The sequence below is a fragment of the Crotalus tigris genome, unplaced genomic scaffold (genome assembly GCF_016545835.1).
Source record: "Crotalus tigris isolate CLP2741 ecotype Arizona unplaced genomic scaffold, ASM1654583v1 scf7180000017585.4430047, whole genome shotgun sequence".
Taxonomy (NCBI): domain Eukaryota; kingdom Metazoa; phylum Chordata; class Lepidosauria; order Squamata; family Viperidae; genus Crotalus; species Crotalus tigris.
The window spans coordinates 191,523-335,701 of NW_024096493.1; the positions used below are offsets into that span (position 1 = coordinate 191,523).

A 144,179-nucleotide genomic window follows, 5' to 3' on the forward strand; every position below is an offset into this window, starting at 1 on the left:
CATAAAGATGTTATTAATAACTAATCTAGCACTATAAAATATATATTAGGGACTAACATTGGCATCTTTCTTAAAATGTATATTAATTTCAATCAGTGGTGGGATTCAAATATGTGAACAACTGGTTCTCTGTCTGGATGCCGCTTCGGGAAGTCCATTCTGGATCTGGGCAACAAAAAATTAGCTACTGGTTCTGCCGAACAGGTGCGAACTGGCTGAATCCCACCACTGATCTCAATGTAATATTCATTTTGATAATAATCCTGCCCCAAACATGTAATGAGAGCTTAACCACTGAGTTGTAACTACTAAAGTACCATCTATATATTTAGATATATTTAATTTTTAAAATTGTGATATATTTCAACAAAGATTTAAATCCAAATATTTTATGAAACCTGTACAAACTTTGAATTCTAATTGGTTACAATAGTCTATAACAGTGATTCTCAACCTTTCTAATGCCGTGACCCCATAATACAGTTCCCCGTGTTGTGGTGACCCCCAGGGGTGTGGCCAAGTGCGTGTGGCCACCAATAAGAGGGAGTAGGACAGCTAGGGAAAAGGGAAAAAAATGGCGGACAGTGTGGTTTGGCGACCCCCGTGAAATGGTCGTTCGACCCCAAATGGGGTCCCGACCCACAGGTTGAGAACCACTGGTCTATAAGTATAGTAGATCCCAAAGGCAGCAAATTAGTTAAATACCATCCCCCATAACATCTGTCTAGCTGATGTTTTCCTGGTTGCTTCTGTGCACACAAATTACTTAAGTATCCAGAACCATTGAGGTCAATTTACTTTTATATTTTTCCTGATACATCCTAATCCCACTTCCATATAGTAAAGCGATTTGTATTGAGAAACATTCATTTCTCACATAGACCACATTACTAGCCAATGTCTTTATACAGCATTTACATGCTTTGCATTCATATTAAATGTGCATCTCTGTGTGGATGTGTTTTTTATAAACATATCAACACAGATTTTTTACAGTCATTCTGACTTTTCTCCCTTTATCTACACCATTGTTTCCTTCCTCTTACTTATTTTAGAAAACATATCAAACTACCAACACAGATTAAAAAACAACACTGTAAATTAGTACAAAAAAGCTGCATCTGTCAACCTGCTGCATAATATATATATTTATTTCTGAGGTTTTCACGGGTGTTTGTATGTAGGTCTTTGGTTATTCGGGTTTTCTCCCGCCTAAAATTGGAAGTGTCTTGGTGATGTTTCGACGAAGTCCCATTCGTCATCTTCAGGCTCGTGTTTTTGGCTTCGTGCTTCTAGGAGCAATCTGTGATCGTAGCTGTTTCTTCCTTTTAACTGCCAGTGGGGGTATGAACTGATTGGGTGGGAGCTTGGCTGTGTTCTGACTGGGTGGAGGTGTGTTCTGATTGATTAGGGGCTTAGTAAGCCTTTCGCTTACTAATTGTTATATGTAAAAACCAACCTTATTTTTTTCCACTTTCAGGAACTTATTGATAAATGTTTCACAGTAAAGATTGTAAAGGATAGGAAGCCATGAATAAACAATGAACATTCTTAAGATGCTCTATTAAGTTGAAAGAACCATCCATCAACCCATTCAAAACCCATCAGCCCACAAGAATCTACTACCAGGGGCAATTCAGTGCTGATGTTAGCATTTCACTTATTTCTGGAAGAGTAATATTGCCAGTTTACACAATTGTAAAGAAAAGTTTGGAGGCACACATCTAGGTCTCCTTCTGCTCATTTACCTCCACTTTTAAATTGGTTTTCAACTGATAGAAGTAAAGAAAAAGACGGGTCTAGTTGAAACAGTAGGGGACATGGGGTAATTGCATATTTGGATTGCCTGTTCATTCTAGTTATATTACATCTTGCAAAGTGAAAGGGGCAGGAAGAAATACTCCAAACATCTGGACTGGAGTGCAAGAGGCAATAACAGCAGGGCAAGGATACCAAGTAGCCAGAATGTCAGAGTCTCTCATAGTAATCTTAAGAATAGAGTGTCACATTTTCTGACTCCAGATTGAAGCATGATGGAGAGATGGGGCCAGCAAGTATCTAAGATGCTTCTATCCACAAGAAGCCAAAAGTCATGGTTTGACATTTGGGTGGGCATTTCAAAGGTGTAGAGTTTTAAAACACTGACTTGGTAACATAGACTTGTGATTTCAAGTCACTAAGACTCTGGTTTGTTTAGCTCTTGGGGACTTATGATTTCAAATCACAAACACATGTTAGATTACAAGGGTGAAAATTTTGTAGAGGAGACACTGGTTAGTGGTAGCATTCTGATTTCATACCATAAATGTTGGTTTAGGTTCCAAAGACTTTTGCTTTCATATAGCTAAAATAGATTTATTGGCAGAAATTTGTGATGTCATGCCATATACCTTGCCTTTATTTGTGTTTCATATCTCAAACATCAGTTTAGAAGCAGATAAATTTGGTTTCTGTTGAAAATGTGACTTCAGTTGTACTGTTTCTTAGAATCACATAATTCTGATTTAGGTTTCACAGATTTAGGCTATGAAAGAATACTTCAGCCATTTCAGCTGATTGAATGCTTAATAGCAATAGCACTTAGACTTATATACCACTTCATAATGTTTTAAAGCCCTCTCTAAGAGGTTTACAGAGTCATCATATTGCCCCCAACAATCTGTGTCCTCATTTTATTATCTCGGAAGAATGGAAGTCAACCTTGAACCGGTCAGGATCGAACTCCTGGCAATGGGCAAAATTAGCCTGCAATACTACATTCTAACTACTACACTACCACAGTTCTTGTAATTTAATGGTAGATTTGCTCTGACAAAGGAGTAAAAATAAATAAATTATGCCTGTGTTGCCCATATGCTAGGTCCTCTGTTTCCAGATTTAAAATATAGCAATACTGGTAAGAAATTTGTAAGGTTTTTTTTTTTCTTCATGGAACAATCTCTTATGGATTCACTTAAAAGTCAGCACAATATCATTCTTGGTATTTTGAACTTTGGGATTCCCGAGAAAGATTTACTGTAATTCTAAATGGGTGTTTCCTTGTTGATCCAACATGATTTTGTTTGGACAACACTGATTTATAGACTACCAGACTTTAAGAAAGCATTGTCAGCTGTGAAGATAATCCCACAGAGGTCAAATACTCTATTTTGAAAGTACAGTTTGTCAAAAGGAGCACTATTCACAACTTCCTTGACTTCAGGTGTTTTCTTATATCAAACATATTTTATACAGTAAACGTGCTCCTTAATGAAGTTACTGAAAGTTATGGATGAGCTATTGTTCATAAGGCACAGGATAAATTACTACTTTGTTGCCAAATGAGCATGTATTTCATATAAACTGTAAAAGCAGAATAATATGTGGGGTGAGGTCCAAAATTGGAATGATAAAAACATTATAGTGTTGCTTTCACAGCTAATGTGTTAAAGCATGTGACAATAGAACCGAGTGATTAGTATAAGATCTATAAAACATAATAATGTTAATTATGTATAAAGAGAAAATATGAGAATTAAGAAGCATTACAGCACACCTGTCAACAACACATTCCATGATGTCAAGAAAAAAGGAAAGGAAAGTAGGAAGGTAGGGAGGAGGGAGGGAGGGAGGGAGGAAAGAAAGAGAAAGAGAGGCTAATTTGGACAGTCACAAAGGCTGTGGCATCTTTGAATAGTACAAGTGATGCTCATAATCCCTACATTAATGCACAATTTTGAAAAGTCAAAATGTCAAGAGAGAGTCAAGCTAGTCTAAGAGATCTTCTAAAAAATATCATATCCTTTTATTAAAAAATAAAAACTTAAAACAGATTTATTTTTTATTTCTAACTACTAAATTACTCTAAATTATTTAATGGCATCTTCATCTGAAAAGTTGTTTTTTATCCCAGATTTGCATATTATGATTAAAACCACAAGTGGGGCAAATTCCAGAAGAGTTCTATCTCCTCCATTACTATTCCTATCTTTCTTAGGATTGGGAGGGTGGTTATTTGCTGGGAAGAAGTCTGGGCTCCTTAAGAAAGCTCTCAGCATGGCTTAGAATAGTACAATTAAGGTATAAATATTTCCATGACCGAAAGTCACCTTCAATTTGTATGGCAATGATGGACAGATGGAGTTAGTACACTTGCTTCTCTATTCCATCACCTAAGAGACTTAGAATGCATGATTAGGTTTAAAATTAAGAGTGGAACTAGATGCTATTTCAGCAGATTTGAGGTCCATACATGAACTCATGCTATGCAAGAGGCCAGTGGAAGAAAGTTAACAGGCAGGTGTCACCTTGCAAAATCTTCCTCCTCTCCGCATCAGCATTATGAAGTTTTTCATAATGTCAGGACCACTATATATCCTTGACAATAATTCACTAGTAAGAGAAAGGGGGATATTGACATTGTTATAGGATTATTATTTGAACTCCCCCCAAAAGAAGAGCATCTGGAGTGAGGATCTTATCTATATCATTGCTACTAACCCACAGTGTATTAATTTGACTGATATCTGTGTCTATCTATATAAAATCATCTTGAATAAAATATTGCAGGATAAAAATCTCCTCATTAAGGTTAGGGTAATCTACCACACTGATCCAGTGAGGATTGTTAAATAGATGTTTTTCAACTTCCCTGTCTAGGACTGAGAAACTGATTGACTGCTCAAGTCATCCAGCCAATTTCTGTGCCAAAAAGAGGGCTGTTTATTCAGGAAATAGTTCAATTAGTATACTCTATGTGCTGACATAAGATTGGAAAACGTGAGATAGAACTCTTCTGGAATTTGCTCTATTTGTGGTTTTAATCATAATATGCACATCTGGCATTAAAAAAAAACAACTTTTCAGATGAAGGTGCTATTAAATAATTTAGAGTTAAATTATTTAAGTTAAACACAAAAAAAAAAAAAATATCAAAGCAGTTGGAAGCAGCTGAAGAGGCCCGCAATGGATTGATTTAGTCTAATATTCCCCAAACCTCAGCAACCTGTGGGCTTCAAGAATTCCCCACCCAGTGTGGTCATTGTTCAGAATTCTAGAAGTAGAAGGCTATATATCTCAAAGATGCTGAGGTTGGGGAACTATTTGGGCTGATAATGAATGAATGAATGAATGAAGAATGAATGATCAGATTATCTGTCATTATACATGCTTATTGATGCAGTGTAGCACACCAAATAAATATCAGAAAATATATAGTGTAAAATAAAAATAGGTTGATTCCCTTTTGACCCCCTCTTCTTTCTACATCCCCTTAGATATTAGATATTCCCTTAGAGCAGTGGTTCTCAACCTTTTTAATGCCACGACCCCCAACCGGTCGTAAGTCAAGGACTACTCAACCGGTTGTAAGTCGAGGACTACTCAACTGGTGCAGCACCGTTTGCAGAATGGGACTTTTGGCGGGCTCAGCAGGGCAGAGACAGCCTGGACAATTCCTATTGGCTTTTGAAAGCCAATAGAATTAGACTCTATTCAAGAGAGTCTATTCTATTGGCTTTCAAAAGCCAGTAGAATAAAAGGGAGTAGCACAGCTAAGGAAAAGGGGAAAAAATGGTGGATTGCATTGTTTGGCGACCCCCGTGAAATGGTCGTTTGACCCCAAATGGGGTCCCGACCCACAGGTTGAGAACCACTGCCTTAGAGAAAAAGCAAGGGTTGGAACTTGTATGGATATAAATGGAGAACTCTCCCTTCAGGCTAATAGAGGGCAATTAACCACTTGGTCTAGTTTCATTCTAAGTAAACCGTATTGTGTCATGTATCTGAGAGAGTTCAAGTAAGTCCAAGCCTAGCAGCCAAATTTAAGTTGCATGAGATCAGAAGACTAGAATTTACTGCCAGATCCAGGTAATGGAAGCCGCACATTGTAGCAAGATAGCAGAGTGCAACAGTTTTCTGTTTTTAGTTGATTCATGGCAACAGAAAATATTGGCACCTGTTGGCCTTCATTATGAGACATCATTATTTCTTGTTGACTGGCAGGAAGTGTCTTCCCTACTTTTTCTAGGAGCTCATTGTTAATTAATTAAAATGCTAATTTCAACATCTAGTGGATTTTTGGAATGGCAAAATCCCAGACATATTTAGGTATATTAAAACTTTGGCAAGAGGGAGATTATAGAGGATTTGTTTAGAAAAAGAGAGATTTGTTCTTTTATCACACATATGATAAAAGAAAGATTTTGCATTGCTTTCCACCCAAAAGTGAAGTATGAATCTATATGCTACTAAAGGTCTAGTTGTCGTGGCCTTTAACAATGAAATGGTATATCATAGGGCAACAATTTTTGAACCAATGTACCTCAAATGGGCTATATTACAGAATGCATTCCAAACCTGGGACCCATGATCTGAGGGAATGAAATCTGGGAAAGTTGTGGCTGCTTCAGTGCTCCTGGCTACTCCTGTACTGCTGCTGCAGTCATGTGATCTTAATTTTCTTTATTCTGTGACAGTTTCACAGTAAGTCTCTCAATCCATCTCTCCCTCTGCTACCAAGAAGCAGCCATATAGGGGAAGGGGCAGGGGCAGGGGCAGGGAGGGGTGGGGGTGGGGCAGGGCAGGGCAGGGCAGGGAAGATTTCTGATGCTCCCTACCAGATTCCCACAAGGAGCTCAATGGGGAAGCCACAGGAAGTCGGAAGTCACTCCTGCTCCCACTGTTTTTTTGCCAGCTCTTGGTCATTCTGTTTTTTTGTTTAGATCTTGTAAACATCTTTGAAAGAATGACCCAATAGGGCACAGGTTGTCTACTTCTATACAAATACATATGTCTGAATAGATACTTTCTTTTGAATTTACTCCCCAAATATATGCATTTGTTAAACCCAGGCCACGTTTCTCTATGAAATAAAGTGAAATGACCAATAGTAACCAAGAGATTAAGGTAAGTTCTGCTGTTTGAATAATATAGCCTGATCCCTTCTTGCACTCTCTCTTGTAGTATGATGACCTTGTGGACACTGGGATATTATTTCAGGTCTGTGTCAGGCAAAAAAAAAAAAAATATTTGGCATGAGCTCTGTGTATATTATAATAAGAATATGTGAAAAATCAAATCATAGTGATAGCAACAATCAACACTTCTCAGAATCCATGTCATCAATTCAGGTTCTAAAGAAGTCCTAGGAGAATAAGATAAATCTAGTAACCATCTCTTCCCTGCTCTTAAACTGTGTAGCAGTCCACCTACCAAATTTTCCTGCTCTGCCATTCCCGAATGGCCCACTTGTTCTCTTCCAGAGCTTTTCTATCCTTATCCTTATCATTATCATTACTGATTAAAGAGTAATATATTTGTAATTAAAATAAATGCATAAGTAATAGTGAATAGAATAGAATAGAATAGAATAGAATAGAATAGAATAGAATAGAATAGAATAGAATAGAATAGAATAGAATAGAATAGAATAGAATAACAGAGTTGGAAGGGATCTTGGAAGTCTTCTAGTCCAACATCCTACTCAGGCAGGAAACCCTATATCATTTCAGACAAATGGTTGTCCAATCTCTTCTTAAAAACTTCCAGTTTGGAACATTCACAACTTTTGGAGGCAAGTTGTTCCACTGGTTAATTGTTCTAACTTCTTAGTTCTAGATTGCTTCTCTCCTTGATTAGTTTTTATCCATTGCTTCTTGTCCTGCCCTTGGGTGTTTTGGAGAATAGCTTGACTCCCTCTTCTCCCTGAGATATTGGAACACTGCTGTCATGTCACCCCTAGTCCTGCTCTTCATTAAAATAGACATACCCAATTCCAGCAACTGTTCTTTATATGTTTTAGCCTCCAGTCCCCTAATCATCTTTGTTGCTCTTTTCTGCAGTCTTTCCAAAGTCTCAACATCTTTTTTGTATTGTAACCACAACTGGATGAATCAGATTGTATGAAACAAGGGTGCAAGAGTAATCATAGCAAAAAATAAATTTGGGAAAAACAAAGCATTTCAAAGATCTGAAACAAGCAAACATAATTTATAATGCATTCCCCATAAAAACAATAAGAACAAATAAAAGCTAACAACACTTAAAATTACATAAAAATAACAAAATACATTATGATATATTTATAGTCACAATAAAACAATCTATATAATTGTGGATGTATTACATTACATTACATTATTTTTTACATTTCTGAACCATCCATCTCCCTTAATGAGAGCATCTGCTATCTAACTTTCTTAGAAGATTCACAACAAACAGCTCTCCCATTTAATGTTCCTAACCATCATTCTCATTATCTGCTCACATCTACTTCTGCCAGTCTACCTATTAAATAGTTTCACTGACAACAGTATAACAGGGGTGAGTCATTGCCTTCTGGGATGCTTATTTCTGACTTTCCAATCCAGTTTACAGCCCTCAGATTTCTTAGTAGTCTTTTTTTTTCAAATTCAGTTAAAGTTAGCTAGATTATTTTAGTCTCACGCTGAAATTTATTCAATCATCTCAGCACTTGCAGTGTAGGCTGTTAGGCACCAAAAGGATCATGAGAAAAAACTTCAACCATAAAGTAAAAACATACACATGAATATTTTATCTGACTAGGTTAAACAAGCTTTGAGGTTCTTCTTTATTCAAGGATTTTCCCCCAAGTATGTGCAAATTAATGAAACTATGTGAAATTATAATCAGAAATCAAGAGAACAAGCCATGTGAGATATTCTTGAAGTGGTTGTAGTTTATATTTGGCCTCATAAAGTCTGTGACAATTCCACAGAATTAACTAGAAAGAAGGATGTATTTTCTACTGTATTTTCATCATCACATATTTGTTGATTTTTTTAAAATACCACAACCTCATAAGGAGAATATTGGAATGTATATTATAACCAAATTATAAACTTGGCTTTCAGATTCTCAGCTACTTAAAATATATATTTTAAAAGACATTTTATAAACATTGTTCTATAGTATATGTTAACTCATAACAAAATCATAAACTCATTGAAGACACTTCCTGATGATCAAGTTAAAGTACTATCCTCCAGTCCTTGAACTATCAGATTATTCAATTTACAAATGTGTTACTCCCATTGGTGAGCCTTATCCTGCTATGGGCAAGATTCTGGAAATTTGTATTATAATTGTTATTGTTATTTTGTTACTGTTACTGTTACTGTTATTATTTTATTTTTTAGAGAGGGACTCTAAAAATATCTTGGTTCCAACTAGAACTCCATAACAAAAGATGAAGTTACAGCTTTTGATAGCAACAATGTTACAATGTAAGATAGGAAGAAGAAGAAGAAGGAGGAGGAGGAGGAGGAGGGGGGGAGGGGGGGAGGGGGAGGAGGAGGAGGAGGAAAAAAAAGGGCTTTTCTAGTCAGACATACCAAATGATTGCTGAGGCATAACATTTTGTAAGTTTCATAAAACTGTCTCTAGACTGTTTGATTACCAGCACAACTTCTGATTTTTTTTTTTTATTGAATTTTTTTCAAAAATTTTACAAATAAACATCCACCCCCCCTCCCAAACCACCCCACCCTCCCCCCCCCCCGACTTCCCAGAACTGAATATAGGATTATTTAACAAATTTTAAAAAATAACGTATACAATTTATAAGATAATTAATAATAATAATAAAAATCATAATAATAATATATATAATAATAATATATGTAAAAAAAAGGGAAAAAGAAAAAAGGAAAAAAGAAAAGAGAGAGAGAAAGAAAAAAGAAAGAGGTAGGCGAAAAATAAAACATATATAGAAAAGTATATAACTAATAATACAGAAGAAAAAAGAAAGGAAGAAAAAAAAAACAATCATTACAAGTTATAAAAAGGCTAAATAATATTTTTCCATATCTAAATTATGTTGTATAAAATTTATCCATTTTTCCCATACCGCAAAAAATTTCTCTTGAGATTGCTCCTTTAAAAAAGCCGAAATCTTTGCCATTTCTGCCAAATACGAAACTTTATAAAACCACTCTTGTAAAATAGGCAAGGATTCCTTCTTCCAATATTGTCCTATTAACAGCCTAGCGGCTGTAATCAAATTTAGCATCAATATAACCTCCCTAGCATCACAATCAGTAACAATACCTAATAAAAATAATTGCGGAGTAAATTTTACCCTCCTTCTAAAAATTCTCTGAATATTCCACCATATCTTAATCCAAAAAGCTTTTATATGCTTACACGTCCACCAGATATGATAATAAGTAGCATCCAAGTGTCCACATCTCCAGCATTTCGGCTGTAAATTAGAGTACATAATGGACATTTTCTTAGGATCAAGGTGCCATCTATAAAACATCTTGTAAAAATTCTCTCTTAAATTTTGCGCTTGTGTGAATTTAACATTTCTTGTCCAAATAAGTTCCCAAGTATCCATTGAAATCGATTCACCAATATTCTGTGCCCATTTAATCATACAATCTTTAACTAATTCAGATTCTGAATCCAATTCCACTAAAACCCCATAAACTCTCTTAATATGGGTTGGCCTTTGATCTCTTACTTGTTTTAGGAAAGTTTCATCTTCTCTAAGCCAGCCCATTTTACGATCCATCTTCCATCTGTCCACTATTTGTCTATATTGGAACCATGAATAAGTTAGATTTTCATGTATTAGCTCTTCCAAAGACTTTAACTGCCAGTCTTGGCCATCCCATCTAAGTAACTGTGCATAAGAAACCATATCCATATTAACCCCTTTCCTTATACCTTCTATGGCATGCCGAGGTATAGCCCATAATGGTATTTTAAAATCAAATTTATAATACTTCCTCCACACTCTAAGCAAAGAGATTCTTATAATATGAGACTTAAAAACCCAATCCACTTTTTTATTAAATATTAAATAGGCATGCCATCCAAAAAGTAAATCCCAACCTTCCAAATGAAGTATTTCTATATTTGTTAAATTCACCCAATCGCTGATCAATGTTAGTACTACAGCATCATAATACAATTTCATATTTGGTACCTTGAGTCCACCTCTCTCACGAAAATCTTGCATTATTTTAAGTTTCACCCTTGGTTTTTTCCCTGCCCAAACAAATTTATTAATACCTTTTTGCCATTCATCTAAATTACGATCACTCTTTAAAATAGGTAACATTTGAAACAGAAAAATAAACTTTGGCAGGACATTCATTTTAATAACTGCAATTCTACCCATAAGGGATAACTGTAAATTGTTCCAATTTTTTAAATCCTTCTGTATCTCCGTCCACAACTTTTCATAATTATTTTTATACAGTTTTTCTGTTGTTCTTTTTCTTTGCGTTTATGTGCTGCACGGGTCATTCTCTGTTCTTTAACCTCTGCTTGAGACATCCATACCACCTGTCCAGCAGTCATCATACCTGTACCTTCAGGTTTCTGTTCCATCTCTTTATCACTCAAGACTTTGTGCATCATGGGCAGAGGTGAGCCTGCACCCAGGACCGTTTTGTAAAAATCCTTAGCTTTAGCAACTGTATTAAGTCTATAACGTGTCCGCGCATGGCTCAGGACAATACCCATCGGAATCTCCCATCTAAATGGCATCAGTCTTGCTTTAAGTTCATTTGCTAAAAAAGCAAAATCTTTTCTGCTTCTTAAAATTTTAGGTGGAATTTCCTTTAATATAATAATATCTTGGGCAGCAATCTGGAATCTTTTGTTGTAGAAAATTTGCAAAATCTGGTTTCGCAAAGACTTCTTAGCAAAATATATCACCACATCTCTAGGCAGATTCTTCTGTTTTGCAATCCAAGAATTAACTCTATAAATTCTTTCCACTTCCCCACGTAACTCATCTTTATCTATGTTCAAAATAACAGCCAAGTCATTAATCACCATTTCCATCAAGTCTTGGGTTTTATCTTCTTTCAGGCCTCTTATTCTCAAAGCATATTCCATCTGTCTATACTGGAACATAAGAATATCATCTTGTGAAGCTTCCACTTTTTTCTCCATATCTTGGAATTTATAATCCAAAAGTTCTACTGTTTCTTCAATTTCCTCCACTCTAGAGTCCAGCTTCACGACCACTGAGGCCACTCCAGATAAAGCTAAAAGTATATCATCCCTCAAAATAGTATTATTCTGTTCTAAAAGTTCCTTCATCTCTTGCTTCATTTCTTCCTTACTTTCAGATTTATTCTGTTCCAACAATTGCTTCATTTCCTCCCTAAACTGTGACACAGCATTTACCATTATTTCTTTAATGTCTTGTGCTGATGTACCAGATGGGGGAGGTGAAGGTGGAGTAGTTTTAGGTTGCTGCACTGAGGGTATTATTTTAAGTTGTTGTTGCCCAGTAGAAGTAACAGGAGAAGAGATTACCTTAGGAGCTGTAGTGGCTGGTTGTCGTTTTGAAGCCATTTTAATTTATCTTCCTTTCTTCATAAAAATACCAGTAAAAAATAAAAAATCCAAAAGATTAAAAATAAAATAAAATAGAATAAAATAGAATCAATTTAGAAAACTCCCAGAAGATAAAAAAAAACTTAAAAAAGAAAACAGTATTAAGCAATAATTCAGCCAGTCCGTCTTTCAAAAGAAAAACTTTCAAAACGCCATTTTACTTTCACTCTCACTTTTCCGCCCGCGAGAAAAAAAAAGAAAGCTCAAAAAATAAAAAAAATTCAGCACATACTAAATAAACTAAGTAAACTAAAAAAAAAATAAAATAAAGCTAAACTATAAATAAAGTCCTTTAAACAGTTCTGTCCGGTTTAAAATTACTCACGGTTACTTTAAATACGGAGATGGTAGCAGCGTTTCGCTTTGTTTCCGAAGAAACAAAGACAGCTGAGAGGCGGAGAAGGCAATGAACTCCGAGGGAGCACTCTTTCTACCCCCCTAAAATAAAAATCCAGGGAAGGTTAAGAGGTTCTACCTCTATTCATGCGATCTCTACCCCTTCCCTTCGCCCGGGAAGAGGATTGCGAGCCGCGGGCCAGCTGATGAACGCTGTGCTCCGCGGATCTAACACCATCTCAGGAGGACGGCTACAAAGTAGCCGCCATCTCCACCGCCTTAACCACCGGAAGTCCCAGCACAACTTCTGATTGACACTAGTCTGAGCATCTCCTCATAAATGAGAAGATTGTAACAGGGCATGAAGTGTTATCCAGGGACACCTCAAAAGAACATCTGTGAATGACTCAACCTCTGTGTCTAAACATAGGCAGAAGTATTCTTGATAACGAATTCTGTAAAATCTCCTCTACATCACCTTCAGGGATAGGCTATCAAATCACAATTAAGTGAATGTCCTTTGCTGTGTGGTTGACAAAGTATTATAAGCATATTTGGTAATAACATAAGGAGCACTGATAAGGGTGTGATAGCGATGAAATGATGGTTTGGCCCTAACATTTGTAAAACAATAAAATAATTTTGCTTATTTTACCTGCGGATTTTCTAAACCCAGCATGAGTAAGTCATGGATGGAGAGTCTACAACAGACATGTCAAACTCGTGACGTCCCATGACATTGTGCGATCTATCAGAGCTTTTTCCCCATTAATGGCAATCGGGTGGGTGCAGTTTCATCATGATGCGTTTGGCCAGTGGGCCGGCAGTTTGACACCCCTGGTCTACAATACTTGTCAGTTAGGATGAACTGAGCTAGGAACATGCCTTCAAATATTTGTTTTAGCCAGTATTTCAGCCATCTATCTGCTTCAGGGCTCTAGCAAAAGGTTAGCCACGGAGAGGGAGTAGTGCTGAATTTTAGAAATTTCAACAATTCTACTGAAGCTGGGTCCTTGTAGGTAAAAAGAGAGTCATCACATTACCTTTGCATAAATTACGGGGATTGATGGATTTTTGAAGCATTATTTTCTCCCTCCCTTCTCCACCTCCAAATATCAGCCAATAATCCTCTCTTTAAGATCAATTGGCATTGAGACTGAGGAAAGAAAAAGATGAGTTTTGGTGGATGGCTGGATCAGCAGGTTTAGCTATTGACAAAACTTACTTTTGTTTGACATAGGTATGTTGCATAGCTGCACTGAAAGAGAGACTATCAGCTGATAATTCAACACAAGTTTAATGTTATTCTGAAATAGCACTAAATTTGGAAACCGCTTCTGGACTTTGTGCCTGGGGTGGGAAAAAAATGAAATTTTGATTTTGGGTTTTGCTGATTAGATACATTTGTTGTTGTAGAAATTGCATATATTGCTATGTAAAAGTAAAAAATTGAGCTTGTATGTTATTACCTTATTCTACTGTGCTCAGAAGACACTTTTCTTTTTCTGCCCCCTACACTTTTTCCTCTTCTTTTCTTTGTCCCCTAGATCCATGGACAGCTCAAAAGGCAGTTGACAGGCAGAAGGAAAATTATACTGTGAAGAAGCAAAATAGAGGTTTTCCTCTTTCCTGCTTTGCAGTGTAGACCCATCCATTTTTCCCTGCTGAGATATGGCTGGTATTAAATGAGTGCACATACCCGTGTTTCCCTGAAAATAAGACCAGGTCTTTTTTTTTGTCTCCAAAAGAGGCTCTAGGTCTTATTTTCAGTAGGGTGTCTTTTATACTCACCTCCAGCACCGACAGCCCCACCCAGTCGGTCCATTTCTTCTGCAACTGAAGGAGCAGCTTCATTCTGCAGCTGCATACTGACCTGCATTTTGCAGTCAAAGGCCTGTGACTGAGAAATGCAGGCCTGGCTGCCAAAGATGTCGCAGAAGAAGTGGGCCAGCAAGGAGGGGCCTGGCTGCAAGTGGGTATGGGGTGCATAGGGCAGCTCCACCCCCACACCCCCACCCTAGCTTGATTTTTTGGTATGTGCCTCACCCCAAAACTTGAGCTTATTTTTGGGGTAGGACCTATATTAGGCCCACCCACAAAAATCAAGCTAGGGCTTATTTTCAGGGTAGGCCTTACTTTTGGGGAAATACGATAGTAATCTTGTCACATTCTTCTACAATTAGTATATCCAGCTTAAATCCTGCTTAAGTCCCCTAGCCAAAAAAAAAAAAAAAAAACTTCCATTGCTTCTATCAGAATTTTCTTTAAAGTTTCTTTACCATGTAACAATGTAAAAAACAGTCAGTATGGACTGCCCCTCCCTGCTAATTTAATGAACCTAAGGTATAGAATATGGGAGAAGGTACTTCATAATAAAATGCAATTGTTTCCTAGGGTTAGAACACTTGAAATAGTTTTTTCTACAGATTAAGCTCGACACAAAAGAGGTTTTCATTTTTTGTATATTTTATTATGTTGGACTGAAATAAAGTTACTTCAGCTGAAAAATAATGCTTACTTCAATTTCTTCCTTGTCCTTCATTAGAAAAAAAAATCCTAATTAACAGGGGCAAATTACAAGAAAAGAACTGCTTAGCTTCCTCATTATGTTTCTCAGGTATGAATTCTAACCCACTCATTTTTTTCAAAGTGGGCCACTGCCTAAATTCATATTTGCATTTTATTTGCTTAAAATGCAAATAAAAATGAGCTCATATTTATTTTTTGAAGCACAAACAAAAAAATGTCTTTATAGTTTTATTGTGAAAATTCAGATGCTACTTCAGTGATAATTAATTCCGAAAACCTGACCTAGAAGTGAACCCCACTGAATTCAATATGACTTCTTTAAGAATAGATACTGTAGCTATAAGGTTATACAAATAAACTTATATAGGACTCATATTCCTAACGTATTCAGAAACTACCTGTAACTTTTTAAATTAAAAGTACTGTATGGTTGGTATATCTTTCAAATCCAACTGCTACTGAGTAAGATCTTGTAATAAATGCAACACATCATTAAGGATCTGAATGCACACACCAGTAACTAACATTGTAAATGGAGGAAATGTAGCATCTCCGGAAAGGCATGTGACTTTTCTTAAATATTGCATACTTATATCGGTAGCCTTCATTTAGCGTCTGTCTCGTTTAGTGTCCATCTACAGTTGTAATGGTGATGAAAAAATACCTTTGTGATGAATCTTTGCATTTATCTTTGCAGATCTATAAAGCAAAGGAAAGCTGAAGTAAGATCATAAGCACAATTGGGGTTTCACTTAGTGACTTAACAATTGAGTTGACAGTCACAGTTGTAGTCACTGAAAGGGGATTATCTGTATAATGTTGCAGTTGTAGATCCCAATTGCTGCCATATTTGGTTTATTTAAAGTCAGCTGTCTCTTAATATTTAGATCTTTTTTAAAAAAGGATAAATTATTAGTTTTCTGCCAGAAATTCATCCATTAACCCCATGCCAGCAGTAAAATGCCAATCTTATTTTTGGAAATTAATCCATGGTTGTCCATAGTTCTGCTAGGTAACATACTTTCCTCTTTTTTTTTCTGCTTAGTTTCTCTTTCATCAGATTGCATTTTCTGTGGTGTTCTAGCAATCATAAATTCACTTTCAGGTAATCTGTACCTTACCCATCCTGACAGATGGTCTTTAAAACCATTTGAATAAGTAACAGCTTATAATGCGAATATTTGAATTAGTAATGCAGAAGACCAGTGGTGGTCTACCAGAGCCATCATAAAAGGAGTCTGGGAAATTCAGAATATTGAAGGAAAATGCAATATATGCCATATGTAGTTTCTGAGTATGTCAGAGATCATAATTATGGGATAAAATGCTTGTGCAAATTAGCTTGTTTTAGGCAGCAGCCTGATTAGAGGGGACAGATGAAAGCAGAATTAATGCTTGAATAGGACAGATTAGTTGATCCAAATCTGATGGAAGTAATATTTTAACTTTGTTTCGGTTAGCAAAATTACTTGGCAGGCCAGGGCTGTTGGCCTATCTCATGCAGTACAGTATTAATACTACAATTGTGTCATTTGTCATTACATTTTAAATTCAATTGACTCGTTCTGGATTTAGCCTAGCTTAAAGTCTTCATACTTCATACTCCAAAATGTTATTTCTAGCCAAACATTATTTCATGAAACAGGTACATGTACACAAGTATGTGTATGAAAATTTTGCCATTAGTGTGTATTTATGTGGAACATAAATTATGTGGAAAATAAATACCGTATGTCTGTGGAACACCTTTTCAGGGCAGTTCTAATAGCAATTGCACTTAGACTTATATACTGTTCCATAGTGGTTTACAAATGAAACCACTGAATGGTTTACAAATTCAGCATATTGCCTCCAATCTAGGTCCTCATTTTACTGACCTCAGAAGGATGGAAGGCTGAGTCAACCTTGAGCTGGTCAGGATTGAACTCCTGGCTGAGGGCAAAGTTAGCCCTGCAATACTGCATTCTAACCACGGCTCCCTACTGTACCACCACAGAAGGCAAATGATCTAAAACACAAATGCAGGTAGTCCTCAACTCATGACCACAATTGGGACCAGAATTTCCTTTACTAAGCAAGGTGGTTGTTAAGTGAGTTGCAATCAATTTTATAAGCTTTTTTGCTTTGATTGCTAAGGGAATTACTTCAATGTGGAGTAACTAAGCAAATTTGGCTTCTCCCATTGACTTTGGTTATCGGAAGCTGGTTGGGTTTAAAAAAATGTTTTCTGCTTTGTGGAAACCCCTTAGTAAAGTCCTACACAAAAAATAGATTCTATCATTATGCAGATTATGAATTATTTATAGTTTTTAATTTGGAAATGCTTATATTGTTAATTTATTTCCCTTTTTTGTATTTGAGTTAAAGTATATTATCGATTTTATTATTTGTATAGTTGGATAAGTTTATTTAGAATTTGTTTATTTGTAACCCTGTAACCAGCTCTGGGAAGGGAGGGGGGGAGAGGGAGGGAGAGGGTTATTTTAGGGGGGGATATTGTTTAAAACTTGTATAAAACTTTTCAATAAAAAAAAATAGATTCTATCAGCCTAACGGATCTTACTCCCATGTGAGTGTACTTTGAATTACAGCCTGAGCCTAATTTTCAAGAGTGGTCTTTTGATCAAGAAGAACGTGTAAGATTACTAGTGAGAAAAAAAAGCTTCCATTAGATCAGGGGTCCCCAACCCCCAGCCCGTGGACCAGTACCGGTCTGCGGCATGCCAGCAACCAGTCTGCACAAACAAGCAAAGCCCCATCTGCAAGATGCAGGCAACACACAAAACCACGCCCCTCCGGTCTGCAGAAAAACCTCTCTCCACGGAACCAGTCCCTGGTGCCCAAAAGGTTGGGGACCTCTGCATTAGATCATGCATTGGTTTTGGGATTTATCAATAAAATCAACACCATAACTTCTCACTTATATTTCATGTTGTTCCCATGCAGCTTAAAATTAAAACTAGATATAGAAGGCTTGCATGTTTTATATGCCTGTCTAGTATCACTGAGACAAAAGTGAGCATCTAACACAGTTTAGTAATGCAACGTATACTTTTTCTATGCTCTTTCTATAGACATCTCTGCTTAGAAAGGAGCAGGTGAATGATGGCAATCTAGGAACCACTGCCAGTATTGAGTCAACAGGCTATACCAGGTCAGATGGATGCTTTTCATTGGAAAGACAATTTCTATGTTCTAGGATAATGGTGGTTTTTAAATACATAAATAGTGGGTTTTTTTTAATGATCTTTCCCATAACCTTAAGCCCTTTGATCTCTAGACCTACCTGGTGGTGGTTGAATTGGTTCATCTGAAACATGTTTGTGATTCATTTTCTAAATTTGCTTCATAAAAGATGTGTGCTGACATCTGCAATGGGAGGCAGTAAATGAAAATTTCAATCTTCTTTTGATCTGTACTATTCAGATTCTTGGGCCACACCCATGGTAATTATATGTTGAGCACTCCTCAGCAGCATATTAAAGTGTGACAACTTCTTCTCCATAAAGTAAACTTGCATGTAGATAGTTGAAAGCATTATTGTAAATTTTGTTTGTGTATAAAAGCATTACATTAATCTACCCAGGGTAGAAACCAAGATATGTGAAATGCAGATGGTAATTGCCTTCTTCATTATTAAAAGCAGCATTCATAACCCTGGGCTGTAATATCTCAAGGTTCTACGCCATGAAAAAAGACTCAGGAATGTGAGAAGAGAATATGAGAAGAAATTAAGTTCTGTTCAGAGTTGGGCAACTGTGCACATAGATGACCTTATTTGGCTGATGGACTATGAGGAGAAGGTTAGGGATGATGGAGGGAATCTTTTGTCACATTTAACTTTTAAACATGACAAACAGTATGTATCAATTTAGGGTAATGAGTGGCAAAGGATTTCCTCCCTCACCACTGTTTGATCCTGTAATTCCTGAGGAAGTGGGCAGAATTCTCTTTACTATTATTCCAGCCACCTGTTTATTAGATTGAAATAGGAGAAATATCCTGGCAGTTACAACAATTAATCAGTGGAACAACCTGCTTCCAGAAGCTGTGAATGCTCCAACACGGGACATTTTTAAGAAGATATTGGATAGCCATTTGTCTGAAATGGTATAGGGTTTCCTGCCTGAGCAGGGGGTTGGACTAGATGACCTATTATTATTATTATTTATTATTATCGATCATCGCACAGTCAGCCAGATGTTCAGACTGGATTTGGCATTTTGTCTACCTATCGAGTCCTTACCCAGGACCTGGGATAGGCAGATGTGGATGTTTGATGGTATTACAGATATCGTCGCAGGATGGAAGCAGTTCCTAGTAAGGCCGTCTTTTGCAATTGACTAATAGCGAATTTGTCAATGCCAATGGTGTTCAAGTGGTGCTCCAGTTGTTTTGGGATTGCACCCAAGGAGCCTATGACTATTGGTACTACCCTTGCTTGCTTTTGCCACAGTCTTTCTATTTCTATTTGTAGGTCTTTGTATTTTGTTATCTTCTCCAGTTCTTTCTCTTCTATTCTGCTATCTCCAGGCACTGCCACGTCCACTATCCAGACTTTTTTGTCTTTCTTATCGACAATTGTTAAGTCTGGGGTGTTATGTTGCAGGTGCTTGTCTGTTTGAATTCTGAAGTCCCAGAGCAGTTTAATTTTATCATTTTCTATGACTTTCTCTATTTTATGATCCCACCAGTTTTTGCTTACAGGCAAATGATATTTTTTGCAGATCTTCCAATGCACCATTGTTGCTACTTTGTCATGCCGCTGCTTGTAATCAGTCTGTGCAATCTTCTTGCAACAGCTTACCAAGTGGTCCACTGTTTCTTCAGCTTCTTTGCATAGGCGGCACTTACTGTCTGTTGCTGTCTTCTCAATTTTGACTTTGTATGCATTTGTCCTTAAGGCTTGGTCTTGTGCAGCCAGAATTAGTCCCTCGGTCTCTTTCTTCAATTTTCCTGCTCTTAGCCATTGCCAGGTTTTATTATTATCTGCTTTCCCAGCTATTTTTTTCATGTATTGGCCATGTAGTGCTTTGTCTTCCCATGCCTCTATTCTGTTCTTCATTTGGTCTTTCTTGTAGGCCAGTTTGGTCTCTCCAGTAGTTAGTAAGCCTTCCTGATATACTAATTTCAGTGCATCTTCATCATTGTTCTTCCAGATATTCTTCCAAAGCCATTTTTTCTTCTTCAACCATCTGATGTACTTGTAGCATTCCACGCCCACCTATTTGCCTTGGTAGATAAAGTCTATCAATGTCACTGCGTGGATGAAGGGCATGATTCATTGTCATTATTTTTCTGGTCTGCCTATCCATTGCTTTTAGTTCTGCTTGAGTCCAGTCCACTATTCCAGCTGTGTACCTAATGACTGGGATTGCCCAGGTGTTGATTGCCTTTATGGTATTTCCTCCATTGAGTTTGGATTTTAAGATCTTCTTCACTCTCTTCATGTATTCACCTCTAATCTTTTTCTTGACTTCAGTGTGCTTGATGTTGTCAGCTTGAAGGATACCCAAGTATTTGTAGTACTCTTCCTCATCCAGACTCTTAATGTTATTTTCGAGGGGGCATCTTGATTCCTTCAGTTTTCACTATTTTTCCTTGTTTGATAGTAAGTGTGGCACATTTGTCCAAGCCAAACTCCATTACAATATCTTGGCTATATATACGGACAGTGTTGAGCAGCGATTCTATTTCAGATGATGTTTTTCCATACAGCTTCAGGTCATCCATATAAAGGAGATGGGATAGTCTGGCAGATGTTTTTGATGTTTGATAGCCATGTCCTGAGTTATTCAGTATTGTTGACAGAGGAAACAGTGCAATAACAAATAGTAATGGTGATAATGAATCTCCTTGAAATATTCCTCTCTTGATATTAACCTCTCCCAGCCTCTCACCATTGATCTGCAACTGTGTCTTCCATTGTGCCATCGATCTTTGCACAAATTTTCTGATGTTTCTACTGACTCCTGTTATTTCTAGGCACTTTATTATCCAATCATGTGGCAGAGAGTCAAATGCCTTTTTGTAGTCAATCCATGCCACATTCAGGTTGGTCTTCCTTCTCTTGCAGTTTTCCAAGATCATTTTGTCTATTAGGAGTTGATCTTTTGTTCCTCTGCTATTGGGGCGGTTTCCTTTCTGCTCAGGTGGAAAGAGATTGTTTTCAACTAGATGCTGTTGCACTGCATCAGCTACTACACCAGTTAGTAATTTGAAAGTTGTTGGTAAGCAGGTAATTGGCCTGTAGTTACCTGGTGTTGCCCCTTTTGCTGGATTTTTCATTATTAGGTAGGTTTTCCCAGTTGTTAGCCACTTTTCAATTTCTCCTCCTTGTAGTATATTGTTGAACTGCTTGGCAATGAGTGGGTGTATAACAGTTAGATGTTTATTATTATTATTATTATTATTATTATTATTATTATTATTATTATTATTATTCTAATAAATGGTTAGTTAGGGCCACCTGAAAATTAACATGTTGTTGGATGAATGAGATAGTGAAGTCATCCATGGAGAGGGGGTAATTCTATCTGTTCAAGAAGTCATCACTAAATATAGTGGTTATGTACATATTTATCCAATATTTCACCTTATCTTTTTGGGTGAGATTGTAAAGAAGATTGTCTAGAAAGACAATCTGGAGAAAATGGATTGACCCACTTCAGTCATGTTTTAGGCTGAGACACACTATGGAGACAGCACTGATCATATTTGTTGATGACTCTGGTAGAGTCAAGAGGGTGTGGTGTGGCTATCCTAGTTCTTTTTTATCTCAGCAGATTTGATATAATTGAACATGGTATTTTTCTGGGCCATGGGAAGCATGTTTTCTCCTTTCTCCATAGCCTATTTCAATCAATGTTGACAGGTGACAAAGAGTTGAAGCCAAAGCTCCTGGTTTGCAGGATGCCTCAGAACTTGATGGGCTTGCTTCTCCTGTTTAAAATCTACTGAAACTACTGGATGAGGTCATTCTCTGACATTGGGTCAGATACAATAATGATACTTAGTTGTATTTCTGGATCTCTAATTGACAAGTGATACTGTTGAGGTCACGTTCTACTGCCTGGAGGCTGTTCAGATCTGGATGGAAAGGAACAAACTTAACCCTGACAAAACTGAGTGAGGTTCATGGTTTTTCTGGTCTTGGTGATTTTCCATGATTGATGGGGCACTTTCCTAGGTAGAACTGGTGAACAGTTTAGGGGTAATACTGACCTCAAAGCTCCTGTTAGGAAGGAGATGGCAGCTGGGCCAGGATGGTCTTTACTCAGATTCATCTAGTGTGTGAAATGATCTCTTCCTTAGATCAAGTCTTACTCGTGGTCACCTTATACATGGACTATTGAAATGTACCCGAATGGAATTATCCCTAAGATATTTGGAAGCTACAGAAGTTTGGGGTTGAACTCAATACCTCTGCTACCCAAATTGCACTGGTTATCCATGAGCTTCCTGGTTGAAGATGCAGGTTATTAACAAATACACAAAGGCTTCCCATAAGATCAGAAAAAGCAGGCATGTTTTAGATCCCTTGTTGTGAACTGGACGGAGATACTGCACCCCTTCTGGTCCTTTTACGTCATGTAGGAGACCTTGATACATCTGACCATGGTATCCTTTTGGACCACTTATGAGTGTTGGAGACTGGAATAACTGTTTTGCAATGGTTCTGCTCTTTCCTTAGTGGTTGTAGGACAAGACAGGTCAGTCCTGTGATAGCAGTTGATTCTCTCCCGTGTTAAACTTTTGGATGAAGTCACCGTGGTAGATTGTTGATTTTGGATATAATGCTATCAGTATATTGATGACACTCAATGCTAGCCTGGGTTACAAGATGTTTTATTCTAGTGCAGCAGTCCCAACCTTTGCAGCTTGCTGGCCAGGCGGCAGAAGGGGGGGAAGGGAAACAGGGCCATAAGAGTGGCAGGCCGGCACACACTATTACTGTTAGGAGGAGGATCATCATCATGTTTATGTATTATTTTGTGTTCTACATTCCAGTGAGTTAAACAACAGGTGTTGACCTTCTTCTATTTGGTTTTTTTTTTCATGTATTTGAAAGATGCTATTTATATGCTTCTCAGTTTTTTTCTATTCAAGGCTGAACACTCTCAAATCCTTCAAAATTTTTTTTTCTTCATGGAAATTAATTTCAAGCTCAACAGTCATTCACAAAGTTTTCTGAACTTGTTCCAGGTTCTTTGAATTTTACTTAAACCCTGAACTATTGTTTTGATAGACTGGTTCCTCTCCAGTCTATATTTGTATTTATGTGTGTATATGTATGTATGTATGTATGTGTGTATATATATATATATATATATATATATATATATATATATATACACATATACACACACACACACACATAGATACACACAGACACAATTTTCAAAAAAAGCAAGATTAAAAACGAGTACTAAGTAATATAAAGTAAGAGAAACAAAAGAAAAAGAAATATGAAAGAGAAAGCAAAAAGTGCAAAAAAAGAAAGAAAAAGTAAAAGAAAAATACAAAACAAAGAAAAAAGATGCAAAGAAATAACTTCCAATCTTTATAGCAGTTATAAATACGATTATAAAATTACCTTTCACTCTATAGTTATCACATGATCTTCTTTCTATAATCTATCCTGTCTATTTCAAAAATAATACATTTTTTTGTTTTATGCATAAAAGGTTTCCAGTCAGCAATAAATTGATAGTAGATATTGTCTTTTCTCTGATCAAAGAAGTCAATTTAGCCATCTCAGCAAGATCTATTCTTTTCATCAATCAGTTCTCCATTGCAGTTAGTGCCAAATCTTTCCATCTTTTTGTATACAATATTCTTATTACAGTTATCACATACAAAAACAAAGTTCCATAACTTTTAATTTTTTCTCAGAACTTTTATACAGTTGTGGGGTGCATGTCTATTCATTCCAGAACAGTACTTTACCCTCATTTGGCATAAATTCCTAGACCAAACAAATGAACTTCCACCTCAATAAATCTGTCACATTCACAAATACAAATAGAAATTGTAGTTTTATCTGGGGATTTATACAGTTTATCAAGACATCTTCCTTCTTTCCTTTCTGCTAAAATAAATCTTTCACCCACATTTTTTATAAATCAAATATTTTATGCCTTTTTTGCTAATATGTGTCAAGTGTTTCAACTAAATTACTGGCCTGATGCTCAATTTTTTTCTGAAGCAAATCTGGAGTATTTCCTCTTTCTGCAAGTTGTTCTAGGGATCCCTTCCTTCACTCTACTATTTTTTTTTTTTGCTTTTGTTTTTCTGGCGGTTGCCATTACAATATCATAATTCAAAAATAAAAAAGTCTGAATAAGAAAAAGAGGAAAGGCAAGCTTCCTCCCTTTTCAATTTCATCTTCCTGTGCCCTTAATACTTTCATCTTAAATGGTACTCCATAATTACAGTCAGCACCACAGTCAGCATCCATGGTTACACAGTCAGTATCATTCTGGTTCAAATTACCTTTATCTTTTGTTTTGTAAAATGTCTGCACACTTTAATGTAAACCATTTCCATGAAGTCCTGGTTCATTATGTATTTTAATTTCAATTTGTTCAAAAGCTTTTTCCCCAAAAATAATTTTGCAAAATAATTATCTCCTTTATCTTTAAACTTTCTTGCCTTAGCTCCGTATTAAGCATTTACCAAAAGTTTTAAAATCTTTAAAACCTTTTCTTTCCTTTGTAACCAAGAAGAGAATGTTAACTCTCCAAGTGGAATATTCTTATGATGTTGCTCAAAAAATTTCTTTAGCTGTGCATTAGTTACATTTCAATGTACTTAAGAAATGAGATTCTCATGAACCTTATGTCTATATAAGCTGCATTATGACTGTGAGTTTGCTTGAAATCCCTCAACTTCCAGCCATTCAACTTATGAACTTACTGCAAAAACCTTGGTTCCTACTATCTATTCATGAGTAACAGCCGTGTGGAGTAAAGTGGGCAATCTCACAATCTCTCCTTTTCACAGAGAGATTGCATGGGCCAGAATTCGCTGTCGGGTGGCTAATCTCCACTGCGATGCCATCCACACTGTTTCATCTAATTCACCATGAATCATCAGCATAAGCCAAGTTTCTCTCCAATCTTAAATCCATTATTACTATTACTATAGGCTATATTGCTAAATCAATTCATTCTGATATTGTTAGATCAATTTTATTTTTTTATCTACAAAATGTATATGGCACCCATCTAACTATCTAAAGTGACTCTTTTTATTTTCATTTTTGTCATTTTTTCTAATAATCTATCAAGACTGTTCTTAATTACATGTCTGTCTTTCAGGATATTACTATCCCATTCATTTTGTTTACTTTTAAATAATATTAAATAATGTTAAACAAATTGAGTAATAATGTGTATACTTTCCAATTGTGCAGATGTTTATCCAGGCTGGATATTAGGCATAAAATCAGAATTAAAAAGGGGAAGAAATAGGACAAATGTTAGTGGCATAGAAAAGTAAATGTTGCTTGTTTGACATGAATAGACAGCCACCGAAAAAAGAAAAAAAAACTTGTATTGACAGGTGCCCTTTATTATTACAAGTGATTTATCAAGTCAAGCAGCCTAGACATGATACAATAAAAGGTTATCAGTTTAATGCCACAGGGTATAAAACAACCTCTTTTACAAAATTATTATATCTGTCAACTTTCCCAGTTTAATTTCATTTTCAAGCATTAAAACTTGCTTTATTACAGCAAACGTCTGTGTGGTATGAGGCACTCTGAAAATAGTTACACCAACTTCATTTCCAGATTCTCTGTAAATCTCAGTTCTCCTTTTCTTCAATCTGTAAAATCACTTCCAATAATAAATGCTTTTCTCTCTTTTAAGTACTCTGCAAAGGTACTGAAGTTTTAAAAGAGTTGGTTTAATTATAGCACTACTGTAATGAATTCAAGTGCACTAATTTATCTTAAATGACTTCTCCATCTGTCTCTGAAGTATGCTCCAAAAATTATTGAGAGTGTGATAATATTATGGTTCAAAGTTTACCATATTTGCCACAATTTTTTTGCCATGCAAGGAGCATATTAGCTTTTTATATTATTGCTAAAAAGGCTCTCTTTCTCTCTCGGTATGTGTGGTCTAAATTTATTTTCACTTCAACCTATTAGGATGAAGTATTAATCCCTGTAAGCAAAGGAAGATTGGAAAACATTTGCCCAGTAACAGAAAGGAAAGCAACTTCTCAGGCATTACAACTTCTTCCTTTAATCCAGGGTATAAGTTGCTCACTAGCATGGAGGGCTTCCACATGCCTAATTAGCAACTCCTCGCAAACATTTTTTGTATTAGCTAATGATTCAGATACACTTGTAAGTAAACAACAGCAACATATCTAATCAATGCAAAGAGAAAAGGAGAAAGGGAGGGAGCTAAACGGGGAGAAAAGAAAAAAAGAAACCCCCAACAGAATGCCTATTAAACATCTGGATGCATTTTTCCAGTTTGGCTTAGAACAAAATGAAAACATATGCAGGTTCTTTTGATCTATGCCTCAACAAAGAAATTATTGGTGTATGTGTGTGTATGTATGTATGTATGTATGTATGTATGTATGTATTGTATGTATGTGTATATATGTATGTATATGTATATATAGCACACTGACCAGTGAATGTGTCATCCTCAACAAAGAAATTATTGGTGTGCGTGTGTGTGTGTGTGTGTGTGTGTGTGTATGTATATACATATACATATACATATATATACATATATATATATACATATACATATACATATTTATACATATACATATACATACATACATACATACATACATACATACATACATATATATATATATATATATATATATATATATATATATATGTTTTCTGAGGTTTTCGCGGTATTTGTATGTAGGTCTTTGGTTGTTCGGGTTTTCTCCCACGTAAAATTGGAAGTGTCTTGGCGACGTTTCGACGAAGTCCCATTCGTCATCTTCAGGCTGGTGCTTTCAGCTTCGTGCCTCGAGCTGCAGTGTGTGGTCTTGGCTGTTTCTTCCTTTCAGCACGAAGCTGAAAACACCAGCCTGAAGATGACGAATGGGACTTCGTCGAAACGTCGCCAGGACACTTCCAATTTTACGCGGGAGAAAACCCGAACAACCAAAGACCTATATATATATATATATATATATATATATATATATATATATATATATATAGCACACTGGCCAGTGAATGTGTCATCTTCCTAAAACCTGGTCATTTTTCTTCAGTTTAATTTCAGTTTTGCTCCCAGTTTAATTTAGCTGGTTTCCTGAAATCTTTAATTTAACTCTATTGTGTGAAACCAAAAGACATTCTTTGGAATCGATATTATTTATGTTTTAAATACTCACCAGTTCTGCTACTGATTTTTGTTTGTTTTTTCCCATTTAAAACATTGGACTGTATTTAGAAAGCATTTCCCCCAATGGATGATCTAACACAGTACTTTATAATAGGAATGGAGAAAGATTCTTAAGGAATGCTACCATTTGGCTTTCTATAACAGTTATTTGTAGGGACTGTGTAGCATTATGTATTCCTCCTTCATCTTGGTCTGCTCTTCAGAATAGCCAAGAGCACAACAGAATCTAGAACTATTATACATGGTTAAAATAAAAAATCAAGCAGATAAACAAGTAATACTTACTATTACCACCTATGGTGTGCTGGAACTGGCTTGCACTGACTTGCCAAAGTAGATTGTTAAATTTTCTAGAAGCTTGAAAGCTGTAGCAATGGAGCTAGCAGAGCCGGTTCTTAAACATTTAGCAGCAACCACTGACCACTATCAATATCACAAAGACTAAACAAATATCCTAGAATTAGTCATACATTCCTATGAACAAGGCCAGCTTTTATGAAGCTGTTTGGTTTAGCAGTTGATTATCTATCCATTCAACCTTAGTATTAAATATCAGTGAATAGGAAGTTCAGAACTGAGCGTGGTTGTTGGTTTTTAAATTATTCCTAAACTCCAATTTTTGAAATATAGATAGTTCTTATGATCACAATTGGGACCAGAACTTTCATTGCTAAATGAGGCAGTTTTTAAGTGAATCATGTCCAATTTTAAGACTTTTTTGCCATGTTTGTTCAGTGAATCAGATGGTCACTAAATAAATCCAACTTTTTACTTTACTGGGGGGGGGGGGAGCCAATATATATATATTGCTGGAAACAAATAAAGACTAAAGATTCTCAGAGAAACTTAGAACCAGGATCAAAAATTACATCTTACTACAATAAGAATTATATGAAATAGATGATTGCTTTAAAAAGTTGGTATTATGTTTGCATTCTCACAAGGTATCAAGCATTTTTTTCTGAAATGTTTCCAGAGACTGCATGACTCGTTTACCCATATATCTATGCAACATGTTTTGCTATTGGTCAAATACTTTATATACTTTAAAGTCTAAATTACTTTATTTGAATATGAACTTTTCATGGCCCTTTTAATTAGTAAGAAAGCTTAGTAACAATAAGGCACTAAATGCATTTTAAGTGGAAAATACTGATGAAAATATGTTAATTAATTAAATTAAATATAGATTAAATGGGCTGCTGCCTATAGAAATGTAGCTATAAATTTCAGCATATGGAAAACATATGTAAACCTCATATAGTATTCAAAACTGTTAACATATATTTCTGTCCTTTGAAGATATACCCTACCTATGAATAATTTTTCTTTAACTAATGAAACTCACTTCTTACTGGACCTACTTTTCATTATTAATATTGTAATATAAATAGATGATGTAATGAATTATATTGTTATAATGGTGGCAATTTCTGGTCATGCATACTTCAAGATCTTAATTATGCTAATTCAATGCTAATCATTGATTTACTAAAGAAAAGCTCATCTTCAGTGTCATAGTCTTATTTCCATAATATTAAAGACAATATTAATTTAAGCTTTAATATTAGTTGCTGTCATAATTGTTCAAACCACATGACAATGTTTGTTGGGGATGGAAATACAAACTGGTAAGATGACAGGCACAGCTTTATCATGAAAATCTCACTCCTTTTTTACATGCATAAAAAGATATGGGGCTCTGAAGATGACCCTGTTCCTCCACCTGGAAGATCTTATGGACATCTTAGAACCTGCAAATTTATATGTAACTGCTAAACTGTTGAAAATATTTCAGTTGTTCTCCTATCCCTACCCCTCTCCAGTTAGAAAGCAATAGAATTCTTCTAGAAGTGGGATGTGAATGGGCTTAGTTTGAAATAGACTCCATGGTCAAATGTATGTGGAATAATATGAACAGTCTAGTTCCACAAGTTGTTCCACATTTGCGTGTAGGAAAATTGCAAGCCACACAGATTATTATTTAAATCTTCTCAGAAGGAATACTTTTTAAAAGGTCTCCAGTACATGTATTTAAGCAATTGCAAAGATGAGCTCTTCAATTTAATTTGTAAATCAGCATACCAAAGATAGATTTTTATCAACCAACCATCAAATGAACAAAATAATTGTTAAATATGGAAATATGCCAGCATTTTTTCCCTTAAATAGTATTTACCAGCATCATTTCAACAGCAGAGATTAAGGGGGAAATATTTCCTAGTATCAAAAGTAAAATCTCAGCTGGCTTAATGATAATTGCTTGTTCAGTAAAATATAAATAACAAAATGTACCTTCAGCATATGTCAAAACACGCCTTCAAAAAATTAAGTTTGATCAATGTTCTGAGCATGGGTAAGTGTCAATAGCAGGAAAGTAACAAAGCTCTTGTCATTTTACAGAATATATGGTTTCAGTTTGATTGATGTATATTACCAGTTTCTATCAGTGTGTACATCATAAAGTCTAACCTGGAGTTTCATAACTCCAATGGTTCTAGTAATCATGTATACATATTTATACATGTCCTCTTAGAAGTAAGACCCATTGATATCCATGATCTATATAGCCCTAGAGAAACCTTCTCTAATCTAACATCATGTTAGTGTATTTGGACATCACCTCTTACAATCCTCAGGTAGATTGGAAATAGCACTGCTGCTCAGAGCTGTGGGTTGAAGTGCAATAGAAAAAAAAATCTATATGTTGTAGAGCAGTGGTTCTCAACCTTTTTAATGCCGCGACCCCCAACCGGTCATAAGTCGAGGACTAAACAACCGGTCATAAGTTGAGGACTAAACCGGTCGTAAGTCGAGGACTATCCAACCGGTTGTAAGTTGAGGCCTTTCCCTGCCCGGGAGTGCCGCGCATGCGTGATGCCGCCCCCTGCGCCAGCCGAGGCGTAGCTGGCAAGCGGCAGAAACGGAGCAGGCCGACCACCAGCTGGCCCAGCCCAAGGGAGGTAAGGCACCCGCTGGGCCCCACGCGCACCAGCAACCCTCCCTGCACCTGCTGGTCTCCCACCTCCCACCCCTGGCCCTCTTTTACTTACATTTTTAGTAGTTGCTCAGCAGGGAGGGGTGGAAACTTCCAGACAGCTTGCCTTCGCTGCAGACAACTTGCAGCACCATTTGCAGAATGGGACTTTTGGCAGGCTCAGCAGGGCAGAGACAGCCTGGACAATTACTATTGGCTTTTGAAAGCCAATAGAATTAGACTCTATTCAAGAGAGTCTATTCTATTGGCTTTCAAAAGCCAATAGAATAAAAGGGAGTAGCACAGCTAAGGAAAAGGGGGAAAAATGGCGGACTGCGTTGTTTGGCGACCCCCATGAAATGGTCGTTTGACCCCAAATGGGGTCCCGACCCACAGGTTGAGAACCGCTGTTGTAGAGCTCCAGCCAAAGTATATTCTCCACCAAGAAAGATCATCAGTTACTTCCACTTTGGCTAGAATGTGATTGATTAGCATGATCTGTAGCAGTTTCTAATTCTCTCATACTTCATAGCTTTTACCATAAGCAAGGGTGAGCATGGTTTATTTAAGGCAGAGTTGGGGAACTATGGCCTCTTTTATGACTTCAATTCCCAGAATTCTAAATATATTTTTTAAAAAAGGGAAAGGCATGTGTTGTCTAAATTGGCATCTATAAAACAATTACATCTTACCACAAACTCTTATTGTAAAAAAATGAGAAGATTGCCAAACTAAGATGTATTCTGATATATATACATATACACTTAGTATGGTTCATTAGCTTGGTTTTGGATTTTTGGATTTCTCAAAACAATTAGAAGCAGGTTGGAACAGCTGAAACTGAATTCCAACAAAATAGTTTAATGTTGTCAGACGTTCCAAAGGACAATTGCTTGCTGAGATTTATGGAATTGATATTAACACTGAGCTTCTTGTGTGGGTTTTTTTGTAAACATTTTATTAATTTTCTAATTTTGCAATCATAAATACTTAATAAACAATGTGTTGTCTGGATCTATTGGTAATTCAGTGGCACATATTAATTTTTTTAGTCTAGTTCCAATACTAAACCATCCAGTGTTTCTTTGATCCTCTCTTCTTCTGGTGGTATGCATTTTTCCACACCAGGCAAATACAATTCTTGTTGCTGTTAATACATATACAATTAAATATAGACATTTACATCACATTTTTCTGGTATTATACATAATATTGATAATATCAGTTTATAATTGCATTTGCACTTAAAATTCATTTGTTCCATCAGTATCCTGTTTTTCCTGCTTTTTTTTTAAAAAAAAGAAATTTTCCATCAATGTTCAAAATATCTCTATCGCTTATAATTTTCTCATAATATATTATATTTGGATAACCAAAAGCTTCCCTTATTCAAACCCTTTTAGAATTCTCATATTTCTCATCTCATAACAAAATATAATATTCTAGTTAGAAATCCTGTCCTTCTAGTTATGATAATACTTTTATTTCTAACCGTTATCTATTTTCTTAACCATATTCCAGCATCTGTTTAAAAATATAATATCCCATCTCTATCGCTTATAGTTTTCTCATGGTAAATCATATTTGGGTAATCAAAAGTTTCCCTTATTCAGACCCTCTCGGCATTTTCATATTTTCCTTCTCATACCAAAATATAGTATTCTAGTTGCATATCCTATCTTTCTAGTTATAGTAATAGTTTTATTTCTAACAATTATCTATTCTCTTAGCCATATTCAAACATCTATTTAATAATATAACGGACAAAACTATTTAATAATATAATGGACAAAACTCAACAGCACTTTTTTGTGCGGCTGCTGATAAAAACAGGATCACCAACATGATTGCCAACGTCCGATAATGGATATGGCAGAACAAGAAGAAGAAGAATGTCCCATCTAATGGGTCAAAACCTTTATTTTCTTCAGTCTTATTCTGGCTTTCTTCTTTTGCCAACTAGGTCAATGCATCTGAGTCCTCAAGTAGTTCATCCCATATTTTTGTGTATATTGTTTGAAGTAAGAAACACAATTTAATTAAAATATTTTTGGAAGAACACTCAGCCCATTATATTCATTAAACAGTCTCCCTCCTTCTCCAATTTTCCACAGTTCTCCTGACAGCTCTATCTTCCATTCAATCAGCTCTTCTTCCTTATCCTCAAATGTGTTCTGAGATCTTGACAAGTAAGATATCCTTTCCATTTCCGGTATTATCGCTGCATCTTCCAATTCTTCATTTGTCTGTGTCTGTCTGTTAATTCCTTCCTCCCTCCATCTTTGGATCTGCTTCCTCTAATTTTCCTTTTATTTTCTGGGTTACTGGTTCTTTCTTCGTAGTTGTTTTCTGAATTTGTAAGTTTAGATTAGAAAGTTGTTCTTTTATCTTTTATCTCTTTTGCATTATTTTTAGTCTCATCATGAGCTAAGACAATTATCTCTTGTATTGATTTCAACATAGAAAGAATTTCTTTCTGAGATTCATCAACATTTTCTTGTTAGCATGTGAAGCTGGGGGTTTTGGAAATGTTACAGATAGTTTTTTACCATTTAGGATTAAGGAACATCCATTTTGTTTTTGTATGTGGTATTTATAGTCCAATCTATTTTGAGATTTAAAATGTTTTAGTCAATTGTCATTTGAACTCCAAATTATCCAACCAGCCAGTCAATCCATCCTTAGGCCTCTCCTAAACAAATATAAGCAAAGTCCAGGTTTTTCTGTCCAATGAAAAACATACCCTTTCTGTCCAGTGAGAAAAGAAACAAAAGTTATTCATCAATCAAAAGTTTATAATCCAAAGTGTTCCATCATCTCGATCAGTCATGCCTTTTTCTTATACAGGGGAATAGTTCCACAACATAATCTAAAAATCAGTTAGTATTTATATTCATAATCCAAGCAGGCCAATTTCAAAATAGTTTATTGTCTCTGCCATGTAGATAAGCAGCTCAAGATTTTTTTTTCCTTCTCCAACTGCAGTTTTCAAAAGTGAAAGTTTCCAAGGACACCCAAAGTCTTATCTGAGTCTGAGTTTCAGGCCAAATTTCCTTTAAGCATAATAAATTGTAAAGCCATAGTTCGTCACTAGATGTCGTTAACACATTCTTCCAGCTTCAAACTTACATTGCAAGCTTTTTAAATCTCTTTTCTAAGAAAGTTTCAAAAGCACTTTTAGTCTCCAAATTTCAAGGCTATATATCTACATTGATTTCAGATTAATCTTATAATTTTCTCTGTTTTTCCCCAAGCAGTTAGTTCCCTGCTTTTTTTTCCTGAGGGAATGGGGCAGAAATTCCCTTTCCCTCTCTCATTGGGGAGGATCTTGCTTTGGGCATTTTTTTCCAGGAAAAGTTATAAAGAGAGGATAGAGTCTCATCCACGTTGCTCAAAAGTCGCTTGTTAGTGCTCATTTCCTTCGGCTGTCAGAGCTTCTGACTGGCTACACAAATGTATCCAGTCTTTCCCCTGCCAGTTTGGAGGGCTTCCTTGGATCAAATGGAAGGGCCACCACCCCTCCATGATCAACGAGGCTCCCCTCCTTCTTTGTCACCTCTCCGAGGCGAATTTCGACTCTTTTTAGGGTCCCCAGTGGGCCGAAATTGAACGCAGAAGACGGAGCCCTGTTTTCCTGCATCCAATACACCACAACGTTAAACCAAAATTGAGCTTTTTGTGTGCTTTAACAAGACAGCATAACTATTGGATCCTTAAGACCATCCTGGAGACAGCAAGTTCCAAATTCACCTGGTTGGTAGAATTTAGCTATTGTTTTTTAACAGCTAACATTAATCCATAGAACGTTCTCTCCAATGCTGTCACTAACAAGATGTTAGTTAATAAGGCATCTTATTAAAAGTTGTTGCCATTCCCATCCCTGCTCTTCCCACATTGTAACTGGCAGTAAACAACTAAGCAAAAATGTAGGAAAAGATCTCATTCAAGATCTTTGCCTACACTATACAGAATCTCTAGTTTTCAGAACACAGCCCCATTTAAATTAATTGTATGTCAAAGCAATAAAGCCTTAGGTTCCACAGATATAGTATCCAAAATGCCCCCCAAAGGGTTAAGGATTGCTAACATCTCATTATCCAACACTGTCACTATTGAAAGTGCTTTTTCTGTATTAAACAAGGTTCAGAATTTCAGTCCAGCATATTTTATGCTCCTGAATAGAACTTCTTTTTTCTTTTTGCTAACATGATGTTTTCACTGCTGTTCTCACCCATTCTTCTGAAGAAAGAGTCTATTATGGTAATTCCTGACTCTAAATGGGGCAGAGTCAGAAGTGGCTAATTGGGATAAATCAGTGCCATCAGCTGAAGGATGAATGTAGGCTCTGGCCTTACTCAGCAGACCTATTAGGGAGTGCAATGAATTTTATTGAGAATGGCTCTGTCTTACTTTTCTCCTTCTCAGGGTCTTGTATTGACTGTTCTCTCTTCTGTTAGAGGTTGAGGATGAGCTTCTGGAACTTGGTTGCCTGCCATTCTGAGTGAAAGGAAATCAATGGGGTGGCATCTATATAGGCAAATCCTCTATGTGGATGAAGGCCAGCCAGAGATCCAGTTACATTTTCTATGCCTGTTGCTAGTATTTCTCTGAGATACCAACTTGCAGGTGGCTTCCTGATAACTTGACAAATTTATGCTGACCTGCCAAAAATATAGCTATCATTGGAGTCATCTAAATAGCATCCTTGAAGTTGCAGCTCATTTTTTTGCAGATTCGGCACTTTGCCTAGTTTGATCTTTGGCTATTTAAGTTTCCTCTAACAATGCTGCCCACCTGTGCTTTCCTGAAATAAGATCATCACTCTATTGCTTCTTCCATGGCTCTATCTCCAACATACAGAAACATACTTTTTTCCTATTCGTGTATTTTTTTTTTTACATTTTTCTCATTTTCTTTACATTTCTTCACCTGCTATTTCCTCTTACCTTTCAGTTCTTGTACTTGACATGTAACAAATCTCTAGAGTCTGCTGAAGCACTCTGAAGTATCTATGAGATACTGTTTGTTTTTATTCTTACCAAGCTTAAATTTGTTAGAGGTTTGAATATAGTGTTCTTCTGCAGTGGTTATAGCATCAGAGTGATCCTAGGGACAGTTTCCTTGTTTTATTACAAATTTCTCAAGTTTGGGAAGTTTATCCTTTGGTTTTGAAGTAGATTCAGTTTAAACAATTTCAGAGAATGTTTCTGTTCTTTTGAAAGTAGAAAGTTAACTTTAACTTTCAGTTCAAAGTAAACCCTTGTTTTAGTGGATTTTGATACAACGGACTTTGTCTACAGTGGACCCAATTTCCATTGCAATTTGAATCATTGTAGAAATATTGTCATAAAAATGCAATTGACTTCAATTTGTTATTTGTAGATATTATTTATGCACATTATGCAAATCCCCTCCCCAATATCTTATTCTCTGATTCAATGGACTTTTGTCAATAACAGACAGCTCCGCCCCCAATTAGTCTGTTAAAAATTGGTTTCGAAGTGCTTAGCATTACTATCTTATCACCAGTAGAAAAGCTAGGCTTACTCAAAACAAATATGAGGGATGAAGCAGGAACTCTTTTGCCTCTTGCCAGATTTATTTGGAAAGGGGGGAAAGAGAGACAGCGAAAGTAATAACAAAAGTTATCTCTTCTAGATAAATGAAGTATAAATTCACATGAAATGCACGTGCACAGACAAAGCAAACATTGGATCCCCCGAAGGACACCAACAAAGGAACAATATCAACAACTGAAAATACACTGTGAAGAATGAGATGTATTAGTACTATTTTTCCTGCGCAACACCCAAATGCCACTTAATCCAAAAAGATGTCCTGCTGGTCTGCTTTAAAGCAAGCAAAACTGAGCAGCAAAGCAGAAAAATCCTAAAGATGATTTCTCAGTACACTAGAGGATTGGATTGGCCAAGCTTCTTCTGAAGAAATGGCAGGAGTCCTTGTTCTGCTCCCAATTTTGAACCAATGAGGGTCTTTTCAAGCCTTTACCTGGAAATTTAGCAAATTAAAAGAAAACAAAATCCTCACTTCAGGATGTCCTAGTAGACTTGAGGAACCATCAATAGGTTATCAGAAAGAAAGTATTCTGCTTCTTCTTTCTCCTTCCTCAACTGAAGGGACAGGAATGAATAAGGAAATTCCTTAGCATAATAATCATGGGGTGAAACTTGAAAAGAAGACAATAGAGCCCACCAAAGATGTTTGCAAAAGCTCAAGTACTTTGCTGGGGACCTGTCTTGCCAAAGTTTCAATAATGGAGGGATTTTTTTTTTGCCAAACTGGAATGGAGCCTCAGCCTCTTATTACAGGCTATCTTTAACAAAATACGCTAGAGTTTCCTAAGAGGAGTTATCACAATAGCTGTCACTCGGAAACTTTCAAAGAACTGGGCATCAGCCTGAGCTGAAATAGCAGTTTAAAATCACCTGATAAGAAGACCTCCAACAGGCCTTAGGAAACAAGCCGGCCACTTCACATCTGTGATATTTGCTGAATATATTTAAATCTATGGATACCAACGTGCCTCTTAGTCTTTATGGCTACCTGGGGCACTTCAGCCCACACTCTCCCCGATCTGACAAAATTAAAGAGAAAACTGTTGTGAGAAGAGGCTACATTTCCGGAAGCACTACAGAAGACTTGTTCCTAGGAAACTTTGATATAGATCGCTGTGAACACTTCATCCACCAAGGCGACACCATGCCCCCTCGAACCTCCATTAGCTTAAACAGGGAAGCATCCATCTAACTGTAGGTACTGCTTGTCCTGAATGAGGAATGCATTATTTATCTCTCTACGTTATTTTCACAGATTTCTGGAAAGAGTGGGTCAAGATAAAGGAAGAATAAGAGAGAAAGAGAGAGAGAGAGAGAGAGAGCGAGCGCCTAGCAGTCATTTCTCTCTCTCTCTTTCTTTCGCATATATTCTACCCCACGTTACTTTGATTGACAGCCCAGCCTCTCCACTCTCCTTCTCCCCGACCTTCCTATTCTCCCTGCCTGCCTGAACGTTCCGCTGCCTCCCATTGGCTCGCTCAGAGGGGTCCTGCAGCTCAACTAGAAAGGCTTCCTAGGAAAGAGGGAGGGAGGCAGAAGGGGAGGTGACGCTTACCAGAGTCAGCTGCCATTGGCCTGATGTCATTGCCCCACGTTGGTTCCCAAGCAGACGATTGGCCCCACGCCGCCCTCCTTCTCGCTCGGGGCGGAGCCAAGAACCTGGTTAGCTCGAGGAGTGTGAAACCGCGTGTTAATGTAACCAGCGCGGGCGGATACATTGTGTCCCGTTTATTGAGATCCTGCCGCCGCCGCCGAGCCGGGCTGTGTATCCTGCGGAGTTTTCTTATTACGTGCTGGTCTTGTCTCCATGGAAAAAAAATCCTTACGATAATTTTGGGGAGGGGGGAGGAGAAGGTCTCGCCTTCTCCCCACCCCCGCCTGGATGGTTCCTCGAGGGATCTTGCAAAGAAGAACTTTGGCCCGGGATTGAGCAAGAGAGAAAGAAAGGCAGCGGAAGGGAAACCAGAGGCCGCCGCCAGAAGTCTGCCCGGGATGCTTCTGCTCCAAATAGGAGGTTTCGTTTCGGGCTTCTAACGTGAGGATCCTGGTCGATGCGCTGCGGGCCTAGGAAGACCGCCACGGCACGATTCCGAGGAGGAAGCACTTATTGATTTGGAGACCGACTGCGCTGGGAAGAGTGGGTACCAGGAGGGAGAAGAGCGGCCGAAGGGGGGTGGGGTGTTTTTTTTTCCGTGTAACTCTCAGGACTCTTTCTTCAGTCCGGCTCCTGCCCTCGTAAACTTCCCTCTCCCCCCCTCCCCCTCGATTTCCTTCCTCGCATCCAGCGCCCGATCTGGCCTTGACTCGTTCTCCCGAGGCGGGTAAGAAGAGCGCGGCCTTTCGGCAGGGGCTACTCCGCGGCTCTAGCCCCGCACCCGATCGTCGGAAAAAGCCCTTGACTTGTTTGGATTTTCTCCTCCGCTCGACTCGAAAGCCATCGATCTTTCGGGTGGTTGTTTGTTTGTTGGGTCTTTTCTAAGTGCGTTTGGCGGCCGAGGAAAGGAAGGTTATTTCCTGGGGGGAAAAAAAGAAAAGGAAAAAAAAAGACGGGGGAGAAAACCGAAAAACCCAGGAAGCCCAAGAAGCGACAGCGGCGGCAACAACAACAACAAGAACGGCGCGGCGAGGAAGGACCGGACTGTCCATCGCTTGTGCTTGCTCGGGCAGATCCCCGGTGACTTTTTCCTTCCCTCGCTCTCTCGAGCTAACAACAAAGGAAGCGGCTGGGCTGGGGCTGGAGGGAAGCCGCGTGGGGGGGAGGATGAGCCTGCAGCTGAGCCAAGAAGCGGAGTAGTGCCCTCCCCGCTTGCCTCCCACCTGGCGTTTGCTCTGGAGCTTCCGCGGAATCTAAAAGTTCAGGGGTCGAGGCGAGGCGAGACCTGCGAGGGAGGAAAGCGGCGGCCAGAGCCATGTTTCCTCAGAGCCGGCATCCCGTAAGTGGCCCTTGGCTTCCTCACCCTCCCCAACCCCCCCCCCCGTCCCCTTTTCCCGGGCAAAAGAAAAGAAAAGAAAAAGTAACGCGGTGGGTTCTGGGGCTAACGCAGGAGTCGGAAAGTGGAAGCGGCTGCCTCTGTTGCCCGTCTGTCTGACTCTTCCGGGGCCGAAAAAAACGAGCTTTGGGGAAACGGGGTGTGGGCGGGCGAGGAAAGGCCTGGGAAACTTCTGCCTCGTCAGCTGGCCTGGCCGAGGCTGGTTTGAAAAGCCTCGGTTGGCTTTTGGGGAGCGACGGGCGAGGAGAGGGAGGGGAAGAAGGGGGGGGGCGGCGCGTGCGGCTTCCCCTTTTGTTTACTCGCGGCCGGCTAAAGCGGGCTGGGCCGGGCCGGGCCGCTTGGGTTGCCTTTCTCTGTTCTCAGGACCCGGCCTGTGAGGCGGAGAGCGGCGGGTACTTCCCCCCTCCCCCAGACCGAATGCGAGACACCGCTGCTGCCATTTCCTGGAAGGGCAAGGACTTGGAGGGAGCGATCTCTTGCCCGCCAGTGGTATTGCGGTGGTTTTTAATGAATAACCGCGAGTCCGAGATGGGGCATCCTTGCAAAGGCGGTTTCGTGGGGATTTTGCCTTTGCCCTGCCACGTGCTCTTTCTGGGCCAGGTGGCATTGTTCCCTCAGTAGCTGTGGCTACAACTTTGCCTGTTGTCTTAACAGTTCTCTCACAACTCTCTTTCCTTCCTTCCTTCTTTCCTTCCTTCCTTTCCTTCCTTCCTTCCTTCCTGTTCCCCCTCGCCCTCCCTTTCCTACTGTCCCCTTCAGACGCCACACCAAGCTGCAGGACAGCCCTTTAAGTTCACCATCCCAGAGTCTCTAGACCGAATCAAAGAAGAGTTCCAGTTTCTCCAAGCTCAGTATCACAGGTGAGAATGGCTCAGGTCAGCTTTGAAATGCATCGCTTTCGCCCCCCCCCTCCTCCACAGCTTGGGAAGGAAGATTTTTTCTTCTGGGCTGAGATTTTTGAGGCGCTTCATAATGTGCTCTTTAGTATATAGGGTGTGTTTTGCTTCTTCCAAATGTACTTAGTAGTTATGCCCAGGTGGTGGCGTGAGGAGGCAGGGAAAAGTCTGTCACTCACACAGTGAAGGTGAGTGTGCAGCAGGCTGGTGGACCCAGCTATTGTTTTTATTTGAGTAAGTTAATACAGTTTAGGTGTATGAGCTGCTCTCTTGCTACCTCCATCTCCCTATGTGCTTTCAGAGCTTTACAAGAACTGTCAATATTTTTGCTCTGGAAAGTTTTAAGAGACTGAGTTGACATTTGGTCAACAAGGGTTCCTGTCCTCATATTCCAGCATTCCATCATTAAATAAAATAATAAAAAAGCCTATTTAACTGTGTCACTACAGCACCCAAGACAATAGAAATTATTTGCATACTAATTTGCATGAAAAACATTTTTACAAACAAAAATAGTGTTTGCGTACTTATTTTGGCCATTATTTGATTCTGTGGTGTGTTTACCTAGAATTATGTTTTATGAAAAATATTCCCAAGATAGCATGCATAAAAGTTCTCAAATGCATAATTTGCAAACAAGAAATAAAGTTAGGATTATTTATTGAAACATTAACATGTATGTACATGTAAGTAAAATACATGTCTAATAAAAATCTGAGCAATATATCTTTAAAGTAAACATGTTCCAGGGCCAGATGGTTAGTATATTATCTTGATTTGGTTTGTACAAACAAACATATATAAAATTGAGCTCAGCTGTTCTATAGCTCAAGCACAGTGTACACAGTCATAACTGCAAAGATCAAGCCTGTTCAAATAAGTAGTATTCAAACAGTAAAATTTTTTACAATAGTGTGAGATTCTTGGGAATTATGGTACACACCTACAAATACCCTTTAATCATAGCAGCAAAACTGAAAGGCTTTAATTATCTAAAGGATTTGGCTTGATGACCTTCAGGCTTTTATTTTGAATTAATAGAATTACAACCCCAATCCTAGAAGTAAATTTCCATTGGAGATAATTTGTAAATGAATTTGAAGCTTGGCAGCTTGATTTAAGTTATTTTACTTCAACTGAAAGCCATAAATAATTTATGTTTGGGTCTAATTAAAAGTATATGTGTGCTACTATAAATTACAGTTTTCATTATTTCTGAGTAGTTCACATGATGGGTCAAAGCCATTTAGTTTGGTTATATTTGAAAAATTGATTTTGGGAAAAGACAAACTGAAGTGTTATTTGCTAATAATTCACATGGATTTCCATAGAAATGTCCTTTCTGAATCTTTCATAGGAATGCTGGAATTCTATGTTAGTACCTTTTTAACAACATATTTTCCCACCGTATTAAATTATTTCTATATGTCAGGAATCCGTTATCTGTTCTGGTCTCCTCTGCATGTTCAAGTGTCATCATCTATTAAAGTGGGTTGCTAAACATCTCTGTTTTTCTATTTTGAGATCCCAGGACAGTTTCCATAACTAGTGTCTTTTCAGAATGGAAATAAAAGCATATCTTAAAATTCATATATTTAAAACAAATATAAACTTTATCTTTATAGCCTTAAATTGGAATGTGAGAAGTTGGCAAGTGAAAAGACAGAAATGCAAAGGCACTATGTTATGGTAAGTACAATCTTGTTTATCTATTTGCTTTATTGAGATGTAAAATCACAATTGGAAGAAACCAGAGAGAATAGTCTAACCCAGGAGTGTCGAACTGCTGGCCCACGGGCCGGATGCGTCACTGGGAAACCGCGCCCACCCCATTGCTGGCAATGGGGGAAAAGCTCCAATACGTTGTGTGACGTCACATGACGTCGTGGGTTTGACATGTCTGGTCTAACCTGTTAAGGGCAGGATACACTCTAGTGTCCCTTACAGATGGTAGTCCAGCTTCTGTTTAACTTCCTCCAGTAAAAGACTCAGGATCTCCCTTAGCAGCTTGCTCCATTGCTGAATACATTTTAGGACATCCCCTGTTGTTCATTAAAATCAGCTTTACCACAGTTTTAATGTGTGGTTTACTACTGCTTGTTTGGAACAAGAGAAAATGAAATTCTGGGCATGACAGAACTGCTGTTTGTGTGTTTGTATCTGTGTTTTAATTAAACCTTTCTCTGCTTTATTCACAGTATTATGAAATGTCATATGGATTAAATATTGAAATGCACAAACAGGTAAGAAATGGTTATTATTGAATTCTGTGTTATACAAAATGCAAGCAATTTTGCTATAGTACAGTGTTTCCCAAACTTGACAATTTTAAGGCATGAGGACTTCAACTCCCAGAATTCCACAGCCAGCAACGCTGGCTGTGGAATTCTGGGAGTTGAAGTCCACATGCCTTAAAATTGTCAAGTTTGGGAAACACTGCTATAGTACATTACAATATCTAAAAGGTTAGAGAAATATAGGAAAAATTTCGCTACCGATTTCCATTTAGCTTTATAAATACTATCTTGGCCTTCACCATTATATATGAGAGATGCTTAAAATTAAATATTTTCAAGGAAATAGTTTTCTAGGTGGATATTTGGGGTTGGCACATCCTTGAATCTGCCTAACCAGTATTTTATGTCTAGGTAGCATATGTTGATGGTTGCTCAAATCCAAGCCATTTAAAAGCATGAAAAGATTAGTGTCTTAGAAAGCATTCCTTATGACTGAGTTTGCAAGTTCCCATAAAATTCATACTTAGGGCTACTATAATGGTGAATAAAAAGAGTATTGAACTAGAACAAGGCACTAAGGACCTCATAAGAGAAAGAAAGCTAAATGATTGCTCAGCCCAATGGACCTTCAATTGAGTAGTTATTGTCTGCCAAAGAAAGCATTAATGGCAGGGTGTAAATATTCTGTAGATATGCTGACATCCACTTTTTCATCAAGATGCTGGTACAATAAGTCTTTCAGAAATCAATGGCCTCTTAAAAAAAATTATCATTAGATGAAGTTGCACAGTTGGATACATTTCAAAGTGCAACAATACAATTCTTTCTTGATGTATATGTGCTATTTCATCTGAAACTCTTGTTTCATTAAATTAAGGAGCATGGCTGACCAGCTAAGGCAAAGTGAAGAAATTGATTCGTTCAGGTTTCACATCTTCAGTGTATTCAAAGGCTCCCATTAAGCAAGTGTGCTTGAATGCTGAATTCTGCTTTTGTAATTCTGAACTCTTTGATTTGGGGGGAGTATGTGTAAAATCCATCAGATGCAAGAACATTTGGTAATCCAGAAATATGATTCTCTCAAAAATGGATGCTTTTTAGATATAGGTAGTGTATTTGATATTTACATATTAAACATTTGGTCACATAAATAATGGCACATTCAAGCCTTAATTATATTGTTGAAATTTAGGTATTAAGAATTCTCATTTTTCCTTTCATAATTTTCTTTATTTGCTTTGAAAATTGTATTATTACATTGTATTAAATACTAATGTTTTTCCAAAAACAAACAAGCCCCAAAAATGTGTAGGCTGCCATTTGCTTAAAACGTACTAATAGCTTGTTACAGATCACAGGTTTTATGAGCTTAATTGGTCATACTTTCATCTGATATTGTGACTAGCTTTAAAAATTTCTTCTTTAACAGGAAACCAAATGTGTAAATTGGAAACTAGAATTGAAAACTGGATTTATTTAAAGATTAAACAAAGAAAACAAAGAACTTTGGAACTGGGAGTGTTATTTTAGCCTGTGCAATTACTGTACCAAATTTTATTTAATCTGAATATGAAATTTATAAATAACATTTTCAGATACAACAAGCATGGTCTATATTATTTCTGTAAAAGGAAATTGCCGAAATAATATATTTGGTAGAAGCTTGCCATTTTTTTAATAGTATGCAACAGAGGTAGTATTGATTTTGCTAATACTTTAACTAATAGAGTTAACTATTTCTCTATCTTAACAATCTTGTTGAAAAAAAGAAAATGAATTCATTCTGGAAAAGAGGATGTGTGTATGTGAGAATTTCATGATTTAAACATGAACAGTATGTTCTTAGACATTTGCTGGAGAGTAATCATAATTCTTATTAAAACTGTTGATGTGTATCCCCTAGGGAGTAGCTAGGCTCCAATTGATGCTTTTTGCTGGCTGATCACCAGCCTGGCCTAAGTGCTCATTATGTTGTAGAGAGGGTCTTCAGAGCTCTCATTACATTTGACAGGAATTCTCTCTAGAGGGAAACTGGGCATTAGCTAGACTCCTGACAGGCTGAAAATTATTCCTGTTTTATGGCTTATAACCAAATGCTTAGCAAGGCACCATCAGGAGACATAAAAGTTCGTCACAACCGACAACATTTTTTTTTGTACAAAATGTAGTGATGGGAATTTTTTTTCATCGATTGTAATGTTACCGATGTATGCATCTAATGCAGGGGTTCTCAACCTTGGCAACTTTAAGACTTGTGGACTTCAACTCCCAGAATTCCTCAGCCAGCAAAGCTGGCTGAGGAATTCTGGGAGTTGAAGTCCACAAGTCTTAAAGTTGCCAAGGTTGAGAACCCCTGATCTAATGTTATAAATGGGAATAGATGCCTTCAGAGATCTGTGTCCCCTGAACTCCAAACCTTTAGCAAAGGAAATTGCAGTAGCATGGCAAAACAACAACCACGAAAAGTCATGTTAATCTTGGGGATTATTTTGTCCTTATTTCCATAGCTGTTATTTCATGTTGGCAGTATTTTCCAAAAGTGAAAATTAACATTGCTTGAACAGGCTTCTACCTGCATGGTAGGAACATAATTTAATGTAGGCAAGCTTTTTCTATTCCCTCTTTGCGTGTCTTTTGCCTTTAAGCAAAGTGGATGGTATCCAGGAAAGTATGTTTCGGGTTCTGGCCATCTTTTGTAAAATTAAGATGATTTTCCACACATATGACTTATTTATTTAATATGCCATTACTTATTTCCATTTATGTAGTGTAATGGACTGGGCAAGACCCCACTCAACCTCAGAGTTACTGGATAACTTTGAATCAATCATTATCATGTCACCTGCCTCAAAGGATTGTTGTGGGCATAAAATGAGCTGGATGTCCATGTTAGCAGGATTTCCAGAAACATTGTGATTTTTTTTTTTTTTTTTGTATTTAGACTTGTTATGAGAGCAATGAGCTAAGGGCCAACATAATAACTCAGACAAAAACCTGGTACTTGTAAATGGGTTTCTACTGATTACAGTTATTTATTGGGTTGACTAATGCACAGTTTTCTTTGGCCTTTGATACAGGGTAGAAATTCTGTTTGCAGGATCCATCAAGGAGAAGAGCAAATTTCACTGATCTCCCCTTGCAGTTACTCTTATCTGTGGGAAAAGTTCTTCTCCAATCTTTTGGAATGGATTATTTAGGGCATGAGACAAATGTGTCTAAACAGGTGTAACTACCTGTAACTACCTTTATCTGATCTCAACCTAAACGGGGTCAGCCCTGGTTACTACTTGGATAAGCGAGTGCTGTAATTCCAAATCTCTTTGAATACATTTGGGAAGTTAAAATAAAAATAATGGAAGAGAGTACCTATATTTCAGAGTTGAACTATGGAGTCCTTGATGCTCTCACGGTTCTTAAAAACGCATTGGACTTGCAAACCACTTCTCTACTGTGTGAATATAGCCATTAAGAGTTGAGTGCCATGCAAGGATACCTTTGTTTTGTTAAGACTTTGGAAGCAGGCAAAAATTCCTCTATCCTCCTCATCAGTGGTTGGCCCGGGAATTCTTTACTGCTTGTGGGATCTCTGGATCCATATTTTCTTTTGTTTAGGACAAAAGTAGAGAGAACAGGGGAATAGTGCAGGAAATGAAGTCTTGCTTTAATTTAACCAGTAGTAAGCTTAATCCTTGATCTGACACAGAGCTGCAGCAAGTGTTTTCCCCCTTTAGATTGCATATTTTGCTTACGTGTGTATAATTTTAAACTATACCAGCTTATAGTAGTACTTTCTTCCTTTCTTTTGCTTCTCTATTAGCATTTCAAAAACTATGCTGGTAGTCAGTCTAAGGCTGATATGGATCTTTCTAGGGAATTGCTTAAAGGTTATAAGTTTCATTTTTAAAAAATACTTACTCATTATGGCAGTTGGGGTTAGCAATGATTACTGTGGTAAATTTGCTGCCAAGATACAGGGTTTCTTGGATATTAGTGGCTGCCTGGGAAATGTTTTCTCTGTGTCATTCTCATCATTCCTGCCTGATGGCCTTCAGAGTAAACCTTCTTGTGTGTTAAAACCCCAATTGTTTAGGGGTAAGGTTAGCCTTATTTCAGTGGCAGTCAGCCAAATAAAGGTTGATTACGACTGAACCCACAGACAGACTATATAAACTACTACGGTGTTTGAGTTCCTGCCATTCTAAAAGTGACAGGTGGGCCTTTGTCTCCTCTGAGGGGACAGCAATGATCTCTCTGACCTGCCTCCAGGCAAGCTTGTCACTCTGCCCTGCTGAGGTTTTCTGTTTGGCTTGCTGCCTTCTCACTTCCAAATAATTACAACTTCAAAAATGGAGCATAGTGCTAACAGTGCCAGTCTTTTCTTTTAAGGAGCCACTCACAAAGCTGTCTGTGTTCAACAGCCATATCTTCTGATGGTTGCTCTTGACATCACAGGTAGTAGATGGCTTCAGACAGTTTAGAGATTTTCTTGATTTGGCACAGTTCTTTGGATAGGAATGGTCATAATATTGGACTAGTCTTCATCCATGTACTTTTTAATGTGGCTTCAATAATTTAGACTGCAAACAGGAACCCAAATGAGTTTGTGAAACTCATTTGGGTTCCTCTTTATAGCAAGTTAATGTGAGGCACATATAATTTTAAATATTGCCTTTTTAATGCATGGAAATAGTTTTGTGTGGAGTAGCTTAAATCAAGGCATCTTTCTGAATTGTGATGCAGTATATTTTCAAACCCAGAATAAGCAAAAGTTTGGCTTTCTAAAAACACATTTCCTTTTGCTTGGCTGCTTGCATTTCAGTTATTGACATGACTTGCTTTCTGATTTTCTTGGTATCTTGATTTTCTGTCAGCAAGATATTAGGTGAACACATTTGAGTATTAATGAATTTTGTCACTGTCCCACACACCAAAGGTCATATCAGAAGCCTAGTGTTGGAGAACAGGTTGCAATAGATACAATCCTGCCTCTTCAGTTCTAGTTTTTCTTCACATTTTGATCTTAAACTCCTGTCTTTTAGATGCTTAATTCTTTATAATATTTTGTGTAATTTTTAGCAAATAAGACAATCCGTTGCACTATTAATTCATCACTGGCATTTGTTATATTCATAGCAGAGATTTCCATCAGTACCCCTTAACAAAAGTTTAAATAAACTCCTAAATGAAATGAACCACATCTTTGTTTGCAAAGAGGAACTCCTTGTAGTTCGCTTTGCTTCTTGAAACCACAGTTTGGAACAAAGTTATTACATAGTGGTTAGTATGTCTATAGCATAGTTATCTTAGTCTTATCTTGGTTAATCAGAATAGCTCCCAAATTAAACCGATTAAAAGTAATTCCCATTGGGATATGCCTGATCTTTTGTGTAGCATGCTCCTTTTGGACTGGTGACAGAAATTGTTGGGCAGAAAATCAAGGAAAATCCGCTCCCTTGTTTTCAGTCTTTTGTTATCTTGGGTAAACAATTGGTCAAAGTAGCTTATGGAATAAGGTGACCAGTCAGTGTATTGACAAGAACATACACAATAGGAAGAAAACTGCATTAAGAGACAAGCCATTGGGATTTGCTGTAAATATATTACTGAACACAAGTGAATTGCCAATACTGCTTGTTTAGCAGTTTGCAAGGGCAATGGCAGTATGGATTTTTGAATTAGAAGCGAAAAGGACTGTTCTTTCTCTGTGCTGGAACATCTAGTGGATGGTTAAGAAGAGAATGGATTTAAAGAACAAACTGCTGCAGCTTCTGTTTTGAACCATTTTAAACTGTGGATTACTGAATACAAAACAAAAGGTAGATTTCCATTTTGTGGAAGAACAGATCAAAAAGGATTTTGTTTGCTGTCTGGCTAGGATGCTAAGCCTAAAAATGTATGAAGACTATCCCCAATCTACTACAAGGGATTCTTTGGATTATTCTGCTTAGATTAAATAGAGGTAGCCTAAATTAACAAATTCATTTTCACTTTGTTAAGAAAACCCACATAAAGAAATCAAAGCTGCACATGATATTGCTCCCTCCCTCCTTCCCTTTCAACTTGGTCCTATATGTGTTTACTCAAAACTAAGTTAACTGAATTCCTATTTAACACTTGATAAAAAATACAAGGTACTTTCAGAGATCTATATTTAATATTTGACATCTTACAGCATAAAAGGTATGGTTCATGTATAGCCATAAAATGATTTGGCAGCAAATGTGCTTTATTAGAATTCAATATAGAATTATCACTATCACTTTTGTGCAGCCAGAATAACATGACCTGCAAATCACCTTTGTAGTTTTCAAACTTATTTACACATGTAGGAAATGGATGTCCATAACAAGATGATGGTGATGATTTATTCAATTTTGATATTCTAACCAAATCTGTAACTAATATTACAATTGGCTTAATTGAAAACCAGAGCTATTACCCATGGTTGTGGCACATCAGTTTAGGATTGATTAAGCTATAATATACTTGATGTAGTGTCATTCTAAATTTGGATTCCCCACTTAACTGGTTTTCAAACCACAGTGATAACTTTCAAGCAACTCCGCCCTTGGTGTTAATGGGAGGAGACAGAAGTTGTATGTGGGGTGAGTTTCCCATTTAACCATTTCCTTCTTAAATGGATATGCAATCCAAGCCAAAGAAATAGTCTCATGCTGCTTTTATTAATCTCAAATGTTGCACCTTTAAGGGGGGGCAGTTCATGCATTCTGCTCTAAAAATGGGTGATAAAATATTTTATATTTAAATATATAATCAGACTTTGCATGAATATATGCATAGCAGCTCAGGTTCGAATCTCAGAAGGGTATGGCTGGCTGATGAGAGTTAATTAGCTCAAAATAGCTATCCCAGTCCCCCTTTAACTTTTGTTAGCAATCAAAAAATTTTTAGCGTATACACACAAACTTAAACACACACACAAACACTACAGAAGACAGCAGTAGCAACCCATTTCAATATACTTCCATGGATTTGCCCATGTAGTCATCTGCAATTGAGCTCAACTGAAGGGTATATTTAATTATATGCGTAATATAATTAATTTTAATTATATTTATTAATACTTTGAAATAGATGAACTCATAGAATGGATCTGGGTAGAAAACCCATTGTAGTTGTCTTTAACAGCAGTAGCAATATCTCATATAAAACGTATATGAAGTTGCTTAGTAAAAGATTGGAAAAGATACTACGTACCATGTGCTAAGAATAGAGAAAATAGTTCTCTTAATCATTTCCCATGCTTGTCAAGAAAAGACATGCCAGCATATATGTAGTTATTTATAATAAATACAGAAATATACATGATCAAAAAAAAACAAACCCAAATCCCATGTTCCTCTTACTTTAAGGATTTGGAAGGCATTGGCATGTGACTTGACCCACAATTCACTGAATCAGTGAAGCTGTTCTGATAAAGAACAGAACATGCAGAACTCATAGTATGATATGAAGTAAAAAGGTATCAATTAACAGTCTTATCCACTAACTAGTTAAGAGAATGAAATCTGCTTCAGTCAATTTACATGTCAACTTCTTGTGAATCCAAAATATGAATGAATTACTCAAAGATGTGGGTGGCTTTTTGAATTTAGTACCCACTTGCATTGGTGCTGCCCAGAACATGTAGGTTTTGTTTCTGACATATCAAGATCTGTATCATATGCATGTTTGATTTTGTTTTAACATGGAGTCATGATATATAATTACAATGCAGCAGCCATTTTTAAAGTTCGTGCATAGTTCTGTTGGATATAAGGGTGCTAGAACTGAAGTGATGCACCGTTTTACTAATATTTGTAGACAGTCATTGATCAAACTCATCTAGTTTATGTGTGCACACACAAATACCTCTATCAGTCTGAATTTAATCTGTTTGATTATGGCTTCACAACTTTTTCTGTTGATTATGATATTAATGGTGACAATACTGATAACTTGAAATATACTGGGAGGCTACCTTCACAACTTCTTTGTGTAATGGTTAATATGGCTGTAAATAGGAGATGAATGTGGCTACTTTTTAAAGTCTATTACTCAGGAGGCCTGTAAACATGATTGGCTGTTACAATTCTAGCAGAATCATTCGATTTGAGAGCAATAGAGAGATAAGGTATCCAATTACCCAAATGATTTGCAGGGCTAGCCGGTGTTGTCATGGAGATGTGAGTTGGAACAAATTAAATTTTAAGCAATAAAAATAATCTTAAAGCACGTCTGGGAACAAGAACATTTGGCAATGGCACTTACCTGAATTGAGTCTTAGTTTGACATGCTGTTGCTTGACATTGATATACTGTGGGGGCTTAAACCTCCAGATATGGCACGGAGCCTCTTAATACGTTGCTCTCATGGCCAAAATAAGAAAACAACGCTGCCTTTTTCCAACTGGCACCTTCCAAAGGTGAACGATTTCCGTTCCCATCATCCTAGCCAGCATATTAGCTTTAAAAATATAGTGGTTAATAAAGGCATTGTGAGGTAGGTGAGTACAGCAATAGTTGTACAGGTAGCCCTCAACTTATGACCACAGCTGAGCCAAAAATTTCTGATGCTAAGCAAGACAGTTGTTAAATGAGTTTTGCTCTATTTCATGACCTTTCTTGCCACAGTTATTAAGTTAGTAACATAATTGCTGCAGTTGCGAAGTTACTGGTTTTTAAGCAAATCATTGCTTCCCCATTGACGTTGCTTGTCAGAAAGTCGCAACAGGTGATCCCATGACCTTGGGACACTGTAACCATCATAAATATGAGCCACTTGTCAAATGTCCAACTTTTGATCACATGACTATGGGGATACTGCAATATAGTCATAAAGTCACCTTTTTCATTGCCATTGTAACTTTGAATGGTCACTGAATGGTTGTAAGTCGAGGACTATCTGTATATCTTTGAATAAGTAAAATTGCAGTGACTTTGAATGCCTGATTATTTAACATTTCAATTTTAAATGTATGACAACTTTTCTTACAGCTCTTTAAAGGCAAACAAGTTATGATGGCCATTACCCTGATCATATCCTTTGGACTGGGTTTATGTTGGCTCTTTCAGGTTATCCTGAAAACCACTTTTTTTTCCCCCAGAGCAAATGAAACCTTTTTTTTTTTTTAAGTTTTTATGCTGCATAAAAGTAACTTCCACTGTCGGTTCCACTTACTGTCTTTCTGGAAGACTCTTTTGTCCTGCAAGTCAGTCTTGTGGAAGGCTGCAAATTGGATGCTTTCTGCCCTTTCTGGCAAAGTGAAGGTATCTCTAAGCCATTTTGTTAACAATTTACAGATGTAAGGAAAGTAACTTCTGAGGAGGACATACTTCATGTGATAAAGAATAACAATCTAAATGTGTTTCTGTGTCAGAGAAGCCTACATTCCCCCTTATTAACGCTATATCAAGCCGATTCATGCCTTACAACATGGATTTATAAAGAACCTTGCAAAAAGCTTTCATCCTCGTATCAGTTAGACAGATGGAGACAAAAATTGGACTGAGGTCAAGCCATTTGCAGCATACTCACAGCCTTCGATTTTCCTTACCACAGATCATCTCAAATGATTCGGTAATGACCAAAAGGGCAGCCTTGACCTTTATTTCCCGGTGGATTACTGTTACACTGTATAAATGGCAAGAACATTTTGCTCATTCAGATGGAGTTTTCAGCTCTATTTTGTTGAAATCTCTATAGCACCAGTGCAGGGATTTGAACACAGTTGGTTGCTTGTTTTGTGGAAAAGCTAAATATATAGTTTCAGTTTCAGTTAGGTGATCATACTGCCCTTCTGAAAGGTTTTTTTTTCCCCCTGCCTTGGGACCTTGAGCCATCGTGCCTTTTTTTAAAAACTGCTTTTTTTAAAAAAAATGCTGATAGTAAATGAAGCTGGCAGTCGTTTGTATTTTAATTCTTACTACTAATGCTTTAAATATGTCCTTTCTTATGTTTGCGACATTTAATTTTTCCATAAAGTTTTTCTTCCCCTATTTTGGCAAATGATTTGCTATGGATTTTTTAAAAAAATATCTTTTATGATATTTCAAGATTATAATGCATAGATTTCTAGAGATTAAAGGATGTTATTTATTTGGTAATTGTCTAGGTTGTAGGGTGATTTTTAAAAAATAAAGATGTCTTAAGTTCACTGTGAGTAATAGTCAGCTGGATAAGTAGCTAAGCTCAATAGATTGTTTTGGCCAATTAATATAATAAATGAGAGCTAATAGTTGCTCATCATAAATAATATAAGAACAACAATAAGGCCAGAATAGATTACAATTGCATCTATGGTTGAAATTCTATTGCTTTGATAGCCAGCAAAAAGATTGTAAAAATAGTCTAGGTTTGCTTTGAATTTGAACGATACAGGAAATAGAAGTAATGTAGATATGATTTGTTTTTTCCTCTCTGTGGTTGCTTTTTCACCGTTCCCATACCATGCAAAAATCCAAATAGTGCAAGTATATTGTATAGGAATATATTCAACCTTCTAGAACCTTGTTTCTAGAATTTCAATTGTAATACTCTGTTGAAATATTACAAGTTGTCTGTTATTCCATTGGAGCAAAATTATTCAATGTGTTGAGTATTCCACCATAGGAAACCATTACGACTTGAGGAGGCCAGCTGTTGCTGCCTTGCTCTTCTACTCCGCTTGCAGGGGCTACGTGGTGCTTGTTCATGATCAATGCTATCTGCCATTTGGATTGCAGGAAGCTAAAGATACTATTTTTAAAACAGTTTTGAACACATCAACACAACGAAAAAGAGAGAAAACACAATTGAAATACAAAAATATATTTGAAAAAATATATGCAAGTTAGTATCTTGTTAAAGAAAAAAAACCTTCCTACAACAAGGACAGGTTTTTTTTTCCACTGTTTATTTCAATAAGCCTCTTCTGTCCTTCGCAGTGGAAGATTGAAATCAGCTAATTTATGATGAAGAGTTTTGATGAGTGCCAGTTTGGTGTGATTAAGGTATCAAGTTGAAAATTGGGAGTTCTAGTCCCACCTTAGGCACAAACACAGCTGGACTTATCATTCTCTGTTTCTCAGCCCTTGGAAGGAGGCAGTGGTGAACCACTTCAGAAAAACCTTGTCAAGAAAATTGCAGGGACTTCTCTAGCCATTCTCCAAGAACTGGACATGACTGAAGGGGAGAAAAAGTAATTCTGATGTGCCTTAAATTATCTTAGTTTTTCCTTAGGTACTGTTACTTGTTTTTGTAGCAGTCTACCTTCTAGCTGTCAGCCAAACAAAAGCAACTTCATTGTTCTTTCTGTAAATTTTTGTCTGCATATAGGGGTGGAAAGTCTGGAAAAAGGTCTGCTGATACTGCTTTTAAATTGTGTGAATATTATTAGCCAGTTTGGTCTAGTGGTTAAGGCACAAAGCTAAGGCAACTGAGTTCTAGTCTTGCCTTAGACATGAAAGCCTGCTGGGTGACTTTGGGCTAATATTGTCTCTCAGCCCAACCCATCTCACAGGGTTGCTGTTGTGGGGAAAACGGGAAGAAATATTAGGTATGTGTAGCACCTTGTACTATAAAAATAATAAAGGGTGAAAAAATTAAATTAAAATAAAAATCATTACTATAAGACATAAGAACATATATGTAGAGTGAACACATACACCAAAGTTCAATCAACCCACTAACCAAATCCTCCTTGTGCTAATAATCTACATTTATACAACCTTAGCAACACTTGTATGTGAAGCGAAGTAGTGTGTGCACAAAATGTGCATGATATTTTACATTACTTGCTTGGTAAAAAAACAGAAGCAAAACAAGTGCACAGCACAACACTTGGACAGCCCATACAACCCACCCACCTGAATTTTTAAACTTCTCCCTAGCATTAGGGAAAAAAAAAGCAATAATTTACTAGGCAGTCAAGCAGCTACAAGCAGTTTTCTCCTGTCTGACCATGTGTTTAATTGCTTTCCTCCACTCAACACTCCACTCCCACATCACCTTATTCAATCTAAAGCAATAGCGGCAAAGATATGACTGGTCCCTGCTGTGGTATTGGCTATGCTGGAAGAAAGAAAGCAGTCACAAAACAACAGTCCAATTACGGTGCTATGAGCAACTGGAACATTCAAAACTATGCATCTCGAAACAGCCAAGCTTATTATTATGCAAATGCTGCTATTTGCATAAAATAATACGGGGGGGGGAATGGAAAAATGCATGTTTTGTTTCATGATTAGAGTTTGCTTTCCTACCCATACAATACCCAAAGTGGCAAACAATTAAAAAAATGTGGGAGTGCTGTTGTTGATTTTAATCCAAGGCACACTGAGTTTTCCCCTGGGGTTTCATGTCTAGGATACACAGTTCATGCCATTTCTAGACTGGCTTTTCTGGAAATGGCATGATAATGACAAGCATGTCATAAGGCTGTCAGAATTTTTCAGGGCTCTATAATCCAAATAGGTACAGGAACCACTTCAGCTTAAGAGGACCTTAAGAGTTACATTAATCATAAAAAGGGTGCTGTCAGATTGAACCAAGTACGCGTTCTAACAATGGACATATTAGAGCTGCATTGAATTTTCATGAGATTCATTATTTTTCTGTGAAAGCTGTCATTTCGGTAGGCGTAACAAAGTTTGCATGCCTTTCCTTCCTCACTGTCCCCTATTTATGTACAGGGTGTGGGGGTTTCTTGTTTCCTCAATTTGCTGCCACTTGGAGATGGTGGAAGATAGTTCTTGACAGCAGGAGATATATATTCCTTTCCTGTGGGAGCTGCCCTCTATGCACAGAGTGAGATAATGTTTTGGGATGACATCTCTGGCTGACTAACTTCTTGTGGATTCTTTGAATAGCATCATTGTCAGTAGGAGACACTTGGGAACATCGGTCTTGTTTGTTTCAACAGTAAGGGTATAGTCCCACTTCCTTGATATTTGTTGTTTTGGAAGCAGTTTTTGCCAAAGGTGAAAACTACTACGAAATGTTTGTAAACATTTTTTCTGTATATAACAGAACCTAATTTAATAGTAATGTATAAATTTGTTAATTATTTGTATACCAGATAGCCATATGGCTATCTGGTATGTGTGTGTGTGTGTGTGTGTGTGTGTGTAGGTCTTTGGTTATTCGGGTTTTCTGCCGCATAAAATTGGAAGTGTCTTGGCAATGTTTCGACGAAGTCCCATTCGTCATCTTCAGGCTGGTGTTTTTGGCTTCGTGCTTCTAGGATATATATGTTTGTGTGTGTGTGTGTGTGTGTATTTCAGAAAATGGAGAAACAAAAGCATCAAATATTTGGTTTATTGTTCAGTAGGCAATAAGAAGGCAATGATGGATGCTATACATCATAATAAAAATAATTGCTTTATAAATGTATTTGTCACCTGACTCAGAGGAACTCTACACATCTTTAGTTTAGTGAAGTTATAGATGTCATTTGTAATTATGCATGAAGAAAGCTTTTTAATTTATTCTGAAATGCATTAGAAATTAATATTACAGACTACTTCCACATAAGAATTTCTTTTATAAGAACTAATTGATGAGATGAATTTTTGAGGATTTGAATGGAATATTTAGTTAAATTTGTCCTATCTAACACAGAACAATGATGATGGTGCCTTTTGAAGTCAGGAAACTGGATTGCCTTTCAGATAATAAAACATAGCTTCTCACAAAAAAGTAGCTGAAAGTAAAAGATTTCAATGATACTCTATTTAATTAACATGATGAAATTGCATTTTTAAAGACATCTAGCTTTTTATACATCTCTAATTTGTATTTGAGTTGTGAGAAGCACTTACTCCTTTTCTTCTACCGCAAAATATTATTTTAATCACATCATGGATAATCCCTGAAAAGGTTTGGTGTTCTTCTGCCTGAAGTGCAGCAACACCTTTTTATCATATAGTATCTACAGGTGTTGAAATTACAAGGGCAGTTTGGTGATTGTGACAGTTAAAGATAATTCACATAAGTAAAAATAGGTTAAAGACAAATAGTTCATATACTATATTTCATCCTGGATTTATTGTTTTTATTAATATGCCATAGTAAAGAGATTTGGAGTGAATACTAACAGCTGTGATCCCAGTTTCAGTAATTATTTAAGACAATTGAAGTCCTTGCAACTTTCCACTTCTAAATATATTAAATCCAACTGTTTTAACATAGAGTGGAATTTTGAATATTCCTGTGTAGAAATCTGGGAGAAAGTTAGCCTAATTCTATTCTCAAGTAGTTAAAAAATAAGATTTAAAACAGTACTTCTTTATCTTCCTGGTGTTGTCTGATTTTTGTTGTTGTTGTTGTTGTTAAGCCAGGGGCTGGATAAGTACATATGCATTCTGCAATATAGGACCTGAAGCAAAAGGGCAAGCTTATTGTTCCTTTTTGCTAATTTCATACACTTGTCAAGCCAGGAACTAGATGGCACAGCAACAGTTACTGGGGATGGATTTTTTAAAAAGGTGTAAAATAATTCATTCTTAGCACTACAGTCCTTATGGTTGGAAAAATTTGGCCTAATTTGTACATGTGGTAGTGCGAGTTTGCTACTTCCCTGCTCCATCTTTTTTATAACATTTTTGCTAATGGAGAACTCCGAAGCATTCACACCTTTTTTGGTCATTCTAACAAAGGCATCACTCAAGGATAGGTTTGGAAACTTGTTAACTTTCTGTGCTAAAAGACTGAGCAAACATTTCCTGCTCTAGGTCACGGTGCCTGATGATTATTGGTTACACAGGCTCTCAGTAGTGTGATTATTTATCTAAGCTTCCAATTTATACAAGGAAATACCTTAACTTTAATGTTGCTTTTAAATTTTGGATGAGAATTCACTTTTAATGGGAAAAATGACCCATGGAAACTGCTGAATTAGGAAACAATGTATATTATATTATTCTGGGGGAAAAAGCTCGAGTATCATACATTTTAATCTTGGTTAAATATGTCCTGTTTCCTTCAGTAGAAAGCAGAGGGGAAAAACATTTACAGAATTTGAAGCAGGCATTTTTGAAACTGTTCAAGCACCTGCCTCTTCCCCCTTAATCATTCAGTTCAGTATGAAATGTTGACAAAATGACAAATAACAACACTTGAAGCTGACTGTTTCAGATCAAAACACTTTAAGTTAGTAAAAAAATATATGCATACCTCCCACAGAATGCAAACAATTTCAGTCTCAACTTTATCTTGAATCCTCCCATCATGTTTATGGTGCTTTAGAAAGGAGGGCACTGATTGAGTCTGGAGCCCCAGCAAGCTTGTCATTTGCAAATAAATCAAAAGCTCATCATTGCCATAGCAAAGGACTAATGGCTGGGGTTGCTGTTGTGCTCTTTGATAGGCCCCACACTCAACCTGCTATTAAAAATGAATGCATTCAAGAGGTCTTAACATTAAGAACATAAACAATTAAGGGTACTTGAGCGGCTTTCACATGAGGCACCAGCCCTGCAGATCTGCTTTGGTGGCGAGCAAAGAGAATATGGGCAATTAGTGTTGATGTATCTGCTGTCTGCAAAGGATGGTTTCTTTTATCCCACATTGTTTTAACTGTCTTCTGTATTTGGAGATCAGAAATCTAGCGATAAGCTGGGTCAAGCCAGCTACCGACAGCTCAAAATTCATGAATATTACATGAAACTGAGGGCATGTGTCAGGCATTTCAGAGATTTAATGCTATCTATATTGCATATTCCTAAAGCATAGCTTATATTTTTGATTGATTGACTGGTTTGGGGCTATTCATCCCCCACCCATCTTTTTAAAGGTTGGATTCTGGCCTCATGAGTATTTCTTAGGACTTTTTAAAAATGCTGCAAACTTGTCTTCATTTAATATCTGGAACTCTCATTGTTAGGTATAAAACATTTGAAAGTAGTTCTTACTCAAAAAAAGGATAGGATGTCATCAATTAAAGTTTGGTGTAAATTTTTCTGGCTCACAGGTGGTTTGAACAAGAGACTTTCCATTAGTGCCATACAATCATATATAGTGAAAAATGGACAAATACAGATAATCTCTGAATTACAGCAGTTCATTTAGTGACTGTTCAAAGTTACAACAGCACCAAAAAGTGACCTATGACTGTTGTTCATACTTAAAACTGTTGCAGCATCCCTATGGTCACGTCATCAAAGCTTGGATGCTTGACAACTGGTTGATATCTATGAGGTTGCAGTGTCCTAGGGCCATGTGATCACCTTTTGTGACCTTCTGACAAGCAAAATCAACCAGATTCACTTAACAACAGTGTTACTAACTTAACAACTGCAGTGATTCACTTAACAACTCTAGTAAAAAGGTAGCAAAATGGGGCAAAATTCTCTTTAAAATGTCTCATTTATGGCAGTGATACAGGATGCCCTTATCAGCTTGTGTTAACACAAGAACCTACTTGGATATCAGTTTATAAAGTACCTACTTGGATATCAGTTTGTGGGGATATCCACTGCAACTTATTTCTCCTTTTTCAAGACTAGGAAGACTTCAAATAATAAAAACAAGGGGGAGGAACAATGGATCTACTGATCTCATGCTAGATTTGAACTGAGGCTTTATTTATTAATGACCTATGTAGTAAGAATACATTTGTTTGAATGTATGTGGAGTTATAGCAGATGTTCTTCAGTAAGCTGAACTCTGTCAGCTTAACTACATATTCCAATTATTTGAGGTAATATTGGGGTATTTCACATTTTTAAAACATTTGACTTTCAGATGATCTTGTAAACTAAAATATAATGTGTGTGTTTTAATCAAATATTTACTTTTCTCTATAGACTGAAATTGCAAAGAGATTGAATACAATCTGTGCACAAGTCATCCCATTTTTGTCTCAAGAAGTAAGTACAAATGTTCAGCTGTTTAAAGTGAAATTATGTTGCATCTTTGTTTGTAAATTAGTTTTTAAAAATGTTAATTTTATAAAAATGCAGAAGAATGAGGAACATCTGTTGTAGTTGAAGTATGCAGGCCCCCTGTTAATTTAGTCTAGCAGATGAGAGGAGATACACCAACTGTATAACTGGTGAAATAGCTCAACCACAAAATTATTCTTTCCAACACAGGAGGAGGCAGTCTAAAAAGATTATCAAGATTTTTTTTAATGCTAGCATTAGCTTAGCAGCTGCTAGTCTAGCCATTTGTTAAATCCTCTGTAAATACAAATGATAGTGCTCAATAGCACACTCAACTTTTTGAGTGGCATTTGCAAAAGCATTTTTAAAAAACTAAGAATTGGTTGAAATTCTGAAAGCATTTTTATGTTTCATTTGAAACATTAAAGTCTAAGAAAGCAGAAGTCTAAGTCTAAGAAAAAGGCCTGAGTTGTAATCTGTGCTTAATTTCTTGACAAACATTTATGAGCATTTATGTAGCAACTTTGGCAGGATTGTGTCACGACACACTGTAAAGCACAGGTGTGAATTTTGGGGAGTAGGAAAACCAGGTTACTGGCATAGATGTATTGTATATGGAAAAATCTGATGACTAAATTGATACCAGAGCATTGGGGGAATGCCTATTAACACAACATGAATGGCCCAGACATCCTGCCCTAATGCCTTGTCACACACACTTTCCTAGCTCACACATGGCACCCAAGGGTTCTTTGAATAATGGCTCCCCAATCAGATAGTATTAAGGCAAGGGCTGAGGTAGTGACCAACATCAGGCAATAGTATGGTTTAGCACAGTATGCACAACAGAAGTGTTACTTATCAGCTTTGGAAGAAAGTTAACTTGCAAATAAACTATAATAAAAAACCTACATATTTATGCATTTGAAAAGAAGTTGCATCTAGGTTTGCTAGTCTGAAATATACTTACTGTTTGATTTTTTTTTTAAAAAAATGCCCTTTTCTCCTGCAAGCAGTAGTTGCTCTGATAATAGACATTTATTTGTCCTTCCAGCATCAACAACAAGTGGCTCAAGCAGTGGAACGTGCCAAACAAGTGACCATGGCTGAGCTGAATGCCATCATCGGGGTACGTGGCCTTCCAGGTCTACCTCCTACAGTGTGTATAACCAGCTTTCCTTTCTTATTGCTTTTGACAGTTTTGATGTTTTAATGTTTGACATATAAATAATATCTTTGATCATTAATGGCTACATTTTAAGTATTCATTTTCTTGGCACCTATGCATTTTTAAACTGGTGGCATTCCTAAAAGCTTAATTTATCCAACAATATTGCTTTATCCTATATATATCAGGGATGTCCAACCTTGGCAACTTAAAGACTTGTGGACTTCAAATCCCAGAATTCACCAGCCAGCCATGGCTGGCTGGTGATTTCTGGGTGTTGAAGTCCACAAGTCTTTAAGTTGCCAAGGTTAGAGCCCCTGTTACAAATCAAAGACCAGTTTTATTTGTGGAATGATTCTGAATTGTAAATTAATATTTGGAGTGGGTTGAAAAAAGAAACCAAACTGATTAGGACTGATGTGTTTTGTAGGGGGTAACAGACTTTTGTGATATTTGAGTCATTTGATAATCTGATAACATTTAAAAATAATAACATTTGATAACATTTAAAAATAATAATTTAGAATGTTATAAAAGTAAAGTTATTTTGTTCACATTTAATAAGTGAAAAAATGACTGGTTGAAAAGATCAAGAAATGTTTATTTCTGCTTTTGCTTAACTATGGTGTGCTGTATCATCCCAATTAATATACTTTGATAATACTAATGTCATAGTTACGCCCCAAAATAACACAACAAGTTGTATTTAAATAAAAGTAGAAATAGTTATCTAAACTCTTCCTCCTGACATTATAGAAAAAAAAATGAGAAAAGATAGGAGACAATCTTTAGGTTTGCCATAATTTGTATACCTGTTTAACCTCATGGGAAAATCATCTGCTAATATATGAAAACAAGTAGATAACTTGCATTTATGAGCATCATGTACCAGACATTTTGCTTGTCATATACATTTTATAATACTGAAGAAATATCACTTGTATTTCCATCCTATTGCTTCTGTAGTAGGCAAAAGAACCTGGAAACAAGTCCTGTTCCTTCTGATATTTATTCATGTGCAAGTACTATGAGAAATTCAAATTATTCATTTACTAGTTTATGTTAATTGCTTGCGAGAAGATGCCCTGCTGGTCTTTATAGTTCCCAGAGACACTTTGTAATGATAATTAGACATGCTGCTATATGGATTAACAGTGCAATAGTCCAGTGACGTGTTCAAACAATGGCACCGGTTAATCCATCTGTGCTTAAAATTACATCCCAACTTAAAATTACATCCCAACATCCCAACTCCCCCCCATCCCCACAAGACCCTAAGGAGGATTAAAAGATGATCCTCCACTTGAAAATTCTGCTTTAATCAATTTCTAAATTGTAGATCTCTGGTAAACTATTGGTAGTCAATTAGGTGAAATAAACTGAGAGAATGACCTTCATTTCCTTTGAATATCCATTCCTTTCTGCAAGTGTCAGTAGATTTTCAACTTAAATTTTATTCAGGCAGTTTTATTATATGCCACAGATTAGCTTTGCATAAACACACCTCCTCCTTTAAACTAGGTCCTTGTTCCTCCTGCTTTCCCCATCTAGTCAACTACTTTTTTCCCCCTAAAGTCTTTGTCTTCATGACCCCTAACTTGTCCCTATGATGTCTTTACTTGGAATTTAGTTCAGAAGTTCAACTGGGTATTTTCTATGTGTGTAAGTGTGTTTAGCTAACACAGCTCAAAATAGCTTTTAAAATAAATTGGAAATGTTTATATTGGACAATGAATATTTTGTGAAGCATCTGGCTTATATCTTTATACAGTGCTACTCTTTCTTTAAGAGCACCCAGCAGCCAAGAGAACAATACTGATTCATTTGCAGATTACCTCCAGTTGAATGCTTATTGGACATTCAGTGCAAACCCCGCTTTTTTAATAATTTTTTGTGCATTTTTAAAGGATCAAGACTATCATCCATTTATTTAATATGCTGATTTCATTTCAAGTGAAGCAGCAGCAATTTTTTTTGCCTCATGTGCAATGAACTCCTCCTGAAAAATAATTGCAAGAATAATAGCAAGAAAATTAGATTTGCCCTGTCAGATTGGATCAATTTAGTCCAGCATTTTATCAATGTGATAAAATGCTGGACTAAATCAAAGTAGGGTGATCACAGACATGAGACTGAAGTTTGCCTCTTGCAGTTGCTTCCCTGGAAGCCAATGTTATTTGGAGGTATGCTGCCTAAAATCCTAAGATAACATTACATCTTCAGGTCTAATAGTTTTTGGTAAATCACTCCTTGGTGGATGTATCTAAACCACCCCATCATATCTTGTGGAATGAATTCAATGGGTTTGTTATGACTAACTTCCAGCTTGTGAAGATGGACTTCTATATAATTTGTTTTAAATCTCTTTCCATTGGATAATTCCTGGAAATTTGTGAACAGGAAATAAACCTTTTTCCTGTCTACTTTCTGCAAGCTATTCATGACTTTATGCATTTCAGCCATGTCCCCTCAATGGCATGTATGCCTAGGATATTAGCCCTGTAATAAACTGAGGCATTAATATGTCACTGTCAACCAAAATATATCTTATTTTTCACCATTTCAAAGCATTATATTTTTTTATCATACTGTCCAGCCTTTTCCCCCAATCTAAGTGCCTTGCACAGCTGATCTAACAACTGTGTTATAATCCAAGAAGTGTTGTGCAACTGCAGTCTCATTTTACACATAGATATTGGTCTGGCAAGAGATCATTTCTTCTACTGCACATTTATATACACAAATAATTATCCTGTGCTGCACAATAAGTTTCATGCTCTGACATATGCTTGATTTGTTTGAAAGGGATTGGGTGCACTCTGGAAAATTGGAGTAGCATGAAATTGGGCTGACAATTCACTGGCCCTTTGCTCTTCTTCATTGAACATTCACTGTGTCAGCCTGTGTCCCTAGAGGGGAGGAAGCATCAGGACTCGGTCTGTTCTTACAAGCAGCAGCTGCACTAAAGTAAACGCCAGCTCAGTTTAATAGCAGCTGTCAGTATTGTTCAGAGACCCAACTTAGTATAAAGAACAATAGTGGAGGCCATGCTCTTAAACTGCAGTATCTTTCAGGCTAATAAAAGAAATAGTAATTTAACGGTTTAGACACCTATTGTGAGCCTGAAACATCACGAGAGAGTCTTTTCAAAATGCAAATCGGCTGCTGAATTCTCCAACATTAAACACAAATCAAGGAGCCAGTGGCTAAGCAAGGCCCAAGAAATTTGAGTTTTATGAAAGTAGAAGACGCAATAGAGAGACAACAAATTGAGGGAAAAGTATATTTCTAAGAAGTGTATGGAAATAGTTAAGACCTGTGTGTTTAGTGATGCTTAATGAGATTTTTTTTAAAAGAGCTTCATTGCTTGACATGGGAAATAATTGCTTCTAAATGGTGCCCTTACTTCTTTGTTGGAATGATCTTCTACTGGAAGTCTAGATCTGTATTCCATTTGGCACAAGAATTAAGGCACAGGTTGTGTGAGAAAGGTGTGTTGGGAAACATTCAGTTAAGAAAATTGTGGGAGAAAGGTTTGCTCTCATAAAAATCTGTAAGCAAGATCTGGAACTGTGCTTTTTTAATCCTGATAGAACAAATTCTAACAATCCCACAAAAACCCCTCCCCTGGGTGTAATGCTCTTGAAAAGCATCCAGGTTCCTTTTTCAGGAGTCTGGTCCAGTATGGATGCCCATCTTCAACGTTATGCAGTTAGGTAGTTCAGATTGTATAGTGTTTATTTGAACATATGGCAAAAGGCTCATAGGCAGAATACCTTCACACACATTTGTTTTGAAGGATAATGAAACTGAAATGTCCAATTTTAAATGTTGCAATGTGAACTAACAAATTGGCAAGTAAAGCAATCCTTCTCTTCCTATTTCAATGTTCAAGCATGGTGATAAATGTTTTCTTGGAGTGGATATTTAAATAGATTTCTTAGTAAAGTTTTAAGAGATTAGAGTAAAAGGAAAAGATAAATAGCAGTTAGGAAAATTAAAGGAAATTAGTATTAGAATCATAATTAGGCCACACTGATAGATAATTAGATCACTTTAGAAGATTGATACAGATTTGCAGATTTTTTTAAAATGAACTCTTTAAGAGTATCTTTTGGATCCATAAGACATTGTGGATATTTAGTTGAGGTGAAAAAGAATTTAATTATTTAATGATAGAAGGGTTTCCTCTTACCTTTTTGAGGTGTGCTGTTAGTGCTTCTGTGAAATGTATCAGTTGGATTTATGGTATTGGTGAGACAGATTGAGTTGTTGGCATCTAAAGGGCTTTGTGTCATTGCATGAGGTGATTGACTAAAGGATTAGCAAACCACTGGATTATTTTTCCTTTCCTTGGCTGTGGTATCTCTGAGACGGTAGTGTGTGAAGCTTAAGAGGATGAGGTTAACCTCTTGAGGGTTTATTATGAGTCTGTAGTTAATCTTCTGACTGCCTATAAATTACTAGAATATATCTTTTCCTGTAAAATAGAAATATGGAGACAAAAATTTGCTGCTGCAGCTTCTTATTGCAGAAGTTTTGGAATCATCATCTGCAATTCTGACTTTGGGTTGATGGGGAGAAGGGGCCACCGCAGAGATAAACTGTCAAAAGTCTTTTAAAAAACATTGGACAAAAGTGTTTTCTCCAGCCTGATGTCCAAATGTTTTAGGCTACAACTTACTTAATTCACAACCCACCAAACCTCTAGCTGTTAAAATTAGAGTCATCTGGGGGGTGAAGTGGGGAAAAAAAGATGATGGATGGAGCATTGAGATGCATAACTCATCCCTTTTGCACATGTGCACACATTCCAGCTGCCATCCCTCCTCTACTGGTTAATACTGATTGAAGATTATAAGAATTGTATTTTTTTTTTAATCTGAGGAATATACTGCAGATTTAAACTCAAAACAAGATGCTGAACAAATAGAAGGATTTATCTATTTAGGGGGATTTAAATTACAAATTATACTAAAAACCAGAGTCTGGTATGTATTTCTTAAAATTCTGCTTTCTCCCCATGTGTACCTTGCATATTACATTTTAAATAGCAACCTATGCTTTTGAAATAAGACATATGCTTGCTGTTTGACAATGGGTGGTATGAATTGAGAAATAGAAACAAGTGCTAAAGAGCCATAAAGGTCAGTATAGGAATGTGCAGAGATACAAAATAAATTTATTCAGATAACTATAAAATCTGCTATCTGTCTATTCCAGAATTTCCAGTTTTTAGTTTGAAGTTTTTCTGTTCTTATTTAAACCCATGCTATTGTGTTTTATTCCTTATGCTAATAATTATTTCAGAAATGCAAGTTGAAATGTACTATATATGATTAATTTTGATCATAATTTTGAGGAGCTTTGGTGACACAGTGGTTAGAATGCAGTATTGCAAGCTAACTCTACCGACTGCCACATGTTCAATCCTGATGGAGCTCAGGGTTGACTCAGCCTTCCATCCTTCGAAGATCCCAGATTGTTGGGGGCAATATGTGACATTTGTAAATCACTTAGTGCTGTAAAACACTATGGAACAGTGTAAAGTCTAAGTGCTATTGCTCTAAGTGTTATTTTCTAGAATTACTTCATTGTATATGTGAGGGTCAGATTGCAATTTTGAGTTTTATTTTTTTTTTCTTTCCCTTTCCCATTGAACAAAGACTGGGATTTGATTTAAACTAGAAAATATTCCAAAGCATAAAACCAAACATGAAATTACTCAGTTATAATGATATAACTGTGTTGCAACTTTTAAATTCCTGTCAAAAGAACTAAGCCTCTTGAGGCAGCATATTTTTCTCCTTTATTTACATTTACATTTGTTGCTGCATTTCACTAGTCATCCTGGATAAAAAAATATTTGGTTAATAGTGATGCTACTCTGAAGTGGGATTTAAAGGTCACTTAGCTGAATTAAACTTGCAAGTATAATAATAAAAGAATATCTTATTAAATTGTACAATTTAATTTGAATATTTTCTCCTTTTACAGTAAATATGTTACTTTCTTGATTTAGAATATAGTTTTAAATTCATTAATTAAATTAGTTACAATAAAGTTTTAGAACACTAATATCATGATGTACCGTGTTTCCCTGAAAGTAAGACCTGGTCTTATGTTATTTTTGCCTCCACAAGAGGCATTAGGTCTTATTTTGGGGCAGTGTCTTATATTTTTTGTGATACCTGTCTTGCCTCGTGGTGGCAGCACCAGCAGCCCCATCCAGCAAGAGCCCGCATGGCTGCTGGCCCACTTCTGCTGTGGTAGCTTGCAGTAGGAGGCTGTGCAGCACATTGTGCCACTGCTGCCACGACATGAGGCAGGTGGGGGAGGGATTGGAGCTTTTTTTTTTCCCGCAAGAAGTTGGAAGGTCTGACTGAACTTTTTTTAGTCCCACGAACTCCGTTTCAGCAGGAGAGAAATGTGCCAGAGCTGGAAAGCAGGTTAGTGTTTAAATTTTTGGTTTGGGAAGGAGAAGTGGCAGGAAACAGGGCTGCCATTTCGAGACCGGAGAAGAGAGACATGGGGTGATGCAGGATGGCAAGCATGTGCACGTCTCTGCTCTGCATCACTGCACAGAGCCGCTCTGCTTCCTGTTCTCTGTTCTCTCCAGTGGTGGCGAAGGAGTGCTGATGGAGGGAGGCGGCAGGGGAGGCTTGTGCTGCTATGGGGGAGATGGCGGAGGAGAAGGAGGCGGTGGCTGCCACTGGACAGGTGATATGTGGGGCAGAGTGTGAAGAAAGCCCTTGCAGCAGCACACAGCTCCAAAACAGTAGAGGGGGACCAGGCCTAACCCACCCATCCTCTGTAGGGTAGCATGGCAGTCCGGGTTGGGAGGGGAGTGAGAGGGAGCAAGGAATGGCCTGGGGGGGGGGCTGAAGGAAGTGGGTGGACACGTGAGACAGCTCCAGCCCCTCCCCCACCTGCCTCACCTTATTGTAATGGCAGTGGCACGATGTGCCGCGTGGGCTCCTGCCCCATTGCAGCAGCCAGGTGGGATGGATGGTGAGGTCATAATTAGGACTTATTTTTGGAGTAGGGCTTATATTAGAGCCACCCTCAAATATCAGGGTAGGTCTTTTTTGGGGGGTGGAGTTTATTTTCGGGGAAACACGGTATTTAAACTAGTTCAAAGTTATTCAAGGAATCAAAGGACAGCTTTCCCAGTTGCACTCAATTTCCTGGTTTTCATACAAAAAACTTTGCTGTAAGCATCAATCAACCTTTTTATTGGTATACTAATTGCAAATCCAGCATATTGTCAAAGGTACAATGTTACTTTTGAATTCAAGATTGGAGAAGACCATTGCTTACTAACACCTTACTTAAGAAGAAACTATAAATGCACTTTTCTAGGAGCGGGACAGAATACAATTCATTGAGCCACATGCTTTGTATACAGTAGGTTTTAACTTAAGTGATCTCAGCTAAAAAATAATAATTGGCTAGGTGATAGGGGGAAAATAGTTCTCCACTTAACAGTCTGGATAGGAATTTCCAGTTGGAGTGAACAGAAATACAGTAAGTTTTGAAAAATAAATACTGAACTAGTATAAAGCAATTTATACATATCCTCATGAAGTGGTTTAAAAAAAAACACAAAAGCCTACAAATAGAAATTTCTGTAATGAACCTTGCTAAAGGTAAGGCTTAGAAATGTTACTGACATTCCTTTAAATATTTGAAACTGATTTTAAGTTAGTTTGACTACTTCACCTTTCTGTCTTGGAGCAGAGAATAAAAGTGGTTTAAAACACATTTACTTGCTGTAAATATAGTGGTTTGCTTCACATGATTAAAACTAAAGAACTTCTTTAACCATTTAAGCAAAAATACAAGATTTTGTGTACCATATTTATCATTTAATGGGGCACATGATTGATCTCACATCCATTTCTTCATATCTGAATTAATGATGCTATTGTGATTCTGTCACCCCAAATCAGTGATACTAATTGCATATAATGTTTTCACATTAAATCATTGCCCAATTTGATTTGTGAATATGAATTTTAGGAGACTAAAAAAAGGAAGTAACTGTTACTCTGATGTATGAAAGATTTATAATACGTATAGCTTCTGTCTATGTACGCAACTCTCAGATACATATTGTTTCTGGCAAAGACATGAGGAAGTCTTCCAAAATTAACTCTACTTTGCATTTTTTTCTGAATTAGAAAACTGAGCTTGACAGTTTTGGAATCGGCTAGGGTTAGAAATATTCAAGTCATGGTCCAATATACTAAGTTGTGCTAAACATAGTTTCCTGGTTCATATGAGATTGCAACTCTAGTTGACTGGAAATATATGCTCAGTCTGATAATCTAAACATAATCTCTCCAGCTGAGATGAGATCATCTAAATTCAGCTTCTGAATCAAGTAAAACTTATTTATTGAAATATTGTTTTATTCTGTATATGCAAGCATCAGAATGCCAATTCTACTGACTTTGCACTTCACAGCAAGCAGAAAAACAACACCACTTTTTAAAAAAGTCTTCTCCAATATACAGTATTCAATAATGTTTTACTACTGTGTTGTAATGTTGAATTGTTTAAATACAGACTCCTATTCATTCTTTTTATAACACGTTAACAACCAAGCTGGGACTTTTCTGATGGCAAGATATTGTTTATTTTATAAACATAATGATAATTTTAGTATTTGAGCATTTAATTTTAGCATTTCTATGAGTTGAAAGTTGGATGCTATTGTAAAAATAACATTGTAAGCATTAATAAACACCTAAAATCACATTATACTTTCAACACATTTTTGTGCAATGTTTAAAGTACCCAACTTCAGTTTTGTAATCTAAAAATTATGAGTGATGTAAAAAGAAGAGAAAAGGAGGGAATTAATCTATCATTTATTGTAAGGTGGCTTGATAATTCATGCAGAATCTGCATGAATCTGGTTCAGTTTGCACAATAATAGCTCAAGTTTACTAAATAAAGACAAAATGAGTCTTTTACTTGTTCATTATTATTCCAGTAAGTCAGACTGTTTCCACCTGATGAAACATGCAGCTTTTTGTGCTACACTGAATTGGGTTCTCAGCATTGTTTAATCCTTCAATCATAATATCTTGTTTGTTTGAATCCACAAAAAAAACCCACAAAACTTCAACTGGAAATTCATTTTAAAAAAGTAGAAAACAAGAGTATTTTCAGCTTTGCTCACCAATGAATGACAAGGATGTATGCAGCAGCCATTATATCCCATTTTCCACACTTCATACTAAGGAAGAGTTACTACATGCATCCTGATCAGCAGAAAGTTCCTTCACACATTATATGTGCTTAGAACCCCCTCACATATTGTTCAAATGTCATGATGGTGGCAGCTAGGAAGTGGAATGTGTGCATACTGTGGGAAATCCTTTCATACACTCTTTCAACATATGTATTTGTGAACCCATTAGTGGTGAAATAATTGAAGTGACATAAAAATAATCATTATGGAAATATCTGAGTTTTCATTTCCATGTAGAACATTTCAAATAAGTATTACACAAGGTTAATGCTCCACCTTAAAATGCTAGATTCCCTTGCCCTTTTAGGATCTGTATATTGATAAGAGATAGATAATAGGAGAAAGAGGGATTTCTTAATTTTTTTTAACCCACCTTTGTTAACAGAAGGTGGTAAATTACTATGTTTATACCTATTTTGATGAGGGGGAAAGTAATTTCTATTTTTTCTTTTCTGCACTTCTTTTTTCTTGCTTTGCATTAGTTTTTATCTTTTTAATTCTACATTTTTAATAAAATTACTTTTTTTTTTAAAGTAACCATGCCCCCCCCCCCTTTTGGACATGTTCCTCAGAAGCTCTAAATATAAAGAGCTGTATAAAACAGTGTTTGAGATCTTTTGATCTTGAATTCAAGGTGACATGGCAGAGCTCAGTTGTAACCATTTTAAAATTTTTGCTTAATTATGGAAAAAATAGAATCCCGCGGTTTATTTGCTAGATGCCAATTTATTTATAAAAGTATATCATACCTAAACTTGAAGAGATGCTTCTCTTGTGAAAAGAGCATAAATTGTGCTGTGCTTTGTTTGGCATGTTACCTGTAACTTGTTAGCTTGTTACATGTTGTTAACCTTAAGAAAGGAAAAGTACTGGAGAAGCAGTAGCAAGACAATACCTGATGCGAAAAGTATATGTAAAGTGTATATATATTTCAGATATTTTTTGCTAGAATGCACAGAGTAGGTTTAGACATGGTAAAAATTTTGGTAAAATATATATACTTTATAATTTTTATAATATGAATATGCTTTGTTATACATGTTCTCACAGTGATTGTATGGATTGGGTCAGCTTTATGATGATAGGAAGCACTGCTAAAAAGATTAAATAGCCCAAAGCTTTCTAATGAACATGTTTGAGACAGATTTTAAATGTGTCTTCTCTAGTTGTGCACAAAATTTAACTGAAAACAATATTAATAACTCAGAAAAGCAGATGTTTCACTTTCTTGTTCTAAGATACAGATGAAACAAGTACTTTCCTTTAAGTGCCTCTTAACATTTTGTTAAATATTGTTATTTATAAGCATAGTAGTAATGATTATTGTTTTTTTAAAAAAATCAGTAAGTACTACCCTATTGAGGTGATAAATGTAATTGATATGATTGTACCATGTGTCAAACACAGGACCTGGTAATGCTATCAGCTCTTGAGAGTTGCAGCTTGGCTGAAGTCATACTGCAGAGACCCTTGCTTACAAATGTAAGCACTTTAAACAATTCTTTCAAAATTGGAAAGGGCTAAGTAGACTTTCTGGCTGCTAAGATACAAGGTGTGGGTTGCAGTTCTATGCACTAACCTTCTCCAACCTGGCACTAACTATACTGGGAATTCTAGAATCCCAGTCTCAGTCTATCTGGAGAGAGTGCTAAGTTCAGGAAGGCTATAATACATGCTTATCTGGAAGTATGTGTCATTGTTCACAGAGGGGCTTATTTTTGAGACGATAAATAGTAACTTGAAGCCTTGCAGCTTAAGTCAATCTCTTGCCTTCTGTTCGGAGCTCAGTCAAACTGATTATGTTATCCCTAGTGTTAACATTCAAACTGGGGTAGACTGGAAGGGATATATATATATATATATATATATATATATATATATATATATATATATATATATATATATATATATATATATATATATATATATATTATACATAACTGCATCTTCTCCAAACAAGGCACCTTCCAGAACCATGAGCTTCAGTCCCAGAATTTTCAGCTGTGATCTGGGGAATTCTGAGACATGAAGTCTGAACATCTGGAGGGCATTGAGGTTGGAAAAGGCTAGCATATATTGTGATCTGGCAAAGATCATTCTGATCTTCAACTGAATTTGGGAATAGGTACATAGATTTCAAATTGTTGAAGTAAATGTCATAAAGTGCCCTGAGGGTAAGACTAATCAGATCAACACTCTGCTTGGATTCTGTCAGTCTTAATGTCAAGCATACATATACAACAAGAATGAAGTGAAAAGAACACTTGCTTGGTCACTTTTCCAATTGGTGATTCAAGTATTGGAAATGTTCCTAGTAGAAGCTGTAACAGAGACTTATTTTAGATAGGGCCCTTTCAAGTTGTTGGTTTTCATCTTTATTCGAAGCAGTTGTGAAAACAAGCATTTGGAGACAGGAAGGTGAGAGCAATGATATCTCTGTCGGCACTAATTCTTTTAATACGGAGATGGATTTGAAAGGTGCCAGCTGTCTACCAGAGTCTAGACTACACAAAGCTGTTAGTTGGGCTGTAGATTAAATTGCATGGCTTAGTTCTGTAATGAAAAAAAAAAAAAGAATCAGTATCCAAGGCAGTATTCTTAGAATTGTGGAACCTAGCGCAGGGTGGTTACCTAGACCAGGCTGAAGTTGGGGAGAGGTTGAGACAAGGAATGGTGTTATGTTCATTGGCTAACCAGTCCTCCTTTTCTTTCCTTCCTCCCTCCCTTCCTTCCTCCCTCCCTCCCTTCCTTCCTTCCTTCCTTCCTTCCTTCCTTCCTTCCTTCCTTCCTTCCTTCCTCCCAATTGCCTGCTGGTTCTATCTGGAAATACCACAATAAATAACAGCAACAGCAGTTGCAGGCTCAGCATCTCTCTCACGGCCATGGACCTCCAGTGCCTCTTACCCCACACCCTTCAGGACTTCAGCCTCCTGGGATCCCTCCGCTTGGAAGCAGTGCTGGCCTTCTTGCCCTCTCAAGCGCTCTGGGTGGGCAGTCTCACTTGGCAATAAAAGATGACAAGAAGCATCACGATGCAGACCACCACAGAGGTGAGAGGCATGGGAAGCCTGATTAGGACATTTCAAATAAGTGTTCGCACGTTGCTGAAAATTGTGGGCATCTCTAAAGAATCCTAAGGAGCTATTTAGAATGAAAGCCAAGAATAATTATAATGCCAAACATTTAAGAATAAATTGTTCTGCATTTATACCACTGAAACAAAATTTAGCTTGAGGTACTTATTTTTTTGAGCCTGGAGCGCACTAGGGTTCTCCTGCTTTGATGAAATGCAGGGCATTTTAACATCCCTACAGATGCTTAGTTGTAACCTCAGTGGCCAGCACAATATTGTGGATGATCATTACACCAGAATAAGTGGGCAATATTTTTGTTTCCTTTTTTTTAATTAAAGAAATCTTTAATGGAAAGTGGGCAAGAGGTGAAAGAGTGGGCAAATGAAGAATAAAATTGAGTTGAATGAGTTGAAATGAAAGATTTTAAGCATTGCTCCTTTTTTGTAGCTTTGTTTAGGACACCTTTAAATATTGGGCGAATTGCACTTGAATAATTTTTGAAGAATAAAAATTAATTTATTCTGTCATGGAAAGAACTAGGCCTTGTGTATGGTTAAACTGTAAATCATGTTTACAAAATGTAATTTTCAGGAAATCACTGTATTAGGAATGTGCAATGACTTATATAAATAAAAGCCATTTTAAAACTGTTTGCGGCTTCTGTTCTAATTTCTTCCCCCTTTTTTATTTCTGTTCTTGCCTCTGTGTCTGAACGGGCATGTCTGTGCATTTCTTGGTTACTACGGGAACAGACAGAGATCCAGGCACTGTAAGTACCAATATTCCTGCTAATGTTAACATTTTCATAATTATGGTAGTTGATAGTCTAAATATTCACCTTTTTTCCCCTGTAAACTTACTTTCTGCTTCTCTCTCCTAGTTTAGATAATGGTCACAGTTTCTCCTCTTTGGATACCTCAGTGCTCTGTTAGGAGAATTAAAAAAAATACTATTTATTTTTAATAACATCTGTGGCTATGGGGATAAAATCCCTGCAAATTAATCTGGTTTCAGGACACAGCTTTTCTAATTCTATAACTAATATGTGCTTGAAAAACAATATCAGCTATTATATGGTAATCACCAGGAATGAGAACATTTTGATAATTTTATCTTCACAAACCTGACTCTTTTAAGTGTGTGATCAGATATTACACATTTAATCAGAGTTACCTATGTTGATTCAAAATGTATCATTAATTAAAAAATAAATGTCTTGTTATGTATATATCCTTTTGAAGAGTCCTACTGTTTTAAAACATATTTAAAAACAATGATGTATGTTACTCACATATATAAAATTCCTTAGCAATATAGAACAATGCTATTCAAGGCACATCAGAAGTCATCCTCTTTTTTTAAAAAAAAAATGGCCTTATGGAGATAACGTGTGGTAGTTACACCCTCTGGACAACTATTGAGTAACACATTATATAGTTTTTACAATTTGATTTTCTTATACCCTTTGCAAAAGGATTTCTCAGAGCTTTTATTCTGGTTTGAAAGTGGTTTGTGAGAGACAAAATTAATGTGCTCCTCTCTTTACATACTTTTTTCAGAGTAGAAACTGAACGCTGAATTTTAAAGTGGAGGAATTTAAAAAATGAATCAAGTTTTTATGAGTATATATCCTATTATACTGCTCTATAAGGTTTTCCTCCATCATCATCTTCAAGGCCACTCTGATTCCATGGTGACTCTGGGAGCTTACCAATAAAAATTAAAACAAAAGATATAAGAAGAAAAATAAGATACCTGTAAATGTTAGTAAATATGATGTGGGTTTCCTAAAGAGGTAACAGATGAGGTAGGCCAAAGAAAAAAAAAAAGGTTCTGCCTATCAATCTGCATGGATAGGTGGGCTTCTCAGTCTAATCATATAGTTAGGATTCAGAGTTTGCTCTTGATAGAGAAGTGAAGGTGGCAAATTCTACTGAATTTCCTCTTCTTTTGTACCCTCTTGCATTTTAGTGCTGTTGTAAGTCTGAAGGTTCACTGAATAAATGGTTGTAACTGGAGGACCACCAGTATAAGTATTCCTCAATTTATGACCATGACTGACCCTGCAATTACAGTCATAGTGTTAGAAAAGAATATTTGTAGCTCAGGACTGTGGGGTCTTCGGTGGTCTCTGAGCTAGTTTTCTTGCAGACATTTCATTACCAAACTATGTAACATCAGTGCACCAACTACCCTACAGTCATAAGTTGTGATGGTCATTAAGCAAGTCATAATGTGATCAATTGCTGAGTGCCCAAAATGTGGTCATGTGACCTTGAGGGAGGCGGCTGTCATAACTTTGAATTTGGGTGATAAGTACCTTTTTTTGGGGGGGGGAAATCCATTGTAATTTTGGATGGTTGCTAAGTGACCAATCATAAATCAGGGACTAATTATATTTGGTTTCCTTTCATCTTACCTTAATCTTACCTGTTTTAATGTCTACTGTCATGTTAGCAGGAGTTAATTTGATACAGTGGTTAAGTCACTAGTCTAGAAACCAGTTCTAGTCCTGCTTTAGATATGAACCCAGCCAGGTGACTTTGGGCCAGTCACTCTCTCTCAGCCCTAAGAAAGAAGCAATGGTAAAATACTTCTGAAATCTTGCCAAGAAAACTCTGAATTTGTCCAGGCGGTCACCAGGAGTCAAAACTGCCCAGGAGGCACCTAAAAAGTTATTTGTAACCAGATTGCAACAGAAGATATACATAGTTATATAAAGTTAGAATAGTAAAGGATGACAGCTAAGAAATAAATCCCTATTTCATATATACTTTCCTTTCATATAAAAGTGGGTTTGTTAAAAAAATGACAAAATTGTAGAACTGCAACTTTTCTTTTACTAAAGAAAATAACAGTCAGTTGAAAAGACACTTTGAATAGAGCGATGGTGTTTTTAGTGTATTTATCAATATTATAGCACAGTGAGTGCAAAATTGATAAAAAAGTATATTTGGAATATTCCCTCCTTATGGCAGTATTTATAGTATGAAATGAGACAAAATGAGCCTGTCTGATCTTCTTCTAAAGTGTTGTACAAAAGCTTCCCATTGGTCATGCTAGCTGGACGTTCTGGCAAGTACTAGCTTGGGGAATGCTGATGTGGAGAAAATGTACTAAATGGTCTGTAATAAAGAGATAATGTTATATGTGGTGAAGAATATCATCAGGAGATTTAGCTGTGTATTCCCTAATGCAGGGCTTTTCAACCAGTGGTACGGGTACCACCTGTGGTACATTGGCACCTGGCAGGTGGTACGCGAGCACCCTAGGAAAGTGGTAGTGGGGGAGGGGAATAAGCTGAACTGGTGGCAGCACCACACAAGCCTGAGCGAGAGATGGCTGGAGCTGCAGGGCTCTCAGGGCTCAGTGGAAGTGCCAGAGCCAGGCTCCAGCTGGAGCTCGGCACTGATCCTGGCACTTCTGCTGAGCCCAGAAGAAGCGCTGATCAGCTGGAATGTTGTAGCATCTCCAGGGTCTTGTGATTTACATTCAGATGCTTGGCAACTGATTCATATTTATGATGGTCACAGTGTCCCAGGGTCATGTGAAGTGACCCAAACCTGCTGCAACCACCCAGCAGATGGGGGGGGGGATAAAAATCAAACACCCCCCACCCCACTCCCACTGCCAATCCTCAACAAAAATGCTCATAACAATGAAAACCTCAGACAGGAGGAAGAGTGCCGCTGGGTGGCCGGCAGGTATCTTGCTTGGCTGTGGCTTGGGGGGCCCTTTTTTCAGTGCTATTATAACTTCGAACAATCACTAAGCAAACTGTTGTAAGTTAAGGACTACCTGCACTTTATCACTTTTTTCTTTTTCTTTTTTTTTTTTTTTTTTGGTCATCAAGTTTTTGACACCTTGCTAGGCGATTGGTGGTACTCGGATCTTGCCATATCCTGAAAGTGGTACAATGGGTGAAAAGGTTGAAAAGCCCTGCCCTAATGCACCTGTATTATTTTGATAGCTTGTGTAAAAGCCACCTATCAACCCTTTCCCTCTCTGGTGAACACTCAGGACAGTTAACCAAATGTAAAAACAAAAATTATATAAAAATACTGATTAAGATGAACAATAAATATTAAAATCAGTCAGTCAAACTTGGTGAAAGAGGTGCTTCTTTAGTCCTTTCTTAAACCCTAATAGTATAACTCCAAGAGAATGCATTCCATAACCTGGGAAGAACCAAGCGGAAAGCCTTCCAGAAAGATGAAATTTTAATAGCAGGACCACCTGGTGGCTGCTCCCATTGATTTAATCCACAAGACAGATTTATAACAGGAGAAGTGCCCATTAGGTAATCAGGCTTTAAACCATTAAACACTATAAATATTACACTGCTGACAACTAGTGTAGGAACCATATGATCTCTGTTTCTTGTATAGATCAGCAGCCCCTAGCAATTATATTTTCATTTATTAGAGTTTTTTTAATGATAGCTCCATGAAGAGTACATTGTAGCAGCCAAGACAGAAGTATTCTAGGGCAATCAACATCTAGGTATGGTCAATACCAAATCTGGTCAGTTAGGAAGAATGACTGGAACACTAGATATAATTGTTTGAAGGTATGCCTGGCCACACCTATCTTCTCTGAATTTAATTTCAACTTGCTCTTTAGCAACTAATTATATGGTGAATCCGTGGAGTTGCCAAGTGTCAAGCTTGAGTTGAGAGAATCTTTCCCTTACATGGCACTTCTCTCCCTTTTTCTTTTTCTGTCTGCTTATTTCTTCCTCTTGCCTCATCCCCATCCTTAATCCTCCTCCTCCTCCTCTGAAAGGTAGGACAACAGTATTTGCATATGTTGTGTATATGTGAAGATGGCTAATATATGTAACCTTGACTTTCATAAAGTTGTTTCCTTATTTATAGACAATTTGAACAGACATTAATTTAGTTAATATGTGTAATTCGCTTAACAAATGTGGCAAGAAAAGTTGTAAAATGGAGCAAAACTTAATTAAGAAATTTCTCACTTAATAACATAAAATTTAGGTTCATCATAAATTGAGGACTACCTGTATTTTTTTTTATTTCCAAGTGGATTCCACCCCCAAAGAACAATATTCTTTCTAATTTTTAAACGAGCTTTTAGATTTAAAGTGTATGTTGCTTCATCACATAAGTCATAACACATTGACTTGAATCAGTTTCACACACCTTGACAATTTTCAGATATAGTGGATTTCAGTTTTTCCATTATAGAATTTCACCATATCTGAGGGAACAAAGGCAAGCAAGGTTTATATAGTTAAACTTAAACTTAACTGCATGAAATCAATGGTTTAACATTTGCCTGTCTTGATGTAAAACAATCAACTGCAGGAAATAGATTGAATCCTGGAGAACATTATCAATATTATGTCTTTATATTTGGACTTTCCATTTCTGTCAGGATGTCTGCCAAGGCATTAGTTGTTAAGATTTCTTGACTGAGAAAACTGCATTTATATCTACTAGTGTTTAGAGATCTTATCAGAGCTGTGTCCCTAAGGAAAGTACATGTGGCAGTTATAAAAATGATGGGATTGTTCCAACACATAATTTCCTCTTCAATTGGAGAAAAATAATAATTGAATTGAAATATAGTCTACAACTTCTGTGGATGATTTTGTAGTATGGAACACAATTTCTGATGCAGAAGTAGAAAAAAATAACTCCCACAGATAAAGTCAGGGCAGAAGTCTGCACAAATGAAGATGTTGCGTAAACTTCTAGAATGTGGTAGATTAATGCGTTAAGTCATCCCATGGGAACTTGTGTTTCCCTCAAATCTCGCTTTCGATTCCTCACTGTCAGAACATAATAGATAATGCAGAATGGAAAGTATATCTTTCTTAGATCATGAAGTCTGGTCTGATAGGAAGAGGCATTTGAGGACAAAATAAGATGACCCAAACTGGATTTTAATATGAAGTCAGCAACTAATTGAGCTTAGAGCCAGTTTTCAATAATTGCATATGTCTGTGTAAGTGTGAGGGAAACTTATCTCAATATATTTGGATAACGTGACCACTATTGCAGCCCTAAACAAATAGGATGTAGTTATCTTTTAGGTAAGAGGGGTGGCCTATAAATTTTATAAACAAACAAACAAACAAATAAAACATGAGAATGCTAGCTCTGCCTACATGAATGTTATGATACTTCAGGAACAAAGACACAATTCTGGGAGTGAATAAATGGGTTGTTGCTTATGGTGCTTGATATTTCTGTGGAATTTTTTTTTTAAAAAAAAATTAGCTTCAAATCTTTATTCCTGAAAATAATTTGTGACACCAGTGAATTAAAATGTGAAGGGAATGAATGGACATAAAGTGTGTGTGTGTTGGAGGAAGGATCTTAGATGCATGAAATGAAGCCAGTGAGGGTTTTTTTTCATAATAGTGAACAGCAGGTAGGTAGACCTAAGGCAAAGTGCCGAATGCAAATTCATGCCAGTATATTGCAACTATAGCTTATAAGCAATTTCAGATGGACATTACATATGGAGTGACGATTTTTAAGTAGATAACCAGATTTTGTGTTTAGGAAATGATAAATGCAATCCATAGTGAAATATCAAATTTCTTCCTTAAAATAGGTGTAGCTGTGGTTAAAATGCAGTATTACAGGCTAACTCTGCCCAAAGCCAGGAGTTCAGCCTTATTGGGCTCAAGTTGACTCAGCCTTCCATCCTTCTGGGGTCAATAAAACTAACTCTGTAAACTTAGTTGCATAAAGCTGCAAGCTCCTAAACCAGGGGTCTTCATGCTAGCTGAGGAATTCTGGGAGTTGAAGTTCTCAAGACATAGAAGGGCCAAGTTTGAAGACCCCTGTCCTAAACTAATCCTTTGTTGCAACACCTTTTTATTTTATGACAGCATTCAGTCTTTTGGGATAGAGCCTATCAGCATGGCACATCTTGTCTTGAGAATCTTTGCCCACTTTCCCTTGCAAGGTGCTCTAAATCTGTCAAGATGGAGAGAATTATTTTTTGGAGTTTTTTTCCAATTGAATTGAATACACACACACACATACACACAAAGGAGCAGAGTTTTTTCTGTTATCCTTCCCATTGTGACTAGATTTTATAAATTTCCATTTTACTGTTCTTCTTCTGTTTTCATTAATTCTACATGATCAAACTCATTTTCTTAATTTCACCTGCTTACATTATAGTATTCTATCTCTTGGACCCTGGAATTCAAAACTATTGGAAAGACTTGCTCTTTGTCAAAACTACAATAAAATGGGAGTACACACTTTTTAAGATCAATGGGTGTATTGAAATTTTGAGTACATTTTGAACTACTCCTGCATATTGACTACCATTGCTGTATGGCCAACCATAATACATACATTTGCAAAAAGAAAAAACGGGTGTTTGTATAACAGCAGGGGGACAGCTGTGGCCCAATGGCCTTTACCAAATCAATCTAAAGGTACCAATTTCACCTTTCCTGAATTGGGAAACTTCAGTCACTCCTGCCCTAGTCATATCACAGCTTGACTACTGCAATGAACCCTATCCTAGGCTGCTCTTGAAAACCAATTGGATGTTTCAGTGGATCCAGAATGTAGTAGTGCAGGCAGGGAAAGTCATGCCTTTCTATGTCCTTATGGCACCTCTGCTTCATGAGCTGTACTGATTGTCAGTATGCTTCAAATGCTGATTGTCATCTATACAGCCCTAAATGGCATAGAATCAGGTTATTTGAGGAACTGCATGTCTCCCATGGTTTCTGCCAAGATGGTATGTGCTGGCAGAATTGGCACATTCCAGGTTTATTTCAAATTAACTGCCATTTATCAGGGCCCAGGAAGTATGTCATAAAGAGTAATGAAGAAGACCTTAACAGACACAGGCAAGATCCATTACCAAAGCAACAAGCGAAAGAAATATATATTAAATCACAAAAAGCAGGGAAGAAGCTCAAACAGATACCTTCCTAATTCACCAGACTATAAGAAGGGAAAGAAGTACAGTACAATCGGTCTTATGAGATTCTGTTACTACAAACACCATAGAAATAGTTTTAACTTCCCTATGGAGTTGGTTTCTGGTCCAGTCTACCTGGTGGGGCTGAAAATTTCTGCACCTTCCTTCTGGACCAAGATGCTGCCAGAAATCCATATGGTTCCCATCTTGATGGTATTCTGGAAAGCTTTAAAGACCTGGCTGCACTCCCAGATTGGATGTTCCTCCTTATTGTGTTTTTCTCTGTCATTATACAGAGCCATCAGATCCAATCTGATGCTTTGCATTGTATTTTTGTTCCTTATTCTATTGTGCGCCATTCAGAATTTCTTTGGAACCAGACAGCACTTAAATACTGGTACAAATAAATAAACAAATAGCAAACAAATCCCTATGTAATTATTCTGCTCTCCCTTTTGCTGTATTGCTATGCTTGCGCATGCATACACTGAAAAATACAGGACAGATTGCATGTGTTCCATACTGGGCAGAAGAGGAATAGAGGCTTAAAATTCTGAGTAGTAGCCCAACTGCCTGTCCCCATGGATCATTGAGGCAATCTCTGGCCTTATATGGGCCATTTTTGAACATCATCTTTCTTTTGCTGGCTTTTCCCATTGAAGCAGATTTGGTTCCATTCACTTTACCTTTTGAAGAGTTAGTGTTTGACAGATAGAAAGTGACATTGTTAAACACTTTCTTTCCAAGATTTCATTAGTTGGAAATAATACAAAGATTTCTAAAAAGTTCTGAAATGCTCAAGAGCTTTCAACCCTAGAGACGGAAGAAGATTTGGCTTTTCTTTATATTGATAAAATGTACTAATGATTCTGGTCAGAAAAGAGCATACATGTCATTAACTATGGTCCTGTTGTCAATAATTGACATTTCCATTTACTTACCCAAAGTTGAACTTAATTCATTGCATAAGGATCCCAGGCTCAACAACATTGGACTTGTCCTTAATTCATTGCATAAGGATCCCAGGCTCAACAACATTGGACTTGTCCCAGTAGGTCACACAAACCCAAGTCTGTAGCTTAGAGGGATATTTTTCTAAATTCCAGATTGTGCATAGGATAACTCTTCTAAAATTGCAAATATGGGTGATCTAAATTCATACAATGCCTTGACAAATCAATCCACATTTTTTGCCTGCCATAATGAAACAACTATATCAAGGCTAATACCATGAATATATAGCAATTATTCTGTTGTTATTTGTATATAGAAGCAGTTTGGTCTAGTTGTTAAGGCACCAGACTAGAAAGCTGGAGGCTGTGAGTTCTGGGGAAAATAGGAAGGTATGTTGGATATGTTTGCTACCTTGAATTATTTGTAAAAATAATAAAAATGGGATACAAATAAATATAAATGAATTAAAGCAATTAAAATTAATAAAAACATCCCTCTTTCCAGATACACAGTTGATATACTTTATTTTCACCCTTCCCATGAGGTCATTAATATGATTATTTATACTTCTAATACAGTTTACTGCAACACCAAAATATTTTTACATCTTAACTGTTCTTAGGTTTTATCTTTCTGCCAGAATTATAATACTGGCTGGATATGCATACATGCAAAGCAAGGCTTTTTTTAAAAAAATAAAACAAAACAAGGTTTGTAGAATAAGCTACAGCAACCCAGTTAGCACATCCTACTAAACCCGACCAAGTTAATTTATAGGTTAGTGCAATATGACTACTCAACCCCTTTTTCATATACTGCTAACTTCCTGTAATATATTTGTATGTTTATGTTAGTATTGAAAACCATTTTCAAATCTGAAATAGTATTTGTTCTCATTTTTCCCCTGCTGCTTTTGATTTGTCTTAGTCCATCAAGAGATTTAAAAAGGGTGGAATCCAAACTCACATCTCAGATTAATGAGTTCAGTGACCCAGCAAACCCACCTTTTCAATCAAGAAACATTGCACTAAAGAGGCGTGCTGCTTTTCAGCTACTTGCAGAAGGCCCTCCCTTATACTTTGAAAAAGCCATATATACGGCTTGAGGTTGAGGAAGCAGAAATAAAAGAGTTTGCAGTTTGCCTTCAAAATGTAATACATGGTGCCATAATAAATGCTTCACATTACTTTAGGCAGTATGGGTCCACAATTTCCTTTTATTATAGGATACAGCTAAGATGTCCATAATTCTTTAACATAGTTGACCCTCATGTTTTGACTGGGGAGCCAGCTCTTTAGCTGAATTCTGCTTTTGATTTTGCTTCTTAAGTACTTGAATGTATACAGATGTATTCCCTGGAGTAAGGTGGTGAGGCATGTTGTGATTTTTGTGTAAATTTCAGAAAGCGTGTTGTTGGCATGATGCTTCCTTATGCAAGCGGCTTTTAGAAAGGTTTGTCAGGCCTTTATGAAAAGAGTTATCTTCCACTCTACCCTACCCCCAGCCCTGCATTCAGCACTGTTCATGGCATTAACACACCACTGAACAAATTGCCCTTCTTGCATATGCTAATCCTGAACCTAAAAGAACCCATTGTGACATGTTTAATGCTTTAGCTGGAGGGAAGATGAGAATTGGAGGCATGTCAAATTATCATGTGACCCAGAAATATCTAAAATGCCTTTCTTCCCCTTTGGGTCAACAGTTTGTACTTAACATTATCTAAAGAAAGTAGCCTGTAGATTGTGGACAAGATTAGTCCTTGCTCTTGTTTTTTGGCCTTTCTTTCAGATTAAGAGTTGGATGTTGGCTTTTAAGGGAGGGGGGAGGCATTAGCAGTAAATTAGGAGAAGCCAACAAACCCCAGATATTCTAGTTAAATACATGCAAATGAACACTTCTGTTTATTTTCTTACAATCCAATATACTGGGCAATTTCTGACACTAAGAAATGTCACTCTTGAATAATAAGAAATTCAAACAAATTAAATTTTTATTGATCCCAAACCATTCCAGTAGTTCAACAGATTCCTAAACAGACAAATACAATGATATAAAACTCAGGACTTCAGAAATCATTTCCCTCACATTGTTGCACTAATGTGGCCCACTAATATTTTATCTAAATTATCTAAATATAAAAGACAATGCTTTTCCCTCAGCCCAAGCTACAATGGACATAGCTTCCAAGTTACTTGGAGCTGTTTGAGTTTCAAAAATATATTTTCCCAACATGGATATTTTTTTCATTGTGGACATAATCTGGAGTGTTTCATTGACAGTGGTGGTGATGGGAACAGGAACTAGGATCTGCCCAGGTCTCTTAGCCACTTTGGGCTCCAGTACTGTAGATATTCCTGTGGATCGGGGGTCTTCAAACTTGGCAACTTTAAGACTTGTGGACTTCTCTCCCAGAATTCCTGGGGCTGGCTGAGGAATTTAAAACCGGTGTTCTCTTGTGAGTAACAATCCTGTCATACACAAAAAGTTGATTTATTCTGCCCCCTGTGAATGCACTACACAGTTTCTGTTTTGCTGACAAGAGGTTCTGCCTAGCCATATTTTTTTTTTAAAAAAAAAATTATATTGAGAGGGCATTTTCTGATGACGCATAGGCTGGAGGACAGCATGCTTATGTAGCTGAAAGGGAAGGCCTTCAAAGTCTTTTCTCCCTTTATGTTTAAAATGAATATTATTAATGGGTTAATAGAGAGTCAGTTTGGTGTAATGGTTGAGGCACGAGTCTAGAAACCAGGATGCTGTGATTTTTAGTCCCACTTTTGCCATAAAAGCAGCTGGGTAACTTTGGACCAGTCATTCTGTCTCACCCTAGAAAGCAAACAATGCCAAACCACCAGGAAAAAATGGCAAGGACTTGTGCTTGTAGTTGTCAGGATTCAACACTGACCCAAAGAGACACCTACCCACCCACCCAAAGCATATTAATAATCAGTAAAAGAAGATAAAAGGTAAACTGTATTTTCAATAGTTTTCGTATAGAAAGAGATCCATGTTTTCATGAACAAATGGCCTTGTTCCCATCATTACTTTGTTCCACAGAAGCTGTATGAAGAAAACAGTCTAGAGTAGATTGCCTTAGGTAGAATCTTTTATGTAGCGGGTCTGAAACAAGTTTCTTGCAAAACAACACTTTGCAGTCTGTTTTTGGCATTTGTGTTGTGAATTAAAAAACAATAACTTGTGTTTGTTGGAAATATCCATATAAAAGGATTCTAAACATGATGATCTTTATGTATTTGCAGAGTAATTCACTCTTGGTCCCAGAGAGTCTGAGGAACACCGATAAACGAAGGAATGGACCTGAATATTCCAATGACATGAAGAAAAGAAAAGTGGATGATAAGGACTCAAGCCATTATGTAAGAAACTGTAGCCAGTTTGACAATAGTCATTATCTCTTTCAAGGCACTTCCTTTAGGTTGCTCTATATTTAATCTTTCTTCTTCCATGCCTGATCTTGCTTATAAGATTATTCATCATCTTATTACCAATCTAACATAGCTGCTGATTTCCTAGCTGTTTTTTTTTTTTCACAAGAAGCTGAGGAATGGGGAGAGGGTGATGAAAGATACGGTATTTATGTGTTAATTAATTTGCCATCTGCTGATAGCAGAATAGAAACAGTTATTTATAAATCATCTAATAGGAACATCATTGCCAAACTAGCATTTGGAGTTACATATATCTGCATGTATGGCATTATGTTTTAAAATCTTAGTTTTTAATTTAAATATCCCGAAATAGGAGGTATTCCTGCTGAGAACAAGGAGAGAATATAATTTTTACTGAAAAAATATCTTCAGTATTGGTCCTTATGTTCCTTTAACAGCAGCACGAACATGCCCATTTTTAAATGCCGGGTCCTGATGACATTATCTTTATCTCATTCTCAGCCCATGAGTCAGCATTAGATGTTCCATTTTGAAGCAATACCTTCTTCCTATGAACTATTGACTATGGACACAATTTAGGATGCTTTAATAATAGGTTGGTGACATGGTCAGAGACTAAATTCTGCCCAGTTCCTATCAGCCACTTTAGGCTGAAGTGGACATATCGCCCTCTGTGGTGGCTGAGCACTATTCTCTGTAAGATTTGGGCTTGGTCTACAGCAGCAGTTCTCAACCTGTGGGTTGTGACCCTTTTGGGGGTCAAATCACGCTTTCACAGGGGTCACCTAAGATCATCGGAAAACAAATATTTCCGATGGTCTTAGGAACCGAGACACCGCTCCTCTATCCAGCTGCCGGTGCCCTTCTCCTCTGACAGTGCCTGCTCCTGCTGCCTCAGTGCCATCCTGCGGCAGCCATGCAGACTCCCAGCTGCTGGCTGGGAGCTGGGCTGACTCCCAGCTGATTCCCAGGAGCCAGGCCGACACGTGGAGGCTGGGCTGACTCCCAGCTGACGTGCGCACGCCAGGCCGACTCTCAGCTGGCTGTCGGGAGCCGGGCGGTGTATCAGCCCTGCCAGTTCCCCATCGACGTCTGGACGCTGACTCGACTCCCAGCTGACTGTCGGGAGTCAGGTGGTGCTCATGGGGGCCATGCAGACGTCGGCCGACTGCTGGCTGTGTCCTCCCCATCTCCCGGCTCATGGCAAGCCCAGGGGCTTGACACGTGCCCCCGGGCTGGCTCAGCTGCGTGGGTGGCCAGTCCAAGCCAAGCTGGGTCTGGGCCGCTGCTGGCGCCGCCGCTGGGCTGCTCCGCCACTGCTGCCGTTGCTGGCTGAGCTGAGCTGCGGCTCCGAGCCGGTCCCCACCCCTCCTGGTTGCCTGGCCATGCTCCGCTCCCGGCTGCCCTCCATGCTGCCCGGCCCACCTCCCTCACCGTCGGAGGCCACCTCGGCCCTCTGGCACCCGGTGCGGCCCTGGGGCTGGTCGGCAGGAGTGACTCCTTCCCGGCTTGCCGGGCTCCGGGCCTTGGAAGCGGCCAGGTGGAGGGGAAGAGGGTGATGCCCGCATGTGCATCGGAGGCCAGCCGGATGGGCCGGGAGGGGAGAAGTGGTGCCTTCCGAGTGGGAGCTGGCGCTCCGGCCGCACCCCTCGCGTGTGACGAGTCAGGGAAGGGTCGTGGCAGTGAAGGGCTGTGCAGTGTGGGAAAGGGCTCCCACAATCCCACCACTGTGATGGCGCTCAGGAGGCTGGAGGGGCAGGCAGGTCCCGGGAGAGCAGCTGGGAGAGGGCAAGAGGTGCCGGGATGAGGACAGGGGACTCCAGACTACCATCCCCAGCAGCCCTAAAAAGCACTGTGGAAGAGTGGGGAATGCTGGGAGTTGCAGTTCATCACCATCTTAGAAAACATGACTCTCCAAAGATCCTTCCTTCCTTCCTTCCTTCCTTCCTTCCTTCCTTCCTTCCTTCCTTCCTTCCTTCCTTTCATCTCCTTCCCTTCTTCTTCAATCTCCTTCCTTCCTTCCTTCCTTCCTTCCTTTCATCTCCTTCCCTTCCTCTTCAATCTCCTTCCTTCCTTCCTTCCTTCCTTCCTTCCTTCCTTCCTTCCTTCCTTCCTTCCTTCCTTCCTTCCTTCCTTCCTTTCCCCTTCAATCTCCTTCCTTCTCCATCTCCTTCCTTTCCCCTTCAATCTTCCTTCCTTCTTTCCATCTCCATCCCTTCCCCTTCAATCTCTCTCTCCTTCCTTCTTTCCATCTCCATCTCCATCCCTTCTCCTTCAATCTCTCTCTCTCCTTCCTTCCTTCCTTCCTTCCCCTTCAATCTCCTTCCTTCTCCATCTCCTTCCTTTCCCCTTCAATCTTCCTTCCTTCCATCTCCATCCCTTCCCCTTCAATCTCTCCTTCCTTCCTTCCTTCCTTCCTTCCTTCCTTCCTTCCTTCCTTCCTTCCTTCCTTCCTTCCCTCCCTCCCTCTTCAATCTCCTTCCTTCTCCATCTCCTTCCTTTCTCCTTCAATCTTTCTTCCTTCCTTCCCCTTCCCTCCCTCCCAATTTTGAGCAAGGAAAAGTAAGCTTCTCCAGCAAGCATTGCTATATTGTTTTTGTGATTAATCACTTTGCTTTAATTATGTTCAAAATACACCCTTCATATCAGATATTTACATTACGATTCAAAACAGTAGCAAAATTACAGTTATGAAATAGCAACGAAAATAATTTTATGGTTGGGGGTCACCACAACATGAGGAACTTTATTAAAGGGTCGCGGCATTAGGAAGGTTGAGAACCACTGGTCTATAGGAAAGACTGGACCTTCCTATCACAGAATCTTATTAACATACATTATCTGATAGATCCTTGGTAGATCTTACATTTATATATATTCCTTGTATATGCAGGTTTAGCACTCTTTAAAAACACACTAGACTTGTATTCAAAAAGTAAGTCTAGAACTATCTTGAGCTATGTAAGCAAACAAGTGTGCATGAGAAAGAGCAATAAAGGGCCTGTGAACATGAAACTGGTAGAATGAGTATGTGAGACGGGAAGAAACAGAGTAAAAAGAAATGCGAATATGCAAGCCGGGCAGACGGGCCACTACCCAGGAGGGCTTTCTCTCACTATATATTGTATGCCTTTTCTGCACCTATGACCTATCAGTCTGGCTATTTTTGGACAGTGCTGTTCTGACAGGTCCCAGACATGAAGAATCTCCTTACCTGCAATTTGTCATTCAGTCAATCCAAATGTTGGTGAAACTCTTCCATGAGTACCCACTTACATATACTCTGCTAAAGGTAGAATATTAAAGGAGTTATGAGTGGGTACCCTTTATTTTTGTTTTGTTGTTGGTTACAGTGAATAGACTATTAAAATCCAAAGCACTAACTGACCTAAGCATTGTTTTTAAATTTAGGACAGCGATGGAGACAAAAGTGATGACAACTTAGTTGTGGATGTATCTAACGAGGTAACTTGCTTAGTGTTTCTTTTACTGTAGCTGAAGCTGAAAGGAATATAAATATTTTAGACTATGGGGTGAATATCTCTTGTTAGAAATATGCATCTTTGTTAATTTTAATGTTAATATTTAACATTTTAGTACTCTAGTGTTTTACATTGTTTTTATTGTGTTGTAAGCTGCGTAGAGTCACACCTGATGGTAAAATGGGTGACATAGAAATTTAACAAATAAGCATGCTATTTGTAATATAATTTTCATTGCAGAAGCCAAACTGTTAGGAGGAGTTACAATATTATTAAATTCATATTTATTACAGACTCTAGAAACCAACGCATCTGTCCCATGGCTTATGGATGTTTAGGAGTCCTTGATCTCTGTGTTTATTCTGTCAGTATTGATTTGAGAGTGGAACTGAGCAGACTAAACACATGGGAAGGAAAAAAATATCATAGAAATTATCACTGGTATTTTTGTGGCTCTGCAAATGGTACAATGATGCTATTTGCTTATTCAAAGTTCTTACTGTTCATATGATCATAGATAAATGGACAGTGTTTATTCTGGATATATTAAAGGAGGGGATGGTGTGCAGGAAATATGCTGGAAAGGAAGCCCTTTAAAGAACAATTCTGATCTTTTCGGTGTGATGTGAAAGCAGAAAATCGTGCTTATTTTATAATCAGCAGAAAGCTAAATTTAATACAATATTTTTACTTTTTTCCCCTCACGCTACTTATGTCTTTTTAGGAGGCTGTAATATGTAAAATTATATATCCTGCTTACTGCCTCCTTTTGTTCCCGAGAAATTGATCTGAAATGCACCAAACGTTGTCTTAATGTTTGAAATAGTACTGTTCATCATTTAAAACATAGATAATTTTTCCACGTGGTAGATGCCTATAAGTGGTGTAAAATAAATTACAATACAGTCATATATTTAACATAATATACATCAAATGTCAAAGTTTTCAACTGTGGGTAAAAATTTTACTGCACGTAAATTAATAACAACTTACTGTATGTCTTTGTTACTACTCTGGCCCATCAAGGACCCTTCATCTCCCCGAGCAAGTCCTGCTCATTCCCCACGAGAGAATGGCATCGATAAAACCCGTATCTTGAAGAAAGATGCCTCAAGTAGCCCAGCATCTACTGCCTCTTCTGGAAGTTCTGCTTCCATGAAATCTAAAGAAATAGGTTTGGTAAGTATTCTTCTCAGTTGTATTATATTTTGACAACTAATCATTATTTATTATAGCACTGTGTGTAAGCTTCATGCCTTAACCATAGTTTTCATAGTGAGACAGATCAAAACTGTAGTAGCAGTTCATTATTAATAGAAAAACTACCTCCTCATTAATTATTGGACAATGTTCTCCTTTTTTTCCATTTTTGATGCACTGTCCACATCATGAAATCTGGTCACAAAACCAATGTTGGGATTTCAGTTGTGATTTCATTTGGGTTTGACTTTTGTGGGTTTCTGCAGCTTTTTCACGTTCCACACAACATAGCCCAAATGTGGATTAAAATATGTGATCTGTATTTGGCTTTGGTTGTGGCGTGAAAAGTTGTTGCTTAATTTTGACAGAAGAAAGGCATAACAAGGAACAATTGTATTGTGCATTTAATTAAAGTAATTTTAACTGAGTTCATTTTACTAAAATTATAAATGTATTCATTTTTTTGGTGTGTAGCTGTTTGACATTCTGTTCTAAAGTTTGGTTAATAGAAAGTAGATTTTCCCTCTTTAAAAACTGGACAACAGGTGAAGAAGTAGACTCCCATTAGCCTCTATCAGTTTCATATTGTCCTGTAATTCACCCTATAATTTAACTTCTCTGCTAGCTATTTTTCTGTTAATGTTTCTAAGTCTTGTATTCCTACAAAGTATAGATAGTTGCCTTCATAAATTATATCAGCTGTCAGTTTACTCTATGTGTCTTACTGGAAATTGCATGGAATTCTTTCCTTAGAAAAATTGCAAACTAGACAGAAGGATGCTATACTGTCAAAAAACACTTTGTTCAAGTCTGATTGAGAAATTAAATTAATGTTGAAAGCATTGATGGAGTATAATTCTAACCATGGACTTGTGTGACGTATACATTTGAATTTCTCTTTAAAATATTAATCATTATAATAAACTTATTATAATGAGGGTAAACTGAAGATGGGCTCCAGCTTTCAGCTCCAGTCTGAAAGCTCAGTGACCAATCCAAATTCGATCTCTCATCATTACCCTGGGACACATATATTTCCCTTCATTTGTGTAGGTAAACTGTTAAAATTAGTTGGAAATCCCTGTTAATCATTTATTCTGGCTAATCATTTTTATCATAATGGTTGCCTTTGTTAGTTAATTACTATTGATTTCCTTTTAAAAATAGTCAAATATGATGAAAGCATATTTTACATGTAGTTTTAATCTAATATTCTATTGAACCTACTTACAGTATTCAATTTAACACAGGTTGTAAATCTGTTTTTAATTTCTCTTTTGTTCATTTCTCTGGTTTCTTAGTTGTATATCTGTTAAAATAAAAATAAAAGGATGAAAATTGCTCACTCTGTATCCATTCTTAATGAAGTCATGAGGATAATTTATTTTCTTCTAATCTGGAACAATTTTTTTGAATCCTTTCTTCTTCATGAAGTTTATGGCAGAGAGAACAAGTCTTTTGTATTAAATCACCATCCTTTTTGAGTTCTAGTTGAAGCATAACATTTGCCTTTTGTCTCTTTTTTCAACTGGTTTGTAAAATATATCTTTGTGATCTGACTTACTCTTCATTTACCTCCTTCAAAGTCCTATATTTGAATTAAAATAGTTGAAGCATTTAAAATTACAATTAACTAGTAAGCTTCACATCTTGCCAATAATATATACAACTAAAGAATGTTGCATATCATTCTTTTTTTTAAAGCAGAAATAGAGAGGGCAGACACTACTAATGTTGAATTATAGGAGATTGCCCAAGGAAATTTATTTGTAAAATTTCAAAATTCAACATGGTGTTGAAATTGAATACTCAAGAATTGCCTGGATTACTAACAGTACTTATTTGATTTGTTTAATGATGCCAGCATGAAAAGGCTAGCACACCAGTCCTTAAATCCAGCACACCAACTCCACGAAGTGATGTACCAACTCCAGGAACTAGTGCTACACCAGGTCTTCGTCCAGGTCTTGCTAAACCTCCAACTATGGACCCTTTGGTCAACCAAGCTGGTAAAAACAAACAAACTTCTGACATGCACTGAATTATTACTACTAATATAATTTGATGTGGTTGTGATGTATCTGAGGATTATAATTCTCTCCTCCCCTCCCCCACTGGTGAGGGAGCATAGATGTGGGAGACCTAAAAGGGAATAGATAGTGGAAGATAGGTGGGCGGGGTGAGGAGGTAGTCCCTTATTGTGGGAGAGACCAATCCAGAAATGGCTTAGATTGGGCTGGATCCTTGCCAAATTCAGTTACCAATGGAAATGTGAAGTGCTGAGATTGCCATCACTAAGCGATGTAGCTATGAGACATCATGCTACAGCCACGTCACTTAGTGCACAAACTCCAGTCCCTGTTACTATTGTAATTGGAGGACTAACTGTATAGGGAGTCTAGAAAAGGGGTTTTAAGGAAAGGAGGATTGTGCATGGGGACTAATACTTTTCATTTGCATTTTGGCCACATTTATTAACATAATAAACATAGTGATAATATTAAAAATTTTCAGATTCCAGACTGGCTAAATAAGTTTATCATAGCCATTTGTACACTTGTATAATAGCAAACTGCAAATGTAATTGATTGGAATAATTTTAAAAAAGGATGGTTGTGAGGTCAAATGTGGAAACATTTCTGTTAGAAAATGCTTGTCAATGTTATCTTGGAAGGGCTGAATTTCTCACTCTGCATTTCTCAACAAGAGGTTGCTAGATTGAAAAACATTGGCCAAGCTCATGATTGACACCCCACTTCTTTAACCTTTAACCTTTGGAAACTCATGAAAGTTTGGATAACAGAGTTACTCAACTTTAAACTGGATTGTGAAGTTATTCTACTTTATACAGAATGGCAATCCCATATAGTGTAAGCAGAGTTTTTCTGTGCAAGTAGATTAATATGGGAAAAAAATGAGCTGTATAAAGTAATATACAGAGATTGTCTCCTTTTCCTGCAGCTGCTGGCTTGAGAACACCTCTGGCTGTACCAGGTCCCTACCCTGCTCCATTTGGAATGGTACCCCATGCTGGCATGAATGGAGAGCTGACTAGTCCAGGAGCTGCCTATGCTAGTCTCCACAACATGTCCCCCCAAATGAGTGCTGCTGCAGCAGCAGCTGCAGTAGTTGCCTATGGACGCTCCCCTATGGTAGGTTTGCAGTCTTGTTGAATGGGGATATAATATCAACACATGTCTTTAAACATTAAAGAATATTTAATGCAGTTCTAGAGATGGGATTTTTGCCCCCTACTGTGTTACATGTTCCTACACAAAATATTATTTCCCCTTATTTGAAAAACAAGGTCTCAATTCCTTCATTTTTAAAATGTTACCATTAGTTAACATACAAAAAGCTGATCACTGTATTGAATATTTGTTTCCTTAAATGAACAGACTTTCTCCCTCTATTTAAAGATGAGGCAGGAAGTATATATTATGATGGTGGATTTATTATGAGGACATGCTTACCCATCAAATGGATTATTTAATTTTGGTAGACCTGTATTTTGTGAAATCTACTACGTTCAAAGTTCAGTAATCTTGTACTTTTTCTAACTGATTGGCCTATTTCTTTGTTCATTTTATCAGGTTGGGTTTGATCCTCCCCCTCATATGAGAGTACCTGGAATCCCTCCTAATCTGGCTGGGATCCCTGGTGGAAAACCGTGAGTAATTTCTGACAATCATAATGAAATTTATATTAGCCAGAGCACAATGTTTATAGTAAGAGATGAGCACCCCAAGATGCAAGTATGATATATTTTTCCAGAAAGGCTACCATCTTCTACTAAAGAGAGTCCTTGACTTACAACAGATATGTCAAACTCGTGATGTCGCATGATGTATCAGAACTTTTTCCCCATTGCTGGCAATGGGATGGGCGCGGTTTCCTTGTGATGCATCCGGCCCGTGGGCCGGCAGTTTGACATCCCTGACTTACAACAATTCATTCAGTGACTGTTCAAAGTTACATCACTGAAACAAGTGACTTATGACCATTTTTCACGCTTATGATCACTGCAGCATCCCCTTGGTCATGTGATCAAAATTCAGATATTTGGCAACTGACTCATATTTATGACGATTGCAGTATCCTGGGGTCATGTGATCAACTTTTGCCACCTTCTGACAAGCAAAGTCAATGGGGAAACCAGATTCACTGAATAACCATATTACTAACTTAACAGCTGCAGAAATTCAGGTAACAATTATAGCGAGAAAGGTTGTAAAATGGTGTGGGGGAAATCACTTAACAATTGTCTCAGTAGCAGAAATTTGAGGCTCAGTTGTGGTCATAATTCAAGCACTATCTGTACTACATTTTTGAAGAATATTTACCATTCCTGCAAAGAGCACTTTATACTGTTTTTTATGCCAGTTAGTTGGCAGAAGATATTGGCAAGATATGTTGTCTCTTTTTCAGAATTTTTCATCACCACAAGGTTGAAGGAAAGTGGATTTTAATACTGGCTGATAAATAAAAACATACGTGCTAAAAAAACCCCACGGTGATTCCCACTTCTAAGTTTAGTATGACTTAAAAGATAATTTCATTTTCAAGTTTCAAATAATTTTAGAATATTTGGATACATAGTTTACTCATTTGTTCCTATGTTGCAAGATAGTGGAATAGGAATGCAAGGCAAATATTCCATTTCAGAGTTCAAAAATAAAATCTGTCAGTCACATTTCAATTCTTTACAAAATGTTTGCTTTGCATGTTTCATTCCTAATGTACATATTCTGAAGCAAAATCCAAATCAAATGCCACATTTGAAAAGTAGTTCTTCAACCTAGGTAGTTCTCTGCAAAATAAATGTGTTTATTAGAGCTATGCCAAGCTTCAAGAATTTTATTTGTGAAGGACTAATGCTAATTCACAAATCAAAGAGGGTACTTGCTTGAAACCTTTGGTTTTGAAACGTTTTGTGGTCTTTCACAACATTTTTTCAGAATTAATGGCTCTTCTGGTACTTTCAGGGTATTATGGAAAGTATGTAATGTTGCAACTTGAGAGAAAGGGAGGGTGTGAGCGGCTGTGATGAGCTCTCTGACAGATTTGAGTGACTGGCCTTTGAGTTTTATTGTCACCCACACTCACATTACTGCACTCTCTGTAAGAACTTGTGAGGTTAATAGCAATTGGGTGCCATTTACTCTTTTAGTTCTCAGCTTCTTTGCTCAGGTTAATCAGAAAAGAAGACCAGTCAGTTCAATAACAATTTGGATCAAACTATACCTTTAAATTCTGCCTGAAATAGTTTAAATCTCTCAAAAATGAACAAATGAATGAATGAATACTAGACTAACACAAGGGTTGGCCTAAATGTTAGCTACCCTTAAGAACAAGTTGTGGCAGGGCCATATCATCTTGAGTAGCCTTCTTTATCTATGCCAGTGTTTCTCAACCTTGACAATTTTAAGGCATGTGGACTTCAACTCTCAGAATTCCACAGCCAGCAATGCTGGCTGTGGAATTCTGGGAGTTGAAGTCCACATGCCTTAAAATTGTCAAGGTTGAGAAACACTGATCTATGCTGTGCCTGTCTCTGTAACCGATTGTGCTAGCCTGGTTTTGCTGCTTCTCTAATTAATATAAAGTAATACTAGCATGCGTAATCCTAACATAACTGAGTCCTACCTCTAGAGAAGATAATTATGTAGGGGAGTCCCAGTTTGCAAAGTTCCGATGTCTCTGGTCTGGGGAAGAGCAGTCTCCTTGGCAAAATTGCAGGCACCTGTGCTACCTTCCTTGTGTCCCATTTGAGCCTTTTCCCCAGCTGCAGGACAGCAGAGTTGCCAATAAAGCTGCAACTTTGACCACTGGTGTGGGAGAGAACAGGGGAATTGTGAGCTTTAGAGTTCTCCAGCCACCAGGAAACAGAGTACACAGCCAAATGAAAGAAGGGGTTTTTCCTTCAGAAGGGGAGTGGATGGTCCACAGAAAAAGTATAAAGGCACAGTAAGAGAAAGAACACCTTGGAAAGGTGCAAGAGCTCTATATGGTGACCATTAAAAACCAACAATAAAGAAGAAAGGAAAGTAGAAGAAATCCCAGAGAATTAAGACAGAACTAGCTCTGTAAGAAGAAAACAGAAAGTTATATAATAGGTAGAGCACAAAGCAAACATTCTTATAGTAATAGAATAAAGGACAGAGGTAATAGGAAGTGTATGTTTGCATATATTTTATGCATGATTTTTATAAAACACTCTTGCAAAATAAAAGTTTCTTCATTCTTTCCTTATAGGGAGATATAATGGAAACCCCCTAATGTAGGATCCAGTGCCTTTGTGTTTCTCCTAGGTCTGAGTCAATCTAATGACTGAATGTGGTTTAAAAAGAACTCCTGACAATATCACCACACACAAAGAAAAGGGAACTCAGAAGCAGCTGTCCCAGTCAGTATAATTCTTCTGTTCCTTGCCCAGAAGAGCTCAAGTTTTTCCTGTAAAAGTCAACAGGGAAGGAACTCTTTGCTTGAGTCTCAGTCTCTCTCTCTCTCTCTCTCTCTCTCTCCCTCCCCCCCTCCCCCCCAGGAATCTCTCTCAACACCCTTGGATCTGTAGCCTAGACCAGAGGTCACCAACCTTTGTCAATTGGCGGACCGGAGGAAAAGGGAGGGGGAAGCATTTTACATGTGTGTGTGCATGCACACGGGTCAGGGCTAGCACCCGAGTGATACTAACCATTCTTGCCTGGCGCAGTGCCTTGTTTCTGTGCCCTGCAGCATGGCGGCGGCCATTTTTGCACCTTGCAGCACGGCAGCGGCTTGTTTTTGCACCCCACGGTGTGGCAGCGGCCCGTTTTTGCACCCCATGGTATTGCATTCTGTTTTTGCACCCCGCAGCTATGGCACTAGCACAAGTGAGGGAATGTGCTCATGCACGCATATTGGCCAGCCTGTCTCACAGCCCAGTGGCCAGTAGGCCACGGGCCATGGTCCACAGGTTGGGGCCCCCTGGCCTAAACTCTGGGATATAATTTCAGGGCTACTTTGCTAAATTCTTGTTCTTGGTGATCTGAGCTTTAGGAAAAATGAGGGATTATTTATTTATTTTTTAAAAACTTCCTGTGAAACCCTATAAAATGTTCAACAAAAGTTAGGCAAGATCAATATTCTCTAAAGAACCTTATCCTCCTTATCTTTTAAAACCCCTTTTGAAAAAAATAAATAAACAAACAACTATGGGTATTTATATGCCTTTCCTTTATAGCAGCGGTTCTCAACCTATGGGTCGCGACCCCATTTGGGGTCGATCGACCATTTTTCGGGGATCGCCAAAGGCGGCGATCCGCCATTTTCTCCCCTCCGGGGGCGGCGCTGTGCATGCGTGCCACGCATGGGGGCGGCGGTGCACCTCCGGGGGGCGGCGCTGCGCATGCGTGCCGCGCATGAGGCGGCAGCGCACATGCACATAACGTTTGTGTGACACAAACGTTGAGAACCGCTGCTTTATAGCCTATGGATGATTTCTTTCCCAAATCAAATCACAAAGTGTCTTGAATCAAAATCACTTTGTCCCTGAATCTTAGACCACCAAATCATACCAAACTAATCTGCAAAGGCCTGTTATTTATATCTTGTTAGTTATTTGATTCAGTGTGGTTTTAGTATCCCTGGAGATCCCCAGACATCTAAGAACTGAAGTCCTGTTTTCTAGGATCCTTTCTGAGATTTGATCTCGGCTTACATTGTAAATGTGGAATATATGCATCCTATCAGTTCTCAATTACCTACAATAAACATGCACACCCAAATCATTATAACATAATTCTGTTTCATTTTCTTCCCCAATTGCATGTCTCTCTCATCAGAAGGCAAGTTTCTATAGTATATACCAGGGGTGTCAAACTGGTGGCCCGTGGGCCGGTTTCATCATACCGGAGCCTCACCCACCCCATTGCCGGCAATGGCAAAAAAGCTCCGATACGTCGCGCAACGTCATGTGACATCGCAAGTTTGACATGTCTGCTATATACTACGTATTAAGTACATATTCTGGATTCTGATGGCATTTTTATTTTTTTGTTTTTTTATTTAAAATCCTAATGCTCAGACCTTGGATGGGGGATTTCTTTTTTTCTTTGACAGTGTGGTTGCAAAATATTCAGGTAAATTGAAAAGTAAAACCTTCATGAATCGGGAGCTGAGAACTTTATAGGGTCATAAAAGCCCCAGTTCTCCTGGCTATTATTCTCCAGTCTTGTTTCTTTGATTGAACTAAAACAAAATACTATCTGATTCCTTTCTTTCTGTCTCCTACAAATATATATACCCACTGTATATTCTTTCTGCCTTAAAAAAAGCTGCTTCTTTCTTAGCCTTTGTGTACTATATAAATAGACAAGATAAACTTTGAAAATCCTGGGTGCTGAGTTGATCTCCTTTCATTATTTGCTTTTGAAACCAAATTGACGCTATGCCTGATCACCCCAAGGCAGCAGGATGTCTTCAGTTACCCATAGCAACTTTCTGATGGTATAGTCGTATCTGTGATAGATAAGTCTATTGAAAATTTCTGGTGTAGGAGTTCAGATAATGCCCTGTCTACTGCAAATTTATATTGACAGCAGGAGAGCTTTCAGCTTGAGTTTGAAAACTAGTTCCTTTCAGGCACACAAATCAGGATGTCACATTGAATTTATTTGGCAAATGAAATGCAGGATCCCTTACTATGTCTCTTCTTGACTGAAGGAGCTTTGCCACTTTCTTTCGTAGTTCAAGAAGTCAATAGGGTGGAGTGTGTGTGTATGGGTGTGAATTTGTGTTTGACAAGGTTCTAAGAGAAACTAAGGCACATGACTGTTGCTGCTATTATACTCCTACTCCTCCCCCCCCCCCATTTGTGGGCTTCAAGATGCTATTTAATTTCAACTATAATTTTTTCATTTATTTTTACTTATTTATTACATTTATATGTTCTTGTATGAATTTCATTGGATGAAGGAAGTGGCATGTGGTAGTGGTGATATTTTAGGATGAAGGATAGTGTTTCAGACTAAACATAATATCTTTAATATATTTTTAGGTTCTTGGATTGAGAATATACTTTATGGCTCTTTGCTCCATTTTTGTCCATTCCTTGCTCATGCCACATTTTGATATTTCAGTTAAGATTGATTAAACACTTTTCATCTGCATGAAGAAGTTGGTTTAATTTATGTTTATAAACTAGAATGTGCAATCAGGGTCATAGCCTGGTTCCTAAGCAAGTAAAAGACAACAATTTCCCAGTTGTTTTAATGATACATTTTGATTATATTAGTCCTGGAAAATTGCATTATAGTCATGTGCTAAGATTATGAATAATATCCACATCTTGGTAAGATCATGAATAATGTTCAGCTCTTATGTCTGAAAAGGGCCAATGTTTGATCAACCAATTAAAAATCTGCAAAATCTTTAGACATATGTCTGGAAGGAAATTTATTTTTATTTATATGTTGAATAGCTATATGGTTCTGTTAGTTATGATTTTCAAATTCAACAGAGACACTAAAAGCTAGTGGTAAATGGACTTCCGGTTTTGCGTTGCGGTGAGACGGATGCAGGAAGGCAGGGCTCCGCCTTCTGTGCCCGATTTCACCCTGCTGAGGGCCCTGAAAGGATCTAAAATCACTCCGAAGAGGTGATGAAGAAGGAGGCGTGCCTCGTTGATCATGGAGAGATGGTGGTCTTTCCATTTGATCTGAGGAAAACCCTCCAAACTGTCAGGGGTAAGGCTGGCTACATTCCTGTGACCAGCCATTAGCTGCTGACAACTGAAGAAGAAAAGCATTAATTAGCATTGTAAACAGCATGTTTAGAACTGGGTGAGAATATTGATCCTTTCTTTACTATTTTACAACTGAATTTCCTGGGAAAGGCTCCCAAGAAGGTAAAACCTCTGAACGTGAACAGAAACAGTGTTTTAATTTCTTTTATGGGGGACAGAAATACATAATACTGAAGTGGAAGTTACATAAAGCTACAGTTTTGATAAATTTGAGAACTGAGATAATTGTTAAGATTTTCTCTTTGAAAAAAAATTGAGGTGAAATATAAGAAATCAATCCTTTGTCTTAAGGGTGAAAAATGGATTTTGAATGACATCTAGCAGTAGATTTGAGTATAGAACTACAACTAGTTCCTGGCTGCTTGGTGACTCCCAGCTTAATGGAGAACAGCTGGCAATAAAGGAAAATATTTTGGCATATTTATCACCCTGACCTTCGTGGACTATAAGCACCTACTGAGCTTGGACTTTTAATCTGAAGAACTATTGAGAGAAGAAGAAAAATTTGACTTTTGACTACATCTGGCTGGGAGAGACTTTTGAGCTGCTTTCAGGGTGGTTGAACATTTTGAACACTTTGAACATTGTGGATTACAACCTTGCCTGATAGACAATTTTTGGACACCTGAGACAAAGGATCACTACAAAATATTGCTTTTAGGACTGTACCCATATTCTGGAACCTATTGAATTATAAAGGCTACACATAAAAACCAGAAAACTAGATGAAACTTTGTTCTACTCTTATTAAGATTACTGATACTAGAGGATCTCCAGGGATGATGCCTCAAGAAAAAATAAACACCTTTCAGAAGGAAATATACTCTATGCTATAACTAATTCACCAAACAATTGTCGCACACAAAGAGGACACCAAAAGAAACCATAAAGAGACTAAAAATAATTTAGATAATGTAAATGAGCAAATCTCCAAATTAAATCTACAACTAGAAAATTCCCAGACAATGACTACAAAGTATGAACAAATAAACCAGAAGTCAGAAGATGCAGCAGAGGAAATGGACTTAGAAATGGAAGAGATAAAAGAACGGAAATATAAACTATCATATACATATAAAATACTGCAAGACTTAGCCATAACAATGAAAATGGAAATGATGCTTTACCCTTAGGTCTGCAAAATATACCTGATGATAAGGAAGAAGATTTTTTAAAAATGGAATATAGAGCTGTCAGGGGAAATGTCACAACTTGGGAGACAAAAAATGAAAAGAGAAATTGAGGGAGAAGGTAAGTGGGAGTTGCTTAAGGAATATAAATGGGTGGGATGCTCCCCCCAGAAATACCCTATCTAAATTGTCTTCCTCATGCCAAGCAACTTTTGCAAAAATAGAAAGAAAATTCCTGGGCGATTTAATTGTCCTGGTTTGGAAATCTACTTGGCAAAGAAAGAAAGAGAGAGTTAGATTCAAAAAAACATAAGATTTGACCTATTAGAGGGGGCATTATATATTTAAATATTTGTTTGAATGTGATTAAAAGAATGGATGACTCTTAGATATAATTAGACTTTTATAATGAAAGATATGATTTAGAATTAAAATAGCATTCTTTTTTCTTTTTTTTTTTGATATGGGAAGTGTGAACATAAGAGAATGGCTGGTATGAATAAAACTTTTAGCTATATAAATGTAATTAATATTGAGAAAATCATAACTGACAAAGATATTTCAAATATTGATGGGAAATCAAACCTTAACAAGAGCGTGAAAAACAGGGTATTGATTTATGAATTGATATTATTGTTATTTGTATAATATTAGTAAAATATGATGAGGATGTTTATATCTAACTTTGTATACATCAATAGTAGCAAGAATTGTAACTGTAATGAGGGGGAAATGGAAAAAATATGGGGAAGAAAGGAGGATCAGGGAAAAAATACTGGATTGTGCAGTACTGAACAGATGTATATTGAAGAAACTATAATATGGATGGGGACAGGAAAAGAGGCTTTTGTTCCTCATTTTTTTTTTTCACTTTGGTGCATATCTGACATGCTTAGGGCTTCTGACTGAATAACAGAATCGATTTCATCATGATCTTGGACTTGAGATATGCCAGAAAGGATAGTCAGGGATAAGGAATGAGCAGGGGAATTCACCTGAGATAACTGCAGCTACTCCCAAGTAGTGTCACTGTGAAAAATAACTGTGTTATCTCTTCTGCGCTATTGGTTGCCTTTGTTCAGATGGAAACAGCTATAAGTAATCCTTGACTTAAAACTACAATTGAGACCAGAACTTCTGTCACTAAGTGATGTGGTCATTAAGTGAGTCACACGCAATGAACTTTTTTGCGGTAGTTGTTGACTGTGTCAGAAGCCCTCTGGGAAGGTTGTAAATGGCAATCACATGAGCCCCCAGAATGTTACAACTATGAGAAATGCATACCAGTTGCAAAGTGCCTGATTTTTGATCACATGACCCCCAGGGACACTGCAATGAGTGCAAATGTGAGGACTGACTGTAATTCACTTTTCAGTGCCATCATAATTTTGAACGGTTAAGTCATAAGTTGAGGAGTACCTGTACTCCACAGCATGTTGCAGATAGACTTATACTCACAGTCTGAAATGTGTCAGTGATTTGACCATTGTTTTTCTTCCCCTATTGCCTGCCCCTTCTCTTCCCTACCAGAGCATATTCGTTTCATGTTACTGCAGATGGCCAAATGCAGCCAGTTCCTTTCCCTCCAGATGCTCTCATTGGACCGGGAATACCTCGCCACGCTCGCCAGATCAATACTTTGAACCATGGGGAAGTGGTGTGTGCTGTTACCATAAGCAATCCAACAAGACATGTGTATACTGGTGGAAAAGGGTGTGTCAAAGTCTGGGATATCAGTCAACCTGGCAATAAGAGTCCTGTTTCTCAACTGGACTGTCTGGTAAGAAATTCCGAATAAGATGGTTTCATTGAAGTCCAGTACTAAAATCTCAGCTCAGATGAATTTAGTTTAGTCTATTTCTGGATCTATCACTCCTCTATATATATATATAAAAAGTAAATGAAAAAACTCAGCAACAAATGAACACAATTTAAGAGCAAGAAGCATCTAGTCCAGGGGTCTTCAAACTTGGCCCTTTTATGACTTGTGGACTTCAGTCCACAAGTCATAAAAGGGCCAAGTCTGAAGACCCCTGATCTAGTCAGAAGAAAAGATTCTTCCAATTTTATTGCGCAATAAATGAGATACATCAGGCAAGTTTCTTGAGAGTACTGAATTTCAGAAGCAGTTAAAAAAATGTTGATCTGCATCAATGGACAAAAGAAAGAGCTGCCTTTTTACTCTCATTCCTTACAAACAATTCTGTTCCTATCTCTTTTGTGTTTTGCAAAACCTGTCAGGCATTTCTAAAGCCTTCCGTTTTCCTCTGAAGTAAAGGAGCAAAAGTATAATTACTAAACATAAAGTATTACAATAGGCAATGTGGGCTTTAAATTTAGTTCTCTGAATAAATGTAAAGATTGTACTTTAGATTTTTTTTTAAAATCATATTTAACTGTAATTAGCTTGAATTGTCATTTTTTTAGTTTACTACATATTGAGACATCTGTTTCCAATACCTAATTTGTTATATGTAAATGAGACAAAATTGAAAAATGGGAAAACAAATCCAAGTTTTTATTCTTGTTAGGAATGGTTTATTTTCAATCTAATTATTTGAACTTAATTTTTTGGTAAAACATATGGTTGTTTAAACAATTTATCAATTTTCATAATGAATTAGAAGCATTGCAGTAAATAGTTATTTGGAAGAAGCTTTATAGAGAGTCTTTATGACTGTAATCATGGTCATGTCATAACAGTTATAAATAGGCTCACCTACCCATCAATGGTTTGCTATAGGCCAATTTTGCCAAAAACCAGAAGTAAAACCCAATTTTAGGTAAACTGTTGTAAAACTTGTTCATATAATTATGCAAATGGCTGTAAATGGTTGCTGTGCACCTGATCGTTGGAGGGGGGGGTGGACATTGGAAATTTGGGACCAGGTCATAACTATCTCCATGGAGATCTGTCATAACTTTGAATGTTTGCTAAGTGACCAGTCATTAGCCGAGGACTGCATGCTATTTTTTTTCCAAATTAAACAGTCTTTAGAATTGTGTAATAGGGATATAACTAGGTACTGTTTAAAAGTATGAGAGCCTTATAAAAATAATAATTTTGATGAAATGTAGTTAGAAGCAAGTTATAAATAATTTGTCCCACTGTATCTTTACTTCCACCATATTATAGGATATCAATAATGACAAAAACACACATTTTTCAGTTGCAGTACTTCAAGTGACTTAACTTAAAATCCAGTGCATCTGCCCCAGAGAAGAACAATCTTATTGCCGCTTCTAAGAAAATGGAATTGTTTATAGCACCGTATTTCCTAGCTGCTACACAAGTTTTGCTATTCTAATGTGTGTTTTAAAAGGGAATATGTTGACAATTGTTTTAGTTTATGGATTGGAATCTATAATAACCCCTTACTTTTCCCCTCTCTTTTTTAGTTTTGGATTATTAAACCGTAGAAGAGAGCCCCTATAACCTCTTAACAAACACCATCTTTCTTGAAGTGGTTTTCAATAAGAAAAGTGTCATAGCCCATTAGTGCAGTATATATTTTTGAGGCCATGTGTTTTTCTCCAGAATAGAGATAACTACATTCGGTCTTGTAAGCTACTCCCCGATGGATGCACCCTGATCGTTGGTGGGGAAGCCAGCACGTTATCCATTTGGGACCTGGCAGCGCCCACCCCACGTATAAAAGCAGAGTTGACATCCTCAGCTCCTGCCTGCTATGCTCTAGCAATCAGCCCTGATTCCAAGGTGTGCTTCTCTTGCTGTAGCGATGGGAACATTGCAGTCTGGGACCTGCACAATCAGACCCTGGTCAGGTTAGTTGCTGTACTTTTATCCATTTCAAACTACTCTGAAAGCTACTTTTATGTAGATGTGCTCCATCTTCCACTGATTTTTCAGAATGTAAAGTTTGAGTACATCAAAAATTGAGTCTGCCTCTTTTTTAAACCTGTCTTTTCAGGATTATATGTGTGTTTCAGTTTCACAAGAAAATCTACAGCATCCAATTGTCTGCATGTTTTAATACGAGTGGGATAGGATACGAGTGGGAAGCTGTATTTTTGTTGATAATGTCTTCTGAAATCTCAAAAGCCAATGAGATGATTGCAAAAAATTTTCCCCCAACAATCAGGAACTTGGGTGATATTTTCTAATGCTATCAAAATAATTATAAGCAGTATGAAAACGGAGTTGTATGATTGACATGATTTTGTTTGAAACTGACACATCTGATTGTTGTAACTTCAAATTGTACTGTAAAGCCAGAAATACAATGTCCTATTCCTTCCTCTGTTTTTTTTTTCAAAAACAAAAAATAATAGTTGGAACCTTTGAGAAGGTAAATCATTAGCTACTTGTATACAGTTTATTTACAGCCTTAGTTATCTTACACAGAATGGAAACTAATACCAATTCTCAATTTCTGCACTTGCTTTGAGCAAAGATTAATTTTTTGGTGATTGTTCTACTTGTCTGACCAAGGCAGGAAATGGGTTTTATTTTAGAGAATGTTTATTTGTCACCATTTGTAAATAAGTGACATTCCTGTCTTAAAAAAAGAAAGCAGGCTGTTAGCCATCTTGTTCTCCAGAAGCACCGCAGGTGTGCTCTGCAAACACCTGAAAATGCTGAGTGCTAAGAATATTAATAGCTTATTTTCAGGTTACCTAGCTATCTTCGATTGCGCAAGGCATACCTTGTATCAAGGAAAAGTACAGGTAGTCCTTGACTTATGACCCTTTGTTTAACAACAGTTCACAGTTATGATGGCCTCAAGAAAACGTACAATAGTCACACCAACATGATCACAATTAGGGCTTTTGGCAACTAGCCCACATTTGCAACATTTGTGGTCATGTGATCAAGATTTGTGGTCTTCACATCTGGCTTCTGACAAGCAAAGTCAGTTGGGGAAGCCGGATTTGCTTAATGACCGTATCATTTACTGTTGTGATTTGCTTAACTGTCACGCTAAAAATGCCCATAAATTGGGCCTGGACTCGCTTAACAACTGAATCCCTTAGCGACCAAAATTCTAATCCCCATTGTGGTTGTAAGTCGAGGAGTACCTGTATAAAATACAACAAAAATCTATTGGTATGTAAGTACAAATAATCATTGACTGAAGGATTTCCCATTCAATTAGCCTCCACCAGGGATAGCTGATAACATTAAGAGTGAAATGATGGCAAACTTGTTACATAATTAACCTCTTTTATAATGTGCCTGATCAAGAGTGGATCCTCTGTTGACATTCTTCATCCATTTTTCCATCATACTTTAATAGCTTTTCATTCTCTAGTGGGCTCTTTTAATTTGAGTTTCTACTCCACCTGACCTCTTAATTCCTCAATCATCATTCTTAATTCAGATACGTGTGGGCTTTCTGCTTATTTTGAGCTACTACTGATGCTGGCTTCAGGCCATTCCGTAGCTTTGTTTGTTGACATAGGCTATTCCTGATGACATATTCTTAAGAACAATAAGTAACCCATTTGATTGATTCATCTATATTTTTATATTAGTGTCAACAAAAATTGAAACTAAATTGAAACCACAAGAGCTTGGGTCTCTTGTATCAGCTGTCAACTCTTTATCACATCTTCTACCTCTTGTTACCAACCTCTGCCAGAAAGAGGGGGAGGGTCTAGTTTTTCCTGATTGGTCTCCTTTTTCTCTTTAGTGGCTGCTGAAATAATAATGGCAGATGCTATATTTTCCATTTGTAACCTTAGTGACTGAGGCCATCAGAAAATTGCTAACCTGAATTATCCCTAATTTCCTCACCACTATCTGGGGATGACAGCTCTCCATATCTTATGCCCAAGTCTCATGCTTCAATTTTGTGACCATGTATCTCCAATAACATATCCACCATTCATCGCCTTTTGGCCTGATCTTCTGTCAACAACTTCTCATAACATTTAACACTACTCATTCTCTCATATGCTTTTCTCCCCACCTACTCACCCCATTCCTATAAATCCTCCCTGAAAATTAGGCTGGATGCGTAATTCAACCCTAACCCACTTGCTAGCTAAAACAGTTTCTATCCAAGGTGATTAAAAACTATAGAAAAACTTTATTTTACCTACACTGTATTCTGGCACCACTCTCATTGTTTTGCCTGCCCTATTTAATGAAGTTTATTGAAAATTTAAAATTATACCTTTAGACCAGACATGTCAAACTCGTGATGTCACGCAACGCATTGTGACTTTTTCCCCATTGCCGGCAATGGGGTGAGCGCAGTTTCGGCATGACGCATCCGGCCTGTGGACCAGCAGTTTGACATGCCTGCTTTAGACTGTCAGAACTCTCTGTTGCCTTAGTGTGAAATCAGCAACCTTTTTGTCATGATGCTTTGAATGCTAGTTGGATAGTATCTAATCCTGGCATTAACTACTGTGTATTGTAGTAGGCCAATCGCCACTCTTCAGTTTATTATATTAAATTTAAGACTATCTTCAAATAATTGGCAACTTAAGGGTAAATGAATGGAACAGCTCTTAAACCATTCACTTACCGAAAGGATAAATAAAAATAAAAATTAGCTCATATAATTTCCTGCTTTTCTTAGCACCTTTGTTGGTTTCTAGTCAGGGGTTTTTCCCTGTTCCCTCTTCTAGGTTATACGGCTTCTTTTTGCAGACAACGTCTAATATTTCCAAGCTTGCAGGGCCGGGTGTGTAATTAGCATAATGCTCACATAAGTAATTTCCTTTCAAGCCTTCAAGATTAAAGAAAGAATGTTTTGGTACACCTTGGTTGGAATGCTTTGGCAAGGTAGCAACTTTTAACAGTTCAAAATAGTTTTGTAATATGAGCGTTTGGTGGACCACAAAACCAACTATTCATATATCACAAAAAACTGGCAATGATGCACAATAAATCTCAGCAAGCACAGCTGACATTTGCACCTGCCTTCATAATGAGAGGCTATTTAAAGCATCAGCATTTGGCCACTTAAGCGTCTCTGGACACTTACAGACCGAATGAGTCATCTTAATTACAAGCAGGACTGTGAACCCTACAGTGATGGGCCAAAAATCAAATTAATTTAAGTTCTGCAGCTTGTGGTGTTTTTTTTTTTTTTAAGAAAATGGACAGCTCTGTATTTAATTTATACTTTTTTTCTGACTATAAAGTAGAAGAACAAAAAGTAAAGATATTGAAAACTTCAATTTCTCTCTTTCTCTCCCTATCCCCGCCCCCGCCTTTGGTTCCTAGATGATATCCATATTCATAAAGTTATTTGATAGTATTGATGCTATCAGCCAATGCTATGCACTTCTACTTTTGCAATGACAAATTTTCAGACACATACAGTATATGATACTTGTGTGCAGGCTAATTTATAAGCTATAGGATCAATAGTTGTCTTAATACATTTAGTTGTTTGACTTGCCTAAGTGCTATTGAAATCAGATTAACATGAAATAGTGTCCAGTTACCAACTCTGACTATAATTTACATGGCACTATGATTTATACAGGAAAAATTTGGCCAGTATTTCAAGTGGAAATTATTATTTGTATCTTCCGTATCTCTTTTTCCCTTCATCTGTAATTACAAATGGATTTGGGCTTTACTTATGCAAGTGCTAATTACACAGTAGATCAGATCCTTTGAAAATGGAGTGTGGTACTGAAAAATAAGATGTGTATATTGGAAAAAAAGACAAAACAGCAATAAGACATTTTTCAAATTCTGTCATGGCTTTCCTTTTTGAATAATTGTTACTTTCCTTCCATAGCCTTGGAACTTTTTTATTACCTTAGAAAAACAATCTGATTTAGCATTGACATCCATAACTTGATTGTTTTATTTTTAAAATGCAACTAAGAACAATATCTGACATGGCCTCAAGGGCTGGATTTAATGTTCCCCCTGCTTGGAATGCCAATTTTTTAGTATATTTTTAACCATGCTCTTAATAAAACGACACAGGTGCTCTCACATTGTGTGTAGGATGAGGGAAGCCAACACTTATACAGTAGTAGCACAAAACATATGAAGCTTTTTCATGTTGGTGTTTACTACAAATAGTTGTTAATTATATGACTAAGCCAATTGAGTGAATGGGTACAAGAGGGATGAACCTAAAAATCACTTTGTCATGAAGTTACCTCAAAACATGACAAAGTACAAGCAATTAATAGTTGGATATGACTCTATTTAAATGATATATATTCTACATGTATGAAGTTTGGGGAAAAAATACTTCTATTTTAATTTATGTGTCCAACAGAAAAATAAAGTTAAATCCCCAGAGAGAGCTTCTTTAGCAAAGGTCTCTGCTCACTGTCATATAACATATTTGAGTTGTGCTTTGGGAATAATTTGGATAATTATTCTGAAATACAAACATAGCATTGCCTTCAGCCTTTTAAAGCAACTGCATCATTTTCAGAATCATAGAGCTGCACCTTTTCTAAATTATTTCTAAAGGGCTATTCAACCCTATTGTTGAACACCAGAGTTCTTGCCAGGTTTTCTGAACATAAATATTGGTTGAACTTGTTGTGATTCATTCAGCCTTACCTGCAATCAATACAAGTTGTAGAAAATGAAAGGAGTACACTGATAACCCCTTTCACTTTTAGAGAGAGAGAGAGCCTCTAGTTAGGGCCTATCAAACTGATTCATAGCTTATCCCAGGATAGTAGTTTTTCTTCAGCTGCTGTTATGACATGGAACTAAAGCTAATTGCTGATGGAAAAAAAGGCAAGCCCTTTAAACATATATACTTGAATAAATTTTTATTACTGAGAACAGGGGTTTCACATATAAAATTTATATTAAAATTATAACTGTTTAAAATGTAAAATGTTGAATAATGATGGCAGGCTTAGGTCAGAGTTTTGCAAGGCTTAGTCAGGCCGTGTTTCTGGATAGCTTCCTTCTTGTGTTTATGTAGCCAAATCTTTTAAGCATTTTAAAAAATGTCCTTGATTCGCAGCTCGACAAAGCCTATAAATAACTGGCTCTCTCTGTGAGCCAATTTGCCTTTTGTATATTGAGTTTAGCTTGGTAATCTGCTCAATTTTATTTCCAGGTGTTGCAGTAGTGAATTACAGCTTTTCAAAGAGTCTTCCACCTTTTACAGATCAATGCACACATATGTTTGGTTCTCGTTACCCAAATTTGCGGTTCATTCCATGTGCTTTGGCACCTGCAAAAAAAAAAAAAAAAAAAAGCTTGCATACAGGGAGCTCATTTCACAGTAGGGAAGGGTGCAGGTTTGCTGCTTCATGCACATTAGCTAATGCAGAGAGGATGATACTCAGGCAGAATCCAAAACTAACAACACAACAGTGTTTACCTTGAGTTCTGGCAGGAAATCATTATTCAATCTGGTTTGTTTTATCAGGCAATTCCAAGGCCACACAGATGGAGCCAGCTGTATTGACATTTCTAATGATGGTACCAAACTCTGGACGGGAGGCCTGGACAACACTGTCAGATCCTGGGACTTGAGAGAAGGAAGGCAGCTCCAGCAGCATGACTTCACATCCCAGGTGTCTTTTATTTTCTTAAAGCATTTCTAAGACAGTGAATAATGCGCATTTCAAATCCTTCATATACTGGGTACATTTAGTAACTCTTGAGAGGAGACCAAACATTTGTCTCAGAAGTACTGCTTAACCGTGTTCACAATTTAATCTTGTTATCTATATAGGTTGTCATAGCCTCAAGCTACTATTAGGGAAGCCATTTATTAGGGGATAAAATCACTTCTAACAAGGATATATTTAGGAACTTATACCACCTGTCTGTAACAATTATTTTGAAAAAAAAAAAAGAGTATTTCCTATAGAATCCTTAAAACTGTAAGTGCCTATACAAATCTTATTTGGCATTTTCATTTAGGCTAGAGAGGAAAACAAAGGAGGATAAAATGCAGCAATGTCTTCATAGGTAACAAGTCTGTCTAGCCCTAGTCCACATATTCTGGAATTAATATATACATATTATAAATGTATATTGGTCCTGATTTCCAGCTCTAAATCATCATTCTATGTTTCAGAATGTATGCAAAACAGTTTCTTTCTCTCTCTCTCTCTCTCTCTCTCTCTCTCTCCTTTTTGCTGGGATTGTAAATAACTCTCTCTTTTTATTTTAAAGATATTTTCCCTTGGCTATTGTCCCACTGGTGAATGGCTGGCTGTGGGAATGGAAAGCAGCAATGTGGAAGTACTGCATGTAAATAAGCCAGACAAATACCAGCTTCATCTGCATGAAAGCTGTGTGCTATCACTCAAGTTTGCATACTGTGGTAAGTTAGAGGAATAATGTCTAACAGCCATCAACATTTGTGTAAATTAGCCTCAGCTGCCCTTAGAAGAAGGCAAGGCCCTTGAATATTTCCATTTCATTTTGCTTTAAGAAGTAGAAAATACATGTAGCTCTCTTCTTGGTGGTTCTTCCAGCAAGGATGTGAGAAGTCTTATAAAAGAATAATATAGTAGATAGGGTCATCATATGGTAATCTTAACCACTTGCAGGAAGTCTACAAATTTGGAGTACTCTTTGACTTGCAATTCCTGCTGGATTAGTACATGGAATCTTTTGCCAATTTTAGCTGGTGTGCCAGTTACAGCCTTACTTGGAATAGACGGCATGACTACAGTGGTTCATGTCCTTATAACCAGCTAAAGTGCCACAAGTACCCAACACAGAGCCACTTTTTTCCCCAGTGACGCGGCTGGCCATCTGGGATGACTTCTTGTAGATTTGTATTTAACGTTGTCCTTTTCAGACCCTCCATGGGTTACTTATGCCAGCAAGCACTTGTCAAAATGAAAAGTTGTATTAAGTTTTGTGGAGTGTTCTTTGACACTTTTTCATACTTTCTGTTCCCCTTGTTCTCTTCTCTCCCTTGTGATGTTTGAGTCACAGGGATGCTCGTATTAAGTAAACCTGGAAACAATTCAGAAGAGAGCTTTTATGAATACAGTGTATGTCTATGTAGTATGTCTAACAGTTCTCATTAATGATCATTTTCTAGGCAAATGGTTTGTAAGTACCGGGAAAGATAATCTCCTAAATGCCTGGAGGACCCCATATGGAGCCAGTATATTCCAGGTAAGAATTATAATTTGCATATAAAATAAATTTAAAAATGGAATTCTTTGAGATAGGGTGTTAGTAGTTCCAGTACCTCTTCTGCTATGCCAGGAGGTTCAAGGAACTGAGCATGGGTTGGCCTTATTTCAACTTTAAAAAATGACATGTTACACTCACATTAGAATTTAAATCCAAAACCTGATACATTGTGCAGATAGGAGCAAGGGAAGGTGTGTGCATAGGTGTGTGTTCATAAGTAGACTCTTATACTTCTCTTTCTTCTCTCCTAGTCCAAAGAGTCATCTTCTGTGCTCAGCTGTGATATCTCCGTTGATGATAAATACATAGTTACTGGGTCTGGAGACAAAAAGGCTACTGTCTATGAAGTTATCTACTGAGAAATTGTGTTGGAAACTTAAAAGAGTTGAACTGGGCCAAAATGATTTTAAACTGTAGATGTAGAAAGACTCTACTTTTTTAAAATGATGAAACGAAGAACTTGGTTCCCACATCTTCCCCATGACGCTCCTCAACATCTAGCGAGAAGGACTTATGTAGCATAGCTTTAATGGATTTTCACAGCAGAGCCTGCTGAAGATTATTGCAGCCTTTGGGGCCCTTCCTTTATGGCATCGTAGAATCATGCTCATTGCTTGACGATGTGGGATGACGTTTCAGCACTTGCGATTCCACCTGCATCCTGTCTTGTGTAGAACAGTGGTATCTTGGATAAACTTGTTTCCTGGTTTTGCCTCTTGGGATATGGGGTTTTGTATGTTTTGTTGAAGATCAAACATTTGTACAAATTGTAAATATATTTGGTTTATTACAGTAAAGGCTTTAGTATCAATAAACAGTCTCCTTTCTTTCCCCCACCCATGCCCCTTAAATAATTTAAAAGAGAAAAAAACACCAATATGGTTTAAAACTTATAAGCTAGGCTAAAACTGGGAACTATTTGCTAAGGTTTTCTACTTTGAGCACCTGTAAAGTTTATTTAGGGATGTTGCATAAGAATTCATAGTTCATGTTGACAACAAACAAAAGTAGTACAGATCTGTTCAGAAATATATGTACATATTTATAAAGTATAGTTAGTACTCCTATTACTGATAGAAAATAGTTGTTCACCATGAGTACAGGGAGTTCTTAACTTAACAACCAAAATTGTGCTCAAAATTTACCTTGCTAAGCAAGACAGTTGTTAAGTGTTTTTTTGCTCCATATTATGATCTTTCTTGCCACAACTGAATCCCTGCAGTTGTTAAGTTGATAACATGCTTGTTAAGTGAATCTGGCTTCCCCACTGACTTTGCTTGTCAAAAAGTCGCAAAAGGTGATCACACAATCCCAGGACACTGCAACTGTCATAAATACATGCTAGTTGCCAAGCATCTGAATTTTGATCATGTGACCCTCAGGGATGCTGCAATGGTGGTAAGTGGGAAAAATGTCAGGTCATTGTAACTTCGAACAGTCACTAAATGAATGGCTGTAAGTTGAGGATTACCTATAGTTGAGACTTTTCCTGCTTTTGAGCTATTTCATTCTTACACAAGGTGTGCTAGTTTGAAAGGATATAAATACAGTTAAGGTTTTAAAAAGAATTTGGGTATAATATTAACTGCAGATATTCTGTGCTTCAGATCTGAAGCTGAAAAGGTGAGCCAGAATACAGAGTTATTATGGCTACCTGGGCAGCTCAAGAAATGACATAGCTCCTCTAAAGGGGTGCTCAGAGATACGGAGTATGGATCTATTCCCAATCTGAATGATCTTTTTGAATCCAAAATGCATCTCTTCCAAAAGTTAATGTGCGTTTTGTACAGCTAGTAACAAGATAAATTTGAGCATATTAGAAGAAAAAGAAAACATTTGGATTCTTATGTTAATTTTGTTTCTTAAATATAACTGTCACAATTTGTGATAAGTAACCAGCTTCTCTGTACTGATTTAAAAGACCTTAAAATTAAATTTAAGAAAGACCTCAGAGCAATGTTGGCTTTAAAAAATTGGACAATGTTTTCCATTTGGGAGCAAATTTTCTTTCTTGCATCCCGTGCCTGAAAAGACATTAGTTTTTTTTTTCCAATTTACATGCTCATTCTGCTGAATCCATTTTATAGCAGCATGAAATGATAATAGTCCTAATATATATTACTTCACATCTGGAATATAAAATATTAAGCATTCTTAATGGCCTAGATGCATTGTCTTTAAAATGAGCACAATATCTACATATCAACAGACTCATATCTGATATGCATCTATATGAAAATGGGTGACTGAGTTTTTCATTTGATATGCCATTTTTGTTGCATGGAGTTCCCACATTTCAGCCACTTTCAAATCCTGCTCTGTATCAGGCTATAAAGAGGTAAATATTCCAAGCTAGTTCTTTTTTTCCTTCTCCCTACAATTTACTGCTCCTGAACTGATGGCCTCTATTTTTCAGTGTGTGCATAGCAGGATACTTAAAACCTTAAAAAGAGTTTATGGTTTTTATTTTTTTTAATGTTGGGAGTATTGGTTCTTCGGATGAACAAATATGAAGATGATATCCACTGACTTAGGCAGCTTAAATCAGCATGTAACTGTTCCGCTTACAGAATTTTTTTTTTTTAGTTGCAGAAATGGAGTTGCAAATTTGCTTGTTTTTGCAGTATTTTTTTCGCTAATGGATTGAGGTCCCTAAATATACTACTAAAAGGTTAGCATAATATGCAACAATGGGGCAAATGTTATAGAATGTTAGTAATGTTGTAGAATACAACCCAATTTGGAAGGCAGAAGAGTGGATGGAGTCACTCGGGATGGGCAGTGTAGAAATGTGATAAATATAAAAATAAGTAAATGAACTTACTGTTTACTTGTTAATAGGGTATAAAATACTGCTTCCTTAATGAAAATAAGTAAATAAATAAATGGAAACAAAACAAAGAAAGGAGATAATGCCCAAATTCCCTCTGAAATTCAAGGTTCTTACCAAAGATTTGTTATGTGATCATCAAAGTGTGGGACAATAAAACTCCAATAAACAGATAGAAGGATAGATACTGAACAGAGGTCCCTGTGCAGACTAGCTTAGTGGTGCGCCCATTCATATCTTCTATCTATAGTTGTCTGGTTCTATCACAATTACTCCTGCTGCTATTGAATACCCACGAGGTTTGCTTTTGTTTTTGAAATCCACGCAACCAACAGCCACTTACTAGCAGTAGAAAGGGCCCCATTGTTTCTGCCACTCCCCGTTTCTGCTATCAGAAAGTAGCAGAACATAGCAGCGGAAGGCTTTATCCCATGTAAACATATACATAATTGCACTGATTTCAGATATCCAATATGTACTTCTGCTGATGCTAGTAGCAATGTCTTCTCACTCACACTCAAACTTCTAATCAACATTCTTTAATTTGGGGAAGTAGACTGACAACTGACATTTCTGGAGCAAAGAAGGCTGATTTGAATGTTCTCCAGTTTAGCTAAGTTTTATCTCTTTAACTTACACGCGCATTGTCATACTTATATACTGTAGTTCTCAGAAGCATTTTTGTACAATGCCACTTGACTTTCCTGAACCAGATTAGTTGGCTCAAGGAGGCAAGTCTTCCTTTCTAATTTTCAGAGTAAACATCAGACTTTTCCTGTTTTTCTCTTCTATATATAGTCCAGGGGTTCTCAACCTTGGCAACTTTAAGACTTGTGGACTTCAGCTTTGCTGGCTGAGGAATTCTGGGAGTTGAAGTCCACAAGTCTTAAAGTTGCCAAGGTTGAGAACCCCTGATTATAGTCCTTTGTGTTGTGTTGAGATCTGCTTAAATCAGATACTGATCTTGTGCTATAAAGCTCTAAGTCAGGGGTGTCCAACCTTGAAAATGTTTCGCAGAATTCCCCAGCCAGCACTTCTCTCAGTGGTTTAGAATCAGATTGTGAGATTCTGTCAATCTAAGTACTGTTATGTGGTTTCTTGATGATAAGGTACCGGTACCCAAGAACATTTAATGTGGCAATACCTAGAGTTTGGAAGAGACTTTCTGTAATTATAGCATTTAATTTGGTATTCTTTGTCCCTCTGTGGTTTGTAGTTTAAATTTATGGATTACTGATTTTTAATACAAACTTGCAGTAATAAGAGAAGAATGGAGTAGAAAGACTGATGCTCGTTAAAGTTACTAAATAAAACATTTTTTGGGATCTCTGCCACCTCTTAAAGAAACTGTATTTCATGCATTCTTTACACTTACAATCATTATGAAATATTAGAAAATACCAGTGGAAGTTCTATTCCCTGGTTTGCAGGAAGCATCACAAAGCAACAGACATGTTAATTTTTAGATAATACAGTATTGATCCAATTTCATATGAGGATTTTGATAGTCATAAACTCATTGCCCTTGTTACATGTCTGGTGTGATCATAGTTAGCTCTACTTTTTTTGTCTTGAATACATGAGGATGAAAACCAGTTCCACCATGCAATGGCTGAATTCACCGCCTGTTCATGTTTTCAGGGTGCTTTAGGGGCCAGTTCACACAAGATGGATTATCTACTCACAAATCAAATCCCACGCAGGAAATTATGCAATTTAGCATATGAGAACCAGCTCAGGCACATTCATTTTGCTGTAGGTAAAGTTTATCTTGTATGAAGTAGTCCTTGTAGACCTGAAAGCTGAAGATGAGAGTTTTAGAAATGAATATAATAAGCCCTCATCTTCTTTCAATGATTGTGCTTAATGACAAGAAAAAAAAATTACCAAGCAGCATGAGAAGGTCACAGTGGGAAGTTAACCCATAACATGGAAAACTACAAAATCACTTGTTACATCCCAGGGAGTGAGCTTAATTTGTTTAAAATCAAATCCATCTGTTCATTTCACACGCTTTGTTCCACTTCCTTGCAGCAATCCACAGCGGAGTACTCTGTTACTTTAAAATTGGCTGCAATTATGATAAGCTAATAACTCTTTATTTTGTGGTTAACTGCATCAAGATATTTGGATCACTTCCAAGCTCTCAGTTCATTCTTCAGAATTATCCAAATCATCTATTGGGCCAAGTGTTCACTGAAAAACTAGGTTTAAAATTAATGCCCAATTTTAATATTTATAAATTCTATATTAATGCTGTCATTCAGTTACTTGCTCCTAATTAATCAGCCATGTATTTCCTCTTAATGTGAGCATAACCTTAATGTCAGACTGGTGTTTGGAAATGTCATTCATGTATTACTGGAGAAAATTGCACATTAAGATTTTACTCATCCGGTTCAAGCACATCTCACTCTTTAAACATCACTTTCTTCTATTGTGCCCCTTCCTCCTACAAAGTTAGTTCTCGCCAGTGTTGTGACTGTGGAAATTTATTTAGTTAAATGTATTTACTGAAAGTTAAAAAAAAAATTTTCTCTTACCACTGCAATGCACTCTATATGGGACGCCCCTTGAAGACTGCCAGGAAACATAAACTGGTCCAGAATGCAGCAGCAGGCATAGTAATGGGGTTTATCCATGTAACACCTTGGCTGCGCGAGCTGCACTGGCTTCAGGTTTCTTTCCAGGTGCAATTCAAGATGCTGGTTATCACCTTTAAAGTCCTATAGGGCACAGGGTCTGTTTATCTGCAGGATCACCTTTCCCTAATGACCTCTACCTGTTCCACCAGGTCAGATAGAATGGGCCTGCTCCCACAGTAGTCCCTTCCTCTAAATATTGCCTCCTAATGGGAGCTAGGAGGTGTGCCTTTTCCATAGCAGTCTCTGCCCCATGGGACACTCTGCCCCCTGAAGCTCGGCAGCCCCCCCACCCTCCTAGTGTTCCATAAAGCTTTGAAGACCTGGCTCCCTCCCCCCCCCACACACCAAGTGCTGGGATCAGATTGGATTACTGCACATTAGAAGTTTGACTTGGAGCCAGGTTTTTGTTATTTTTAACATGTTCATGTGTTTAGTTCTATAGTTTTAATATGGTTTTACATGTTGTTTAACTGTTGATTGGGAGCCCCCCCACCCCAAGAGTTGGTTAGAAGAGGGATGGGTATATAAATGTTTTAAATAAATAAATCCAACACTTAGTGGACTTGATCAGGAACCTAGCATGTGAAGATTTAACTCTTTGATCCACTGTGTCCACAATAGCAATAGCACTTATATACTGCTCCATACTACTTTACCACACTCTGTGTGCTGTTTAAAAAGTCAGCATTATTTGTATATTGACCCCAACAATCCAGGTCCTCATTTTCACCTACCTCAGAAGGATGGAAGGATGGGTCAACCTCAAGCCCTGTCAGGATCAAACTCCAGACTATGCTTCCAATACTGTGCCATGAGGGCTCTTGGTTCTTAAGACTTTAACTTGATGTGTACAGAAGTAAGGGTGTGATTAGTTATTCTAATACTGCCACTACTTTGAACTAAGGGCATTGCTGTGCCCCTCGGGGGTTACAGCTATATTGGAACTACTCTAGGAAAGTTGCTGTATTCTCCATCATGTTTAATAGGGATGCTTCAAGACTTGTTAATGTGAAGGACTTCCAGCTGCAGGTGAGCCAAAATGCAAATTACTCCAGATGTTTATTCCATTAACCATGATCATTTCATTTCATTTCAGCTTCCAACTCAAGTTTGCTATAGGCTTCTCTGCAAGTGCAGCTGTTTGTGTGTTTTTTAATAATTGCATTTAGAATGGTAATTATAGATTGCCTCTTAATGGTGTTTGAGTGCAAGTCACTAACTTTTCCATGCTTTGAAGGAACAGCACTTCATTTAAAAAAAAAACAAAAAAACCCACCCAAATACAAAACAGGATATTAAATGCTGCATGATTTAAAACAGAAGAACTGGTATGAAAGGTTTTTTTGATGTCTTCATTATAACTTTGTATTTTTCATTGATGAAGTAATTAGGTTCCTAAAGATAAAATGTGTAATTTTGTATTTTTCGCTTTCAATAGGAAATATTTATTCTGTGGGGGAAAAAAACTTACTTTGGCTCATTTCCTTTGTCTGAAGATCTGAGTAATAGATTCTCATGTTTCTATTCAATTTACAAGCCCTGTTTTCTGCCCCAAAGAAGTATGCTCTACTATATGCTTCCTTCCTCTTAAGTGTGCATAGAATTGAACTTTAACATAAATTCATATTTAAAAAATTAATATAAATACTTCTTTTACAGATATTTGCTAAACTGATTTAATGATATAAATGCTGAAAACTAATATTCTTGCTAAAGACATAGGCTTTTATAGGGCAGGATTCACTATGAGATACATAGGCTGTTTCTCTGAATTACCAGTCATGTGTTCATACTGAATAGAAAGGGGAAATAATAATGCTAGCAGTAAAAATAGAAAGCTTTCCACATCATCCAAGAAATGTTTCCAGTGTTTAACTTGGAATCCACATAGGCTCAATGAAATTGTGCAAGAGTTTCCTGATAAGATTGATTGATGTTCAGCCATTTCATACCATGGTCTTCCCAGCCCACAGAACATCATCAACACTAATTCCATAATTGACTTCAATTTTCTTTTGTTTTTTTATATTTGGGACTTTTTGATATGGGTAGTCCTCAACGTAGGATCATAATTGAGCCCAAAACTACTATTGCTAAGTGAGACATTTTTTAAGTGAATTTCCCCCCTTTATGACCTTTCTTGCCACAGTTGTTAAGTGAATCACTGCAGTTAGTAACACAATTGCTAAGTTAATCTGGATTCCCCCTTGACTTTGCTTGTCAGAATGTTGCAAAAGGTGAGGGTGAAGGTTCGTTCTCCAAGCTTGTGGGTTGACTTCGGAGCATTTCCTAACCAGGTTAGGTAACATCTTCAGCGGAGTTTAGGGGATGTCAGTGTCAGTGTTCTTCTGTTTATAAGGGTTTCAGGTGTGGTGGGTGTGTCAAGTGAGGATCTGTGGTGGGTCTTGTGATAGGTCAGATGTGAGTCATCAGTGAGTCTTGTGATGAGTCTTGCGATGGGGAGGTTACATCAGGTCAAGGTCATTGGAAGGTGAACTGGTGGGGGAAGGTGGCTTGCGTGGGTTGGTTGAGGGTCGGTGCTGTCTCTGATTGGCTGTGCGGTTGATTTGGGTTCTGAGGGATTCATAGGCTGGTTGTAGGTCAGGTGTCCGTCGATGGAATTGCTTGTGGAGTGTCAGGCTTCAATGAACTCATGAGCGTGGTAGGTGGTAGCGTGACCGATGATTTTTGTGCTGCTCCAATCGAATTAGTGCTGTTTGGTGTTGGTGTGAGTAGAGATTAAGGATTTGGGATTGTGGCATTTGACTGCCAGGTGGTGCTTATGGATCCTGGTTTTTAATTGACATGATGTTTGTCCCACGTAGAATTGGTGGGACAAACCAATTTGAACTTTCACCCTCATCCTACACCTGAGTTACAGATATTTGCCACTATTATAAAAGGTGTTCACGTGACCCTGGGACACTGCAACTGTCATAAATATGAGCCAGTTGCCAAACATCTGAATTTTGATCACCTGACTGTGGGGTTGCTGCAACTGTCATAAGTGTGAAAAATGGTCAGTCACTTTTCTCAGTGCCATTGTAACTTCAAACGGTCATTAAACAAACTGTGGTAAATCGAGGACTACCTGCTGTTTTATGTAATCCAAGAAAACAGAGATAATTATATGTATTTAGGAATTAATGCAATCCAGATTTTGAAGAACATAAATTCTATCTGGTCAGATAACTCTGTTCTTCTGTGCTCCTACACAACTCTGTTTTATACAGCTTCCCATCTTTTTGTCTGTGCCATAAGTCTTTAAAATTCAGCTTTCACCATTAAATGACAATACAATTAATTTCAACAGTGGTTGCAAATCCCCTCAGGGGATGACTTGCTGCCTCTTCGGAAAACCGATAGGACAATATGATTATGATATCTGAATGTCCAGACTCTGCATTTCCCTATTTTGAATCTGAACAATGTCTAGGAAGCTATTTGAAAAGCCATTAAACCACTAATCGCATGCAATCTATTTTGTAACCGTGGGTGATATGTGGTGACGGCAAATTCAGATGGAAGGAGAATATGAAATTCAGATAGCAGCTTGAGTGATTTGGTGTTAGCATGAGGCCCAATAACACTACAAAGCTATAAACTCTGTCGATCTAGATTGCCCAGTTAGGTGGCAGAGATGCAATTTGTCTCTTCTGAAGCCGCCTGCTGCTTGCTAGCTCCATCTCCTGTCACAGCCTATTAGCTCCCCGAGAAAATTGGTGGGAAATTGCCTGCAGATTGTAGGAAATTGCATCTCCAGGCCCTGGAAAAAAAAAAAAAAGTAGGATAGCACAACAGTGACCCTCCCAGAGCAGCTATTAATACAGCAAAAGCTGACCTTTGGCTTGGTGTGAAACAGCTTTGCTATTTATTGAATAAAGGCTGTATTATGTGTGGTTGCAGGAAGGTACAAATTATTATCCCCACTACATGGGTAGCTGTCCTGCTTTGCTGAGCTTTTAAGTGTTCCTCTTCTTTGGATCTTGGAAATGGCAGAAAAGAACTGTTTAGGGCCTGGAGCATAAAACTTCTTGAAAGGCAGGCTGGAAGAATTCTTGGGTTTATTGTAACTTTTAAAAATTCAAAGTTGTATATATCAGGGCACCCTCTTAGTGAAGGCTGATCCCTCTCTTTGTTTTTCCTCCTTTCTCCTGTGATTTGAATGTTAAAACAAACTGGCTACAGCTGCTTCCATCACCATTCCACTTCCATCACCATTGCCAGGGAAGGCCCTGGCTGATTGATTGATACTACTAGAACTAAGACATTCTTAAGGACTACTTAAGACTAAGTAGTCTACATTCTTAAGGATTACTAGTAGATACTACTAGAACAAGGACGTTCTTAAGGACAGATTTTATGGGATTTTTAAAAAGTTTATATCAAATATTCTTACTTTGGAAAATAATAGTCTGAAATCTTTCTCCACATAACTGAAAATAAGCCTAAACAGAAGTTAATTTTTAATAAATTGGGGTAAAAAAAAAACATTTACTTATCTTTGCAGAAAGAAAATGCCAGATAACTTTCTGGTTTTTGTAGATCCCTTCAATGTCTTAGTATATAATGATCTGAGTTCACCTGCTTCATCCTCACATTCTTTATAATAAGAAACTGGCTGGCAATATTAAGGCTAGGTTGGCACATAGGAAGAGACACCTGTCCAGAGTAGTGACATGAAGAATCTAATGCATGCTTCTCATTTCCCTCTGTTGGATGGATAATTACTTCCTAGATATCTAAACACTCAACATATAGGAAATAAAATAATACTTTGGTTGAATGACAATTACAATTTTAATCTACCATTTCTCCTCTTCCCCCTCCCCAATGTTAGAACCTCCAATGATGTCCAATAAAAAAGTCTTTGAATATACACTTGTAACACATCTGATTATTCTGAAACCTGATGTGTTTCAGGGGGAAATGAGTATTGATTGGTATCTATGGGTTTTACAATTCTTGCTACCTAAACCTGGCATGCTTAAGGGCTATTTATAAAATTATGCATGAGTGCCCTCACTTTGAGATGTATAGCCTTATCCATTTTTATCCTCAAATACTTCTGAGATAGATTGGGTTCATACCTCTTTGGTATCCCATGGGCCTATGGGTAGAACCAAAAAACATTGATCTATATAGCTAGGCATTTTGTATGTTTTACTCTAAAAGAACATCTGCTTCAAGATTACTAGTGGAGTCCATTTAAAAGTCAACTTGGATTTGTTTCTTCCACATTGTCACATTGGCTAAGTTAACAACACAATCTCACATATATTAACTTGGGCTTGTTAAATAAGCCATAGCGGCCATGTTCACGTATCATGCTAACAAAAAAACATGTTTTAAGAAACACAATAGCTATGTTCACACAGAACACAAAATGAGAACCAAACAAAAGCTGACATATATGTTGAATTCCTACTAAATATCTGTATGTAATCTATATGTCAACAATACTCTCTTCTGCAGCAAATGTCTTCAGAACATTCAGTTTGAAATAATCTTCCTAGTCTAAGCAGAAAAATAATGGATCTAACGATATTCAACGGTCCTTTTTTCATTCTTAGTGGAAAAGAGAGAATGTTTCGAATCTTGATAAATCAGAATCCATGCCAATCCATGAAGAATAGAAGGAAATTACTGACATTAAAGCCTAGGCATCAGTTATATTATTAAAATAGGTAATTTTAAAACATATACAAGGATTCCTATAGGGATATATATTTAGGACCAATCTAACTTACTGTAATCCTGTGAACATAATTTCAGTCATGTGGAGATTACTTGCTGTGATTATCCATAATGGCTTTGCTGAGCATGATCCTTAATATCAAGTTAATCTCAACTTCCTATACCAACAAAGCTGGTACAAAATGGAGAAAGGATCATGATTCTCTTCCTGGCAGGACCAGGGCAGTTATAGTGAGAAGTTATTGGGATCATTCAGCAAATCTTAGCTAGTAGTTATTGAATTATTGAACAAGAGAATGAATTATCAAATATCCTTGAAGTATCAGTGCAACTTATATTAGAATGGCTTCAGTATAAATGGAAGGAAAATAGATGCTTCTGCTATCCCAGTGCAGCAAAATTTAACCAGATTTGTAATAATGAAGTTTTAATTTTATCATCAGAAGTATACCTCTTTGAATAAATAACTGCAGAAATGTTTCTTGATGTTCAATATGCATTGACTGCTGCATATTCAGTTTTCTCACCTCCTGAAGTGGTGCTCATGATGACTACACATATTCAGAACACAATAAAAGAATCAACAAATAAAGACAAAGAAGAACAGATAGTGAAGAATCAGTTTAAAATATCAAACGTTACAGTGAGTCCATCAGAAGAGTCTGGCAATGGAAGCTAAAAAGACATCCCATGAACATCTCAAAGGAGAATATTAGAAGTCCCAGCAAAAGCTTTCTTGACAATGTTCATCAGATTTTAATAAGCAGAGAGGTTGGTATGGAGAAAATAGACCTATAAATATATTGGTTAAAAATCTTATGTTGATGCTAAATTCATAGATGCATCTCATTTTACCAAGATGAAGTTAGGAACTATGAAATAATTTAGACTTTCATTCAGCCATGATCTTTATTAAATAATCTTGATTTATAATTTTACAATCTTGACCCACATTCAGCTAGATTAGTTCATAGGGCTATCGTGAAGACAGAGCGGGAGACAATTGTGTCTACCAGCCTGGAGGAAAGATACATAAACAAAAAACAAAAACAAACAAGTAAAAAACCCCAGATCCTGATAGGAGTGTATATGCAAAATAAATCTTAATCAGCTAGGATCTCAATGTCAAAATGTTATACAAAATTCTACCACAATAATTTTATTGCAGAAATCTAAATGCCTTACATGAATAGTTTTAGATTTCTATATTTAATAAACATGAACTGGAATTTTAGTATGTTAAAATAACTAAAAATGCTTCATTACTTTCATTCCAGTGAAATCCTTTGAATCCCAAATGACTCATTAGAAGAAGATGGTTGTGATGGCTATGACTACTAAGTATGGTTTGCATTCACAGCCAAGAGATCCTCCTCTGTTTACACAATTCTCGGTCAGGGTATTTTCCTGTCCTGCATGCCATTTTCAAATACTTGCTATATCTTTATAGCTTTCTAGATGAGAAAAGCAGATGTTTCTGGTTCTCCTGCCTTCCCCTACAACTGATAGAAAATTGTATAGAATTAAATGTCCTTTTTCATGGAAACGCAAAGCACATTTAATGGCAGAGTTATCTGTGCCACCTCATTGCCCCATCACTAGAACAGGTAGGCCACTGTTTTTAGAGGGCTCTTTATTAATTCCCCACTCGCCTTCAGAGTGACTTCAGGGTATGTTTCTCTGTCTGCTTATGAAGAACACTTTCTGCCCATTTGGGACAGAGTGCTTAAATCTGTTGAAGGCTAACCACAGTACAGTCTGTTGACTATTTTGAAGAAGGACTGCTCTTTCAACTGAGCCATTGGTTACCCTACACCAGTGTTTCCCAAACTTGACAATTTTAAGGCATGAGGACTTCAACTCCCAGAATTCCACAGCCAGCAATGCCCTACACATTTACTTTGTGATTTTAGCAAAGCCAGCAAAATTTCCTCTAGCCACAATCAGAAATGTCTATGGAGATTCTCAGTCATCCAGGTCATAGTTATCCCAAAGGTGCTTTTTCACGAGGCAACTGGACTTTCTTGTTTTTCTTTGAAGACGTTTCGCTTCTCATCCAAGAAGCTTCTTCAGCTCTTCTTCAGAGCTGAAGTGAAGAAGTGAAACAATAAAGTTCAGTTGCCTCGTGAAAAAGCATCTTTGGGACACAATCAGAAACCAACTCTACAAGTTCTAAAACAAGTGAATCTTTGCATCTCTGGAATTCTTCTTTAATTCATATTTTTATAACAAGCAGAAACTGTCGTTATCCTGCCAGTCCCACTTACCATCCCCTACTTATAACAAACATTAAAATACGTTCTCACTACTGTTCCTTATTGTTTGATTGGGGCTATTGCTTCAATGACTCAAAAAAGAACAGTTCTTTTCTTTTTCCATTTTTATTTATCAAAGGAATATGAAATAATCTAATTCCTGTTTCAAAGACTTTGGCCAACTCTGGTGATTTTTAAAACATCTCAGGTGTCCAGATACAACAGAAAGAGCCAACCTTGAAGACCAAAGGTCAGGTTGGCTGCAGCTATGAGACTGCTGGCCCAGAATAGTACTTTTTAATATGCTAGACCAGGGAAATTACAAAATTCATAAATGCAAGTGCTAGATCTTTCTACCAGAACAAGCACTAGTGGCAACTGTGCCTCCTGGCCAAAGTTTGAACATTTTCATTCATTACTTCCTGCAGGGAAGGGAAAAACCCCAAAACATGAACTCTGTTTTACCTTCAGCAGAAATACTGCATTTTAAAGCGGTTACTTTCAGATTTCTATAACAGTTTTCACAGTTTTTGTAATACGGTCTGATTCTTGAATCACCGTGGGTGGAGATTCTAATCTACCATCAGCTTCAAAGAAGCCTGAAAATAAACCTATGGGCTATTTCAACTCAAATGAAATCTGGTATTTTTGCCCTGCTTCTGCTCACAACTTTTTGGAGTGTACCCTCCCCAGAGATCAGGTGCAGCCCTCAAGTGTAGAAAAAGTTATGAATCTTGATTTATGGTACCTGGAAAAAGCATATTCTGGGAGAGTCTGCTCTCAGCAAGAAACCATAGCCAGTCATGGACCTCTGGAAGTATCATATTTGTCTCACCTTGCATTCTGTATTCAATTTAGGCATACATTTCAAAGATCTGTGCTATTCATTACCAATGTGCAGTATTCTGCAATCAACCTTGGGAGCCTTTCCTTTTGCTTAGAATTTACAGTTCATATAGGACCAAATGAGAAATGACCTAATTGGGTCAGGGGGAAGTAAGAGAGGTGTTGAACTTTTAAGGTAGTGTTGTTGTTGTTGTTTTTTTAAAAAAACATATATATTGCCATGGGAGGCCCAGACAAAGCTGCTGGCTTTAATTTCTGCTTTCTTTCAATTTTGCTTTTCATAACACGGGTTTCTTCAGACTAGCGTAGCCGGAAGCTGCCCCCTAAGGAGCTGGAGACACAGTCAATAACTGGCATGTTTTATTTTTGATTGCATGTCTTTGCTTGAGGCATCTTTTCAAGGCTTTGCACGAAAAATGTGGGAAATTGCTATGGATAAACCTCAGGATTTTAAAGTAGGAACACAGTGAGAAATCCTTGTTATAAACACAGACTGTAGCACGTTGCAGAAACAAAATAGCAGAAAACGATTTTCTTTGTGGCAGGAGACCATCACATGCCCATTTAGGCAGTCAAATATTCACAGTGTTAAAAAAAGAGAAAAGAACGAATGCATCAGGGGCAACCAAACTATCACTAATTTTTATGCTTCGTGTGTGTTTGTGGTTTTTAAATGCTACCCTCCAAATAGTTATTGCTTACATAAGCAAAATGTGAAAATCAAGCAGGTTCAGTTGCTCAGATCTTCCTGTTGAGTGGACAGTTCTGGAATTCCCAATAATTATTGACTTGGCATCCATTCCCCATAATCCTTTCCCAAATATGCCCTGGTATAATAAAGCAACCGATAACTTTTTTTGTTCCTTAGTCCCACAAGTGGTGCTTGAGAATATTTGGCATGGCAGATCCCTGGAAGCTTATATTGTTCTCTTTTGATTTTTCTACTGGATTTCCAGTGTAATCATTCAGTGATTTAGTTAAACCTAGGAATGCACATAAAACCTAGCCTAAATGATGCACAGATCTACAATTCAAACTACTCTGAACACCCTTTTATATGAATTTAATTTCTAACGATTTAAGGAATGCCACATTACATGCACACATACAGTATTTCCCTTATGTAGGAAGGGTCAAAGGAAAAATGAAAAGAAATCAAACTCTATTTAAAAGGACCAAAGATCAAGACTGTTAAAAAGAAAAATAAATGTAAAGGTTTATATGATCAAGGTTAAAATAGACACATTGTTATTCCTAGTAGTCCTTAATGGACTTTTGCTGATCCAAATGAAATTATGAGGGTTTTAAGATTTTGTTCATAGAGAAGAGATGGGACATGGGAAGAAAAGATCATTTATTGCATTTTAAGAGAAGGTGATCATTTTATCATTCATCATCATTTGTAGCCATTGTTTATCCACTGCAGGATGAAGGCATCTTCTGCATGTTTCCAACCAATATGGTCCTGAGCTTTCTTTTGCCAACTGGACCTGCAATACTTGCTGATGTCATTGATCCATCTTGTTTTAGGTCTCTTTTATGGATGCTTTTTATCAAGTGGGATACATACTATGACTGCCTTGGTCCACCTGCCATCAGTTTTTCTTGCTATGTGACCAGCCCATTTCCATTTCATTTCTTTCACTCTCTTGTTGAGATTGTATACTTTCAATTGTTCTCTAATCCATGTGCAGTTCTTTCTATTTGCCTTGTGAGGCCGAGCATGTATCTTTCCATGGCTCTTTGCATCACTAATAGCTTTTGTGACGATTGTATTAGTGTCCATGTTTTGTTAGCATATATTAGAGCAGTAGCACAGACTGATCGAAAACTTTTCTCTTCAGGGGGAGGTTGTTCTTGACAATTATGCTTAGCTTGCTGAATGTCTGCCAACCACATTTAACACACCTTTCAATTTCCTTTATTGCAGGGGTCCCCAACCTGTGGGCCATGGCCAGGTAGTGGGCCATGGCTTACTGGCCACCAGACCATGGGACAAGTTGGCCACTGTGTGCACATGTGCATGCACCTCCCGACTCGTGCTAGTGTTGTGCAAAACAGGACACTGCACCTTGGGATGGAAAAATGGGCTGCTGCCACTGCACCTCAGGGGTGTAAAAACAGGCCGCCACACTGTGGGGTGCAAAAACAGGCTGTTGTTGCACTGTGGGGGACAAAAATGGGCCACTGCTGTACCTTGGGGTGAAAAAATAGGATGATGATGCACTGCGGGATGCAGAAATGGGGCACTGTGCCACGCAAGAATGGGGCAGGGCTTGTGAGTATCACGTGGGCACCAGCCCCACCCTGTTTGCATCACATGTGTGCTCACAGCCCTCTGCTCATGCACATGAGCACGTGTAAAATGCTTCCCCCTCTTTTTCCCTCCGGTCCACCAACCGAGAAAGGTCGGTGACCTCTGCTTTACTGTTTCGCCTTCCATTGAGATGCATTGGCCAAGGTCTATGTAGTGGTTTACTACATTTAGTTCTTTTCCAGATATAAAAATGTTACTTTCTTTGGTGAATTTATTAAACATAACCTGGCTCTTTTTCAGGTTTATTTTTAAGCCAAATGGTTCCCTTGCTTTGTGTATGTGTCTTTGTAGCTCTTCTGGGTCTTGTGAAAAGAGAACATCATCTGCAAATCTTAAGTGACTTAAATAGGCTCCACTGATTTTTATTCCATCTTTTGCCTTGTCTAGTTTGTGAAAGAGGTGATAAGTTACTAAAATTGTTTTTACTTGTTATGAATAAAGATGCCATTTCATTCTCTCTCTCTCTCTCTCTCTCTCTCTCTCTCTCTCTCTCTCTCTCTCTCTCTCTCTCTCTCTCTAACTTAAAAAAAAGTTTACTTAGTCAAATGGCAACCTATTTTTTTAAATAAAGCTGCTTTGCATATTATGAATTAACCACATCATTTATCTGCTTTTTCTCTTGGTGCTCAGTGCAACAATTACAGACCTAATACAATAAGGTAAAGTGCCTTTATCCTTTATTTGCCACATTGGTATTCAGGTCTTCTGTCATGTAATTCAAAGCAGAATTTCAGCCTTGCAACTTCTCTATAATATAAGCTAAGGTGCAGGAATAAGGAATTTGTCCAAGGCCATCCAGTAGAATTCTAGTTAAGCGAGGATTTGGTTCCCCACATTCAAGCTCCTTTTAGCATTTACTCTATAATGTTGTAAACCGTAAATGTAATGAAAAGTCCACAACGAGGTCTGAATTACCATTAAGAAATCCCTGGGCTTGGCAAAGCAGGATGGCAACTGACAAGAGCCCATCTCTGTGCTGACTGTGCCTTGGGCACTCTATAGAAGATCCATTAATATGCTCAGTCATAATGGATTGCAGAGATTGTGCAGGGCCATTAAAATGAAGTGATTTAGGACCCATGCTGCTGAGGACTTTATAAGTAGTGCATTCATCTACAAAGAATGGACTATGTGTTCCTGACTCTCTATTTCGATGTAGCATTGACTTTTGTAAGCATTCTATTGTGGTCTAACACAGTTAAACTACAGGAGTTATCACTCTTTTTCTGAAAGTGTGTGTGTGTGTGTGTGTGTGAGAGAGAGAGAGAGAGAGAGAGAGAGAGAGGGAGAGAGAGAGAGAGAGAAAGAGAGGGGGGGAGGGAGGGAGGGAGGGAGAGGCTATATTAAAAAGTATAGCTTTTGCCAGAAAGTTGAAAATATGGCCAAAGAGGGAACACAACACATCATTTTATTTGTAAATACAGCTGAACAAACTGCTCTAAGAGTGTCAAGGGCAGCTACACTATAAACAAAAAGAAGTGATGACCTGCCATGTGCACTTGAGGCAAAATAGATATTTTTTTTTTCCTGCTGTTGTTTGCTTTCTGCTGAATCAGGTCTCCATCAAGGCGGAGAGGGTTTTCTGCTGACAATACCTTCCAATCAACTTTTTGGGTTTGTTTGTTTTGTATGTACATTTTCCAGACTAGGGTTTGAAATGTTTCAACTTCAGCTGTCCCCCCTTCCCCCCAAAAGCCAACAACTATTAATTGTACAGGAACCCCACATTTTGGGAGAGGTGGTGGCACATTTGGGATTTTGGAAAGCTCCTGTAGGTCCTTTTTAAAATGGGGGAATCCCCCCACACAATAGTTGTGACGAGAAACAGAATCAGTTCCGAAGCATTGACTTAGCAGCATAAAGTCTGCCATCTTCGTTTCTCATCCCATTCAACTATTTTTTCTAGTCTTGCTTTCTTGTCTTTTCGAGACAAATGGGCATGCTTCCAAACAAAGTGCTGGGTTGTAGCTGCCCATCATATTGATTTTCTAAGAGAAGACAGAGCATTATGAACTCATTCATTCCTTCACACACTCACTCATTCTTTCATAACCCACCTTTCTTATTTTTAGAAATAACTCAAGGTGGAGAACATATCCAACATACCTTCCTCCTCCTATTTTCTCCATAACAACAAACCTGTGAGGTGAATTGATCTGAGACAGAGCGACTGGCCCAAGGTCACCTATTAATGGCTAAGGCAGAACTTAAACTCACAGTCTCTTGCTTTCTAACTGGTTCCTTAACCACTAGATCAGGGGATTCCAACCTTGGCAACTTTAAGACTTGTGGACTTCAACTTCCAAAGTCCTCAGCCAGTCTTGCTGGCTGAGGAATTCTAGGAGTTGAAGTCCACAAAGTTGTCAAGTTTGAAGACCGCTGAACTAGACCAAACTGGCCCAAACTTGTTCAGAAAAGGCTGGATGTCCAAACTCCTTCTGCTACAGTCACTCTACACTCCATCATCCAATTCCATTTTTATTTTGGAGCCAACTGAATACACAGAAAAAAGCAACCAGAACTATGCATTCATCACATTTCCCTAACTCCAGTGCTTATTCTGAAATGTTGCAAGGTGGGTTTTTTTTTTTGCCAAGTATGTTACCTACCATTTTCATACAAATTGCTAATAAATAAATCAATAAATACAACCCAGGGAGAGAGGCTGAGAAAGCTAGCCGTTTTTTTTCTTCACTCGCAAATAATTCAGAGATTCCCTCTTCAAGGAAAAAAAATCTGCTATATATCTGAAATGTTGTGAAAGCCATTTCCATGCTGCTGGAATTTTCATAACAATTGCTCACAAACTGAGAGAGAAAAACTTAACCCCCCCCCCCCTAAACTCCAAACTCTGAAACTTGTCAAACTTGATCTTTTTAGAAGGAGGAAAAAAAGGCTGCAATTTCATTTTTTTTTTTTTTTAAAAAAAATGAAATGTAAGTCTCCTAGAGCATCAAAGCAAAACCAAACCAACAAAAAAAAAACACCTTCTTTAACTATTTGTCTGAATGTTGTCATTGCACCTGAAACTTTCTCTTATTCTGCCAAGGAGAAATCACTTATTGATTTTCGGTGCTAAACAATAGAAAAGAATAAGTTTTAGACAGAGCATCTTCCAAACTTCCAAATCATGTTAGCTTTCAAGCATGAAATCAGAATGTAACTGGAAGGTGCCATATATTACAAATCTATAATAATAACTTCATAAACTTACTTTATGATGTTGCACTTTGCTCATTTAATACATATCACTGCTGTATATCTGATCTTTGTGATAAGGTGTCATATCTATGTGCATTTATTTTGCTGATCATTAAAAGTTTAGTTTATGACCTATGTTGAGATTGTAAAAGTTGAAAAATCTGCTTAGATGTTGCATAGAGAACATTTTTTCCCCGCTGATGCCTTTATTGCCATGGATCATAATGTGTAGGAGGAACTCTTGAATGGTTCACTTATTTTTTTTATATATAATATAGATCTATTTGTAGGAAATAGGTACTGAAAGCATGGAGGCAGGGGTGTCAAAGAGCCTATAATTAAGTGAATGCCTTTATAAGAAGGGAGCAGCTGAAATTCTTTTTGGATGATCTGATGTCAAATGTTTAATATATATTTGTGCTCACCACAAAAATCAATCAGCTTTGTTTTACTTGGGAGAAGCATAACAAGTATTCTGAAGTAGGTTATCCCAGGTTAATGTGATTTTAAATATGCTGGAATTAATTTATCTTTACTTGGACTGATAATTTCCAAATTTTTGGTACTGACATAAATGGACCAGAACTGTTAAAACCTAACACATATGGTATCATTTTATCTGTACTTCAAATGGTTTCCAGTAAATTCATTAGAGCCACATTATAGATTTTCTCCCTCTCATGCAATATTAATGTATAGATCAAACTCTTGAATGTCAACTGATATCTTTTATACATACATGCCTACATACATGCACACACACACACACACACACACACACACACATCAGGTGCTTAAGATTAGGCAGGTCAAAGCCACCTATTTTTTAGAGTATTTTTCTATATTAAATCCAGATCTGGATATCTATGGAAGAACCTTATGCAACTTTTGACAGTAAAATACTAGTGTATAATAAGTGCAATATGGCTACTGACAGGGATAATTGTAGTCTTGAGTGGTAGGAGGAGAATACAGTCATTTGTCTCTGAATAGTACCTTTCCATAGAAGCAAATAGGATTCATGTGGATTTATTAACCATGAAAAGAAATATTGAATTTAAAGGATTCTTTCTAGCAGATGAGGGTAATAAGTATGAAATGATAATACTGGATGTTGAGTTTGTCTGTCTCCATAGCAAACATCCCTGGGGGCTGATCCAAGATTGCAGTATTCTTATTTTCTAATTCACTGAATATATCTGGGCTTCCTATAAAATAAGCAAATTCCCCAAAAGATCAGGAAGGAATTCCCACAGCTGTCTTTTTCAGCAGCAAGAGGTTGACACTGTATGGAAGGCAACCTAATTGAGTGAATACATACTGATTGGTTAGGATCATTAATGTCACCAGCATAAACAATGCTATTTTCAGCTTGGGTTTTCTTTTCCTAACATTAATAGCTCTGGAACTCTTTCTGCTACATTATCTCCTATTCTCTAAACTCAGTTGATAAGGAAAGGAAAACAATGGGATGAGGAAGTTTTGGTGAACTGTAAAAAGATTAAGAAAAGTGCTTAGGGGTTAGGTCAAGACTAATGCAAATAAAATGAGTACTAGCCTAGCTAAACTAGTTACTTATTACCTCCTTGAATCCCCCCCTTTCTATTCAATCATGACTGATTCTTAGAAACTTCCTGGACAGGTTCCTGCAGGTTTTTTGGCAAGGTTTTTCAGAGTCACTTTTCCACTGCCTCCTTTCTAGGGCTGAGATAAAGTGACTGGCCCGAGGTCACCCAGCTGTCTTGGTGCCTACAGCTGGCTCCCTAGCCTGATGCCTTAATCACTGCACTAAACTGGCTCTTACCTCCTTGAATATGCTCTTTTATTTTATCGTGTGTTTGGAGTTCATTGTAGTGGTCCCTCTTTCCCTTCCTCTCCTTAGAGAACCCGGAAGGAATGAAAATCCAGCTTCGGTTACTCTGCAGGATTAAGCAAAACTCTTCCATCTTGGAGATCATAGATTTGTCAGAAAATTACCCATTGGCTGAGCTCAACTTGCTAATGACTTTGTGGTTGAATGGTAAAGATACTTACTAGTTTTCACCAGCTGTGCCATTATATGAAAAGGAAAGGCTTGGGCAGGGATGGAGGGGCAGCAGAACAAAAGGTGATTTCTGTCTATTCAGACCTCTCAGCGTGGAATCAGCCAATGAGATGCTTTAGGGAGCTCTCTCTATTACTACATCAGCAATAAGGCAGTTGTCAAAATGATTAAAAAAAAAAAAGTTCTGTAGCATCCAGACAATTTAGCAAATGGGTAAAGGCAGCAAATAAAATATTCCTGAAAACAACAACGTCTAGAATATTGTTGATTCCAGTGATCTTTACAATTAAAAATGTTTATGCAGGTTGTTAGTGATAATATTGCTTGCTGGATAGCAGAAATATTTCTTTATGGCCTTTGTGGAGATAGCGAGGTGTCTGCCCCAAGAAAGAAGAATTTTGATTTTCTGAACCCTTTATGCTCAGAAAATGCTGGTTTTCAGACACAGAACATATTATTAAGAGTGGCTTCAGACCTATTCAGGAAACAAACTGAGGACCTCCAAATAATTCAATATAATTGCTAGATGTTCTATCACAGTGTTTTTCAATCTTGGCCACTTGAAGACGTGTGAACTTCAATTCTCAGAATTCCCCAGCCAGCTTTTGCTGGCTAGGGAATTCTAGAAGTCCACACGTCTTGAAGTAGCCAAGGTTGAGAAACATTGTTCTATCACATTAAGTCCTGGCTTCTTCCTGCTGTGATGGCAAGATTTTATGCCAACAAGGAGCTTCCATTATAGCAGGAGGGTGCTGTCATGTGATAGAAACTGTTTGGTGATGTCCCTGATTGATTTAGAAGAAGGTTTGGATATCACTTCCAAGGCCGATTTGAATCCATATCTGATAATCCCTGGAATTATGCTATATTGTGCTCCTAATGAATTATTGGAGAGAATGCATGGGGAATCCATGCTAATTCATCTAAATTCCAAAACTTGTTGAATGAGCTCATTAGTCCTTAGGGTACTATATCATTTCAGTTTCTGATACAGCACCCTGATTTGTAAAGCTTGTTCGAGATAATTGACTTGCAACACTTTATTTTTCTTGATCCACAACGTTTTAAGAGTGAAATATTATTTGCATTGCTCAAAAGTTTGAATTTTGAGTAGGGGAGAGCTGCTATTTTGAACATGTATAAACTGGTTAACAATATTTGGATACAGTTGAAATAAATTACAATTTTTCAGGGATCAGCAAAGAAAGGATTACAGTCTGAGAAAGGAGCTGCTTTTTCATGGTTGTCAAAATTCATTGACAGCAAGTTGTTGGTTATACCCTTTGTGTAGTACAAGGGCATGCTAAGCCAAACAGGTTCCTCTTGGCTGAGTCTACGAACTCTTCTATACTTATGCAATCAGACAAACCTAAGTGAAGCTAGGTTGGGATGGTATAATTCAGCAAATACATCTAGCCTGTCATGGCCTTTGACTTTTTAAGTGTTGTTTTGACAGCAGACAGACAGAAACCAAACACAAAGGTTGAACCCTACACTGGAAGGCATATGGTCAGCATCTTAATGACAGATGAAACAATGAGTGGAGGCAAAGTTCAGTGATGTTTAGAAATAAGAGTAACCAGTCATAGATGGATGGATTTGTTAATGGGAGACCACAGGCTTTCACAGTCATTTGGAATGACGGAGGGTATATCTGTCATTCTCTCTGTCTTTGTAATCCTGTTCATATCACCCAGTATAGATAACTATAGGCACCACTGTAGATCACTGAGAAGGATGTTCCCTTTCGATAGCAAGTTATTACAGTGACTGTGACAAGGGACTGCAAGGAACAAACAAGTCTGGGAGGGGAGATTACTACATCCCAACCAACCATAGAGTGTTCTTCATTCCTATTAATGTCTACAAGTATGCAGAGTTTCAAAGGGGCCATGTGATTTAATGGAGCTTGGTCCAAGCACATCCTTTGAAACTGAGCATCAAGTGGAAATGTGCTCTGCTTTAAAGCACCACATGCCACCTGCTTAAAAAGGCTTTTTGCAGAGAGACAGGAATTCCTGTTCATTGGAACAAAGCCACCAGACCAACTATGCCCTTTGAAACTAGGTGGAATGACTCAGGCTTCAGAATTGACAAGCTGATCATGATTTGAATTAAGGCAAATTCTTATAATATAATCAATAGATCATGAGTTTATTTCTAATCTTGGCAAACATCTTTTGTTTTCACATTAAATTCCTTCTAGGCTACAACTTGTTGCTTAGACCAGAGGTCCCCAACCTTTTGGGCACCAGGAACTGGTTCTGTGGAGAGAGGGTTTTCCACGGACTGAAGGGGGTGTGGTTTCATGTACTATCTGCATCCCATGGATGGGGCTTTGCTTGTTTGCATGGACCAGTTTCTGGCATGCCGCAGCCCATGCTAGTCCACGGACTGGGAGTTGGGGACCCCTGCCTTAGACCATATCAGAAAAGAATAAGGTGATACCTTTCAGCAAAATGATATCATTTTAATGAATTTTACCTGAGCAACACTTATAAAAATAAGCTGTTTTAAAATGTATCTATGTTCATCCACCCTTCTATGACTGTGAATTCTGTGCCCTATTTGAACCTGCTGTTAGACCCCAATATTTTCTAACTGATCTAAAATCCCATATTGTGATCATGAATCAAGGATCTGACCTGAGCTAACTACCTCCCAATGATATGACAAAGTAACCAAATGATAACCATAATATCCATAAGGCTCCAATAGCTTCTATATTTGTGTTTTTAGGAGGGGGGGGGAGTTTATCTGAGTCAGTGTTGATTCCAAGTGATTGCCTGGGCTAGTCCCTGCATTTTTCTTGGGAAAATTTGGGAAGTGCTTTTCATTTCCTCCTCCTTAAGGCTGAGAGAAAATGATTGGTCTAAAGTCATCTAGTTAGCTTTGTGCCTAAGCTAGCTTTGTGCCAAAGGAACTTACAGTTTCCCACTTTCTAGCCTGGTGCTTTAACCATGCTGAGTAATTCTTGGTTAATGATAATAATTATAATGTGGGCATAAAAATAATGTGGGCATACTGGCACACATTAAAAATGAAATTCTGTTGCCTGCTCTCCAAAGCATACACATACACAACACACATATAAACATGCTATATACATACATATGTATATACTTACACCCTTACATATAAATACATATAAACATTAATCACTGTCCATCTTGAATACGTAGTGGAAAGAAGAAGCTTGAGCGTTCCCAAGATTGATACTGTATGGAACAAAACTGTGACTGAATCTGGATGGTAATTGGGAATGGAATTTCTGCCACTAAGCAGTGAAGTTGTAAAGTGAAAAATCAAGGGACTGCATTGCTTAGTGATCACAATCTTGGTAGACCTCCATTGTCATTCCACTAGAATCTCATGTGACCATAACACCTACCTAAAGCAGTTCCCTCACCTGTATTCCATAGCACATGCCCAGCTATGCCTATACCAAGATGAAGCACCACCGACACCCAGCCCCTGTCACACTGCACCTCAGCACTCCCTAATCTGGCCAAACTCAGCAACCCTGCCCACCCACATTGTGCTATGCTGCACTGCAGCATCCCACCCACCCTTCTTAGGACTCACCCACCTGCCAATTTATTTGTGAGCCACCTATGACCAGGGCTTACAACTTCCTGATGGCTTCCCATTGGCTTTGCTTGTGGGAGGCTGGCATGAAAGATTACAAATGGCAATCATGTGACTGTGGGACGCTATCATAAATGCAAGCTAGTTGCCAAGTGCCCAAATCCAGATCATATGACAATGGGGGTGTTGCAAAAGCTGCAACTTTGAAGACAAGTCATAAGTACCACTCATTCGGTACTGTCATAACTTCAGACAGCCACTGAGAGAGTGGTTGTTAACCAAGGACTACTTAGTTACCAAACTGGTTTTCTCTTACCTTGAAATTGAGATGAAAATAAATTGTACCTGCCAACATCTTTTTTTTTTCCTCCTGTGGATACTACCTCAATCTAAAACATTTACCATTCTGTTAAAGACCGTCCAGTACTGAAATGATCTGTGGGATCCTGTCTTGTGGAAATCTCTCTGCAATACGTGATTCAGGTTTGAACTGGGACAATAACTCTGTCATCTGTGCCTGATAAATACCATCTTTCCCTTGAACCATTAGCTTTAAATCTGGCTCCACAACTGTTTGAACTCATTGCTGGCATTTCCCCAGATAGCAGTCTCTTTAGAGCAGTGGTTCTCAACCTGTGGGTCGGGAGCCCATTTGGGGTCGAACGACCATTTCACGGGGGTCGCCAAACAACGCAGGCTGCCCTGCTGAGCCTGCCAAAAGTCCCATTCTGCAAACGGTGCTGCACCAGTTGAGTAGTCCTCGACTTACGACCTGTTGAGTAGTCCTCGACTTACGACCGGTTGGGGGTCGCGGCATTAAAAAAGCTGAGAACCACTGCTTTAGAGATTGAGGAGAAATTTAGCAAATGGTCACTGACAAGTCAGGATGGTTTCTGAAGAAAAGGGTAGATGGTACACAGCCAGAAAATTTACTTCTAATTATTGCTGCTTACGCAATATATAGAAATACAATTAGACTGCTAAATAAAATGCATGTTTTTTTAAACAGTAGAAAAGCAACTGCATCAAAAGCAAGATCACTCTTTTTCTGTTTCTTTTCCTTTCTTCTCAGTTCTTAATATTGGCTGCTTCTGTTGAGAGAGGCCAAATGTATTCAGTATTTGCTCTGTACACATACACATATTTAGGAAATATTCTAGTATTTCCAAACCACAGGACGAATCCCTTTCTAACCTAGAAACCCAGAAAAATCTAAGATAAACTGCTTGTCACCCAAATCATTTCAGACACTCTTTACTTTATGCTGGTTGCATAAATTTTCAACTTTTTTAAAAAAAAGAAAAGCTAGCAAAATTGCATGCTTTATTTCAGCCTTTCCCAATCCAGATGTGTGAACATCAACATCCAGTATTCTCAGCAATGACCCTCTAGGCTTAAAAATTTTGGGAACTGAAGTCCAGACATCTGGAAAGCACCAAATGCCTGTGGAGGATGCCTTATTTATTTTTGCATTAAAAAAAATACATTTATACTCTACTTTTCCTCTAGGCATTTAAGGGACCCCCTTTTTTGTTGTTCTCCCAACCACAAAACTACGTGGTAGTTCAGTAGAGATCTAGTGGTTAGTTCAAAGTCTCTCTCTCTCTCTCTCTCTCTCTCTCTCTCTCTCTCACACACACACACACACACACACACACACACACACACACACCTCTTCTAAATGACAACATCTAGCAGAGGACCCAAGCTAGAACAACTATATCTGCATTGTAAGCAGAAAGTGAAAAGTCTCTTGCCAATTATTTCAAATAATTCTTCCTGGCACGATATGTTTAGTTCTTCAGCTGGCCTGAGCAGATAGGAAGATTTGTAGAGAGCTATAGAAGGTGTTAACAAGCAGTAGCTGAGCAAAGGTTAAGCATGCTGCCTGCCAAAAGGTTGGCAATGACCACTACAACTGGCATTTTCCACTTCAAGGCCTTCATTGTTTCTCCTTCAAACTCTCTTGTCGGCAGAGGGAGGGAGCCATGTAAAAGTGAGGCTTTAGGACGTTTGAACCCTTCTTTGTTAATAAAATACAAACTCTACAGTCTAATTTTTTTATTTCCAATCTCTCTGCTATTTCAAATAAAAGGGATCCATCAATATCTGGCCTCCACTCTCTGGAATATTCTTCCATCAGAGGTGAGATCCACACCTCACTCCTGGCTTTCTGGAAGAACCTAAAAACTTGGCCCTACTGCCTGGCCTGGGGCAATTACAGAGGCCTGCTATGTTAGGGGTGGGACAGAGAAGATTCTCACTTCTGGGCAGCCCATCATCTTGGTTTTGAATTTTAATTTTGACTTTCTATTCAAATTATTTTTATACTTTCTAACTTTTATTATATTTTAAGCTGCCCTGAGTCACTGTATTAGTGACATGGGTGCATAGAAATCCAATGAATGAATGAATGAATGAATGGGTGAATCAATGCCCAAAGGTGTTTTTTTTTTTCAAGAGGCAACTGGACTTTCTTTGTTTTTCGTTGAAGATGTTTCATCCAAGAAGCTTCTTTAGTTCTAAATTAAACTTCAGAACTGAAGAATTTTCTTGCACGAGAAGTGAAACATCTTCAAAGAAAAACAAAAAAAGTCCAGTTGCCTCTTGAAAAAAAGCACCTTTGGGATAACTATGCCTGGGTAACTGAGAATCCCTATAGATCAGTGGTTCTCAACCTTTTTAATGCCGTGACCCCCAACAGATCATAAGTTGAGGACTACTCAACCGGTCATAAGTCGAGGACTACTCAACTGGTGCAGCACCGTTTGCAGAATGGGACTTTTGGCAGGCTCAGCAGGGCAGAGACAGCCTGGACAATTCCTATTGGCTTTTGAAAGCCAATAGAATTAGACTCTATTCAAGAGAGTCTATTCTATTGGCTTTCAAAAGCCAATAGAATAAAAGGGAGCAGCACAGCTAAGGAAAAGGGGAAAAAAATGGCAGACTGTGTTGTTTGGCGACCCCCGTGAAATGGTCATTCGACCCCAAATGGGGTCCTGACCCACAGGTTGAGAACCACTGCTATAGATAGATAAATGAATGAACAAACAAACATCTGGATCCAATGAGTTCATACTACATACAGCTACATATAGATAAGGGCCCCCATGTAAAAAATCATCTCTGTGTAATATATATTTACATGTATTAAAAAATCTCACATAAAAATCTCATTGATTGGAATTTCCCACACGGTTTGCTGTCCTTAAAGGTTAAGTGAGGTAAAAAATGAGTCTCCTTTACATTTGTCTTCCTGAATGGCAGCCAACTCCTACTGAATCTTTCAACATATATTTTATGGAATGAATAAACAGATCCCACGAGCCTTAGAACAGATGAGTGAAGGAAAGCGGTTGCTTGTATTTGATTTCTGCTGAGTCATCTATTTTATTTGTGGTTACAGGATACGTTATATCTTTGGATTGCTAGCTTGAGTCAAAAACCTGCACCGGGTGCCCTGAATTAAGGTGAACAATTTATTCTGAGTGTTTCATAATTTCAAGCATTTCAAAAATAATTTTGCTTTGTTGGGATTTTGACGAATTTCAGCTATTGTTAAAATTGAAGATTATTTTGCTGGTGTCTGTTTAATGGTAGAGAAGTTTGAAAGATACTGGTTTCCATTTGTTACGTGAGTGACAAGGATCTAGAAAATATACACTCAGCTTGTCAAAAGTTTTTCCCAATAGAACAGCTCTTGCACAAGGAAGATATAAACCGAAGGAAGATATTGGCTGATATGATAAGAACCTAATGTCACTGGCATCTCATCTCATTTGTTGAGCAAAGAGGATTGCATGTATAGGTAAATACAAGTAAGAGAGAGGCCAAAGGGAAAAGGGTCATAAAATATTGCTTAAAAGCTAAATATAAGTGCAATCAGAAGATACCTTGTGAACATTTATGAGTTTCATTGACTACCAACTCTATGACTTGCACAAACTCAGGATTGCAAGCCTGCAAGGAAGTGTGCTTGTATGTTTTAATACTGGCCTTGCAAGAATAACGTGGAGGGATATATTTATGTGGCAATTACTTAACATGTTAGATTTGTTTCTACATAACGCAAGAACGGTTAATTTTATGTGGCTGGAGAGATACTTACTTTTAGGCAAATACAATGCTCAGTGGGCAGGGTTGTACCATGCGCTATATATTAGTTAGGGCAGGATTTGGAATTGTTTCCCCTTTTTAATGGATGTGGATTTTTTATTTTTTGCTTTCTACATACGATGTGGATTTTTTATTTTTTGCTTTCTACATACTCTTTTAGCCTTGCTACAGATATATGCACTTTGTGATCCCAGCAGACAAGAAAATAGGAGATTAGTTTTTCAGCAATGGAAAATAGGACATTTCGAGGCCAGGGAAGAGATTTGGGGTTGTATAGTGGAAGACTTTTCACCACTAATTTAAGGCAAAAAGCACGCAACATTTCCATTTCTGCTCCCTAATCCCTCACAAAGTAGTCTGGAGCTACAGTATTGCATTTCTGCTGACCTAGAACCCCTGAGAGCCCCCAGGGATCACCATGAGCCAATCAGTGCTCGCATTCAATTGATCAATGGTAGGATGTTAAAAAAAAAGGAATCCAATCAGTGTCCTGTCTCCATAACAATTATACATATTAGAGAAGCAAAAATCCTCTCTCCCCACCCCAAACAATAAGGAAATCTTTTTAAAAAATAGTTTGTATTTTATAGATTGGCATGCATTTGGCGAATTAAAAAAAATCTGCTGTTGTTATGAGGGGAAAAATTACGATTGTGATGACAGCACTATATCTGACACAGAGGCAGTAGCTGGACAGGGGCCAGGAGGCAAAGAGAGAGCACCAATAAGAAAATGGCTGCCTCACAGACTCAGCAGTTTCATGGCTGTAAAAGGGGGAAAAAAGTCTTTTTCTGACATTCTAAATGCATTGCAGCAAAGCAAGAAATAAATTAACTCTGAAGCCAAATACCGATGAGGAGATTACACAGTGCAGAGTTGCTTCTGGCATTGGGCAAAGAGCCTATGCAGACATGCTCAAAGTGATGTTGAAATTTTAAAGAACTCTCTGGATGACTGACGGTTCTGTCTGTAAAATCTTGCCCTGAACCCTTGAAGTACTTTTCTGTTTTGCTGAGGGTGTCAAGTTGGACTGAAGTGTGGTAATTCTACCCTTATGCTGGTTGTCAGCCTTGTAGATAAAGGTGTTGGTAGCCTTTGGATATTGTGTTGCCCTTGGGGGGGGGGGTCAATGAATTAAACCTGAGTTAAAAGTTCTTGCGCTCTGGATTCCTGCTCACAGGGTCTGCGTGAAACCATCAATACAGTCAGTGCGTGGCTTTAGAACTACAAGTGTGCAGCTACAAATATGGCTTTTTAGAAGCCCACTTGGGGATTGGTTAGAGAGGTCTGTAAGTGTATGTGCTGTATGTAGGGTAGCCTTTGAAAACAGTCTGAAAACCTCAATTAATTTAAAACAGAGCAGCTGAACTGCTAATAGGATGATATTATGCCACTATTCACCATCATTTCCAGGTCTAATTCAGAGTACTGATTTTGACCTTGGAAGCTCTTGAAGGTTTAGGACCAGATTACCTAAAGCAATAGCTTCTCTCAGATGGACATACCCCGCCTTAAGATCTTGAAATGAAATCTTCTTCAGGTTCCCCCCACCAAACTTTAACCCCGTAATCCAACCCTAACCTGAAACCTAACCCCAATCCCATCCCAATCCCAATCCCAACTGTAACCCTAACCCTAATGCTGGCCCTAACCCTAATCCTATTTCTGTAATGCCCCTCCTCTAAAGCTCAGTTTGTGCCCACATAAGCATTATTTCAGCACTAGTTAAATACCTTTATAGTTTCCCAAGCTCTACAAGGGTATTTTAATTGTATTCTACTCCTGTTTTAATTCATATAATTTTAGATTTTGGTAACTGCCCTGATGCTTCCAAGTTTATTGTGCGTCTGATTTTATTTTAATGTATATGATGTTTTAATCTGAATTACATTTTGCTTTGCTTTGCTTTCTTGATGTGTTATATTGAAGCATAGAGAAAACTAGGGGTATTGTGCATTTAAAAAAATTATACACCATCAAAGAAATAATAAGATTGTGTTAAAGTACTTACCATATTCCTGGCTCATTATAAGTTAAATTTGCCTCCATTTAATAATGAGGCTAAACTTCAAAAAGTCACTGAACTTTCTTTGAGAATCAACATGAATATATTTACAATGATGGCAGCTGTTCTTCTTTTACCTCTTTGCAACTATGGCATAATAGAATGTGCAGTGGAAGACTGAGTATGAGGGAATGTCGGCAATAGCAGGGGGAAGGCAGCACATTCCAAAGATGGGTCCAGAAAAAGAGACTGCATAGTCCTGAGCTGGACAGGGGAGGGAGGAAGAGGTTCAGACTAGCCACAATCTAGAATCTCTCAGGGTATATCTATTTGATTAGAATGTTATATAGCTTTAGACTGGCAAGATTCTGTCTATTAGGTATAAGCAAATAAAAAACTGAACTCAATTGGTATCACAGTGTCATCTTTGAGATTGGGCCTGACATTAGACCAGTTTGCCTTTTTCTAGCATGCTTGCTTCCCCCATCTCTCCCTGCAGGTAAGCAGTATCACCTATGTCTCTTCTGGCTTCCTCTATTCACTCATCACCTACTTGCTCAGTTATTCAAACAAGGGTGTTTGAGCAAGGATTCTGATCTCAGCAATCTTTTCTCCATCAACTGTCAGACCTTTCTCCTCCACATCTGCTTTTTGATGGGTTAGGAGTATTTCTGGTTTCCCTATTATTCAAATAATGTAAAATGACAATTTGCTTACATGAGCCTTTGTTTGAAGTGGAGCTTTTCAAAACAATATTTTATCTCCACTTTTGAACTAGAGTACAGGTGAAGATAACACCTATTATTGGTTCACATGATGTGAGAAATATCTAAATATCTTGAAACAGGAGAGGAAAATTTATTCACACATATATTAGACTTATATCAAATTCAATATGGTAAAAATAATGCAGGCATGGTAGACTTTGCTATTACAATATCCCTCTTAAAAGAGTTTAAATTGTGAGTTTTGAAACAAGAAATTGAAAGATTTGT

General features: G+C 37.6%; 1 protein-coding gene across 6 annotated transcripts; it reads left to right on the forward strand.

Annotated features, from left to right (window-relative positions):
- Window positions 1-37,826: 37,826 nt before the first annotated feature.
- Window positions 37,827-112,455, forward strand: TLE1 (TLE family member 1, transcriptional corepressor). 6 transcript variants are annotated; one of them, XM_039360969.1, is made up of 21 exons: window positions 37,827-39,115; window positions 39,932-40,032; window positions 41,694-41,757; window positions 42,267-42,311; window positions 59,090-59,152; window positions 60,222-60,326; window positions 71,005-71,079; window positions 72,443-72,647; window positions 73,424-73,440; window positions 84,815-84,931; window positions 88,376-88,429; window positions 89,473-89,625; window positions 91,511-91,655; window positions 92,608-92,798; window positions 93,240-93,316; window positions 102,091-102,340; window positions 104,099-104,346; window positions 109,905-110,052; window positions 110,660-110,810; window positions 111,543-111,619; window positions 111,892-112,455. In XM_039360969.1, the coding sequence occupies exons 1-21, from the start codon at window positions 39,092-39,094 to the stop codon at window positions 111,997-111,999; spliced, it is 2,418 nt and encodes an 805-aa protein (XP_039216903.1). In that variant the 5' UTR covers window positions 37,827-39,091; the 3' UTR covers window positions 112,000-112,455. The 6 variants fall into 6 exon arrangements, with proteins under 6 accessions (XP_039216903.1, XP_039216912.1, XP_039216922.1 ...); XM_039360978.1 differs by having other exon boundaries at window positions 60,222-60,296; XM_039360988.1 differs by lacking the exon at window positions 71,005-71,079 and having other exon boundaries at window positions 37,829-39,115.
- Window positions 112,456-144,179: the final 31,724 nt, after the last annotated feature.

Bases quoted from the DNA above. Each gene is read 5' to 3' on its own strand.
- TLE1 (XM_039360969.1), top strand. From the start codon at position 39,092: ATGTTTCCTCAGAGCCGGCATCCC. The intron at 104,347-109,904 runs GTTAGTTGCTGT...TTGTTTTATCAG, and splicing joins CACAATCAGACCCTGGTCAG to GCAATTCCAAGGCCACACAG. The intron at 110,811-111,542 runs GTAAGTTAGAGG...ATCATTTTCTAG, and splicing joins ACTCAAGTTTGCATACTGTG to GCAAATGGTTTGTAAGTACC.